The 109,277-nt window shown below is 48.0% G+C and overlaps 2 protein-coding genes and 1 pseudogene across 2 annotated transcripts; 2 read left to right on the forward strand and 1 right to left on the reverse strand.

Annotated features, from left to right (window-relative positions):
* Positions 1-18,589: 18,589 nt before the first annotated feature.
* On the forward strand, positions 18,590-38,683 carry SYNDIG1L (synapse differentiation inducing 1 like). Its single transcript, XM_003260749.4, has 4 exons — positions 18,590-18,789; positions 36,017-36,490; positions 37,822-37,962; positions 38,118-38,683. The coding sequence occupies exons 2-4, from the start codon at positions 36,074-36,076 to the stop codon at positions 38,274-38,276; spliced, it is 717 nt and encodes a 238-aa protein (XP_003260797.1). The 5' UTR covers positions 18,590-18,789; positions 36,017-36,073; the 3' UTR covers positions 38,277-38,683.
* A 15,204-nt stretch (positions 38,684-53,887) lies between these two features.
* Positions 53,888-55,823, forward strand: LOC100598988 (annotated as a pseudogene).
* A 17,959-nt stretch (positions 55,824-73,782) lies between these two features.
* Positions 73,783-85,252, reverse strand: VRTN (vertebrae development associated). Its single transcript, XM_004093018.3, has 2 exons — positions 85,071-85,252; positions 73,783-76,988 (listed from the first exon to the last, which is right to left on the reverse strand). The coding sequence occupies exon 2, from the start codon at positions 76,985-76,987 to the stop codon at positions 74,879-74,881; it is 2,109 nt and encodes a 702-aa protein (XP_004093066.2). The 5' UTR covers position 76,988; positions 85,071-85,252; the 3' UTR covers positions 73,783-74,878.
* Positions 85,253-109,277: the final 24,025 nt, after the last annotated feature.

Genomic DNA, 109,277 nt, shown 5'->3' on the forward strand with positions numbered 1-109,277 from the left:
TGAAATTAGAAGGAAAAACTGTTATTATTTGTAACTACTGATCTGAATGAATCAGGATTTGAGGATTCTTTTACAATCAAAGCAAAATAAAGAAGTTGGTTTCTGAGGTCAATAGAACTCCTGTGTTTTGGGTTTTTTTGTTTTGTTTTGTTTTGTTGAGACAGGGTTTCACTCTGTCACTCAGGCTGGAGTACAGTGGCACAATCTTGACTCACTGCAATCTCCGCCTCCCAGGCTCCAGTGATCCTCCCACCTCAGCCTCCCAGGTAGCTAGGACTAGAGGTGGGCACTACCATACCCAGCTCTTTTGGGTTTTTTTTTTTTAGAGACAGAGTTTTGCCATGTTGCTTGGGCTTATCTCGAACTCCTGGATTCAAGCAATCTGCCCACCTTGGCCTCCCAAAGTGCTGGGATTACAGGCATGAGCCACCATGCCCAGCCTTATTTTGTTTTTCTGCATTATCAGAATAGTCTCATTTTTCTCATTTACTGATCTTATAATAAATAGATGTTGTAAAAATTGAACTTATAAAATAAATTCATGAAGCATGGCTGGACGCAGTGGCTCACGCCTGTAATCTCAGCACTTTGGGAGGCCGAGGTGGGCAGATCACCTGAGGTCAGGAGTTTGAGACCAGCCTGGCCAGCATGGTGAAACCCCATCTCTACTAAAAGTACAAAAATCAGCCAGGTGTGGTGGCAGGCGCCTGTAATCCCAGCTACTCGGGAGACTGAGGCCTCTTGAACCCGGGAGGCAGAGGTTGCAGTAAACTGAGATCGCGCCATTACACTCCAGCCTGGGGGACAAGAATGAGACTCCATCTAAAAAAAATAAAATAAATTCCTTCAAATGAATATTATTTTATCTGCTTCATTTATTCGTTAGTCTCAAATAAACAATTGCTAAATTACACAGGGCTCTAAGAGCTGCAAGAGTTGAGAGAGATCTGTGAGTTGAAGTAGTTGATGAATGCTTCATGAAATGTAACTGAAATATGCTCAGAGATTCCCTGGAGGTTTGGACCTTCCTAGGGAAGTCATCCCCCCAACCCCTCACTCCTAACCTAATGACAGTTATTGGCCAGCCTGTCCTTCTTTACCCCAGGACCACGTGATTCCTGAAGAACGTAGCTTCAATCTCTTCCCTTTTCAGCCATCCTCCAGGTCTCCCTTTCAAGAGAGCTTAGTCCATTTTGTGATTCTAGAATGTAAGCCTCATTAATGTCACATGGAAGCACTCACATCAGGTACCTGGGTCTTTTAAAGAATTCATATCATTTTCTTTAAGGCAAACACGCTCAGCTCCAGTTTTCTCTGGGTAAAGCACCATCCTAAGCATATTATACACATCATGTTCTTTAAGCCTCTCAAGACTCTCAGGTCTTTTCTCCTTCACAGTTGTGGAGAATAGCTCTATACTGTGGTCATTTCCTCTTTTCTCACTGAATCCTCAGCCTTGGCTTCCACCCTGTCACTCCTCATCCACAGTTCTCGCTAAGGTCACCAGTGATTTCTGTGTTGTTAAACGCACTGAGCATCTCTCAGTCCTTATTTCACTTGACCTTTTATCATTGTTCCACACAACTGAGCACTCCCTCTTTCACGAACTGCTTTCATGAATTCCTTCACTTCTGTGACACAGGGTTTCTTGGCTTGGTTTTAGCTCCCCCTCCCCCTTGTCTCCTTTTGAGGTTCATTCTTCTCAACCAGCAATTAAATGTTGTATTTCTAGGAGGTTGAGACTCAAGCCCCGCCCCCTCTTCACACTATGCTTAATTCCTAGGGCATCTCATGCATATGTATAGTGTTGATTACTGTCTGCTAATTTTCCCGAAATTTGTATTTCCAGTTCAAATCCACAATCTAGCTGCCTGTTGTACAACTCAGCTTGAATGTCTCAGAGGCACCATAAGCCAACAGGTCCAAAGTCACTCAGGCTCACTGACCCATACCTGCCGCTCCTCTGGGAGTCCCTCTTGTAGCAAACTGCGCCATCAGCCATTCAATTACTCAAACCAGAAACCCAGGCATCATTCAGGACAAATTCCTCTCTTACTATCTCCCACTCCAACCCATCTAATCTCTTACAAAGTCCGGTCAATTTTGTCTCCTAATCTGTCCACTTCTAACTTCCTCCATTCCTAACCCATTCTAGGCTACCGTATTATTTCACTTGAACCACAGTAGTGGCCTCCTAGCCATTGTGCCTAAACTCATTTTACCACCCTCCCAGAATCTATTGTTAGCTAGAGATCTCTTCTAAAAGCAAATCTGATAATATCAGCCTCCTGCTTAAACCCTCAGTGGCCTCCTGCTGATTTTAGAATAAAAACAAAACATGGCCTAGACCTTGTTTATCTCTCCACCCTCGCTTTGTGACATGTTTTCTTTTATTCTCTTCCCACCTCACTGGCCTTCTTTCTTATCTTTCACTACAGAACTTTCGTACATCCTGTTTCTCCTTTCATCTAGTTAGCTATCCTCATTCTTCAGTGCTCAATGCAAGTATCACCCTCCCAGGAAAACCTTAGCACATCAGGTTCCTCCGAAATAGTTTCTTACAAGACCATATTGCCATTTGTGGTAGCACTTGTCACAGTTACTATCTTAATTTTGTTAATATTATTATTCAGGTATTGTTTGTGTTCTGCACTAGGCTGTTAAGTTTCATTTAGTTTTTCTCATAATCGTATGACAATGCCTATCACAGTGACTGGCTCACGGTGAACATTCAACAAATATTTGTAGAATGAATGGATCAAAAAAAAGTACATTTTAAAGAAAGTTATTATTATTAACCCCATGTTATATCATGAAGAAATTAAGGTTCAGAGAGGTTAAGTCATGTACCCAGCTAAGAAGTGGCTGAGTCAAAATCTGAACCTGCTTTTCTGATTGCAGACCCTGCAATGCTTTTCCAAGTGAACCAAACACCAAAACCAGACCTACTCACAGCTTTCTAAGGACACCAGTTCCCTGCAGCTACATCTGCATACTCTTGGAAATTTTTTTTTTTTAAAGCAGAATCTTGAAAATCAGAACAAAACCCTAGAATCAGCCAGGCACAGTGGCTCACACCTGTAATCCCAGCACTTTGGGAGGCAGAGATGGGAGGATTACTTAAGGCCAGAAGTTCAAGACCAGTCTGAGAAATATACTGAGACCCTGTCTCTACAAAAAAAAGTGTAAAAAATAATTAGCCAAGCATGGTGGCACTCACCTGTAGTCCCAGGTACTTGGGAGCCTGAGGCAGGAGGATCACGTGAGCCCAGGAATTCGAGCCTACAGTGAGCTAAAAAGGTGCCACTGCACTGCAGCCTGGGCAACAGAGCAAAGCCCTGCCTCTAATATATATATATATAAAAACAAAATTTATTTTTAAAAAATTCTAGAATCCTGAATCTATCCAAGTCACACAGCAAGGTCATAACAGATTTAGGGTTAGAACTCCTAGCACCAAACCCAATGCTTTGCACCCTGAATTCTATATACCCACCCTACCTCCACTCCCAGGGCATGAGCTCAGTGTCCGAGGTACAAAGTTCAATCTGCCAAGAGCAGTGCTTCCAAACTTTTTTGAGTGTGGTTAATTTGTAATTGGTGAAGCAGGGTGGGCAGGAGAGCAAGAGATCCCTGGATCCACCTATTCCAACTTTCCAGGATTAAAAACAAAACAAAACAAAACTCAATGTTATCAACTAAGGGCTATCCGACATGCAAATTTAGGAGGACTCTTAAACATCTATTCTAGCAGTAGCAGTGTGGCTGCTTCCGATTTGAACCACAATAACTTTCTTTGTCCCCGGCAGGCATGGTACTAAACCCATTAACTGCCTTATCTTTTCTTGTGTATACAGTTCCATGAGGGAAGTTCCATAATTAGTCCCACTTTACAGATAAAAAAACTGAGGTTCAGAGACATTGGGATTTATCCAAAATTACAAGGTCCCTGAGGGACAGACTGGGGACTTATCTCCAAATGCTCTATGCTCTTAACCACTGTGCTGTGCCTCCTCAAAAATAAACAGCTATATCTACGTGCCTTAAAGCCTAGTAATTAGAAATGTATCCCTTTCACTGCTATTTGCCTGGTACATTTATTATGTCTTTAAAAAAAATTAGTATAATAAAAACAAACATGAGGTATTCTATATGTTTAGATATTGAGAGATACTTTTTTTTTTAGGTGGAGTCTCGCTCTGTCCCCCAGGCTGGAGTGCAGTGGCGCAATCTCGGCTCACTGCAAGCTCCGCCTCCCAGGTTCACGCCATTCTCCTGCCTTAGCCTCCCGAGTAGCTGGGACTACAGGCGCCCGCCACCACACCTGGCTAATTTTTTGTATTTTTAGTAGAGACGGGGTTTCACCGTGTTAGCCAGGATGGTCTCGATCTCCTGAGCTCGTGATCCGCCCACCTCGGCCTCCCAAAGTGCTGGGATTATAGGCGTGAGCCACTGTGCCCAGCCTGAGATACATTATTAAGGCCAAAAATAATGCCATGGTAGACTATGTATAATCTCCTATTGTGCTGAAAAGTACACATGAACTTCTGGAAGGATATACAATACATAGTCAATCAGTTGGAAGTGGGCTTGGAGAGGCCATAAGCAGGGAGCACCCTTATACCATTGACTTCTCCACTTCATAAGCAATTATTTCTAGTATAATTTTTTTTTTGAGATGGAGTTTCGCTCTTGTTGCCCAGGCTGGAGTGTAATGGCGCGATCTTGGCTCATCACAACCTTTGCCTCCCGAGTTCAAGTGATCCGCCCGCCTCAGCTTCCCAAAGTGCTGGGATTACAGGCATGGGCCACCACGCCTGGCCTACTTGTATAATTTTTTAAGTTGAACAATATATTGTAAATGTAAATATACATCATTTCACAGCATAGTTAACTAAAAACCCACCACAAAGTACATTGATCCAAGACTAGCAGCAATTTAATTCCCTGTTCACACTCAGGCCAAGACTCATGACAGTGAGACTGTGAAGGCAAGAGAGAAGCAATGCAGGCACTGAAGTCAGACTGATCAGGGCTCAAATCCCCATTTCCACCACTTACCAGCTTTATGACTTAAGGTGTGTTGTTTAACCTCTGAACCTCCCCCAACCTCCTCCCAGAAACTCAGAGTCAAGTGAAGGAGAGACAAGATGTAAAAGTACAACGCTCTGAGTGCTATGGGAGGGAAAATATGAGCTATTACAGGAAGCCAGAGAGGGGGCATCCAGCCCAGGTGGAGGAGTCTGGGAATAGATACCAAGGAGGAAACCCCTGAGCTGAGCTTTTTTTTTTTTTTTGAGACAGAGTTTCACTCTTGTCACCCAAGCTGGAGTGCAATGGCACAATCTCGGCTCACTGAAACCTCCGCCTCCCGGGTTCAAGCGATTTTCCTGCCTCAGCCTCCCAAGTAGCTGGGATTACAGGCGCGTGCCACCACGCCCGACTAATTTTTTGTATTTTTAGTAGAAACGGGGTTTCATGATGTTGGCCAGGCTGGTCTTGAACGCCTGACTTCAGAAGAACCTCAGTTTCCTCACCTGCAAAATGGGATAGTACTGCCTCACGAAGCAGTGATAAGGATAAGAGTGCTAATGCGTGTCAAGCACTTTGTACAGAACGTGGCAGGTAGTGAGCAGTCACTAGGGCTAGTAGCCATTTTTAGGCACTGAGAACAGAACATTCTTCCCCCATTACAGGAATTCCAACTATGCTCATGGTTGGGTGTTAGGAAATGTAAGATTGCCCAGGGTCAAGGGACAGTCAGGCTTCTGAGCAGTAAAAAAAGGGCTAATGGCCTTTTAATTTTTCAGTCTGTGTGTCACCCATGAGGCTTCCAGGATCTGTAACCATTCCTCAATAATTATTAGCAATTTGACCTGAGGAGAAAGTTTTCTGCCTGTGAACCTTTGAGGGTGGGGTGAGTTTGAGAAATAGATGGCCCAAGCTTTAGTTTCATTCCCATCCATCCCCTGCCACCAACTCCCTGCCAGGAAATTTACAAGCTTAGAAAGTTTAATCAATCGCAGGAATTTTTACAGGTGAGTTTACCTAAGGTGGAGTTGGAACCACTGTGAGCTTACAATTCCTTAACCCAAATTCTGAAATCCAAAACACTCTGAAACCAAAAGTTTTTTTGTAAGCCTAGACAGAACTCCTTAAGAGGAAGACCCTGACCTAAATCACCATAAGATTATTTAACATCTTTATTGATCACACTTAGGATGACTAGTCATACATTTTACTGAAGAGATATTGATGTGCTTGGTTATGTGGTGCTGCCCCAGACCTCACTAAGGATTTTATATAACATATAGTAGGTGCACCGTATTTCCTTGTTAAAATCTGAAAAATTCTGAATTCTGGAAAACACCTGGTGCCAAGAGTTTCAGATAATAGTCTGATTGTGAACCTTTACTTCTAGACAGGACTTCAGGTTTTCTTTCTCCACATCCCAGCTTCTTTCTATCATTCATCACAGGGTCATCTGTGGGGGCAGAAGAACCCGGCTAAAGACTCAGAGGTTTGGGGGCCCTATAGGGCTGTCAGCCCCATGGATAGCAAAAAAAGCCCCTGAGCAGCTGCCAAACAAATTTGCTGACGTCTTGGACTCAGTTTTTCCTACTAGAGATTGACACAATGAAGCTTGCCTGAGAAATGCAACCAATTGTTTGCTAATAGTAAAACACAAGGTATAGGGGTGGGAGCTGGGGGATAGTTGATGTGGTCCAGGCAGAGGAAATAAATGTGTTTCTTATCTTTTTCCTCCAGCTGGTTCCAGGCTCTTCTCCTCTGACATTATTAAAAGCCTGGCAGATACTTTGAATGTTTCCATCTAGTTTCCTTGCCCTTCTAATCTGTAAATACTCCTAGCTAGTTTCCTTTCTTGCATGTTCTGTGTTGTCTAGCCACTGAATTTTCCCAGCCTCACCTGCCTGGCAACCAGGTACACGAGTAAGACCTTGTTAGAAGTGGACAGCAAGTTTCTGCTGGACTTCTTCCAGCCCTGGTCATTCTAACAAAAGAGATGTGAAGTAAGCCACAAGTCTCCACTGTTGTTCATGATCGATTTATCATTAGGTAGTTGAGGAGGAAAAGAGGGGCTACAGTGAGGTGGTTTCCTTTACTACTAAGTGAAGTCATGCCCTGCCTCAATGAATTGAGTCCTCTGTCACTGAAATCCATGCTTCTCACAGCAGGCATGAGGTCCCAGGACATCACAGCTGCAAAGGCCTTAGAGCTTATATGCTGGAGGCAGTAGAGGCAGAATGGTTGCTTTTCTTTATTCAGCAAACATCTATTAAGTGTTTACTTATGTCAGGCATAAGCTAGGTACAAGGGATAGAAATACACCCCAACCTCTTCCCAGAAACTCAGAGTCAAGTGAAGGACAGACAAGTAAGATGTACAAGTACAATGCTCTGAGTGCTATGGGAGGGAAAATAGGAGCTATTACAGAAAGCCAGAGAGGGGGTATCCAGCCCAGGTGGAGGAGTCTGGGAAAAGACACCAAGGAGGAAACCCCTTAGCTGAGTCTTTTTTTTTTTTTTTTTTAAACACAGAGTTTCACTCTTGTCACCCAAGCTGGAGTGCAATGGCACGATCTCAGCTCACTGCAACCTCCACCTCCCGAGTTCAAGCGATTTTCCTGCCTCAGCCTCCGGAGTAGCTGGGATTACAAGCGCGTGCCACCACGCCCGACTAATTTTTTGTATTTGTATTAGAAACGGGGTTTCATGATGTTGGCCAGGCTGGTCTTGAATGCCTGACTTCAGAAGATCCACCTCCCTCGGCCTCCTAAAGTGTTGGGATTACAGGTGTGAGCCACTGCACCCAGCTGAGCTGAGCTTTTAATGATGAGTGGGTTGGCCATACGTGGTGGCTCACACCTGTAATCCCAGCACTTTGGGAGGCTGAGGCAGGAGGATCACTTGAAGCCAGGAGTTTGAGACCAGCCTGGGAAACAAAGTGATACCCTGTCCCTACAGAAAATAAATAATAAATAAATAAATTAGCCAGGTATGGTGGCACATGCCTATAATTTCAGCACTTTGGGAGGCTAAGGCAGGAGGACTGCTTGAGCCAAGGAGGTCAAGGCTGCAGTGAGATATGATGGCGCCTCTGCACTCCAGCCTGAGTGACAGAGCAAGACACTATCTCTTAAAAAAAAAAATGAGTGGGGTAAGGGATTTCAAGGAAGCAGAATGGCACATGCAAAGGGAATACTCTGTGGGGAACCCAGACCTGTTATCGCTTTGTACATGTATGTATTTGTCCTTATTCCGCAGCTAAAATCATCCCATCTTTGCTGACCAGAGCAATATCTCATATCTCTTTGTATCCCCAGAACCTACCCTGTTTTCTGTATATAGTAAATGCTTTCTCAATGGCTCTCAGTGATAATGGGTTTGAGGCCTCACACTATCAGAACTGTAGCCAAGTAGAGGATTTTACAGCAGAAACCAGAAAATTATGGTAGAAACTTGGACACACTCACTCTATGCCTCTAACACTTGCTGTGCTGCACCAAGGAGGCATTTTGACTCGAGGGCTCCAGCAAACTGCAGAAATCAAAATTGCTCCTCACTTTCCATGGCTGAAGGTTCCTCTGGAGAGTGTGTGGCCTCGCAAAAAGCCCCCCGTACATGTTCCCAAGAAGATTTAGAGCCCCAGTTCCAGCAGTCGTCAGCTCAGTGATGCTGGGAGAATTCCATGACCTGTCTGAGCTGCTGATTTTCTACCTACAAAAATAGAACTTATTACTGGGTTACCTACCCCAATGCATATTATGAAGGTAAAAAGAAGAGTAGTCAGATTCACAACAAGCGCTTTGAAAACACAAAACATCACTCCTATTAAAAGCTATCATTCTACTGGGTAAGGAATCACAAAACCCAGACTCCCCTGCCAACCAGCTGTTGGCCCTGGCCAACTCTTCTCTCTGGGCCTCATTTCTTTCTCTGTGGTTGAATTCTACAGAAGATTCTTGAAGATCTTACATTGTTCCACGATTTGGTTTGCAAACTGGAAGCTTTAAGCAGCCTTTGTACACTGTGCTCTGGAACAGCTGAGCTTTAATCATGTGTTTATGTCCTGATGCTTGTCCATTGGTACCAAAACTCCCAGTGTTGGCTGATTGAATTGAAGCAGGGATAGGCCTGGTTGTCCTTGGAAGACTGCAATGGCTACAGTCCAAACAGGTACTCTTGAAGATGGGGGGCAAGGCCAGGTAGGGAGAGATTCAAGTTGCGAACCCAGGAAAAGGCTTCCCCTAGATTTTTTTTTTTTTTTTTTTTTTGAGACGGAGTCTCACTCTGTTGCCCAGGCTGGAGCGCAGTGGCGCGATCTCTGCTCACTGAAAGCTCCGCCTCCCGGGTTCACACCATTCTCCTGCCTCAGCCTCCCGAGGAGCTGGGACTACAGGCGCCTGCCACCACGCCCGGCTATTTTTTTTGTTGGTTTTAGTAGAGACGGGGTTTCACCTTATTAGCCAGGATGGTCTCGATCTCCTGACTTCATGATCCACCTGCCTTGGCCTCCCAAAGTGCTGGGATTACAGGCGTGAGCCACCACGCCTGGCCTGCAGGCTTCCCCTAGATTTCCAGCGTTTAACTGACGAAAATGGTTTCTGTAACATTGGAGAAAAACATTGCAGCTTAGCAGAATGAAATGAATTAAATCCCTTACCAGTTTGCTGTGTAGACACTCTCTCTCTCTCTCTCTCTCTCTCTCTCTCTCTCTCTCTAATCTGCCCTCTCTTTATCATGCCTCATCACTCATTCACTTTCCCCTCCCAGTTTCCTGACCCTTCTGGATGTTCCAGCTTGCCTTGATCTCTTCCCCTTTCCTCCCCAAGTCATCTCCTCTGCCACCTCTTTCTCCCCCTCCATTGTGTTTCCCACTCCCTGCATCCTCCCCGCTGCTTTTTATTTGCCTTCCTTTTTTCTGTGAGGATCGCTAGGGCTGTAAGGAGAACATAATCCTTTAGAAATGTGACCTCATTTACTATTATTCTCCCACCGAGGCAGGCCAGGGGTAGAGGTCACTCCCCAATCCCACCACTGTTCCTGCTGGGAGTAAAGATTTTGAGAGAGAGGATGAGTCTTCAAAGGGTACCCAATGCAGCAATCATTCACTCAATGGATATTTATTTTTATTTAAGCTTTAAAATAATTTTAAGGTAGTGCGTGTATATTGCAGAGAGTTAGAAAATACAAAAGCAGAATAAAGAGGAATGTTTAAATGAACCATAGTTACCTCCATCAAGGGACAACCCTTAATAGCATTTTGTTTTAATTCCTTCTAAGATTTTTATGGGCTTTTTGGCATACTTGCAGTTATATTATATGTGCAATTTTGTAACCTGCTTTTTTCCACTTCATTTTATAACATAAGCATTTCTCCCATGATATTGCAAACTCTTAAAATATCATTTAAATTTGTTTACCCATTGCCCTATTTTTTGGACATTTATATATGTTCCAATTTTTCTGTAATGATAATTAATACTGTGATGGCTAGTTTTGTGTGCAAAGCTTACACAGTTAGTATGGTATTAAGGTTAAGAGTGAGGCCTTGAAGCCAGGCTGCCTGGGTTGGAATCTGGGCTCTGTCCTTACAAGCCATAAAACCTTGGGTAAATTATATGTCCCAGTTTTCACATCTGCATAATAGGCATGATAATAGTACCTACCTTGTGGGGTTGTTAGAATTAAATCAGATTGCCAGGCACGGTGGCTCCCACCTGTAATCCCAGCAGTTTGAGAGGCCGAGGTGGGCGGATCACCTGAGTTCAGGAGTTCAAGACCACCCTGGGCAACATAGTGAAACCCCCATCTCTACTAAAATACAAAAAATTAGCCAGGCATGATGGGTGCATGCCTATAATCTCAGCTACTTGAGAGGCTGAGGCACGAGAATTGCTTGAGCCCAGGAGGCGGAGGTTACAGCAGGCCAAGATTGCACGATTGCACTCCAGCCTGGGTGACAGAGCAAGACTCTGTCTCAAAAAAAAAAAAGGAATTAAATCAGATTATTTATCTAAACAAGTGCCTGGCATGTAGTAGTTACTCAAAAAATATTACCTATTAATATTGCCTTAGGTTGGTTTCCCAGTAGCGAACTTACTCTGTCCCTTGATACATGGTACCAAATTGCTTTCCAAAAAACAGCAAACATGTATTGACAAACCTACCATGATTTGAACCTAGATGTGCCTGATGCAAAGAGTCCTGCTCATTCCACCAGCCCCCCACAGCATCTCCTCAGGCAAGGGTTAGAGATCACCTCAATGATTGTTCTCCTAGCACCAAAGAAATGAAGTATTGTTAAGACGAAATGAAACAGTGTATAGAGCATCTGCACAAGACCTGGCACCTATTAAATTATTTAAGAATCAATACAAATTATATTTTATAGTAAATGTTTTTACATCATAGATTTAATAGATAATTCATTGAGATAGTACATTTTTAAAAACTCTTAACACAGTTCCTGGCACATGGCAGGAGCTCAAAAAAAAGTCTACCATCCATCCATCTCTCCTTCTGTCTCTTTTTTTTTTTTTTTTTGAGACAGAATCTCCCTCTGTCACCCAGGCTGGAGTGCAGTGGTGCAATCTCGACTCACTGCAACTTCCACCTCTCGGGTTCAAGCAATTGTCCTGCCTCAACCTCCTGAGTAGCTGGGACTCTGCCCAGCTAACTTGTATTTTTAGTAGAATCAGGATTTCACCATGTTGGCCAGGCTGGTCTCGAACTCCTGACCTCAAGCAATCCACCTGCCTTGGCCTCCCAAAGTGCAGAGATTACAGGTGTGAGCCACCTGACCCAGCCTTCTCCTTCTATCTCTAATGTACCTCTCTCTCAATAGCTCTCCAGTGCCCAAACTGGCTCAGTGTGCCTTCACTACTCTAGTTGTTAACATTCTCATTGACATGACAGAGCCTTGCCATCATAGTATAGTTAGAGCCCACAGTTTGTACTGGAATAACAGGCTTGGGAGCCAGAGGGAGAGGATTATATACCAGGGTGTGGAGGAGAGATGGGATGAAGGCTTCAGTGAAACCAAATATGTGCTTGCTGTAATGCACAGCCTTACATGGGTGCCCCAAGCACTGCTTGCTGCTGGGACCATGGGCGATCAGGGATCAAGAAGCTGATATCAAGAAGCTGATAACTGCAAGTAGCATGGCCTCATTGGCTTATCCCTTCTTCTCCCTTTCTCTCTCTCTCTCTCTCTCACACACACACACACACACACACACACCTTCCAAGGCACAAGAAGAGGAAAGTCCTTGGGAGTGGGTGTTCTGGCAAAAGGGAAACAGTAGCCTGAGCGTTTCCCCTTCTCTCTGGGCATTTATTCACTTTCCCCTCTGCTTGCAGACCTGCTAGCCCCCAGGGTGGTGCTCCCAGTGCTCCTCCCTCCCTCACCTGTTCACTCTCGGGTTCCCTTAACCCAGCTGAATTAGGCTGCAATCTTCAAAAGGAACATGAGAAAAATTAAGATAAAACAAAAGAGAAATGAACAGAGCATATTGAAAGGCTCAGCCTTTGAGTTCAGCAAGTGCAGGTTCCTGATCTAGCAGAGAATTTGGGGCCTTGCATCATCACATTCCACCTGAGGTGGGTGCATGTCCAGAGACTCTCTGTACATTTCGAAGTTATTTCCTCTTGTTTCTCTTTCTGCTCCCTCATCAAATGTCACAATTCCTTGGACAATGATGCAGATGAGTAAGGTTGCTGGGGTAGAGAGTGGGGGAAAAAAATCAGCTTTGGCATCACACAGACCTGGCTTCAAATCTTGCCCAGTCATTTGCTGAGTGTATGAATCTAGTATATTAATTTAACTTCCATGAGCCTTTATTAAAAACAAACTTATTGAATTATTTTGAGGATTAAAAGATAAAACTGTCTAATACAGAGTAGGCACTCAAAATGGACTCTTTTTCATGTCCTGGACCAAAGAGTATAACAAGTTCTCCAGCTTCTCCGGGGATGTTTTCTTAGTGCCAATACCCTTTTGCCTTCCAGTGCCCTGCCTCCCCAGACCCTCAGGAAGGCACAAGGAAAGTTCTTCCCTTTACACAGAGGGAGAAAGGCTCACTTTCCTAGCTCAGAAAGCCATACTTGGGGCAAACACACCCTACCTTACACATATACACACACACACACACGCACGCACACACGCAAAAATACACACATGCACAAAGATGGGAGCAGTCCTGGGTCCTGGTCTTAGCTCTTTAAAGGGCTCCAATCAGGGATTCGTAGGAGCTTGGGGCCCCGCTCTGCATTGTCCCAGTTCAGGGTGAAGACAAAGAAGGCCTCGTTCCTGCAATTCCCCCAGCCCCGTCACACTGGCTCTGGCTTCAAAGGCAGGAATAAGGCAGGATTATGCATCAGTTTCATTTTTTTCTTTTGGCTTGGTATTGATTCTCTGACTATTTTTTCCAAGTTGGAAGTTACTTAGCTTCTCTGGTTACTTAGCCTCTAGGTTTCCTCATCTGTAAACTGGGAATTACACATGTTTATAAGAATGAAATGAGATAATGGCAAAGCAGATGCTTCAAAAATTGCTGTGTGTTGAGCCGCAATTGCACCACTGCACTCCAGCCTGGGTGACAGAGTAAGACCCTGTCTCAAAAAAAAAAAAAAACTGTAGTGTGCAAGCAAATATAAAGAATGCTGGGCTGGGTGTGGTGGCTCACACCTGTAATCGCAGCACTTTGCGAGGCCGAGGAGGGTGGATCACAAGGTCAGGAGTTCAAGACCATCCTGGTTAACATGGTGAAATCCCACCTCTACTAAAAATACAAAAATTAGCCGGGCTTGGTGGCACGCAACTGTAATCCCAGCTACTCGGGAGGCTGAAGCAGGAGGATCGCCTGAAGCTGGGAGGTGGAGTTTGCAGTGAGCCGAGATCGTGCCATTGCACTCCAGCCTGAGCAACAAGAGAAAAAAATTCTGCCTCAGAAAAAAAAAAAAAGAATGCTAGGCTGGGCACAGTGGCTTACACCTGCAATCCCAACACTTTGGGAAGCCAAGGAGGGTGGATCACTTGAGGTCAGGAGTTCAAGGCCAGCTTGGCCAATACGGTGAACCCCATCTCTACTAAAAATACAAAAATTAGCTAGGTATGGTAGCACACACCTGTAATCCCAGCTACTTGAGAGGCTGAGGCAGGAGAATCGCTTGAACTTGGGAAGCGGAGGTTGCAGTGAGCCGAGATCACGCCATTGCACTCTAGCCTGGGTGACAGAGTGAGACTCTGCCTCAAAAAATAAAGAATGAGTATTCTTCCGCTCATTTTCATTTTGTCACCATATCAGGTGAAAGAATTCTGCCATCTGCTTGCCACTGTTGATAAGCCCCACCCTGGCACCCCCAATCTCTCACACATATACACTCACTCATCCTTGCTCCAGCAAAGTGGGAAAGTGCCAAGAGTGCAGGTTTCTCTGCCAGGGTGCAAATGCTCACATGCCCCGAGCAGCCTGTGGATGCCAGAGTTAGTGCTGGAGTTCAGAGCTGTGCAGTCTGCGGTGGCTGGATTCCTCCACTTTATGCTCTGGCTCTGCCTCTCAAATTTGCAGTAACTCACCCACTCTGCTCCCCAGGCTTGAGCGAGTGTGTGCCTGGCAGAAAAGCAGGGAATCGGGCGGGACTGGTGCTAAGAACTCTCCTCATCTTCTTTCCTGGGCATGAATCAGTGTGTTTCTAAAGAAATGGCTTCATCTTCAGTTTTGCAGTCTCCTATGGAGAGAAGAAGTGAGCAGCTGTGGTAATGTACTTCCAAAGCCCCCCAAACGAGAAGTTTAAAAGACAGATGACTCTAGACTTCATTGCTGGGGGTCTGCCTCGAACCAAAGGGCCTGACTCAGAAGCAATGAGGGTTTCCAGGGTTCTCTCTAGCATTAAGAGTCAAGAATTTGTTCCCACTACTTGCTTACAGCCACATATGCACCCTTCCTTGGAACTGTGTCATCCTGGAGCCATATCCATGAGTGCAGGATTTGGCTGATGGGCAGTCCAAAGGCCCACCTCTCCCTGTCCTCTGCCAGACAATCCCTCCTTAAGCCAGGGCTTTGTGGGTCACAGCCATATGGCCTTGGCCATGAGCTCAACTCCAAGGTAGAGGGCTCACTAGGCCACGGGTGGGGCTCGTCTGTCCTCTTAAGGGAAGCATCTCTTCCAGTGTGTGGCCTATTGAAGTAGTAGTGGGGCAGATCTTGCTATGCTTGGTGCTGATTTACATTCCCTAGGGAACATTGTGAGGCAATCAACCCCTTGTAAAAAGAACTAAGAGTTTATGCATGAAAAAGCTTAGGATGGGAAGTCCCCAGGTGGGAAGAGATTAGCAGCCAGAGCTGACTCCAACTAAAACAGAACCCTCTAGGGTTGGATTTCACTTAAGGAATGTCAGAGAGGTGGGAGGAGAAGAGGGCATCCCCTCCCAGGTTTTCAGCCAGTGCCTACTCTGTCCCTTACCTGTGGTTCTCACCCTGGTCCCGGCGAGGATGCCTGCTGCCTCCAGGTGAGCTTCCAGGGCTGCTCTGCCCCAGTCAGCTCTCCTGGCCCAAGCCTGGGCCTTTCCCTTTTCCATTCAGATAATCAAGATAAGATGGGAGGAGCCTTTTTGGCTTAAGAAAATTTTCTAAGAACCAAAGGGAAAATAAAATTTAAAAAAGAGAGAGAGTGCCTAGAAACTGAGGGGCTATGGTGCTAAGCAGCATTACCCAGGGTAAGCAGTTTGCTCCCCTCCTGATGCCCTCTGGTAAATAGCATTAGCTTCCCAGCAGCAGGAGCCCCCAGCGTTACCCTTGAGGACTTGTTCCCTTCCCCACAATCAATCTCTCCTCTCTGTTTTCACCCAGAAGTGTCTTAAATCCCTTCCCTGCTCCTGTCCTGTTGACTCTGCCTTGCTCAAGTTCTCACCACCTCTTTCCTGGGCTCTGGTGCAGCTTCCCCGTCAGTCCTCCAGGCTCATCTCTTCACTCCAGCCTTCCTACCAACAATCCCCTCCTCCCATGGCCTGTCTGATGATGGTCTCATCCTTTAATACAACTCAGACCTTCTCCAGGAAGCCTCCTGGGACTTCCCCAGGCAGGGTGAGTTGTTTTCTTCTCTGGCACTCTTCACTTACTCCATGACAGCATTTATCATAATGCGTTGGAATTGCTGGTCAACATGTCTATCGACCGCATCCCCTTCACTGCAGCTCCTTCAAAGACCTGGACAATGGTTTATACTTTCCGTTCTTGGTGTCTGACAGAGCGGTTGATTTTCATTACATGGCAGGAAATGCTTGATGGAAAAAGGAAGGGAGGGATAAAGGGAGGGAATGGAAAAAGAATGGAAACTTTGCATGGTTATAGATTCTTCAGTCCCTAAGCCACCCCTATACCTTGTGAGAGGTAAAGGTTAGCTTCCCAGGAAGAAATTCCTATCACTGCATTACCTACTATTCTCTGTCACAAGCATCATACATTGCTGATTGCACTTACAGTTTCTTCAGAGCTATTGAATTATAAGAAAGCAAAGGCCCAGGAAGATTAGGCGACTGCCTAAGGTCGCACAGCCAATTAATGACAAAGACGAGACTAGAACCTGGGTCTCCTGGCACCAGGCCAGGGCCCTTGATACAACACCAACAGCCTCTCTTTTGAGTTTTCCCTCCAGGCAGCAGCATATAATTATCAACATTAGTATTTAGAATTTATATGCGGCTTTTGCTTCACTGGCTTTTTTATTATCCTTTCAATTAGTATTTCAGTATGCAGCCTAGGCATGGAGCACAGCCAGGGTAGGGAGGGGAGTAGCAGAGGGAGGCCAAGGCCAAGCAGGGGGCCATGAGCCCCTGTGAGAGGAAGGCCAGAGAAAGCAAAGGTACAGGAGGGTGGCCTGACATCAGAGACAATGTCTTGTGTGTGTGTCTGTGTCTATGTGTGTCTATGTTGTGTGTGTGTCTGTATGTCTGTGTTTTGAGGAGGAGGGTGTCTGTGAAGATGATGTATGGGCCTCAGATGAGTGGTCCAAGAGCCTCGCTGGCCTCAGGGGGCTTATCACTGCATTATCCACTAATGGGGCAGAGACAGGAAGAGCAATAATGTATTTAGCACCCAACAAGTTAAACACCAATACCAGCCCTGAGACAGACCCCAGGATAAGGTAGTTCTCTGTCCTGCCTTGAAGGGAAGAAGAACCAAGCCCCATGATGTGGACTTGCTCCTGGCTCCTACTGTGCACTGTAGGAGCTATGCCGAACTGTGCCAAATGCCCATATCCTGTGGAAGTGAGGGAGTCCTGGAGTCCACCATGCCATGTGCTATAGCATCCTCAGCTGGATGCTAGGAGACTAGTGGATGCTAGTGGAATCCCACTGCCAGACCCTGGTTCCTTGTGTCTTCCAGCCCCAGCTGCAGCCTGCTCTGGGGTTTACTTTGCAAACCCACACTTACCTTCAGAAAATGAGAATACTCTCTCCTCCTGACCTGCTGGGACTTTGGTGAGACTCAAGACCTTGTGAAGGCGCTCGAAGAATAGGTTCATCCACTGGTAACACTCAAGATAGGGCATCCCCATGTGAAAAAAAAAAAAAGAAACTGAGGTGGAGGTGGATAAAGAGCAGCACAGGGTGGAGACAAAGCAGCCAAAAGGCCTGCATTCGGATCTCAGGGCTCTTGCTGGGAAAACTCAGGGGGACGCTCACTGAGGGCCTGTTGAGTGCCAGTGTGTCACATATGTCATCTTATTTTGTCCTCATATGACCCCTCACTTTGTCCATGAGAAACCTGAGGCTTTAAGAGGTTAGGTAACTTGCTCGAGGTTATACAGCAAGTGGGACCCTAGGACCAAAACTTAGGTCCATGAGCTTTAAAACCTTTGCCCTTCCCAGCACAGCACTGAATCTCCAAATGATGAGATTTCATCCTTGTGAGCCCAGCGTCCTCGTCTGCAAAATTGGAGCGGGGAGGGGGGCAGGGGGAGGGGAAGAGGTGGACAGGGGGCCTATATTGCCTAATAGAGTTGTTAGGAAAATTAAATGAGCTTATGTTGATTAAACACATTATCGGGCATGGTGTCTGGTATATAGTAGGTGCTCAATAAATGCTTTCTGTTTGTTTTTCTTTTTAGGGCAGATCAATGTTAAAAACTCAGGGCTGGCTTTGGAGCCTAGGAGCTCCAAAATGTTTCAAGAAGCCCAAGGGCCTCCCATCGCTCTGGGGTGCGCGGGAGGAGGGGAGAGAAGGGCTGGCAAAGAGGGCTCGGCTCCAGGAAGCGGGTACGCGGGTTCCAGCTGCGCGCCCCTCGCTTCGCCGCCTCCTCCGGGCTCCCCCGACTTCCCGCCCCGCCCCGCCCCGGAGCCGGGTCCGGAGTGCCTGGTGGGCTGATTCCGGAGCGTGGAAGGGAGCACGGAGCACGGAAGCGAGAGGGAGGCGGCGGCGGCGGGAGGCGGGGAGGAGGGGGACCCTCCTCGCTGCTCTCCCAAGTCGGCGCGGAGCCGCCTCGGGCCGGGCCGAGGGCTGCGCGGCGGCGGCGGCGGCGGCGGGGCCCGGCCAGGATGCGGGGCTCCCGGGACCGCGCGGGGCGGGGCGGGCGGTGGCGGCGGGCGGCGAGCGGGAGCTGTCCGCGGTGCTGAAGCGGCGGCGGCTCAGGGACGCGGGGCCGGGAGCAGGGGAGCCCTCCTGGGAGTTCCACCGCGACCGCGAGGCGGGGACGCCGTCGCTCACCAGTCCATGCCGAGCCCCCGAGCCCCGCGGAGGAGGCGGGACCGTCCGCGGCGGGACAGGTAAGGGGCGGTCTGGGGGCGCCGCGGGAGCGCAGAGCTAGGCGCGGAGCCGGGAGTGAGCTGGGGAGGGCACGGGAGCCCTCTCGGGGCTGGGGGCTCTGACTGCTTGCTTGGCCGCTCTGCCAAGGCTTGCACTTCGTCCCTCCCTACCCCTCACCCTGCAGGCTGGGGGTGCTGGGAGGGGGCTGAGGAACTGGGGTCAAGACACCATAACCTCACAACATCAGGCCTTGACCCTGACCTCAGGCAGCTCCTAGACACCCTGCCTACTGACGGCAAGAAATACTGTTTAGAGCCTCAGGCTCCCTGGTACCCCAGTCCCCACCAAGATTTTGCGACACTAGCAAAATCTGAGCAGGCTTCACTAAGCTCCCCTCTTCTCGCACCCAAACCTGTTCACCCGGGTGACTGAGGTGGCTGTGGTACCCCCTGCTCTGAGATTTCTCTGCCCTGGAAATGGCTCTTGGGCCAAGGGATAGGCTCTTGGGCCAAGGCCCCTTAGGATGGATTAACCCATGTCTTCAGGGAAGGAAGGAGGTCCTGGAAGATACCTCAATTTTTTTTTTCCTATGACACTCTTGACGCTCACAGAAGCAGGCAGGATTTACATCACATCTCTTGGCGCATGAGGGCAAAGAGTCAGGGAACCTGGGTCCTGTTTTCTATTATGTGCTGGTGACCCTAGACAGAGCCTCCATTTGGAGTTCTCTCTCTTTCTGGCAAGAGTGCGCTGAATGAGCTCATTCAGGCCTGCAAAGTGCTTCTAGTTCTTCAGAGCAGAGTTCTCTATGACTGGCAGAATGTAGCGATCAAAATAAAACTGCGTGGAGGAAGATTTGGCCTATTCTTGTGACTGACCACTTCTTTCTACTGCTTTATCCCCACCCTCCAACCCAACACAACTTCCCTACCCCCAGGGGTAGAAAGAGCACTCGAGTAGGAGTTCCTGGCTGGGTGCTGGCATTTACGGGCTTTAGCTAGTTCCCTAAGCTCTCTCAACCTCATCCTCCTCACCCCTAGAGTGGGGATAAGGTCACTGCTCTGCTCACCTCCGGGAACTGCCTTGGGACCCAATGAAAAACAATGCACCTGATTGGAGGCTTGCCACCTGTACATCTCCATACCAGTGTGCGCTGCTGTCACTGTTCCCAACCCCTAGCCAGGCCTGCTGGCAGTGACCTGATTATTGTCACCCCTACCCCCTCTTCTCCCAGCGTGGCCATGTCTCCCTTTGTCCTTGGCCACCCTGCGGTCCCAGAATCAGTGAAGCCAAACTTATAAATCTTAAGGAGAAAAAAGTGTGCCCTCCCTTCTTCTCCTCTTCCATCATCACCTATAGGAGATAATATAAGGTGAGAGTCTGACTCACCGGTTTTTATTTTTTCTCCCTAAGAAACATAGGTCTAGGGAAACAGCTCCCTGAAAGCAGGAATTGTGTTGTTTTCATCTCTTTGCCCCCCTTCATGACCCCTTCCCCAACAGCACCTGGAAGATAGTAAGGACTCGGTAATCGGTAATCGGGTGTAAAATGAGGGAATGAAATGTTAAAATGTATCAGAATAAAAACATTTAACCGGGAGTCAGAAGCCCTGTGTTCTGGTCACAGATCTGCCACTGTCTCAGGCAGGTCCATTCCCCTCTGGGGGTTCATTTTTCTCATCTGTTAAAGAAGAGAGTTGGGCTAGATGAGTTAAGATTTCAAGCCCTGATATTCTGTAGGGCTCTCTGAGGCTGTCCTAAACCCATAAACCCCTCAGTTCTGCTTGAATACAGGATGCCGGCGTTATCAACCTGGTTTTCCAACAAAGTTAATGACCTTTTAGTAATGAACTGGATTTTATGAATGGAGTGAAAGTGAGCAATAGGAACCAGAAAAAGCCGTTTATATTTCTGATGTTTTCTTAAGAACCCCCTCTCTTTCTTATTTCTCTGGGAAAGCCATAAGTGTGACTCAGAGTGACTGAACTGAGAGGGGCTCCTGCCTCCAAGCCCAGAGGCCAGGAACCACCACCCCATTATCCCTGCCACCACCACCACCACCATCTCTTGTGAGTAACAAAGGGCCAGGGACCCCACCCTTGGCCATCTCCTACCAGGGACCCTGCCTGGCTATGATCTCCCTCCTAGGAAGATCAGAGGAGGGGACAAGCAGGAAATATCCATCCCTACAGAGAATTTATATGTGTGTTATGTGTATATATATACATATGTATATATATATATATATATATATATATATATATATATATATAGCAAAATGAGTTTCTCTGATAATAATTTCCCTCAACTGTGGCAGGCCCAGCCGAAGCTCAGAAAAACCTTAGCTAATTGGCATTTCGGTAGAGCTGAGTAAGCCATGCCAGTGACCTCGCTGAATTACTCTGTGAGTGCCCAGCCAGGGTGGGGGACCAGTCCCCCCTCCTCACATCATCGCTTTCTGGCTCCCAGCTGTTGGTGCAGCACTGGCAAGAATCAGCTCTCTGGAGTTAATGGACAGTCACTAACCCTCATAACAAAGTGACGGCAGCAGCAACAGCAAGCTAGCGAGGTGCTTTCTTTTCTGCAAGGCTGGTTTGCAGGGGAGCTGGCCTGCTATTGGGGTGAGGACAATACACTAGCCTTCCTTCTGCAGCTGTTTGGGTGGACATCCCACTCCCAGAGCTGTCAGGGTGCAGGGCATCTCTGGTCACCCAGGCAGATGACATCTGGCTCCTCTCTTGACCAGGGAAAACTACCCATTTGCTGCTTCCTGTGTTCCCCTCTTGTTCCCTCCTTGCTGAGGCTTTTATTCTGGGCCCTTCTACAAGGCCTCAAAGGGAAGAAGGGAGTCAACCCTGGCACATGGCACATGATTGGGTGATCTTGGGGGCGGGGGGGGCTGCTGAGAAAGAGGAAGAATAAATGCAACATGGTCATTAAGAAATTGCGTGGCCAGGCGCAGTGGCTCACGTCAGTAATCCCAGCACTTTAGGAGGCTGAGGCGGGTGGATCACTTGAGGTCAGGAGTTCGAGACCAGCCTGGCCAACATGGCGAAACCCCATCTCTACTAAAAGTACAAAAAGTAGCCGGGCATGTAATTCCAGCTACTCAGGAGGCTGAGGCATGAATCACTTCAGCCTGGGAGGTGCAGGCTGCAGTGAGCCAAGATCGTGCCATTGCACTCCAGCCTGGACGACAGAGGGAGACCCTGTCTTAAAAAAAAAAAAAAAAAAAAAAAAAAGAAAAGAAAGAAAAAAGAAATTGTGTGTGTGTGTGTGTGTGAAGAGAGAGATTAAAATGTTGAAATACACACATGCAGGTCCCTTCCCCTGCGTGATACACACAAAATGGCAGAGGCAGAGAATATCCAGAGATGTCTGCACATCACTGGTTACCTTCAAGTCCAAAAGCCAATTCATCTGTACATCCTAGAGGGGCTTCCAGCTCCAAAGTACACCGGGGAGACAGAAGCAGGAGGAACAGCCTTCAGCCTGGGAGAAGGAACATCCCAGTTCTCTAAACCTTCTGCATTTTCCAACCCCTTTCCCTTCTCCGGGACTCAGCTGGCGTCCCATATGGGGCAAGGTCCCCTCTGCTGCAAGCCAGGGGACACTAAAGACTGATCTTCACCCCCGCCCTTTATATCAAGTCCTCATTTCTCTTACCTCCCGCCTTATTCTTTCTTCTCCTTCCTCCCTGCAGCTGCCCCCACCCCCATCACCCAGCAAGCAAAGCAAGCAGGGAGTGGGGCCGGATGCTGAAACTCTTCATTAGGTGTGTTATCTTCCGCCATTAGATGCGCTGTTTGCTTCTAAGTGGTTGGGAATGAGCTGCTTCAGTGGAGAGACAGGTTGTTTCAGTTAAGAAAAAAGATTTGATTCCCACCTGGAAATGCACTAATTTGAGTAGCGGAGCCACCATCCCAATCCTATCAGCAATTTTCACCCTTGTCAGCCACAAGCCCATCTCCCAAGCAGGTGGATTATCCTTTAAAGGAGAGGCCAGTCTGGCCCATGGGAGCCCAGGGTGGCAGGGATAGAAAGGGGGCAATTGATTCTCCCTGGAAGACAATGACTAAGAAACCTCCCGTGGGAGCCAAGAAGTGTTCCAGCTATTTTATCTGTCTTTCCCTGGTTCCCCCATCAGCTTTCTCCTCTCCTTTTCTGTTCTCTCTTCTGCCCTTCTCTTCTCTCTCTCCAAAGGTCCTTCGATGATTCTCAAATCTCTTTCCCACCCTGAACACTACCTAGGGCTTCGACTCCATACATCCAGTTGCCAGGCAGAATTTCTACTCTTTAACACACTTTAAAACAAAACTCGGCCGGGCGCGGTGGCTCAAGCCTGTAATCCCAGCACTTTGGGAGGCCAAGGTGGGCGGATCACGAGGTCAGGAGATCGAGAGCATCCTGGCTAACACGGTGAAACCCCATCTCTACTAAAAATACAAAAAAATTAGCCAGGTGTGGTGGCGGGCACCTGTAGTCCCAGCTACTGGGGAGGCTGAGGCAGGAGAATGGTGTGAACCCGGGAGGCAGAGCTTGCAGTGAGCCGAGATCACACCACTGCACTCCAGCCTGGGCAACAGAGCGAGACTCCGTCTCAAAAACAAAAAAAAAAAAACAAAACAAAAAAAAACGAAACTCGTCCACTTCTCCCCATCCTGCTCTTCTGTGTGTGTGTTTGTGTGTCTCATTTTTCCAGCTTGATACTTGCTGGGCCTTTTAATCTAAATATTCCTTTTTTTTTTTTTTTTTTTTTTGAGTTCAGGAAACACTTGACGTTTCTGCTTCTTTAATTGTTATTTTTCTCCTCTAGTCTTTCTTTCTTTTTTTTTTTTTTTTTTGAGACGGAGTCTCGCTCTGTCGCCCAGGCTGGAGTGCAGTGGCGCAATCTCGGCTCACTGCAAGCTCCGCCTCCCAGGTTCACGCCATTCTCCTGTCTCAGCCTCTCCGAGTAGCTGGGACTACCGGCGCCCGCCACCACGCCCGGCTAGTTTTTTGTATTTTTTTTTTTAGTAGAGACGGGGTTTCATCGTGGTCTCGATCTCCTGACCTCGTGATCCGCCCGCCTCGGCCTCCCAAAGTGCTGGGATTACAAGCGTGAGCCACCACGCCCGGCCTCCTCCTCTAGTCTTTCTGTTGTGTCTTTCTGAAACTCCTATTAGATTGATGTTGACATCCTGGGACTCTCCTTCATGTCCCTTACCTTTCTTTTACCTTTTCCATGTTTCTGTCTTTTTGCTCTATGTCTTAGATAATTTCATTAACTTTTTCTTTTACATTGAAAGGTCTTTTAACCTTATCTATGCCTATTCTATTATCCAGTCTTTTCATTGAATTTTTGAAAATTTCTGTGATTATTTTTAATTTCCAAAATGCTCATGTTCTTGAATTGCTCCTTCTTCATAGGAGCCTGTTATTGTTTCATAGATGTAGTGTTCTTTTATATCTGCCTGAGGATATGAATTCAAAAAATTTTTTTTCAAAGTTTTTTTCTGTGACTTGAATGATTTGGGATCTTATTGGGTCATTTGTTCTATTTGTTTATTTAATCCTTCTCTTATATTTTCCTGTAGCTGTTTTTTATTATCTTTTGTTGTCCATTTATACTTAGGAATGAAGGAAGGCATTTAGAACAAGCAGCTGGGCCGGGCGCGGTGGCTCAAGCCTGTAATCCCAGCACTTTGGGAGGCTGAGGCGGGTGGATCACGAGGTCAGGAGATCGAGACCATCCTGGCTAACATGGTGAAACCCCGTCTCTACTAAAAAATACAAAAAAATTAGCCGGGCGTGTTGGTGGGCGCCTGTGGTCCCAGCTACTCAGGAGGCTGAGGCAGGAGAATGGCGTGAACCCAGGAGGTGGAGGTTGCGGTGAGCCGAGATCGCGCCACCGCACTCCAGCCTGGGGGACAGAGAAAGACTCCGTCTCAAAAAAAAAAAAAAAATAGAACAAGCAGCTAGTATGAATTTCCTCTGAAGTTGGGTAAGTTTGTTTCCACAGTAGGCCTCTCTTCTGAATGGGAGTTGTTCTTACCTCCAGTGTTTGGGGCTACAGGTTTCTCTACACTGATTTCCTCACCAAGGAATCTCATCTGCTCTTTATCTCCAGGAATTTCTGGCTCACTGATATAATTTTTTTTTTGTTTTCCACATTTATTATGATTTTATTCTTTTAAAAGATATACATCCTGTCATTTTAATAGAAACTTAAGAAGGAAAAGAGGTGGTCGTTTGTGCTCAGGCTACCCTCTTGAACTGGCAGCCTCCCCCTAGGTTTTTTGTCTCAAGTGGTTGCATGGCCTTCTATTTGGTTGACAAAGCCAGAAACCTGGGAGTCACTTTTGTCATCTTCCTCTTCCTCTTCCTCACTTCTAGTGACCCACAGATTCCTGTTCATTTAGTCTCCTAGCTGCTCCTTAGATCTGACTCTTCCTCTTTTTCAATTCTGCCACAGATCAGTTTCAGGTCCTCATCCTCTTCTACCTGCATTTTTTTTTTTTTTGACACTCTGTCACACAGGCTGGAGTGAGGTGGCATGATCTTGGCTCACTGCAACCTCTGCCTCCCAGGTTCAAGTGATTCTCCTGCCTCAGCCTCCCGAGTAGCTGGGATTACAGGTGCACGCCACCACGCCTGGTTAATTTTGTATTTTTAGTAGAGATGGGGTTTTACCATGTTGGCCAGGCTGGTCTCAAACTCCTGACCTCAAGTGATCCACCCACCTTGACCTCCTAAAGTGCTGGGATTGCAGGCGTGAGCCACTGCGCCTGGCCTTCTGCCTGCATTCCTACAATAGTTTCTTAACAGGACTCCTAGCCTCCATTCTCACCCACCTTAAATCCCTTCTATCCCCTGCCACTCATCAGAGTGCTCTATCTAAAACATAGGCATGACCATAGAACTTCCCTGCTACACCCATCACTGGCTCCCCAAGGCTCCTCTGCATGGTGTGGGAGGCCTTCCCACCCCTCCTGCCTCATTCCGTCACTACCAAACACCCTGGCTTCCCCTCTATACACTACCCCATGCCTTTGTGCTATAACCTCTGCTGGAAATGCCCTTCTCTCATTTGCTCACCTAGATGATTCCTATTATTTTTCAAGACTGAGTTCAGAAGTCACGTGCTCTGAGAAGCCTCTTCCTAGTTCTCACCATCACCTTCGCTGCCATCCCACGATAGGGTTCCCTTATCAATGCACCCATAGCATTCTGTGTGCTGCTACCACAACTTACCCCATCTATTGAAACTTTGTATTTGCTAGTCTGTGTTTCCTACCCTTCCTCACAGCAGGTGCCACTTCTGGTTTATTTTTGCAACCCAATAACTGGCCTGAAGTAATTGTTCAAGAAATGTTTATTGTGCAGAACCAAATGTGCCTCAGCCAGATGTGTTCCATCCACCCCAAATTCTGGAAAGTACTTTCTTCCCAGAGAGTCTCAGTACAGCTAGCTCGCCCATTCACTAATTCACTCATTCATTCATGAGATCCACTGTCTATTGAGTGCCTAGTGTATGCCACGCAAGGGGATGCAGGGAGGAGCAAGACAGACTGTTACCACCCCACTGGAGCTCATAGCCTGGTGAAGGAGAAAGACACTAATGAATGAATCACACATATATAAATAGAGACTGTGATAAGCACTTTGAGGCAAGGAGCATGGAGCCGTGAAGAGCAGATAACCAGGGAGGCGAAATCTAGACTGAGGAATTAGGGATGGCCTCTCTAAGGAAGTGACCTTTGAGCTGAGAGCTAGAGCATCCTAATGTGAGTGGAGCTTCTGACAAACAGGGATGGGAAGTGAAGGAGAGAGGGGGACAGGAGCTGAAAGGGGGAATGGCACCAGGGAATGATGTGCCAGTGATCTGTTGCTGCCTAACTACCCCAAAACCTAGTGGCTTACAACAACAGACATTTTATTATACTTCACGACTTCGGAGGGTCAGAAATGCAGGCAGGGTTTAGCTATGTGATCATTCCACTCTGTATGGCATTAACAGAGGTCACTTGGTGACAGATGGGCTGGTTTGAAGAACCCAAAATGGCTTCACTCACAATGTCTGGCATCTTGGGGATGATGAGGAGGCTGGGCTCAGCAGCTTCCATTGATGAGAGCATCTATACACACATGGCCTTTCCAGCATGCTGGCCTCAGAATCATCCAACTACTTACAGAATGACTCAAGATTCCAAGAGTGAGTGTTCCAGTGAGCAAGGTGAAAGATGGCCTTTTACAGCTTGGCCTCAGAAGTCACATAGCATCACTTTTGCTGTACTCTGTGGTTGAAGCAGTTGCAAGCCCATCCAGATTAGGGAGAAAGGGCATAGACCCCCTAACTCTTCCTAGAAAGGGTGTCAAATTATTTACAGCCAGGTTTTACAATCATCACAATGATTTTATTTTTTAAGTGAGGGAGACTACAATATGTTGACGTGCCATTAGGAAGGATCAGGAATTAGGAGCAGTTGGAGACAGAGGCGAGAGAAAGGATAATCAATTGTGTTAGGCTTGCTGAGAAGGCAAACTGAAACAAAGAAAGCTCAGTTCCCCTTTTTCTTTGACTCTGCCAACCTCGCCCCCCTCGCCACCCCTGGCTCTTTCTCCCTTTATTCTCAAATGCAGCAAGCTGCAGCTAATGACTCCAAGCTGGCTTGGTGGCTCTCTCGCTTATCACCAGCCAGAAATCTTCAAATCCAGCGCCAAGCCATCAACAAACAGCCACCAGAGTCACAACACTTCACAGTTTACAGAACAGTTTATACATGATCTGATTAGAAGATGGTCTAGCGCCTGTTCTAAAAGATTTCACCTTTTCCCTGGATTTTAATCATTTACATTTAATCTTCTGCCCAATTAGGAAGTTCTGGTTTTTATCTCTCAGTTTAAAAGCAATCTCTCTTGTTGCACTGAGAGATAGTGGTCAGTATCTCAACTTCTTCACAAAGGCTTGGTATTTATTTGAATCCAGACCTTGAGGTTATCTAGGCAGCCTCCTCTGGGCTGCTAAATCACCCTAAATCTCTTAATCTTTTTTAACACTCCCATTTCTCATTCCTCTCACTGAGGACTCTGGTTTTAACCCATTCAAAACCAACTCCTCACCATTCTCACCCCTAACACTTATCACAACCCTCCATATACAGGTACGCCCTGCTAAATCACCCTAAATCTCTTAATCTTTTTTTAACACTCCCATTTCTCATTCCTGTCACTTAGGACTCTGGTTTTAACTCATCCAAGATCAACTCCTCACCACTCTCACCCCTACCACATATCACAATCCTCCATATCCACTTATCACATAGCTCCATATAGTTATGCCCTGAAAGGAGTGGGAAGTCAGAGCCCAGGCTTTGGACTAAATCAAACCTGGGTCAAATCCAGTCTCTGTCACTGTTTAATCATGGACAAGTTCTGAGCCTCAGTTGCCTCATCTAAACAATGGGGAATAATAATAACCAGCTTCATTTGTTGTTGTAAAGTTTTGAGATAAAGTACATGGAACACCTCATGGGAAGATGCAATAAATAGCAGCTGTTACCATTTTACAGGGTTCTGATGAAGGCTGACCCCATCCTAGGGTGTGAGCCAACTCCTGGTCACACACACCACACTGTCCTTTTGGCCGCTGTTTAACAGTGTTCACGATGCCTTCTCCCAATCAGGTCAGAGCCCACCAGGCAGTGCACACAGCAACCCTCCTCAAGGTATCAGCCCTACAGCAAATCCTGGAGAACATGATCCTGTTTAGGCCAGCCCTTTTATCACATTTACCAGGACCTCTGGTCTCCCATCCCTGCATCTGTTTGGTGGCTAAAAGCATGCATTCTGGTCAAACAGACTTGGGTCACATAGAGCTCTGCCACTCTCTAGCTGTGTGATCTCAGAAAATCGATTTAATTTCTCTAAACTCCAGTCTCCCCACATGTTAAAGAGGATGGATTAAATGAGATAACCCATTTGAAGCACTTGGCATGGCGTTCAGAACAAAACAAGCACCCAATAATGGTAGCTGATACATAGTGGCATTAGGGTACCATGACTCTGACGTCAGACTTCCAAGGTTCATGTCCAGCTCCCCACTCACCAGCTGTGTGCTGTGGGCACCTACAACTTTCTTATGCCTAGTGTCTTTTGCTGTAAAATGGAGATGATGATGACGTAGACGTCACATGGCTGGTATAAGGATTAAATGAGATGATATATAGCATTTAGAACAGTGTCTGGAACACAGTAAGAACTTAGTAAGCACGAGGTATTATTATTATTCCATCCTTTTACTCTCAACCTTTTTGGATTTTCACATTTAAGTTTCATTGCTTATTTGCAGCATATTTTGTTAAGTCCAATCTATCTTTTTTGTTTGTTTGTTTATTTGTTTGGTTTGTTTTCGTTTTTGAGACAAAGTCTTGCTCTGTTGCCCAGGCTGGAGCGCAGTGGTGTAATTACGGCTCACTGCAGCCTAGACCTCCTGGCCTCAAGTGATCCTCCTGCCTCAGCCTCCCAAGTAGCTGAGACTACAGGTGTGCACCACCACACCTGACTGATTTTTTTATTTTTTGTAGAGATGGGGTTTCATTATATCGCCCAGGCTGGTCTTGAACTCCTAGGCTCAAGTGATCCACCCACCTTGGCTTCCCAAAATGCTAGGATTACATGGTGAGCCACCATGCCTAGCCTCTTTGTCTTTTTTAAGTCATCTTTGAGATATAATACACATGACAAAATTCACTAATTTTAAGTGTACAATTCAATTTGTTTTATGAAATATATGCAGTCCTATAATCACTACCACAACCAAGAGAGAGAACATTAGAACATGTGGAAAAAGAAAATATAAAGGAAACAATAAATTAAAAATTATAGAACAAAATAAAGAGATACATTTAAAAGAGAGACAGAGAGAACAGTTCTGACATTCCTTAAAGTCCTCAGGCCCCTTTCCAATCCATGCCCTCCTCTCCTCCCACCCCTGAGCAACTACTCATCTGCTTTCTGTCACTATAGTTTTGCCTTTCCTAGACTTTCACAAAAGTGGAATAAAACACTATATGACTATCTTTGTCTTTTTTTGGGCAATTTTATTCCATTTACATTCATTGTCATTACTGATATAGTTGGTTATAAGCTTAACATCTTAACTATTTACTTTCTATTTGTCTCACCTATTCTATATCCCTTTTTCTATTTTTTCTTGCCTCTTTTTTGATAGCACTATCCTTTTGGATAGTATTTTGGGAGGCCTAGGTGGGAGGGTCACTTGAGCCCAGGAGTTTGAGAACAGCCTGGGAAACATGGCAAAACCCTGTCTCTACAAAAAACACAAAAAAATAGCTGGGAGTGGTGGTACATGCCTATAGTCCCAGCTGCCTGGGAAGTTGAGATAGGAGAATCCCTTGAGCCCAGGAAGTCGAGGCTGCAGTGAGCTGGAATCATGCCATTGCACTCTAGTCTGGGAAACAGAGTAAGACCCTGTCTCAAAAAAAAAAAAAAGTATTTTTATTATTTCATATTCCCCATAGTGGTTGTACATTTTTTTACTCTGTTTTCAGTGACTCTCAGAGCAGTGGTTCTTAAAGTGTGGTCCCTCGACCAGCAGCATCAACATTACCTGGGAACTTGTTAGAAATGCAAATTCCCAGGCCCCACCCCAGAATCATAAACCGTAAAGGTAAAATCCAGCAATCCAGGTTTAACAGATCCTCCCTGTGATGTTGATGCATGCTGAAGTCTGAGAACCCCTGCCCTGAGACAACTTTCGCTTCTGGTGGGCAGCTGGGCTGTGTGCAGATTGCCTTCATCCAACAAGGGATGGAGCCGATTCAAAGCCTGGTTTCAGTGCTGTGAGGGCTGGTTTGTTTCTGAGTTGCTCCTGCTTCCAGCATGTAGCTCTAAAGAGGTCCCAACTGAAAACCAGGGTGTTTACTGGGGGCCCTCCTCCTTAACAGGCCCTGACCTCCAATTTTTCACCCCCAGCCCTGAGGCTTCTGGAAGAGCAGCCTCTAAGCTGCCCCTTAGGAATCAGGAAAGGTCTCAAAGGGAAATGCAGTGCCAAGGGTCAGGCTCGCCTCCCTGTGTTTCTCTTTCCTCTGGGATCTTGGCATTCTGACCCTCCAGTTCTTACTCCCTTGGTGATTCCTTGAAGCCTTCATATTCCCCACCCACCACACACCGCTTTTCTAGCTGTTATTGGTGGTTTGGCATGACATGACTTAGTCTGCCCCAGCTGAAAAAGGAAGTCCTCTCTCCTGTTGTTATTCTATCACTAGGAATCTAGAGTCAACATGAGCATTTAGAACAATTCCCGGCACATAGTCAAAAACTCAGTAAGTGTAAGTTATTCTTCTTCTCCCAGTAAAATCCTAGAGTCATATTGAGCTGAGTTGTTAAAAATCAACTCCTCCTAAACCTCTCATACATTTGACAGATAAACGAATCAATGTCACACTGTATGATTGGACTCCAGTGCAATTGGACTCAGCAGGAGGCTGTAATTGGACTCCAGAGGATTCCTGAATGGTTTCCTGTCCCTGGTCTGGAAGGTGGCAGTGTGCTCTCCATCCGCAAATCAGGGAGTGGGAAACCTTCAGGCCCAGCTAAGTTCTCAGCTCAGAAAAAGACAACCTGGGTGCTGCGGCCTCAGAGCCACCTTCTCTCCCTCTCCCATTGTGGGACCCAGACCCACAGCCCCAGCTGCATAATTTGGAGCAATCTCAGCTTCAGAATTCCAGACCTCTCATATCTTTCCTCTGGAGCAGAGTACACACATGCATGCCTACACACACAGGCGCGCGCACGCATGCATACACACGCAAACACACACGTGTGTGGGCACACTCGCCCACAGGTCCTCAGGTAACCACACAGGGTCTGGAAGGCACACACCGTCCAGGGAAGACTAAACCACAACGGTGGTGATGATAATTGCTCTGCTCTGAGTGCTAGTCCCTTACTCCAGTGAACAGGGAGAGGCAGACCCAAGGAACAGGCTGAAAGGCCAGGCCAAGCCAAGGGCAGGAAGGCTGTGTCTGGGGACCTGCCACCCTCTCCTTCTGGTCAGGACTCTGTGCTGGGTCTCCAGGATCAGGTCCATGAACTCCCCATGTGGCCCTAGTAGGATATGGAGTGAGTATGAGCTGTGTGCAGAACCGTGACCCTTGGCTGGACTGTGAGCAGATGCAACTGCTGCTAACTCAGATCGCTTTATGGAAGCAGAGGTGTGTGTGGGTGTGAGTGTGTGTCTGTGTGCGTATGTGTGAGCATATGTGGGGGCAGGCTTTAATGCTGTGCTCAGCCGCCAAACCTAGAAAGAACCCCTCAGCCTAGGGAGGTTTAAAACTGATTTTAGATAATTTGGCTCAGAAGAAATCTATGCACTTAATTTTTTTCTGGTTTAAAAGTAGTACATGCTCATTGTAAAAAAAATAAATGTGGAAAACAGAAAAACCAGAGTGTAAAAAAGAAAATGAAAAGCACCTGTGCTCCCACCCTGGAGATAATCACTCTTGACATTTTGGCGGAGTTGAGATTACGTGCACTTACCATTTTCTTTTCTTCTTTCTCACTGAATCTGCAATGAGTATTTTCTCACGTCATTACTCTTTGTAAACCTGTTCGAAGATCTCGTACCACCGTATTGTGCACAGTAATTTATTTAACTTGTTCCCAATTGCTGGACGTTTAGGTGGCTTCCAGTTTTTCATATTGTGTAAAGCCAGGACCATGTGTCTTTGTGCATGAAGTGCTGAGAAGCCCTGCTTAAAGGCACCATCAGAGTGCAAGGGAGGAGGAAAGCTGGGAAGGCTGAGTGTGGCTGGGATTGCGGAGGCTCAGCTGGGTGTACTTTGACCAAGAAAGTCTGACAGGAGCAGTGATGGGGGAATAGGGAGAGGAAATGGGATTCAGCTGCCCCTGCCTGCCTTGAACAAGCGTCCTTCAAATGCCCCTGTGGTCTTCAGGTATCTTTCCATCCCTCTTGGAGAGATCAGACAGGAGGGCAGTCCTCCTGGTGAGACAGAGCGTAGGGCAGGGGTGAGTCAGAGGCAGTAATCTGCTCTGTGGGCCCTGGGGCTGGCCACTCCCACCCCAAGGCCCCTGCATACCTCAGCCCGCATGGATGGTGACAGCACAGTGCACCTGACTCAAGGCTGCAGGTTGAAGGGACATACATTATGGCCAGCTGGGGGAGAGGCTGGAGGACCTTTGGGGGCCATGTCCTCCATTCCCAGAGGGAGGGCAAGATGGGCAGGGGTGGAGGGGCAGGGCTGCGACGGGGGCAGTACAGGGGCAGTCGGGAAGCCCCAGATGAATCCATGGCTCTGTTGCCCATCTGGAAAACTGATGCCTTGCTTTCTTTGCCGTCCTCAACCTGCTCAAGCGGCCATGGTTTATGGTTTATGGATTGCGGAAGGGGATGACCGTGCCCCTCACTAGGCGGTACAGTGCCTGGCATATAGCTGATGTTCACCTACCCCCGACCCTCAAAAGGGGGCAGAGGACAAGAAGACTTCACTTCTGTGGGGTTCCTTGGGGGCATAGGATCGTGGAACGTTAGTGCTACAGTTGACTGACACCAGTGGCCATTTCATACAATCACTCATTGGGGAAACTGAGGGGCCACATCAAAAAGCTAATGGGGGTGGACCGGGCATGGAATCCCAGTGTACGTGACTCCCAAATCCATACGGCTTACAGTGCTCACATGCCCTCAACCCCACACCTATGGTCACATCTATTGGGAGAAGGGAGACCATGGCAGGGGCTCCAAAGCTGCCCTTGGAGGGCAGAAGAGACCAGTCCTGCTGGAAATCTGCCCAGAGGAGCCCAGCCACAAGCCCAACCCAGCAAGGCCTCTGCCTTGGGCACTCCGTGCTCCCCACCTGCTGGAAGGTGCCCTCCACATCACTATAATCCAAGGGGTTCCCTGTATTTTTGACCCTCAGAGAGGAAGGAGGAGGCCCTGCATTTGTGAGCACTGAACAGCTATGATCCAAGCCTGCATGACCTGCCCAAGCCTGTGCGCCCTATCTCTGCCTGTGGAGAGGCGTCTGCCACAGCTGCATGACAGCCTATATGGAACTCACCTCTGATTAATGCACCAGCAGGGCCCTCAGGCCCATGGCAGCCCAGTGTCTCCAGACCATCTATGCCCTCCCTGGGGGAGGAGCTCGCACTTGGGCCACATCCCTTTCTCTGAGTCCCTCCCATGATTATTTGTTAGATGTTCTTGGAGCCCAGCTTAGAGGCAGCCACTCTTAGGTTCACAGCTGAAAGCCACGGGCAGTGTCTTCTTGCCCCTTTGCCCTCATGCAGCCAAAAGTCCCCACCCTGCTTCCTAGGAAGCCAGCCAGGGGATCCTGGCCCCTCATGGACACACCCTCAGTGTTTTCATCCAGGTCTGCCTGGCCCCACTCCTCCCTTGCTCTGTCCCAGTACCTGGGCATTGTTCCTGGAGCCATGCTCTGTCTTCTGGTTTCTCAGGAACCAGCTACCTAGCATCCAGCCATTTCTCTTGGGGCAGAAGCAGAAACTGCTCTTTTCCAGGATTTGGCTGTGGATTCTCATGGGGGCTGGGACTGGAGAGGAGACTAGATAATCGCAGCCCCGGGAGCAGAAGGGTCTCCCTGCACTTTGCCCTTCACCCTTAGCAGAGACCTGCTAGAAGGCTAGACATGGCCCCAAGTGGGTGATGCCAAGGTCTGAAGCCCAGAAGTCAGGGCAGCAGCAGCCCCCTCTCTCAAAATCTACCACACATTCTCATCCCAGCCATCTCTTTGGCTCCACAAAACAACTTTGTGGGGATGTATGGATGGTAATCCCTATTACCATCCACACCTTACAGATAAGGAAACAGAGGGCACGAAGATCTGCCCAAGGCATTAAGACCAGGACTGAATCCCCAGTCTTCAGATTAGAAATCCAGGGCAAGACCCAGCCCCATCACCCTCCAGCTTTGCGATGGGCCAAGGAGGGGGACAGCAGGAGGTCGCCGGGGCCCCTAGCCTGCCCCTCCCCTCTCTCCATACCCCACTTGCACCTGCCACACCCCAGTCTGTGGGGGGGTTTGTGACTTCCCAGGTGCTCAGTAAGTGCTCAGAGCAGCTGAAGGAGGAAGGGAAGCCCTGGGTGTCTCCATACTTCCAGCTGGGATGTGCAGGTCCAGACCTCAGCACCCAGGAGGCCCCACCTTAGATCCTGCAGGAAATTCTCAAAGTCCCAATTTGCCTTAGGGAGGAAGTTACTAAGGTGTAGCCCTGTAAGACCATTGCTAGGGACAAGCATCCTCCCTGATAGCTGTGAGCACACGCCATGTGCCGAGCTCTGGGCTCAGCGCACTCCCATTCGACCCTAGAATGAATCCTCTCTCAACCCCAAATCCCACCTGCCACTGAGTCCTGTCAATATTTCCCAGGATCAGTTCCCTTTCCTCCATCTACACCACCACTGAACTCCAGTTATCTTCGCTAGCCTGCAGCCATAGCAAAGGCCCCCTAATGGGGTCGGTCAGTCCAGCCCTCTCCAGCCCACTCCCCACACACAGCCATGGGGAAGGCTTCAGGACCCAGATCCTACCCTAGTACCCCCTCTTAGACTCCAGCAAGGCTGCACGGTCTGGCACCCACACCCCATCGCACACCTCCATCTGTGCCCTGCACCACACCTGCCTTCTCCTGTATCCAGCCACAGGGCCTTTGCACACATTCTTCCCTCTGCATGAAATGTGTTCCCCATCCCCTTCACTTCATTGACCCGCACTCTTCCTTCAGATCTCAGCTCTAAGGCCTTCCCTGGGTCTCTGTCAGCTCCATCCATTGTGTGTGCTTACATGCACCTGCTGTACTTCTTCAGGACAGAGACGTGATTTTACACTTGTCTTCTCCACCAGACTGGAAGTTTTGTGAAGACAAAGCATGCATCTGCTCCCTCTCCCTACTTCTCATCTTTCTCACCATGGTACCCCAAGCATCTGGTACAGTGCCTGGCATATAGCTGATGCTCAATAAATATGTGTTGAATGGACAAATGACTAAGCCAACTCTGTGGGGTAAGCTCTGCTGCCAGCCCCAATCCACAGACAAAGAAATGGAGGCCCCGAGAAGTGAAGTAGCCAGTTCCAGGTCCTGCATCTTGCAAAGGGCAGAAGCAGAGTTTGGGCCAAGTCAGACTGCAGGATCCATGCTCTTCACCACTTTAGGTCCTGCCTCCAGTGCCCTGGCCTCAGTCCTTGTCTGTCTTGCTCTTCCGACAGGCTCTGAGGACTGCTCCGCTGGCCCAGGCCCCCCTCCCCAGCAGCTGCCCCAGAACCATGGAGAGTCTGAGTGAACTACAGAACCCGCTGCTGCCCAGGAGCCCTGCCCACCTCCATGGCCCCTATCCCTACCCAGAGACCCCACCCAGCTGGTCCTGCCAGGAAAAGCTTTACTCCTACCTCCTAGGCGGCGCTGGGCCTGCGGGAGCCCACCAGCTCCTGGACCCAGGGTCCCTGCAGCTGGCCGTGGAGGCCTGGTACCGGCCCAGCTGCCTCCTGGGGAGAGACAAGGTCAAGGAGCCCAGGGCAGGCAGCTGTGAGACCAGCTTCACAGAGGACAGGGAGCCCCAGGAGGGGCCTCCAGAGCAGCCCACAGGACCTGGCCAAGCTGCAGAGAATGTCACCATCCAGACTGTGTCCTACGGGGTACAAGAAGAGCTGCAGGACCAGGAAGACGACCAGGAGGAAGAGGAGGTGAGTGCATGAGGTTAAAATGCAGATGCCAGCATGAGCAACACAAGGAGAACCCGACTCTACAAAAAAAAAAAAAATTAAAAATTAGCCTGGCATGGTGGCATGTGCCTGTGGTCCCAGCTAATCAGGAGGCTGAAGTGAGAGGATTGCTTAAGCCCAGGAGGTTGAGGCTGCAGTGAGCTATGGTTGCGCCACTGCACTCCAGCCTGGGTAACAGAGCAAGACCCTGACTCAAAAAAATAAAATAAATAAAAAAAAAAATAAATAAATAAAATGCAAGTTCCCAGAGCCCCATCACCAGATATTGAGATCTAATAGGCCTGGGTTGGGGCCCAGGAATCTGTATACTACCAAAGAAAAGGGACTTGGGACACATGTACAGCCGAAGCTTTGAGAAACACTAGCTTTGAGTTGACTATTTCATTGTTCAGTAGCACTTGTTCTTGTTTTCTTAATTATATAAATAATTTAAACCCAGCACACTCAAAGATAACATTTTGGTGGATGATCGTGTAAGTCTCTTATTCACATTTTCCCCCAGCCCACTCCCCAGAAGAAATCTTGCTGTGCCTAGTTTTATAATCTGATTTTATTTCTCTAAGCAACGTATTTTAGTATTGCTCCATGTAATTTAATGTATTCCTGGGAGGTGATTATTAATGGTTACATGGTCTTCCATTGTGAGTTCTTCCATCATTTATTAACATAGTCTCCTGGTCACTGGTCATTGAAAGTGTTTCCTTTTTTTTTTTTTTTTGAGATGGAGTCTCGCTCTGTCGCCCAGGCTGGAGTGCAATGGTGCGATCTCGGCTCACTGCAACCCTCGCCTCCCAGGTTCAGGCGATTCTCCTGCCTCAGCCTCCCAAGTAGCTGGGATTATAGGCACCTGCCACCATGCCCAGCTAACTTTTGTATTTTTAGTAGAGAGGGAGTTTCCTCATGTTCGCCAGGCCGGCCTCGAACTCCTGACCTCAGGTGATCCACCTGCCTCGGCCTCCCAAAGTGCTGTGATTACAGGTGTGAGCCGCTGCGACCGGCCCATTGAGAGTGTTTCTCTTCTTTCACAATTGCTATCCTATGATGAACAACCATGGATGTAGGTATTTACCTTCTTTCCTCGTGATAAATTCCTGAAAGTGGAATCATTGTGCCATTGTTAAGGCTTTTGGTAGAAAGTGCCAAGGCCAGCCTACACCCCCACCTGCGGCAGAAGAGACTGCCTGTTGCTCCATGTCACTGGCCACTGGGCATTGCCTTTTTAAAAACCTCTTGCCAGCCTGATGGGGCTGGGCTGATCCTGGGCCTGGTCACCAAACCCCACTGTTTTGCAGAGCGATGCCACTTCAACGGAGAGTGAAAGTGAAGACAACTTCCTCACGCTGCCTCCCAGGGACCACCTGGGCCTTACTCTCTTCTCCATGCTCTGCTGCTTCTGGCCACTGGGCATTGCTGCCTTCTACTTCTCCCAGGGGGTAAGAGCACCTGGGGCCCAGGTCCCTTCTCTGGCCCGTCCCTCTACTAGAGGGCTTGGCATCCCATCTGCAGGATGGGGTCAGGGGCCTGGCAGGCTGGGCTGTTTGGCTGAGTGTGGGGACACTCCTGTTCATCAGCATGTCTCTCTCCCTAGACCAGCAAGGCCATCTCCAAAGGGGACTTCCGCCTGGCCAGCACCACCTCCCGCCGGGCCCTCTTCTTAGCCACACTCGCCATCGCCGTGGGGGCTGGTCTCTACGTGGCTGTGGTGGTGGCTCTGGCAGCTTACATGTCCCAGAACGGTCATGGCTAGTAGCCAGTAGGGCCTGCATCCTGACTCCCCTGCCCACCTGAGGAAGCAGTGGGGCTTGGGGTGGCAGATCCTATGGAAAGGGCCGGCCCCTGAAGATGATCCCATGAGAGTGGCTTGCTAAGGGGGAGACCCCCCCCATGAGAGTGGCTTGCTGAGGGGGAGACCCCCATTCCGCAGCCTGCAGAGCTCAGCCTTCACTTCTGCTTGCCTGCTGCTCCCAGCCCCAGAGTAGGGCCCGGAGCACCACTCTTTAACCCAGGCTACAGACGGGAAATAGAAGGCAGGGCTGCCCACCAGGCCATCCCAGCAGGGCCTAGCTCAGTCCATTCTGCCCATTCCCTAGAGGATCTTCTGCCCTACAGCCAGCCCACCACCGACCCTGCCAACCTCCCCACAGAGACAGAGCAAGGGGACCTGTCCCAATCCTTTCAGCCCACAGGGATCTTCACCTGGGGACAGCCTGAGCTTCCCCCAACTCCACTATCTGGCCCCATCATGCCCAGACCTCAGCAGGCCAAGAAGGAAATATGTGGAGGCAAGGGGGTCTCTTGCCATCTCTGATTCTAGAGGGTGCTTATCTCCCCATGGGCTTGTGAGGCACTGTAGATTCTAGATAGGGAAGAGGAGCCTCGGTATGTAAACTCTGAACCAAGAGCAGGTTCTTGGAGCTTCTTCATGCGGGTGCAAAAGGCAGTTGCAATGACAGAGACTAGAGGGTCCTGAAATATTGCTGGACTACATGAGTCTCCCTACTCTCCCCCGACTCCCCGCCCCATCATCCTTTTCTGGGCTTTGCCTGGGGGTCCGTGAGCTGGTGCCATCACAAGTAGACTAGACCCAGAGAGTGCCCTCAGCTCACCAGCCACTGAGTACAGGGCCCTAGGTCCAGCCCTGCAGAAAACGCAGCAAGGAGAGACCCTAGGGAGTAGTGAGTATAGATGAGGGAAGGGACTCAGGGAAGGAATGGCCTGCTGAGTAGTCAGCAGTGCTTAGGAAGGCTTCCTGGAGGAGGTATCCCTTGAGCAAGGCCTAGGATGAATAGAATTCATCTAAGGGATTTGGTCACATAACTCTTTGTATTTGTAGGCAGGGATGTGGCAGGAGTCTTCCATGGGAAGCTTCCAGGCTGTTTGGATTCTGCCTGGAACATCCGGGCTGGAGCCAAACTACAGCCATTCCTAAGGGTTCCACCAACTCAAGGAGGAACGTCACACCTGTCTCTCAAAGACTAATGATGTTTTCCCATCTCTGAATGCTAGGGGGTCAGTGGTGGGTACCTAGTTACCCCTGGGGCATCTTCACTGATACCTCTGCTCAGTGCCACTCTCAACACCCTCAGCCACTAGGGCACATCCAGAATTTTAGAGACATCTCCAGGTAGGCAGGGGGGCAGCACCAATGTGGGCAGGCCTGTCTGGACTCAAGCTACAGGCCCCTGCTGTGCATGATGTGGGAACCTGGTCATTCCCATGCCCCATCCAGAGCCCAGGGCTGTGGCTCCACCACTGAGCATCCCTTGTCCCACTGTCCTCCCCTGCCTCGGGCACTGCCCAGCCCTCCACTCCTGCATCACAGCAGTTTTAAGGTCCCATTATTGTACTGATTTATCCTTGTAATAAACGTTTCTGTAACACCTGGTGCCCTCTAGTTATCTTGCTGTGCTACCTGCCCCACCTTTGCCTGAATCCCATTCTTCTCCAAGACTGACCTATTGCTATGTCCGCTGCTCTGACCCCGGCAGCCTGCGGAGAGGACAAGCCCACATATGGGCCTTAGGAGGAGCAGTGGCCAGAGTGTCTGCACCATCCCAGGATTTCTCTGCTTGGAGTAGTCTGGCTGTAGAGTGATGGCCTGCATTTGGCTTGCTCTAGGCAAGCCAAAGCAAGATCCGTGCCTGGAAAAAAAGCCCTTCTAGGCTCAAGAGCCTTGGAAGACAGGGAGGAAGGGATGTGAGCCAAGGTGACTGAGGCTCCATGGAGCTGCCTGGAGCTACCAAGGGTGGATACAGGGTGTGAGGGGGCCAAGGAGTCCACGCCCCTGCTGCCTGCTCCTGGGTTCACCATCTCTTCCATCCCAGGAGCTGCTCCTGGACAATGTGGAGAGGAAGGCATCTCTGCCTGCCTCAGGCCCCAGCTCAGCACCAAATCTCCAATATCCTCTCAGACCTGAGCCCCCAGGAGCCTGCCTGGGCCAGCACAGGGACTGGCCTGGCCTCTAGGTCACTTGGATGGAGAACCCTGGGGAGGCAGTTTATGCACATCCCATATCCACGTGTGCACCTACTTGTAAGACACAGCTATGCATGTATGCACACACACATGCTGCATTGGGTTGTGAACCCCAGAAACAGAGATTAGCCTGTGAGATGGACATGAGGGGCTGCTGTTGGGATAACATTTGTAGAAGCACGGAGAGAGAGGCAGATCTGGGAGGGAGAGGTCAGGCTGCAATGCAGTCCTGAATGACAGGCTGGGCCAACCCACAGGGGAGCCAGAGTTCACCCAAATTGGGGTGAAGAGCCAGGTCTTTCCAGTCTCTCCTTGACCAGTCATTAGATGTGGGCCACCCAGAAAGAGGGTGTGACCTCAGGCAAGGCAGTGGTCTTCAGCTGAGACAACACAAAAAGATTTGCCCTGAAGACTGTTTGCTGCCAGGACCTGCAGCAGCTGGAAAGCTGTCCATCCTTCCTGAAGGGGCCCTGAACGGCATATTACCATGTCCACCACACCCACCCACTCAACAGCAGACGCGCTGGTGCCCACCTAGATCCCCTCTGCATTTACCTCTTCACACTGAAGGCTGCTTCGGTTGTGTTCTACACAGTTTCCCTGGGTTCCCCAGTAGGCCTGAGCTCAATTGACTGCAACAGCACTCTACTTGATACATGCCCTTCACTGGCTGACTCCTCTCCCTGCCTCCTTCGCTACTCCCCGACTGTGCTTGCTGGGATCATCTCCCAGTAAACCGCCTACAATTGAACCCTTGTCTCAGGGTTGACTTCTGGGAGAAGCGAAACCCCGGCACACAGCATGCACGTTCACGCGCACATGTACACGTTCCATATATATGCACACACTTGCACATACATGCACCCACACACAGGCATACACATACACATAGGCACAGCCATGCACCATGCAAACCTTTGTGCACACACGTACATGTACACAGGCACAGCCCACACATGCACAAAAGCTGTATGCACACACACACACCCACACATGCACCACGTGCACATACAAGAGGTGAAGAAGGAGGCTCACACCTGTAATCCCAGCACTTTGGGAGGCTGAGACAGGAGGATTGCTTGAGCCTAGGAGTTCAAGACTAGCCTGGACAACATAGTGAGACCCCATCTCCACAAAAAAAATTTAAAAACTAGCTGGTCGTGATGGATGATGGTGCATGCCTGTGGTCCCACTACTACATGGGAGGCTGAGGCAGGAGGATCGTTTGAGCCTGGGACATCGAAGCTGCAGTGAGCCATGACCACACTACTGTACTCCTGCCTAGGTGACAGAGTGAGACCCTGTCAAAAAAAAAAAAAAGAGAGAGAGAGATTATTTTGAAAAGTGGAGGAAGAGAAGGAGGCATGGTGGCTGAGGAGTCTCACCTGGCCCTGCCTGCGCTGTGGTCCCACCCATCGCCAGCCTGGCTGGGGCCCCGGAAAGGGCACTGGGCAGCATGCACCCTGGTCCAGGCCCTGCTTGGGCTGGGCGGGCAGCCTCACAGTCCACAATTCTCACCTCCTTCCCAGCCTTCTGAAATGCTATTCCAGGCTTTGAGAAGGGGAAAGAGAAGCCAAACAATTTTCTATCTTTTTTTGCGGGTGGGATGGAGTTTCACTCGTCGCCCAGGCTGGAGTGCAATGGTGTGATCTCGACTCACTACAACCTCTGGCTCCCAGGTTCATGTGATTCTCCTGCCTCAGCCTCCTGAGTATCCGGGATTACATGTGCATGCCACCACACCCAGCTAATTTTGTATTTTTAGTAGAGATGAGGTTTCACCATGTTGGTCAGGCTGGTCTGGAACTCCTGACCTCAGGTGATCCGCCTGCCTCGGCCTCCCAAAGTGCTGGGATTACAGGTGTGAGCCACGGTGCCTGGCCACAATTTTCTATTTTCAACCCTGGACCTGCCCCTCTCCTTTTCACCCCATCCCTACCCTCAGCTGCAAATTCAGGCTCTGTAGGAGAAAATGGAATCAGAAACGAAGCCCTGGGGGCCTCTCTCATGCAGCCCCTAGAAAGGATCCATCCTGTGGAGCCCAGGCTTATCCTGATCAGTCCCTGGAGCACAGACGCCCACCCACCCTCTTCTGGCTGAGGGCCGCCTCTGGCATGCCTGGGGCACTTGAGGCCTCCTGCTTCCCAGCTCTGCCTGTATCTGGCTGCCTGAGACCCCTGGGAAGCATAGGGGCTTCAGCTACTCCCCTTCAGGCTGGTTCCTCAGGCTGGCAGAGACAGGCTGGGGGCAGGGAGGGTCCCCTGGGTAAAGGTGCCCGTGACGAGCTGCAATGCCAGCACATCTGTGCAAATATTACCAATTATTTTCCTCACTATAAACACCCAGCAGGAAGACAGAGAAGCAACCAACCCAAACTATTCAAAATAGAAACTGAAATTGCTGCACAGGGAAGTCAGGACAGCCAGCAGAGTGGGGGCCCTGCACCAAGAACCCAGCCCCCGTCCCCGCAGCTGCCCTGATGTTGGACCTGCTCTGGCCGCCCCCACCCTCCAACCCCATCTCAACTTTCTCCCCTACAGGCCAGGCTGGAATGGGATGGAAAAGGGCCTCACCTAGGGGACGTGGGATATAAGGGAGGGTGGCCAAATGGGCCCTATGTGGGGGTGGGCAGATGGCAGAGGGGGCAGCCACAGAGGAGCCAGGAACTGAGGCCACCTGGCCTGTGGTCCAGGGCAGCTGCTGGGCAGGTGGAGCCATGGGGGCTGTGGGCAAAGGAGTGGGAGGAGAGCCTCCCTTCACCGTTCCCCAGCCCCAGGGAAGAAGGGGTGTCCTAAGGGTGGCTGGCCAGGGGTCCTGGGGGCTGGACCAAGGGGCAACAGTGACCTGGCCCCACTCTGAGTGACAGGAATTTTTCCGATGGTGGGAAGGACTAGAAACCCACTCCCAGAACCCTGGCAGCCTTCTCCATCTCTCTCTCCCCATGAACAGGGTGGACAGACAGCAGGTCCATGGACACAGCCGCAGGGATTGTCAGAACAGTGAAATACTTCCACAGTAGTTGATAAACAGGCCAAGCCCTAAACCCTCCCAGTGTTTCCCTCTCTTGCCTCCCTGGCCCCTCCCCGGAACTCCAGACTTCTCTGCTCCAGGACTGAAGTGTTAACAGCTGACACAGGGCCCCGCCCCCTCCCAAATGCATCTGTCCATGCCTGACTGCCCTGGTGGTTAAACGGCTCTGATGTTGCCCCTGGGCACATGCACCACTCATCAGTGTGCCCCTGCACCCTGCTGCTTCCCAGAGACAGACTCAGCACAGTCCCTGAGCCCCACTCAGAAGGTGGGGCAGGGGTCAGTGGCCAAAGGTGTGAGTCCTGGAACGCTGCAGCAGGAAGGAACCCGGGAGGTGACCTAGTCACAATCCCTCATGCTACAGATGAGACAACAGAGACCCAGAAAGGGTTGCCAGTTGCCCAGTGTCACACAGCAAGTCATGAGCCAAGCCCAGGCCTTGCCTCACAGGCCCTGGAGTTGCTGAGCTAGGCTGGTGATGTCTGCTTGCCTTGGAAACAGAAAACCCAGGGACAACTGCTGCTGCTGCTGCTGCTGCCCAATGAATATTAACAAACTTGCTTCTCTCAGCCTTCCTTCCCAGGCTGTTTCCAGCTTCAAAGGCTTCCCCGGCTGGCCCCTCCCTGGGGCTGACACCTTGGCCCTTCTATTTTTGGTGGCTTGGTAGGGGTGGGGCAGGAGAGCGACAGCCTTGCTTTTGCCTGCCCTGAGCTCATGGCAGCCCCTGGGTGCTCTCTCATCCTCTCTGCCATGGAGGGAGGCGCTACTCTGGGCGGGGGTGACCCCACGGGGAGACTCAGATGTTCTGAACAAAAATAAAAGGTGCTCGTGCGGCCCATCTGCATTTCCAAATACTTCCAGCCCACATCCCTTGAACTGCTTTTACCTCTCTCCCACTAAAGAACCAGGCAGGTTTCAAAGCCGGTTCTAGCTCCTCCAAGAAATGACAGAGAAAGAAACTCCCAGGGGGCAGGATCCCTCAGAGGCAGCCAGAAGGGGACAAAGGGGACAGTGAGTGTGCTTGCACCAGTGGGCAGGGCTGGGATGAGGCAGCAGGGCCCGGCTACATTGACAGAGCACCCTGGGTGCACAAAGGACCTTCACACCACTCTCTCTACAATTGAGGCAGGTGTTCTTGTCCCCATTTCACAGGCAGGAAGACTGAGGACCTCGAGGCCTTTCCCAGTTCCACAGATCAGTGAATGGTGTCTTGGCCTCTGGGAGCCTGCTGTGGCTCCACCCTCACCCACTGCCTCCCTCCCTGAAGCCAACTCCTGGCCATTTTCCCTCCTCAACCTCCTCCAGCCCTGTCCCTAACACTTGCGCTCAGAGCTGGCTGACCCAGAGCACAGCCCAGTGGTTAAGAGCAGAGAAGAGGGGAGCCCACCACCCAGTTCAAATCCCATCCCCAGCCTCTGTGCAACTTCGGGTAAGATGTTGCTTGGTGTTTTAGCATCTGGAAAACAGGGATCGTGATGGTAACCGACCCGTCAGGATGACTGTGAATATTACATGAATTAACACTTGTATGGCTCCCGCAACATTGAGTGTCTCATAAGTGCTATATGGAATTTCTTCAAAATTATCTCCAGCTGACCACCATCTTAAATGGCTTCCCTGCCAGAAGTGTGTCACCTCCCTCAGCCTTGTCCCTTCCATAGCCAGAGATAATAGCCAAAGTCCCGATAGCTCTGGCCCCTGCTGGTCTCTGGGCAGATCTCCGCTGGCAGCAAGCTGAAGGCAGGGCCTGTTTCCCGTCTCACTGCCTTTGTTTAGGCTGCTCCCCCTGCCTGTAATTCTCTTATCTGCCTCCACACCCTGAAATTCTTTTCCTCCAAACTGATAAAAATAATTTTCCAAGACACATCTCAAGAAAACCTCATTTTCTCTGCAGCTGTTTCTGTCAACTCACCCCGGCCCCAACACCAGGTAGAACTAGCCACCCTCTTTCATGAACCACCACTATACCTGTTCGTATCGACATGGCGGCCACATCTACATGTCTGCTTTTCTGAGGGTGGAGCTCCTGTTGCTCTGGGCATCCCAGGTCTGACGTGGGGACTGCCTTCAACAGACACTCGACTCTTGTTCACTGTTAACATCACTGGGAAAGAAGTGACTTGCCTCCAGGCTGGAGGGAGTCAGGGCAAGGTTCTTTCCACTTTAATTTCCTCTTCAACGGGAAAATCACCCACGTCTTGGGGGAGATAGGAGCAGGGAGGAAGGCTCTAGGTGGCAAGGGCTTTACAATTCCAAGGATGATCAAAGAGACCAGAAACAGCAGTATGAGCCCGTGGGGTGCCCAGCCTGATGGTATCTGCAAAGGGACACAGCACAGAACTTCACTCGCCTCCTACCCCCTTTCATCAGGGATGCCATAAAGACCACTCTTCTGGTACTGCAAGGTCTGTGCTCTGTAGGAAGTATAAACAAGGGGAACAAAGAAGCCAGAGCAGCTGCTCGCTGCTCTCCTTCTCTGGTCTCTCCCAGGCTGTGGGCCGAGGATAGAGAAGAGGTTCTTCCTTGGTTTCCTCTGCACCCAACTTAGCCTCTGTGTCACCCCCAACCCCCATTGTCCAAAGGAGCCTACAAGTCTGGGTACCACTGGCCTGTCCACAGTCACCTCTGAAGACCAAGGCCAGAAACAGGAGCACCTTCCCATCCTTCACCAAGTCCTGTGACTCTACCACCCCTCAATCTCCCTGACTCTATTTCCTGCCATCTCCATCTCCAAGCCCTAGTCCAAGTCCCCATCAGCTCTTACTCAGACTCCTGCAAAACCTCCTAAATGACCTATCACTTGATGCAACATGGATGAACTTTGAGGACATCAGGCTAAGTGAAATAAGCCAGTCTCCAAAGAACAAATACTTGATGATTCCATTTACGTGAGGTACCTCAAGTAGTCACATTCCTAGAAAGAGAAAGAAGAATGGTGATTGCCAGGAGCTGGGGGAGGGAAAAACTGGGATTTGTTTAATGGGCATAGAGTTTCAGCTTTGCAAATTGAGAAAGTTCAGAGATCTGTTGCAAAACAACATGCATGTACTTAATTGTACTGAACCGTATGCTTAAAATGGGTAAGATGGTAAATTTTATGCTATGTGTTTGTTTTGTTTTGTTTTGAGACAGAATCTTGCTCTGTCTCCCAGGCTGGAGTACAGTGGCACAGTCTCCGCTCACTGCAACCTCTGCCTCCCAGATTCAAGTGCTTCTCATGCCTCAGCCTCCCAAGTAGCTAGGACTAAAGGCGCATGCCACCACACTCAGCTAATTTTTTTATTTTCAGTAGAGATGGGGTTTCACCATGTTGGCCAGGCTGGCCTCAAATTCCTGACCTCAAGTGATCCACGCACCTCGGCCTCCCAAAGTCCTGAAGCGCTGGAATTACAGGCGTGAGCCACCGCACCTGGCAAGAAAATTTAAAAACAGTTTATCAGTTTCCTTGTAAGTACCTTAGAGCAAGCTTGTCCAACCTGTAGCCTACCCAGCCCAGGACAGCTTTGAATGCTGCCCAACACGAATTCGTAAACTTTCTTGAAACATTACGAAGTGTGTGTGTGTGTGTGTGTGTGCGCGTGCGCGTGTGTTTGGCTCATCAGCTATCGTTATTATTAGTGTATTTCATGTGTGGCCCAAGGCAATTCTTCTTCTAGTGTGGCCCAGGGAAGCCAAAAGATCGGACACCCCTGTCTTAGACTCGGGGAGCGCTGTAATTAACACATCTCTTATTTGAGAAGTAGTGTCTGTTGCCCTCATCAGGTTTAATTACAAAATTTGATCATGATCATATTGCAGCCTCTCAAAGTGCTCTAGAAATTGTCAGTGGTATACATGAAGCGGCAGTGGTGTCTGGAGCACTCTGAAACGCTATCAAAGTTGTACATATTTCCAAACATTTTTAAAATGAAAAGGCACTCTTGTGTTCTCATTCTGTGTGCTTTGCTGTTGGAGTACAAGGCATTTAAAGATGTTTCCAGATTTTTTTTTTTTAATAAGGTGATGTTAACTATCTGGTTTTTGACTAGAAATCCTGACTTATCAATTGTGTATATGTATGGTTTGTCAAAAGAACAAAACAACAGAGGCAGACTCTTGATGGCTCCTTGCTTGGCATTGAGGCTGTGGGGGAAGATGCCTTTTGGAGGGGCTGTAGCTCAGTGTGTGCACTGTGAGGCTGTACCTGTTGACTCTGCAGGGCATCCATTTAGCTTCAGGTTGTCTTGTTTCTGCATATAGTGACAGAGCATTCCGCTGCCATTCTTAGCTGTGGACAAAGAGGGGTCAGCCAGCATGAGAAGTGTTTGGGGGGTTTTGTTTGTTTGTTTAAGTGCGGTAATTTTTAAACTTTTTTTTTTTTTTGAGACAGGGTCTCAATCTGCCACCTAGGCTGGAGTTCAGTGGTGTGACCTTGACTCACCGCAGCCTCAACCCCCTGGGCTCAGGTCATCCTCCCACCTCAGCCTACTGAGTAGCTGGGACTACAGGCATCTGCCACCATGCCAGGCTAATTTTCGTATTTTTTTGTAGAGACAGGGTTTCGTCATGTTGCCCAGGCTGGTCTCAAACTCCTGGGTTCAAGCGATCTGCCTACTTCGCCCACCTCAGCCTCTCAAAGTGCTAGGATTACAGGCATGAGCCACCACGCCCAGCAGAAAACTGCTTTTATTTTTTTATTTTTTTTTTATTTTTTTTTTTTTTGAGACGGAGTCTCGCTCTGTTACCCAGGCTGGAGTGCAGTGGCGCGATCTCGGCTCACTGCAAGCTCCGCCTCCCGGGTTCACGCCATTCTCCTGCCTCAGCCTCTCCCAGTAGCTGGGACTACAGGCGCCCGCCACCACGCCCGGCTAATTTTTTGTATTTTTAGTAGAGACGGGGTTTCACCTGGTCTTGATCTCCTGACCTCGTGATCCACCCGCCTCGGCCTCCCAAAGTGCTGGGATTACAAGCGTGAGCCACCGCGCCCGGCCAGAAAACTGCTTTTAAACAAACTGTAGAACTCTTCATTATCAGCAAAGCAAGAGACATCACATCAATGAAAGTTCAAGAACCGTCTGTATTTAAACACGATTTGTAATGTTCTGTTATTTTTTATATGTTGAGAATGCTGAAAAGTGTTTGAAGTTAAACAAATGTATTACATTTTTTAAATATTCTAATACTATTATAAATCCATCCAATCTCTTTTCAAGGATGATTTTAATGCAGGGAGAAAAAAAAAGCAAGCCCCTGAAATGTCCTCCCTGCCTCCTCCCTGGCCTCTTTTTAGCTAAATTGAATTTTCCTGAAGGCAAATTTGGTCGAGTCAGCCTCCCTTGATTAAAGCTTTCAAAGGACATCTATTTCTCTTAGATAAAAAAACAAACTAACCTGCTTATGAGCCCCTGCCACTTCACACCACGCCCCAAGCTCTCTGCACCGCACCATGTCTGCCTTCCTTCAGCCCTTCACACTTGCAGGGTCTTTGCATATGCAACTTCCTCTGCCTGAAATACTTTTCCTTTCCTTGTTGGATAATTAGCTCCTATTCATCCTTCCTGCCTTGGTTCTAAAGCCACTTCCTCTGGGAAGCCCTCTTCTCCCCAGCCTGGCCAGTTCTATTCCCGTGATTGAACATCTTTGAGCCCCATGTTCTCCTTCTTCAAAGCCCAGGTTCCAGCTGCAATTGTGCGTTTATTTCTCTGAGTATCAAATTAATGTCTGTCTTCTCACATTATAACTCCTGTGCCCAGGTAGGTGACAACTTAAGCAAACAAAAACAAAAGGACTGTCAAAGACTCATAAAATCAACTACATAAATTGAAGCATCATAATAAAAAGATATAGAGTATTTACTCTGTGCCAAACCTTGTTCTAAGCACTTTACAAATATTACTCAGTGAACCCTTGGAATATCCCTAGGAGGCTGGTTCTATTCAGATCCCTGCTTTAGGGATAAGGAAACTGAGGTCCAGAAAGGTAAAGTAACTTGCCCTTTGTCACACAGCTAATAGGTGGAAGTTGGAATCTAAACCCAGCTAGCAAGGGGAATTTGAGCGCAGGTCATCCTCCTCCACAGTTCAGGCACCTTGGTCATGACCCCATCCCAACCCTCAAGCCTGATGCCACTGATCTGTTTCTCTCTGCCCTCCTCACTTCCCCCATTGCCTCTTTCTTCTTCCCTTCCCTAAATGACACTGGGCAGGGTGAGGGTCATGCAGAGGGAAACGTGTGTTTTAAGGAATAGCTGCTCCCTGCAACCTAAAGAAGCCCGGCAAAACTGCCTAGCTAGCACCTGTGAAGCCAGCCAGTGGATGGTAATGACTAGAAATAGCCTTTGGTCTTCTACTGAGTGACCACAGATTGCCGAAGAGGACAGAGCCATAGGAACCCACAGCCCATAGGGACCCAGAACAGACACCTAGAGAGGGAGCGGGGATCCTGGGAAACAGGACCACCAGGACCTGGGGAGGGGGTTCATCCCTGCGTTGGGGATGACAGCCAGTATCCAGCCAGAGACGTGTGTCAGTGGCATGAGTGCAGGTCCTGGCTGCCATACCCTTCCCACTGTGCAGCCCCCTGCCCAGGAGACAGGCCATTTGTCACCCTGCCCATGCTGGGGAACTGTGTGTTGCTCAGGGTAGCTGGAGGGATGTGCTGGAGCCAGAGGTTTCCTGTGGATAGCTGCCTGCTTACATTGGATAAACCACGAGCAGGCAATGAAAGGAGACTTCAGAGTTTTAGACTTGGATCTAAAGTGCCACCATATGCCAGCTACTGTGCTTATTCTTTCTTGAATTAGGCCACATTTTATAGACCATAAAACTGAGGCCCGGAGAGGTAAGTTAAATTGCCCAAATAGCAAGGAAGTGGGGCGCCTTAGAATTCATTGCCAGGTCTTCAGTCTGCAGATTAACCCTCTGCTCCTCAAACCCCATCTTCCAGCAAGGAAGAGTCTGAAAATGGGGGAAAAACTCAGGTGCAGGGACCAGCTTCCACTCCTACCTGAAATAATTCTTCACTTTCTTCTTCACCTCAACCTAGGCAGGAGCTGTGTCTGGTTATGTGAGCAGGGAAACATCTCATTACTCACCAGCCCTCTGCCCAACACAGCTGGCCCCCTTAACTCAAAGCCCCCTCCAGTCCCCCTACGAGCTCCAAATCCCCTCTTTTCACACTCCCACAGCCTGCAGGTAGAGGGGTGATGAGCAGCCTTCTCCAGCTGCACCATCTCCCAGGGGCAGGATGTGGAGGATTCCACACTCCAAGAAGCCAACTAAGGGTCCTCATCCTGGCAGAGCTGCTGGACCTGGTGCTGCTTGAACACTCCCTGCCCGCCTCGCCCCTGCTCCCAGGAGTCTACCTGGGATGCCTCAGAACTCCCCAGCCAGGGGCCAGGCCGAGTAGGATGGGGAGCTGCCCTCTCCCCTTCCACCAGCCAGCTCCAGCCCCTGCCCAGGCTCTGCCCAGACTCCCAACTTCCTTCCGTGATTAAGCATCAATTAAATATTGACTGAGCATCTGGTAAGCATAAAACAGTCTACTACGTTCTCCACAGCAGAAAGCGTCTCTTTTCTGCAGAAGTGAGGCCAGTGGGGATGGCCTCCGTGCTGGTCCTTGTGCACACCAAGCACGCCCCTGCCTAGGCTTTTGTGCTGGCCAGTCCCGGTCCTTCCTCCAGAAACAGCCTTCTCCCAGTGTCTGCCATATCTGCATTGCTCACTTCAACATCACCTCTTCCAGGTCATCCCAGACAGGCCTGTCTTAAGTAACCGCCCTGCTCCTATCCCCTGACCTGTTTCATTTTTCTTCATAGCTCCCTTTCTTCCTGACATTTGCTTACCAGTCTGTTGGTCAGCCTTCCCCTGTTTGGAATGCAAACTCCAAGAGAAAGGGACTCCTAGGTCTTATTCATGGCTGACTCCTTGGGGCTTAGAACAGGGATGGGCACATGTGTTCCCAGTAAAGATCTCTTCAGTGAATGAGACCCAGCTGGAACCAGCCCTGTGACCCCCTGCAGAGCCCCTCCACCCACCTCCCAGGGCTTTGGCCTCCCACTCATAATGTGAAAGGATTGGTGCTTTCTAACTGGGGTCTTAATCAGGATCCCTAAGGGTGATCAAAAGGAGAATGGGGGCAAGGGGTCCATGAACTATTTTTTTTAATTGAAGTAAAATTCTCATAACATAAAATGAATAATGCCGTGGTGTTTATTTCATATACAGCGTAGTGCAACCACCACCTCCATCTAGTTTCAAAACACTGTTGTTATCCCAAAAGGAAAGCTGCACTCAGCAAGCAGGTGCTCCCCATCCCCACGCATGCCCAAGCCCTTGGAAACCACCAATCTGAGTCCTGTCTCTACGGATTTACCTATTATGAATATTTCATATAAATGAAAAAATACAATACATGGCCTTTTATGTCTGGCTTCTTTCCCTTTGCATAACGTTTCTGAGGTTCATCCACATTACAGCATGCATCAGCACTTCATTTCTTTTTATGGCTGAACAATATTTCATTGTCTGGATAGACCACTATTTGTTTATCCGTTCACCCATAAATGCTGTGAGCTATTTTTACAAGCTTTTCCCAAATCTGTGATAAGACCATAAAATTTATTTTGGCTAAAAACAAATTTGAAAAATTTGAAAAATTTGTTTTGACTATGCCCTATGTTTTCATCTAAAATCTGACTACATTTTGTTTGGCTAAGATGTGTTTGGTGCCGGGCACAGTGGCTCACACTTGTAATCCCAGCACTTTGGCAGGCCGAGGCGGGCAGATCACGAGGTCAGGGGTTCAAGACCAGCCTGACCAACATGGTGAAACCCTGTCTCTACTAAAAACACAAAAATTAGCCAGGCGTGGTGGACATGCCTGTAATCCCAACTACTCAGGAGGCTGAAGCAGGAGAATGACTTGAACCCAGGAGGCAGAGGTTCCAGTGAGCTTAGATCACACCACTGCACTCCAGCCTGGGTAACACAGCGAGACTCCGTCTCAAAAAAAAAAAAAAAAAAAAAAACGTGTTTGGTAGACAAAAGCTTATAAAATACAAATCATAGAAAGAGAAGTGCTTGTAGGTCTCAGGACCTGATTCTATGTCTCTGGGTAAAATAACGTGGCCAGCCCCACCAGCACAGCCTCCTCTGTGGGCGGCTCAGAGTGGGCCACCATTCTCAGCCTTGTGTGCACTTTATCTTCACTCCTCACCCTCAGGCTCTCTGAGATAGGGACTGTCATGACCATTCTGTAGATGCGGCAGCTGCTCGAGGTCACACGGTGAATAGTGGTGGATTTGGCAACTGAGCCCAGACTGGGATTCTGAGGACAAACCCGTAACCACTCGGTGCTCAGCTGGTATCTCGGTCACACCTCGTCAAGCAGCCCTGCTGACCAGGAACCAGGTGAGCGGAGCAGACAAAAGCCCCGAGGAGAGGCAGTAGAGCTCAGTGGTTGGCGAAGGCGGAGTATGCACTGATTCAGGTGATAACAACCTGCTTCACGGAGTTGGTGGGGCACTTACATGAGACCAGGTGAAAATGCAAATCTCAGTGCCTGTGACATAACCATAACTACTGCATACTGACTGCAGGAGAAAGGGAGCTCAGGCTTATGAAGGAGGTAAAACAGATAGGATAGAACCTAACTTTCAGAAAGTCTAGCTGGGTGCAGTCACTCACACCTGTAACCCCAGCACTTTGGGAGGCCAAGGCAGGAGGATCACTTGAGCCTAGGAGTTCGGGACCAACCTGGGCAACGTGTTGAGATCTTGTCTCTACCAAAAATTTAAAAATAGCCAGGTGTGGTGGCGTGTGCCTGTAGTTCCAGCTACTTGGGAGGCTGAGGTGGGAGGATCCATTGAGATGGGGAGGTTGAGGCTGCAGTATGTTGTGACTGCGCCACTGCACTCCAGCCTGGGTGAAAGAGAAAGACCCTGTCTCAAAAAAAAAAAAAAAAAAATCCTAAAAGTTGGTATTCTAAAGAGGGAGAGAGAGCCACACCAGTGATTACACAGTAGTCACTTCGGCATATGGATTTTGGTTTCATTGTCTATAAAATGTCCCTACTATGTTTCACATATACCCTTATCAAAGTACCTACTGATTTCAATCATTTGTTTGCATGCCTGTCTCCTTATTCTACTGTGAGCTCCTCGAAGGCAGAATCCCATCTGTTCATCTGTGAACCCCTGTGCCTAGTATATGCCTAGCCTAGGCCCATGGGAGTTTAGAAAATGTTTGAGAAATAAACAACTGTGAACTCTGAGGACCTTTCCAGCTCAGAACTTCTCCAAGTCTGAGTTTTTAGTTCAACAAATAATCCGTGGTGCACTGGCCTGGGCACTGCAGGACAAAAAGAGATAAGCCAATGAGCCTTCAACAGTATTCCAAGAACCGGTATTTGTGATGAATCAATTTTTAGGAAGTCATACTACAGATACCCTTGTCCACCTGCCCAAAGATGTAGGCTCAAGGATTCTTACTGAAGCCTTATGTTATGGTAGCATTAAAAGATTGGAAACAGGCCTGGCGAGATGGTGCATGTCTATAATCCCAGCTTTTTAGGAGGCCAAGGCAGGAGGATCACCTGAGCTCAGGAGTTCAAGACCAGTCTGGGCAACACAGTGAGACCCCATCTCTACAACAAATACAAAAATCAGCCGGGCATGGTGGCATGTGGCTGTAGTCCCAGCTACTCAGGAGGATGAGATGGGAGGATCACTTGAGCTTGGGAGGTCGAGGCTGCAGTGAACCAAGGTCACACCACTGCACTCCAGCCTGGGTGATAGAGCCATACCCTGTCTCAAAAAAAAAAAAAAAAAAAAAAAAAAAATTGGAAACAACCTAAATGCCCATCAGTAGAGGGCTGGCTGCATAAATGCTGGTATAGTCATCTAATGGAAAGCTATGTAGACATTAAAAAGAATGAAGCAGGCTTAAATATGCAAAACATGATACAATCTCTGAGACAGATGATTCAGTGCAAAAATAAATTTACAGAAGTCTGTGTACTATCCTATTTGTGTGGTTTTTGCCCAAGGAATACATATATAGGTACATACTTAACAAATGCAAAGACTAGCTCTAGAACAGTGCTGTCCAATAAAATCGTAATGTAAGCCACAATTGCAAGCCATGTATGTAATTATGTAATTTTAAATTTTCCAGTATTCTTATTAAAGGATAAAACAAAATAGGGGAAATTAATATTAATATATTTTACTTAACTCAATATAGCCAAAATATTATTGTTTGAACATTTAATCAATATTTTTAAATTACTAATATTGTATCTATATTTTTGTACCAAGTATTTGAAATCTGTATATATTTTACACTTACGACACATCTCAATTCAAACTAGCCACATTTCAAGTGCTCCATAGTCACACGCCACCATACTGGACAGGACAGGTCTGGAAGGACTTCAGAGGATGGTAACAACAGAGATTTCAGGTAATTGACAATCAGGAAAGGGGCTGGGGGCAGTGGCTCATGTCTGTAATCCCAGCACTCTGGGGGGCCGAGGAGGGCAGATCACCTGAGGTCAGGGTTTGAGACCAGCCTGGCCAACATGGCAAAACCCCATCTCTACTAAAAATACAAAAATTAGCTGGGTGTGGTGGCACACGCCTATAATTCCAGCCACTCAGGAGGCTGAGGCAGGAGAATCGCTTGAACCTGGGAGGCAGAGGTTGCAGTGAGCCAAGATCATACCACTGCACTCCAGCCTGGGTGACAGAGCAAGACTCTTTCTCAAAAAAAAAAAAAGAACAAAGAAAGGATGGAAGGAAGGAAGGAAGAAGGAAGGAAGGAAGGAAGGAAGGTCGGTCGGTCTGGGTTTTAAGTGCTCCAAGGAGGTGGCCTCTGCCATGCGCGGGGCCATCATCCTGGCCAAGCTCTCCATTGTCCCCGTAAGCAGAGGCTGCTAGGAGAACAAGATTGGCAAGCCCCACACTGTCCCTTGCAAGATGACAGGCCGCTGCAGCTCCGAGCTGGTGCACCTCATCCTTGCACCCAGGGGCACTGGCATCGTCTCGGCGCCTGTGCCCAAGAAGCTGCTCATGATGGCTGATATCGATGACTGCTACACCTCAGCCCAGGGCTGCACTGCCACCCTGGGCAACTTCGCCAAGGCCACCTTTGATGCCATCTCTAAGACCTATAGCTACCTGACCTCCGACCTCTGGGAGGAGACTGTATTCACTAGGTCTCCCTATCAGGAATTCACTGACCACCTCGTCAAGACCCACACTAGAGTCTCAGGGCAGTGGACCCAGGCTCCAGCTGTGGCTACAATATAGGGTTTTTATACAAGAAAAATAAAGTGATTAAGCCTGAAAAAAAAAAAAAAAGACACAAACATACACATTAGCCTAGGCCTACACAGGGTCCAGATCATCAATATCACTGTCTCCCACCTTCCACCGTCACATCTCATCCCACCAGAAGGTCTCTAAGGGCAGCAACACATATGGGGCCGTCATCTCCTATAATAGCAATGCCTTATTCTGGAATACTTCCTAAAGGACCTGCCTGAGGCTCTTCTCGAGGAGGTATCACTCTGAAGAAATACATGGTGGTTTGCTTGGTTTGTTTCTTTTTCCTTTTCTTTTTGGACACAGATTTTCACTCTGTCACCCAGGCTGGAGTGGAGTGCAGTGGCACAATCACAGCTCACTGCAGCCTCAACCTCCTGGGCTCAAGTGATCCTCCCATCTCAGCCTCCCAAGTAGCTGAAGCTACAGGCATGTGCCACCATGCTCAGCTAATCTTTTTACTTTGTTGTGGAGATGGGGCCTCACTATGTTGTCCAGGCTCTTGAACTCCTGGGCTCAAGCAATCCTCCTGCCTCGGCCTCCCAAAGTGCTGGGATCACAAGTGTGAGCCACTGCACCTGGACCTGTTTCTTTTTTCATCATAGATTTTCTTTTTTTTTTTTTTGTTTTTTGTTTTTAAGTTAATGCTTTTCTTTTTTTATTATTTTATTTATTTATTCATTTATTATTATTTTTTATTATTATACTTTAGGTTTTAGGGTACATGTGCACAATGTGCAGGTCTGTTACATATGTATCCATGTGCCATGTTGTTTTGCTGCACCCATTAACTCATCATTTAGCATTAGGTATAGCAAAGAGGTGGAACCAACCCAAATGTCCAACAACGATAGACTGGATTAAGAAAATGTGGCACATATACACCATGGAATACTATGCAGTCATCATAGATTTTCTTGTCAGCAAATACTGCACTGTAAACATTCCTCTCTATTGAGGAAAACCTTTCATTGTTGAGGGGTCCATATTTCCAAACTTTTTTTTTTTTTTTTTGAGACAAAGTCTCACTCTCTTCGCCCAGGCTGGAGTGCAGTGGCGCGATCTCGGCTCACTGCAAGCTCCACCTCCTGAGTTCACGCCATTCTCCTGCCTCAGCCTCCTGAGTAGCTGGGACTACAGGCGCCCACCACCACACCCAGCTAATTTTTTGTATTTTTAGTAGAGACGGGGTTTCACCATGTCAGCCAGGATGGTCTCGATCTCCTGACCTCGTGATCCACCCACCTCGGCCTCTCAAAGTGCTGGGATTACAGGCGTGAGCCACTGCGCCCGACCCATGTTTCCAAGCTTTTAAAGGAGCTGGTTGAGGTCTGTAAAAGCTTTTGCTAAGCCCTTCACTGTGAATTTTCTTGGAAGTTCTTTTTCTTCTGCAGTTTCTTTTTCTCTTGTCTGTTCTTCAGCTATGTGTTCCTGTTCCAGTTCCAACAACCCCTCATTCATCGGTTCCTTAGGAACCACCTCTAGGACCTCCTCAATGGCATCCTCATCCACACCGAGGTTAAAGTTGTTTGCCATCTCCAACCACAGCTATGTTGATTTTTTGCAACCTTCTTATCCTTGGCAAATCCTTTGAAGTCATGAACAAACCTATTCAGTTTCTCCTTCCAGATGCCATGCAGACATGCCTTGATGACACTGCCCCAGTCCCAAACAAGGTCCTTGATGCAGTCGTAAACGTTGTAATCCTTCTAGAATTACATTAGTGTCTTCTTAGTGTCTCTCTCAGTTGCAGTAATAGCCTGGGTAAAGGTCTTCCTTGGGTAGCTGATATGGTTTGACTGTGTCTCCACCCAAATCTCATCTTGAATTATAGCTCCCATAATTCTCATGTGTTGTGGGAGGAATCCGGTGGGAGATAATTGAATCATGGGGTGGTTTCCCCCATATTGTTCTCATGGTCATGAATAATTCTCATAAGATCTGATGGGGCCGGGCATGGTGGCTCATGCCTGTAATCCCAGCACTTTGGGAGGCCAAAGCAGCCAGATCACTTGACGTGAGGGATTTGAGACCAGCCTGGCCAATATGGTGAAACCCCATCTCTACTAAAAATACAAAACTTAACTGGGTGTGGTGGTGCACACCTGTAATCTCAGCTACTGGGGAGGCTGAGGCAGGAGAATTGCTTGAACCCAGGAGGCAGGGGTTGCAGTGAGCCGAGATCACACCACTGCACTCCAGCCTGAGCGACAGAGTGAGACTCGGTCTCAAAAAAAAAAAAAGATCTGATGGTTTTACAGGGGGAAAGCCCTTTCGCTTGGTTCTCATTCTGTCTTGTCTCCCGCCATGTAAAGTGTGACTTTCATCTTCCACCATGGTTGTGAGACCTCCCCAGCCATGTGGAACTGTGAGTCCATTAAACCTCTTTTTCTTTACAAAGTACCCAGCCTGGGGTATGTCATTATTAGCAGCGTCAAAACGGACTAATACAGTAGTAGACCTTAAAAGCTGCTAGAGCTCCTTGATCCATTGGTTGGATCAAAGAGGTGGTATTTGAAGGGAGAAACACCACCCTGATACCGGGATGAAGATCACCAGTAAAAGCCAGACATTTGGGAACATTATCAACAATAAGCAAAATATTGGAAGGTATGTTCTTCCCAAACAATACTTCACTGTGCTGGCGTAGCAATTCAGGAATGCACCTTGGAAGCAGAGGTTCCATGACTTTTCATTGCTCCTGAAGTACACTGGCAGTGTGTGCTTGTTTTTTTGTTTGTTTGTTTTGTTTTGTTTTGTTTTTTTGAGATGGAGTCTTGCTCTATTGCCCAGGCTGGAGTGCAGTGGCATGATCTCGGCTCACTGCAACCTCCACCTCCCAGGTTCAAGCCATTCTCCTGCCTAAGCCTCCCGAGTAGCTGGGATTACAGGCATGCACCACCACGCCCCGCTAATTTTTGTATTTTTAGTAGAGGTAGGGTTTCACCATGTTGGCCAGGATGGTCTCGATCTCTTGACCTCGTGATCCGCCCACCTCGGCCTCCCAAAGTGCTGGGATTACAGGCATGAGCCACCATGCCCAGCCTTTTGTTTGTTTTTTAAAAGACAGGGTCTCACTCTATCACCCAGGCTGGAATGCAGTGGCATGATCATTGCTCACTACAGCCTTGCACTCCTGGGCTCAAGAGATCCTCCTGCCTTGGCCTCCCAAAGTGCTGGGATTACAGGTGTGGGCCACCATGCCAGGCCTCAACACGAATTTATTGATAAGCTGGAAGGCCCTGGAGTTCTCCCTGTACCAGATCACAAAGGGTTTCAGTTTGTAACCTGTCACATTGCTCTCAAGCAAGACTGTTATTCTGTCCTTAAAAGCCGTGAAACCTGGCATTAACTTGGCCTCTTTATAAATGAAAGTACTTTCAGGCATCCATTTTCGGAATAGGAGGTTTCATCCATATTAAAGATTTGCTCCTGCAAGTAATTTTGCTCACAATCAGCTTATCTAGAGTTTCCAAAAATTCTTCAGCTGCCTTCACATCAGCACTTACAGACTCACCACTCACTTTCACATTATGTAATGAATAACGATTCTTGAATAGTTTAAGCCACCCAGAGCTAGCAGTAAATTCCACACTGTAGTTGGATCCAGTCTTTCCTTTCAACATCACAAACAAACTTTGCTTTGTCAGTGATTGTCATGTGGCTGAGAGGGATATGCTTCTGTGTCTGGTCTTCAATCCAGGTCATTAGAAATGTAACCAGATCAGATTTAGGCCCTTCTCTCGTTTTTGTTCATTTCATTGCCTTCAGTGAAGCAGATCCTTTAACAGCTTCTATCATTTTGTTCTTGTTCTTCAAAATCATAGCTATGGTGGAACGGACCTACCTGCCTGGCAAGTAATAGTCATTGCGGATTTGCCACCTTTGTAGTCCTTAATCACTTTTAATTTTGCTTCCAGGTCAACCACTCGATGTGGCCTCTTCCTGGCAACATTAGCTGTGAATTTTGTATGTGTAGGGGCCATAAAACAAAATGACCCAAGATCAAATCAAATACAGAGAAAATGGTGCAATCAAGAGATGCAGTAAACGCAAGATGTATGTAGGAGTGTACTCTAAAATAACAGGAAGGCTGAAGCAGGAGGATCACTTGAGCCCAGGAGTTAGAGGCTGCAGCGAGCTATGATTGCACTACTGTGCTCCAGCCTGGGAGACAAAGCAAGACCTTGTGTCTAAAAATAAAAATCAGGCCAGGCGCAGTGGCTCACGCCTGTAACCCCAACACTTTGGGAGACCGAGATGGGCGGATCGCTTGCACTCAGGAGTTCAAGACCAGCCTGGGCAACATGGTGAAACCCCCGTCTCTACCAAAAATACAAAAGTTAGCTAGGTGTGCTGCCACATGCCTGTAATCCCACCTACTCAGGGGTGGGGAAGGCTGAGGCAGGAGAACTGCTTGAACCTGGGAGGTGGAGGCTGCAGTGAGCCGAGATTGTACCACTGCACTCCACCCTGGGCAACACAGTAAGACTCTGTCTCAAAAAAATAAATAAATAAAAAATAAAAATCAATTAATTAAAAAACATGTATTTTTCTAAAATAAATAAATAAAATAACAATTACAATGCGCAGCATAGGCCAGGTGCAGTGGCTCATATCTATAATCCCAGCACTTTGGGAGGCCAAGGTAGGAGGATTGCTTGAAGCCTGGAGTACAAAACCAGCCTGGCAACAAAGTGAGACCCTTGTCTCTACAAAATAAAATAAAAATTCAAGGTAAGTACAGAATAGTAAATACACAACCCAGTAATATAGTTGCTAATTATCATTATCAAGTATTACATACTGTACATAATTGTGTGTGCTATACTTTTATATGACTGGCAGCACAGATTTGTTTACACCAACATTACCACAAACACATGAGTAATGCGTTGCACTACAATAACTTTATTTTCCATTTATTTATTTATTTTTATTTATTTTTTTTCTGAGATGAAGTTTCGCTCTGTCGCCCAGGCTGGAGTGCAGAGGCACAATCTCAGCTCACTGCAAGCTCCGCCTCCCGGGTTCACGCCATTCTCCTGCCTCAGCTTCCCGAGGAGCTGGGACTACAGGCGCCCGCCACCACACCCGGCTAATTTTTTTGTATTTTCAGTAGAGACGGGGTTTCACCGTGTTAGCCAGGATGGTCTCGATCTCCTGACCTCGTGATCCACCCGCCTCAGCCTCCCAAAGTGCTGGGATTACAGGCATTAGCCACCGCACCCGGCTTGTTTTTCTTTTTTTTTTTTTTGAGACGGAGTTTCACTCTTGTTGCCCAGGCTGGAGTGCAATGGCACAATCTTGGCTCACTGCAACCTCTGCCTCCTGGGTTCAAGTGATTCTCCTGCCTCAGCCTCCCAAATACTTGGGATTGCGGGTGCCCGCCACCATGCCCAGCTAATTTTTTTTTTTTTTTGTATTTTTAATAGAGACAGGGTTTCACCATGTTGGTCAGACTGGTCTCGAACTCCTGACCTCAAGTGACCCACCCACCTCCCAAAGTGCTGAGATTACAGGTGTGAGCCACCATGTCCAGCCTACAATGACTTTAAGACTTCTACCACATCACCAGAAGATAGGAATTTTTCAGCTCAATTATAATGTTATGGGACCACTGTTTGTAAGTGAACTGTCATTGACAGAAATATTAGGAGGCACATAACTGTATTTAGGAGTAGAATTCCTAGGTCATAGAGGATGTATATCTTCATTACTAAAATATCTTTAATAGATATTGCCAGACAATTTTCCAACGTGGGTGTACCAATTCACCCTCCCATCTGAGGCACCAGAGGTTTTTAACATTCTGCAGGTGATTCTAATATTCAGCCAAGGCTAAGAAGCACTGCCTTGCAGTGTTGATGATAACTTTAGGGAGGGCTCTGATGGAGAGCTACGAGAACCTGTAATGACGAGGCTTGATCCAGGAAGGAAGGAAGAGGTCCCAGAAGGGGTGCTTGGTTGATCTCTGAGGGTTCACTCTAAGAGTCCAGACGGTAAGGAAGGCTAGCACAGCTGCAGCACAGGGAGAGTGGTTGGAGACTATGGGGCAGAGAGGCAGGCAGGGGCTAGAAAATACCAGGCTTTCAAGGCCATGTCAAGGATTATTTTTTTATCCTTTTATTTGGAAATAAGGCCAGGTGCAGTGGCTCATGCTTGTAATCCCAGCACTTTGGGAGGCTGAGGAGGGTGGATCACTTGAGGTCAGGAGTTAGAAACCAGCCTTGTCAATATGGTGAAACCCCATCTCTACTAAAAATACAAAAAAAAAAAAAAAGACCAGGCACGGTGGCTCACACCTGTAATCCCAGCACTCTGGGAGCCCGAGGCAGGTGGATTACCTGAGGCCAGGAGTTCGAGACCAGCCTGGCCAACATGGTGAAACCCTGTCACTACTAAAAATACAAAAAAATATATAGCTGGGCATGGTGGCGCATGCCTGTAATCCCAGCTGCTCAGGAGGCTGAGGCAGGAGAATCACTGGAACCTGGGAGACTGAGGTTATAGCTAACTGACATCACATCACTGCATTCCAGCCTGGGCAACAGAGTAAAACATGACTTTCATCTTCCACCATGGAAGATGAAAAATAAATAAAACTATCTCAAAAAATAAATAAAATCATTTTGAAATAATTTTAAGCTGATAGAAAAGTTGCAAAAATAATAGAGAAGTCCCATGTATCCTTTACACAACTTCCCCTCATGTTAAAACTCACATAAGCATCATAAAATGATCAGAACCAGGAAAATAGCAGTACAATATTACTAACCAAACTACAGTGCTTAGTCACATTTCACCAGTTTTCCCCCAATGTCTTTTTCCTGTTTCAGGATCCAATCCAGGGTCCACATTGCATTTAGTTGCTGTCTCCCTCGTCTCCTCCAATGTATGTCAGTTCCTCAGGTTTGCCTCATGGCCTTGACACATTTTAAGAGTACTGGTCAGTTAGGATGTAGAGTGTCTTGCAATTTTGGCTTGTCTGAGATTTTCTCAGGATTAGATCAAGGTTATAAATTTCTGGCAAGAATTCCACAGAAGTTATCTTAGTACTGGCACTGTTAACCTCAATCACTTCATTTCCTTGGCGTCTGCCAGGTTTTCCCATTGCAAAGTGACTGTTACAACATTTTTACTAAGAAAAAAGGGATGGCATTGAAGGATTTGAAGCAAGGGAAGTAAATTTAGATTTATGTTTTAAAAATCCTGCGCTGGTGGCAACATGAAGAACAGATTAGAAGGGGCTAGAATGTATGTGGGGAAGATTGGTTGGGAGTATACTGCAGTCTAATATGTGATGGTGGAAGTGGAGAGAAGTAAGCAGATTCTAGAGATGTTTAGAGATATCCTGGCCGGGTGTGGTGGCTCATGCCTGTAATCCCAGCACTTTGGGAGGCTGGGAGGCAGGAGGATTACTTGGGCCCAAGAGTTCAAGACCAGCCTGGGCAACATATTGAGACTCTCGTCTCTACAAAAAAAAATTTTTTTAATTAGCTGAGCATGGCTGGGCACAGTGGCTCACCCTTGTAATCCCAGCACTTTGGGAGGCCGAATTGGATGGATCACCTGAGGTCAGGAGTTCATGATCAGCCTGGCCAACATGGTGAAACCCCGTCTCTACTAAAAATACAAAAAATTAGCTGGGCGTGGTGGCGGGTGCTTCTAATCCCAGCTACTCAGGAGGCTGAGGCAGGAGAATCGCTTGAACCCAGGAGGCAGAGGTTGCAGTGAGCCGAAACCACAATGCATTCCAGCCTATGTAACAACAGCGAAACTGTGTCTCAAAAAAAAAAAAAAAAATTAGCTGGGCATAGTGGTGTACACCTGTGGTCCCAGCTACTCAGGAGGCTGAGGTGGGAGGATCACTTGAGCCCAGGAGGTCGAGGCTGCTCCAGCCAGGGAGACAGAGTGAGACTCTGTCTCATAAAAAGGAACATCTAGAGATATTTAAAACCATAGGGCGGGTTAATGAGACCATGCAGAGATTCTGATTTAATTGGTGGGCAGTCGGGCCTGGGCACAGCCAATCTTAAAAGCACCCATGTAATTGTGATGTTGAGCCGCAGGTGAGGTCTGTGTCCAGCCCACGGCTTGCTCCACACAGGCCTCAGATGAAAGCAACTCAGAAGAACAACACTCAAGCTGCTCAGGTCTGTTTGGACACATGCGGATGAAGATGCAGCTGGGGGGCATCCCCTGCCATCTTCTCACAGCCCAGAGAAAGCTGACTGGTGGGGAGGGTAGAGGAAGCTAATGAGAGCAGAGGACCCAGGGAGCACTTACTAGCACACCACTGACTCCCCAGGTAGGGTTCCAGAGAAAATACAATCAAATCAGAATTTTTGGTAAATAATGAATAATTTTTAGTATGTCTCAAATATTGCATGGAGCACATACAAACTAAAAAATTATTTGTTGGCCGGGCACAGTGGCTCACGCCTATAATCCCACCATTTTGGGAGGCCGAGGTGGGTGGATCAATTGAGGTCAGGAGTTCGAGACCAGCCTGACAAAAATGGTGAAACCCCGTCTCTAAAAAAAAAAAATTAGCCAGGCATGGTGGCACACAGCTGTAATCCCAGCTACTCGGGAGGTTGAGGCAAGAGAATCACTTGAATCTGGGAGGTGGAAGTTGCAGTGAGCCGAGATCACACCATTGCACTCCAGCCTGGGCAACAAGGGCAAAATTCCGTCTCAAAAAAATATATCTATTATTTGTTTATCTGAAATTCAAATTTAATTGGGTAGTCCCTATTTTTATTTGCCAAATGTGGCAATTCTATCCCCAAGACAAGGATCCAATGGGTTTAGCTCATTCCCATCCAGTTCAGCAGCTTCCAGACCAAAGGGACTATTCTCTGCCTCTGCCTCCTCCTCTTGCTCCTGTCTCATCCCTAGTCTGGCCTGACCAAGAGCAGGTCAGTACAGGCACCGGCTCCCTCTCACCCCGCTGACCAGCCTTTACATGAGAACACACACAGGGGTTTCTGTCACAGGACCTAGGGGGAAACACTCAGCCTTCCACTCCAAACACACTCACTTCTTCATTCAGTGAATATTTTTTGAGCACCTACTATGTGCCAGGTGCTGTTCTAGCCAGAGGGATAAGCAGTGGACAAGTCAGATGAGTTCCTGCTCTCTGGGGGCCTCTGTTCCTGCATTTCAGGTTGAGGAAATGGACAATAACCCAGAAAACGACTGTTGAAATGGTGATGACAACAGTGAAAGGACGTGGCAACAGTGACTGAGACCAACTTGAGATGGGGTCTGGGAGGGCCTCACTGAGCGGGTGACATTACTTTGAGTTGAAGGACTGGCAAGAGCCAGTTACATAAACACGTAGGGAGGAGTCTTCCATCGGGTAGGGCTCCAGCACGTCTGGCCGGTTGGTGGGACTTGCTGGTTGGTGGGACTCTATCCTAGCCAATTCCAAGCTACCGACATGACATGGCAATTTTAAGAAAGCTAATATTTATGTATTTATTTATTTACTTTTTTGAGATAGGGTCTCACTCTCACTTTGTCACCCAGGCTGGAGTGCAGTGGCACAATCACAGCTCACTACAGCCTCGACCTCCCAGGCTCAAGTAGTCCTTCCACCTCAGCCTCCTGAGTAGCTGGTACTACAGGTGCACACCACCACACCCGGCTAATTTTCTTTGTAAAGATGGGGTTTTACCATGTTGCTCAGGCTGGTCTCAAACTCCTGGACTCAAGCCATACTCCCACCTTGGCCTCCCAAAGTGTTGGAACTACAGATGTGAGCCACCATGCTTGGCCAGAAGCTAACATTTTAAATGGTTTTGGACCTTAGAGTGTGAGGGCCAAATGGCTGTATCAAGATCCTACTCGCATGGGGTTTTTCCAGGCTATAGGCCTCAGTTTCTTCTCCCCATCCATCTTCTCCGCTCATTCACGGCAACTTTTGATTTTTAGACAGGGTCTTACTCTGTCGCCCAAGCTGTAGAGCAGTGGTACAATCTCCAGGGTTCAAGTGATCTTCCCACCTCAGCCCCCTACCTCCCAGGAAGTAGCTGGGACTACAGGAGTGCACCACCATACCCAGGTAAGCACTGAGACTTTTGAGAGGCCCTTTTGGAAATCCAGGAGAGGCAGTCTTGCTCCTTTTTGCCCCACAACACCATTGCCTCCCTGTTTCCTCTCAGAACACATTCCTGGCTGGAGAAAAACTGACTTTAAAAACCAAAGTCTTAGGCCGGACGCGGTGGCTCACACCTGTAATCCCAGCACTTTGGGAGGCCGAGGCGGGTGGATTACAAGGTCAGGAGATCGAGACCATCCTGGCTAACACGGTGAAACCCTGTCTCTACTAAAAATACAAAAAAATTATCCAGGCGTGGCGGCCTGCACCTGTAGTCCCAGCTGCTGGGGAGGCTGAGGCAGGAGAATGACGTGAATCTGGGAGGCGGAGCTTGCAGTGAGCCAAGATCGCGCCACTGCACTCCAGCCTGGATGACAGAGCAAGAGTTCGTCTCAATAAATAAATAAATAAATATAAAAACCAAAGTCTTGCCAGACAAGGTGGCTCATGCCTGTAATCCCAGCACTTTGGGAGGCCGAGGTGGGCAGATCACCTGAGGTCGGGAGATAAAGACCATCCTGGCTAACACGGTGAAACCCCGTCTCTACTAAAAACACAAAAAATTAGCCAGGCGCGGTGGTGTGAGCCTGTAGTCCCAGCTACTCGGGAGGCTGAGGCAGGAGAATTGCTTGAACCCAGGAGGCGGAGGTTGCAGTGAGCCGAGATTGTGCCACTGCACTCCAGCTTGGACGACAGTGCAAGACTGTCTCAAAAACAAGCAAAACAAAGAAAACACAAGTCAAAGATACTTGGCTCCCTCCTATTTCCGTGAAGATGAGCTCTGAGGATCAGTGGATCCTGCAGGCATCAGCCCCTGTCCTGGATACTGCCATGCAACTCAGTTATGCCTCCCTTGTTGTGCCCCAATTCTATTTTTTTCTTTGTGTGTGTGTGTGTGTTTGTGTGTGTGTGTGTGTGTGTTTTGTTTGTTTGGTATTAGATTCAAGGTTTTTTTGTTTGTTTGTTTGGAGACAGAGTGTTGCTCTGTCACCAGGCTGGTGTGCAGTGGCACAATCTCAGCTCACTGCAACTTCCTCCTACAAGGTTCAAGCGATTCTTCTGCCTCAGCCTTCTGAGTAGCTGGGACTACAGGCATGCACCACCATGCCTGGCTAATTTTTGTACTTTTAGTAGAGATAGGGTTTTACCATATTGGCAGGGCTGGTCTTGAACTCCTGACCTCGTGATCTGCCTGCCTCAGCCTCCCAAAGTGCTGGGATTACAGGTATGAGCCACTTCACCCAGCTTTTTTTTTTCTTTTCTTTCCTTTTTTTTTTTCTTTTTGAGACAGGGTCTCACTCTCCCAGGCTGGAGCGCAGTGGTACAATCTCGGCTCACTACAACCTCTGCCTCCTGGGTTCAAACGATTCTCGTGCCTCAGCCTCCCAAGTAGCTGGGTTTACAGGCATGCACCACCACGCCTGGCTCATTTTTTGTATTTTTAGTAGAGACTGGGTTTCACCATGTTGGCCAGGCTGATCTTGAACTCCTGACCTCAAATGATCCGCCCACTTCAGCCTCCCAAAGTGCTGGGATTACAGGCGTGAGCCACCGCACCTGGCCTTTCTTTTCTCTTACTTTTAGACACAAGATCTCACTCTGTAACTCAGGCTAGAGTGCAGTGGCTCAATCATAGCTCACTGGCAGCCTTGAACTCCTGGCCTCAAGTGATCTTCCTGCCTCAGCCTCCCAAAGCACTAAGATTACAAGCATGTGCCATTGTGCCCCAATTTTGTTTTTGGTTTTGTTGTTGTTGTTGTTGTTGGTTTGAGATGGAGTCTCACTCTGTTACCCAGGCTGGAGTGCAGTGGTGCAATCTCAGCCCACTGCAACCTCTGCCTCCCAGATTCAAGCGATTCTCCTGACTCAGCCTCCTGAGTAGCTGGGATTTCAGGCATCTGCCACCACACCCAGCTAATTTTTGTATTTTTAGTAGAGACGGGGTCTCACCATGTTGGCCAGGCTGGTCTCAAACTTCCGACCTCAGGTGATCCAACTGCCTCAGCCTCCTAACGTGTTGGGATTACAGGCATGAGCTACCATGCCCGGCCCGCCCTCCCAATTCTAACAAGTGACAACAGATAACTCTGCCCAGTTAAGGAGCCTAGAAACTGATCTTGACTATCAATACCTGCAGTCTGCCACACTGCAGAGGCAACTGTCTGAGCCAGGATGAGATGCAGCGGGGGAGGGAGGCAGGTGAAGGAAAGGGAACCGAAAGCCACTCAGCCTGGATGCTCCCCAAATACCTCCCTGACCCCACAGCCTGCACTTCTCCTCCTCCTGGCCCTGGGGGCTGCAGTATGGAGTGGGGTGAGGCATTGGCGAGGACCCCTTGTGGCCTTCCTGCCTTCTGCCAACCCAGTGGTCTCCGCAGGCAGAGGGTCATACATGAGCAGCTGCTTGCCCAGTCTCCTTCTGGCTGCCCTCCTATCTCTGTTCCCCCAGCTCTCTGCCTGGCAGGGAAGACCTCCTAGAGTTAAGTGGATTTCATGCTATTTTCAAAGTCATTTTTCATGGAAATTTTTTTTTTAACAGAGTCTCATTCTGTTGCCCAGGCTGGAGTGCAGTGCACGACCTCAGCTCACTGCAACCTCCGCCTCCTGAGTTCAAGCGATTCTCCTGCCTCAGCCTCCAGAGTAGCTGGGATTACAGATGCCCGCTATCACACCTGGCTGATTTTTGTATTTTCAGTAGAGACGGGGTTTCGCCATATTGGCCAGGCTGGTCTCAAACTCCTGACCTTGTGATCCACCCGCCTCAGCTTCCCAAAGTGCTGGGATTACAGGCGAGAGCCACCGCTCCCCGCCACATGGAAAAACTTTTATACCATTACACCTACTTTCTGCTGCTTCTTATCTAAAACCTTCCCTCCTCCTCTTCCATGAGATAAACTAGCAATGGGAACACTTACGAACCCACTACTGACACCCTACAGGTAACCTGGGTGTCACTGGCTGGGGTTGGGGAGAAGCAATCACACTAGAAGGTTCTGGTGAGATATCAGGCCAATAAAAGTGGACAGCCGCGGGGCAGGAGCAGGCTCCCCTGCACACACTCTCAGGGCTTTGCTTCTCAGCCTTCCAGCCCCATCCTGACAACTGCCTGGTGGCACGAGCCCTGTCCCTTAGCTTCCCATCCTCCTGTGACAGCCACCAAACTGGAATGAGTCTTTTACAACCAGTGACTAGGGTCACCTGAGGGGCAACTGAGGCATTTCCCAGAGACTCCCAGGCAGCCGACACTCAAAGAGCTGGCTCATTCTCGGAAAATAGGCCACAAGGTACCAGACACAGATCAGCCAGCATAGGCTTCCTGCAAGCCTGCTGCACTTTTTGCCCATTCCATATGGAAGCCTCTATCACACCGTGTCACACCACAGCTGTTGCAAACTGAGGCCTTTATGAGGACAAGAGTTGAATACAAACGGCTCTGTCTCCTCAGCTCACAGCACAGAGCTCAGCCTCTCAGAGGCTGCTAGATAGGAACCTATTACATCTGCCAGATCCCTTGTGAGCAGGGCCGACACAGCCCTTGGCCAAGACTTGTCCAGTAGCCTCAGGTGTGACATGGCATGAAAGCTGTGCTCAGGGGAAAGGATGGGACAGGGATGGACTGGACCAATGGAATTCTCTTTCCTGCGATTTTCCAGCAGTGTGCAACCTTGTGAAACCCGCCATGTTTCTAGGGTCTTGCTGGGATGGAGGTATGGGAGAGAGAACGTTCTAGCATGCCTCTCAGCTTTCTGGACAGTTTAACTAAGAACCTGATGCTGCAGAAACTGGGGTGAAAAATACTCAGAGAAGTGTGTCCAAGGGGAATGAGGGGATGAGCCCAGATTGGCAGGCAGTGAGAATGAAGCAATGGTGGGACATCCAGGAGCAGCGGTTGGGATATGAGATGGATGCTCAGGACCCAGAAGCCACCAGCAATGCCCTGAGGCCTGAGTGCTGGACTCCAGAGAAACATTTGGGGAGCAGCTTATGTTGATCTCCACCAAAATCCTCTTCCTCCAGGGGATAAATGTGGAGATAATTTTTTTTAATTATTCAATGTTTCACTGAATTTTTTTTGGGGGGGTGAAGCTTTTATATTTAAGATTGTTAAATCCTAACATCAACTGAGGTCAGGAGTTCAAGACCAGCCTGACCAACATGGTGAAAACCCGTCTCTACTAAAAATACAAAATTAGCCAGGCGTGGTGGCGCACACCTGTAATCCCAGCTACTCAGGAGGCTGAAGCAGGAGAATTGCTTGAACCCAGGAGGCGGAGGTTGGAGTGAGCCAAGATTGCTCCACTGCACTCCAGCCTGGGCAACAATGGTAAAGCTCCATCTCAAAAAAAAAAAAAAAAAAAAAAAAAAAAAAAAAAAAAAAAAAAAAAAATATATATATATATATATATATATATATATATATAGTTAGAAGCACTTGTTACATTACAATTGCACAGAATGTTGGAAGAAGATGCAAAGTTAACTTCACATTTTTTTCTTCCTTTATTCACACATTGTTCATTTCACTGGACTTTCTACACTGCATCAGAGACAGAAAATGGTGAAGAAAAATACAAATAAGTTCAACAGATGTTGATTTCAAAAATCAGCATGAAGTATTCTTAGCAAATATGGTCACCACTTGGTATCCCTGCCTTTCTAAGCAGATTAGAAAGGAAACAGCTTTTCTACACAAGAATAATTTATCTATACTTATGAAACCTTTTCAAAATCAATAAATATTGATATACCATTTTTTATCTTAATTTCTTCCAACAGAAGCTAAAATTTCTGCCTGTGAGTTCAGGGCTCAGTGCTAGCCTCTGGCAAAAACACCTTTCAGTCCTGGGACAGGAGTGTCTTTAACCTAGAGGGTAACCTTGAACAACAGTATCCATGGATACTGACTTCCTCCTAGAAAACAGGAATCAGACTCCCAGGGGTTCTCAAACTGGGCTCATCTAACACCATGTGCAGGGTACTATCCTATAGGCATTACTGTAATCCCATCTTACAGATGGAAAAAGTGAGGCACAGCAAGGTTATCCGTGTGCATATACTACCTCTCCAATGTCTAAGGTTGGAGTCAGCGGGTGTGAATGGGGCCCCGGAATCCACGCTCCTGAGAAGTTCCCACGGAGACTGTGATCCAGGTGGTTCTTAGACCCCACTGTGAGATACTCCTCCAGGCATCAGAGGATTTGCTCTGGTTTGAGAGTTCAGGCAAAAGAGGAAACAGGAGAATCCAGAACCCCAATAAGGGTAGTTCTCAGGAAGTTGCTACCACCCTCTGATGGCCAAAGCAGTAAGGCAGGTGCCGCGTGCCGATTGGGAACCCGGACACTTTGTCTGTTGCTGCACCTGATTGCCATCTGCTGGCTATATGTGGCTATTGCAGGCCAGATGGGCCCATCCCCAGTCCAACCGCTCCATCAAATGTTAAATGGTTACACTGGAGGTGGGGCTTCAGTGAAGACTCCAGGGCTGTCCAGAGCCTCAACAATGCCACTTGTAGGAGGGAGAAAAGCATGCAGGGGAAAAGGTCAATCTGAATGAGGGGTTGGTGGGGAGAAATAAGCCGGAGAGGAAAGTAGGGGCCAGAATCAGGTGGGCCTCGATACAGTTATGATTTTGCACTGAGGGCAACGGGAAATCCAGCAGTGAGTCAGACTTTTGGTAGGATCATCCCGGCCTGTCAGGAAGAACTAGGATAGTTTGAGTGGAGGCAGAGTCAGTTTGAAAACTGTTCCAGTATCAAAGATGAGGAACAGATGCTGGTATAGATTAGGGGGTAGCTGTGGGGATGCAGAAAAATGGTCCACAAGAAATATGAAGGAAGGGGGATTGATTATGTTCGATAAAACCAAATCCCAAAGGAAAACAGCAGGAAAGGGATAGAGACCCCATTTCACTCATTCCTTCTTTCAACACATTTTAGCACCTATGGTGCCAGGAACAAATCCACCTGCTGGGAACACAGTGGTGTGAGCAAGTCAGAGAAAAGCCCAGATTTTCATGGAGCTTACATTCTGCTGGGGAGGTGGGCAATAATCAAATAAACAAATAAACAACAGAAACATCAGATGGGAGTAAACACCATGAGAATGAAAAGGGTGGTGTGATGGTGACCCTCAGAGATCTGAATGGTAAGAAGTCTGCCATGTAAATATGACAGGAAAAAGCATTCTGGACCATAGCAGCAAACGCAGGGGCTTTTAGAGCAGAAACAAGTGTTCAAGACCAGAGGCAGCTGGTATGGCTGTAGCGCGGTGGGTTAGGGCCAGCATGGAGCAAGAGGCAGAGAGTCAGGGGCAGATTATCTGGGCTTTGTAAAGCAGCACAAGGAATTCTAGGAGTAAAGGGAAGCCACGGACACATTTTAGGCAGGAAAGTGAAAATCCAATTTCATAAACTCTCTCGCTGCTCTATGGAGAACGGGTTGTATAGGGGCCAGGCATGGTGGCTCACGTCTATAATCCCAGCACTTTGAGGCTGAGGCAGGCAGATCTCTTGAGGTCAGGAGTTCGAGACCAGCCTGGCCAACATAGTGAAACCCTGTCTCTACTAAAAAGACTAAAGTTAGCCAGGCATGGTGGCACATGCCTATAATACCACCTACACAGGTGGCTGAGGCATGAGAATTGCTTGAACTCAGGAGGTGGAGGATGCAGTGAACTGAGATTGTGCCACTGCATTCCACCCTAGGTGAGAGACTCTGACTCAAAAAAATAAATAAATAAAAATAATGGGTTGCAGCACTTTGGGAGGCTGAGGCGGGTGAATCATGAGATCAGGAGTTCAAGACTAGCCTGGCCAAGATGGTGAAACCCCATCTCTACCAAAAATTAGCCAGGCATCGTGGCAGGTGCCTGTAATCCCAGCTACTTGGGAGGCTGAGGCAGAGAACTGCTTGAACCTGGGAGGTGGAGGTTGCAGTGAGCTGAGATCACTCCAGCCTAGGCAACAGAGTGAGACTCAGTCTCAAAAAATCATAAAAATAATGGGTTGTATAGGGCTATAGGGGCAAGAGTGGAGGCACAGAAGCAGGGAGATGGGGTAGGAAGCTGTGATGTGGGCCAGGAGAGACAATGGCAGCAGAGTGGAGAGAGAGTTCTGGGTATTATTTGGAGACAGCGTCAATAGGACTTGCTGATGGATTGGATGTGGGGTGAATAAAAAGCAGAGGCAAGAATGACTCCCCAGGAGCACAAGGATGCCAGCCGCTGCAGGAAACCTTGACAGAAGGAAAAGGGCCTAAGGGAACTTCTTCCCTAATGATTCCTCCCTCACCAAACAGGCAAAGGCCTGGGCTTAAAGCTCCCATTACATCCCTGCTGCTGCTCATTACAGCAGGCTGCCCTCACCCTTGTCCCACAAGACAGAGGGAGCATGCAAATTAGCCACTTTAAGGCTGTGTCCTTATCTGTGACTGGGCCTACCTGCCTGAGCACATTGCAAGGACTAAATAGAATGCCTGGCACAGACTTGACTCCACGTGCCGGCCTGGCCTCCATGGCCCAGGGCCAGCCTCACAGTGGGCCCCTGTCGAGCCAACCTGTGGTGGCAGCAGCCCCTTCCCCACCTGGGAATGCCAGGTTTCTCCCATGGGAGGGAGGGCATTTCCAGGTAGCCAGAGCCCCCACCCTTCAGCTGGAAAAGCACCCAAGGTCACTTCTAGATCCAATTCAGAGTCCCCAGAATAACTCTTTTCACCCCCCAAGCCCTAGACCTGAGTGTGTCCCATCGAGAGAGAGAAGGTCATTCTTGTCCCCTTAAACCAAAGGGGAACATGGGAATGGGCAATCACATCCTGGCAAAACAAATACCAGAGACCAAGCACTGTGGGCACTGCATCACTTTATTTCTTTGGTTTTCAAACTTTACTCTCAAACAAGGCAAATTCAGTCTGCCACCTGACTGGCCGCTTTGTGATCCCTCACTGAAGATGGGCCTCTAGCTCCGAGGAGACGCTCAGCAGAAAGGTGGAATCCCCAACAGACAACCAGGCTGGCCAAGGACTACAGGGTCCCAGAAGGTGGATGAAGCACCCACAAGCAAAGACTCTGGGCCATAACCCCCAAACAGAGCCTGCATCTCCTCACAGCCTTGCCCCACCTGGTACCACACTCCTTGCAGGGGAAATGCCAGCCCCTCAGTGATCTCTGGTGCCTCAATGCCATCCCTTAGAGGCCAGCTGTGGTTCTTCCTATACATCCCTGCTGCTGCTCATGCTGACCTGGCACCTTCTCCCTTGGGGATGCCAGGCACAAGCTGCTAATCAGTTCCACATTTGATTTTTTTTTTTTTTCTAAGAGATGGGGTCTCACTACATTGCCCAAGCTGGTCTCTAACTCCTAGCCTCAAGTGATCCTCCTGCCTTGGCCTCACAAAGTGCTAGGATTACAGGCATAAGCCACCACACCTGGCCCCCATATTCGAGCCTAATGTTCCTTTGGGAAACAACTGAGTAAAGAGGATGCCAACCCCCAAAAGAAACTGAAGATAACGTTCTGCCCAGTGGGACCGATGATCATGCTATAATTCTCCTTTTGTCCCCAGGAAAAGCTGAAAGCAGCTCTAGCTAACCAACCCCCCTCTAAACCCCCTGACATACATACGGCTTCCAACTCCAGCAAGGGGGCCAGCCAACCCACTCAAATCAAAACCAAAAACTAAATCATAATAGTAAAAATATGACCAGCAAACAACCAAAGAGGATATCTCTGGTCCCACAGCTTCCTACGGGAGACCAGATGGCTGATTTCTGGCACTCTCTGTCCTGGAGCCAGAAAATAACACAAATATACCCTTGGACTTAGGGTAGACACTGTGGGACCCAGAGCAAAGGACATCCTGGCCAAGCCTGGGCTCAGCTCAGGTCCCTGACCCTCTCCAAACTGGTCCCCCTTCCTCCCAGCCCCTTTTGTACCTCCCTGTCAGCCATCTACCAGGGTGAGGCCGTCATAGAGGGCTCGCTTCCACATGTAGTACGTGGAGCGGGCAGTGAGGGGAAAGAGGGCGCTGAACTCCTTGTAGGAGGGGAAGCTCTTGGACTGGAAGCGCTTCTGCAAGAACAGCTTGGCCTGGGCCTTGAACTTCGTGGTAGCGATCATGTCCATCACCAGCATCCGGCCATCCCTGCCACCCGCTGCTGCCACCACAGGTTGGCTCAGCAGGGGCCCACTGTGGGGCTGGCCCTGGGCTGTGGACCCCTCTTGCAGGGCCCCCTCTCTGGAAGGCCCTCCCTCTACATCTTCTGAAGAAGCCCCCACAGGTGGAGCCATCACAGCTGTCACATCCCTGCCAGCCTCCTTCTCCTGCTTCTCCTCAGCCTCCTGCCCCGCAAGGCCCAAAGTGGGGGCCGGCACCTGGAGTTTGGACAGGCCTCTGGGCCAACCCCGAGCAAGACTCTTCCAGACCCAAAAGGCGGAAGGTGACAGGCTGGGGTAGCGAAGGCGGAAGCGGCAGAAAGGGAGACGCCCACTCAGCACCTGCCTGCGGGCAGCCCTGCGCAGACGCCTCTGCCAACGGGACAGGGGCATCCTTAGTGGCAGGAGCTCCCGGGGGGCGGGAGTCTCCTCACCCGTGGCTTTCCCTGCCCCCTCTTCCACCTCACTCTTCCAAGGAATTACAGCCCCTTCCCCAACAGATGCTGGCTGGGGAGTCCCGGCAGCAGAGATGGCTGGTGCCGGCTTGAAGCTGGGGTTCCTCCGGAGGGCCTTTCGCCGCCAATTGTAATAGGTGGACCGTGAGATGCCAGGGAACCTGCGTTTGAAGCAGCGATAGGGTACCAGTGTGTTCAGGGAGATGCAATGCTCCAGGTACAACTTGGCCCGCTGCATTAAGACCATTCCAGGGCTTGACACCGCCAGTGCGGAGCACTCCAGCTCCTCCTCAGCCACCTGCTCCTCCGGCAGCTTCTCTAGCTCCTCTATGCCCAGCACCTCCTTGGGGGGCAGGGCCGGGCAGGTGCCAGAGCCCAGCAGCTCATGCTTCCAGGCATAGTAGGTTGAGCGGGAGATCTCGGGGAACCGCTGGAGGAACTGCTGAAGAGGCACGACGCCCCCCCGGTGGAAGGTGTCCTGCAGGAAGTGCTTGGCGGAGAAGCGGGCAGCAACCTTCTGCCGGTGCTCCTGGGACTGCCGCCGCCAGCGGTAGAAGGTGCTCTTGGTGACGCTGTAGCGCTCACAGAGGTGAGAGTAGCTGAGGCCAGGTTCACGGTTGAGCAGCTCCAGGGTCTTGGCCGGCGATGACAGTGGGGCCAGGGCTGGAAGAGCTGGGGCCACACCAGGGGCACCTTCAGCCTCCACCTCTTCCAGCCCCACCACAGGGGCAAAGTACTGGTGGCGGAAGAAGTGGCTGGTGAGGGGCTGGCCAGCCCACATGATGTGCAGTGTGGAAGGCACGTGGTCGCAGCGGCGGGGCCGGATGACACGGTTGAAGTAGGGCCGGATCTTGAGGTTACGCATGGGGTAGATGGAGTAGATGTTCCGCTGGAGGACAGAGGCGAGAGCATACAAGTGCCACACGTTGGAGAAGCTGCTGGGGAAACATGAGGCCTTGACGTCGGCATCGAAGATGGCCTCCAGCGTGGCGGGGGGCAAGCTGGTCATCTCAGGGGACTCCTCAGAGCACAGGGAGTAGCGCACGGCCTGCAGCATCACTTTGGAGTCGATCATGCCCTGGAGGTAGTAGTGTCGGTGCAGCAGCATCTCTACCACCGTGCGGGCCCGCAGCTCCAGGCTGAGGCCTGCGTCACCCCACAGCAGCATGCTGGCCGCCTCGAACAGCAGGCTGCCCTCCCCCTTGCACACCAGCGGCAGCATGTTCCGTGGAGCATCCTCCGGATACAGGCTCAGGGCCACTGAGTCCACTTCCAGCACCTGGAGGCCAGGGCCTCCCTCCCGGCAGGTGGGGAGAGTGAAGGAAGACAGGACCTGCTTGGCCTCCAGGGCAGCACCTACGAGACCCTCCAGGCCTTCACACTCCACTGCCTCCTGCAGCTCCTGCAGCACCTTCTGCACCAGCTGGTTCCGAGAAGTCATCCTGCCAAGGAAAAAGATAAAGGGGCAGTAGTCAGGTCGAAGTGCCCAGATGATGACTAGCAAAGATGCCCTGTCCACTCCTGCACTTTCTCCCAAAAGGTAATGTCTATCTGCTCCCATCCTCCCAGAACAGACGGGATTGGTTCATCACTGAATGGTACTGAGGAAAAGTGTGGTCTCTGGAACTTGGCTTTGAATCCTGGCTCTGACATAAGCTTGGTCACCTTGAATCACTTAACCTCTCTATGCTTCTGTTCATTTTCTATAAAATGGGAATGGTGTTTTAAAATCTGCTTTATAGGCCAGGCACGGTGGCTCATGCTAGATTACACCTGTAATCCTAGCACTTTGGGAGGCCGAGGCAGGTGAATCACTTGAGGTCAGGAGTTCGAGACCAGCCTGGCCAACATGGTGAAACCCCATCTCTACTAAAAACACAAAAATTCGCCAGGCATAGTGGCAGGAGCCTGTAATCCCAACTACTCTGGAGGCTAGGGCAGAAGAATCACTTAAACCCAGGAGGCAGAGGCTGCAGTGAGCTGAGATTGAGCTACTGCACTCCAGCCTGGGCAACAAAGTGAGACTGTCTCCAAAAGGGAAAAAAAAAATTAATAAAATATGCTTGAGTTGTTCTGGGCATAAATGAGACAATAAAGAGATGTCGGCTGGGTGTGGTGGCTCATGCCTGTAATCTTAGCACTTTGGGAGGCTGAGGTGGGTGGACTGCTTGAGTCCAGGAGTTCGAGACCAGCCTGAGCAACATGGCAAAACCCCATCTCTACAAAAAATACAAAAATTAGCTGGGCACGGTGGCATGTGCCTATAGTCCCGGCTACTTGGGAGGCTGAGGCAGGAGGATCATCTGACCCTGGGAACCTGAGGCTGCAGTGAGTGAGCAATGCTTGCACCACTGCACTCCAGCCTGGGTGACAGGAGTGAGACTCTATCTCGAAAAAAAAAAAAAAAAATAGAGGCCAGGTGCGGTGGCTCATGCACTTTGGGAGGCTGAGGCAGGCAGATCACTTAAGGTCAGGAGTTTGCGGCCAGCCTGGCCAACATGATGAAACCCCATTGCTACTAAAAATACAAAAAAAAAGTTGGCCAGGCATGGTGGAACGCGCCTGTAATGTCAGCTACTCAGGAGGCTGAGGCACGGGAATCACTTGAACTTGGGAGGTGGAGGCCACAGTGAGTAGAGATCATGCCACTGTGCTCCAGCATAGGTGACAGACCGAGACTCTGTCTCAAATAAATAAATATAAATGATGCTATTTTTTTTAAAAAGAAAACCGTTATCCTTAAGTACATGTCTTTTTCAATACTGGGTGTAATCAAATGGGGCATACTTATAACACGCTTGCTGCAACCCGAGATATGATGAATGTCTCCATTGGATGATTGTTCTGCTTTTCTGATAAATTAGCTCCCTTTAGCATGAGATACAATTTTTACTTGAAAGAAAGTCTAATAGACACTGGCCATTTAGATTTGGATGTATTTGGCAGATATTTTCTCAAAAATGAATGAAGTGAGCCTGTCATTTCAAGGGAAACAACTATTTGCTGCCAATAAAAACTTATGAGCTTCCATCTGAAAATTCCAATTTTTCTGATGAGATCAGTGGTGACAAATTTTTTTTTTGAGACTGAGTCTCATTCTGTCACCCAGGCTGGAGTGCAGTGGCGCAATCTCGACTGGCTGCAACTTCTACCTCCTGGGTTCAAGCGATTTGCCTGCCTCAGCCACCCAAGTAGCTGGGATTACAGGTGCACGCCACCATGCCCAGCTAATTTTTGTATTTTTAGTAGAGACGGGGTTTCACCATGTTGGCCAGGCTGGTCTCAAACTCCTGACCTCAAATGATCTGCCCGCCTCGCCTTCCCAAAGTGCTGAGATTACAGGCGTGAGCCATCACGCCCAGCCCTAATAAATATAATTTTTTATGCTGTATAATGAATTGTCAATTGTTTCCACTAAAGATCTACATCACTCAGTGAACGTTTTCCAAATAGCCAATGGGTGCTGTTACAAAGTCATGCACTTGTAGAAGAATCATTCAAAGTATAAAAGAAACCCATGGGGCCGGGTGCGGTGGCTGACGCCTGAAATCCCAGCACTTTGGGAGGCCGACGTGGGCGGATCACGAGCTCAGGAGATCGAGACCATCCTGGCCAACGTGGTGAAACCCCGTCTCTACTAAAAATACAAAAATTAGCTGGGAGTGGCAGCGCATGCCTGTAGTCCTGGCTACTCAGGAGGCTGAGGCAGGAGAATTGCTTGAACCCGGGAGGCAGAGGCTGCAGTGAGCCAAGATCACACCACTGCACTCCAGCCTGGGGACAGAGTGAGACTCCATCTCAAAAAAAAAAAAAAAAAGACCCATGGATTTTAATATAACAGGGTACAAAAAGTTCATGGACATGGTTTCAAATCCCACATTATAAGCTTTGAGAAGCTATTACTTGTAAAGTTTTGGTATAATATCAAAAAAATCCACTGAAAAAGTGATCAAAATACTCCTCCTTTTTCCATCTATATATCTAGATGAAGTTAGATTTTCTTCAGATGCTTCCACCAAAACAACATATCAAAACAGATTGAATATAGAAACAGATATGGGAAACTACCCATCTTCTTTTAAACCAAATACTATGGAGATACAGAAAAATGTAAAATGTAAAAATGTAGAATAATGTGCTCTCGGACATTATTTAACATTTTTCCAAGTCTCCATAGTATCCGATTTCAAAGAAGATAGGCCGAGGCAGGCAGATCACTTGAGGTCGGGAGTTCAAGACCAGCCTAACATGGTGAAACTCTGTCTCTACTAAAAATACAAAAATCCATCCTGGCTAGCACAGTGAAACCCCGTCTCTACTAAAAATACAAAAAATTAGCCGGGCACGGTGGTGGGCGCCTCTAGTCCCAGCTACTCGGGAGGCTGAGGCAGGAGAATGGCGTGAACCTGGGAGGCGGAGCTTGCAGTGAGCCGAGATCACGCCACTGGGTGACAGAGCGAGACTCCATCTCAAAAAAAAAGGTAGTTTTTTTTGCTCTGGAAATGTCACTTTTCATAAAAATGATTATTTGTTACTGTATAACAGTCTTTTTAAAATTTATTTCTCAGTTTTAATTTTGTATACAATATACATTGGTAGATATAACCTATATAAACAAAAGGTTTTCAGGGTCTGCAGACCGTACAGGAGTCCTGAAACCAAAAAGTTTGAGAAGTGCTGCCCCAGAACAAAAACAGCCTTTCAAAGGGGCGGCAACAACCTATTCACTGCACAAAGATCTAATAACTACGATTTACTGAGCATTTACTATTTGCCATGCACTGTCCTCATCCTGACACTAATACTTTAGGTGCTACCATTATCCCCAATTTACAGGTGAGGAAACTGAGGCAATTGAAGTTAACCTAATTTGCCCAAAGTCACAATACAAGTTAATTGAAACCAAACACTTTTTTTCTTTTTTTTTGAGACAGAATCTCACTCTATCACCCAGGCTGGGGTACAGTGGCTCATTCTTTGCTCACTACGACCTCCGCCCCCAGGGTTCAAGCGATTCTCCTGCCTCAGCCTTCTGAGTAACTAGGACTGTAGGCACATGCCACCACGCCCAGCTTATTTTGTAGAGATGGGATTTCACCATGTCCGCCAGGGTAGTCTCATGGTCTCAAACTCCTGACCTCAGGTGATCCACCCACCTTGGCCTCCCAAAGTGCTGGGATCACAGGCGTGAGCCACCATGCCTGGCCCCAAATGCTCTTTAGGGTCCGTAATTCATCTCCTGTTTAAACCATTAACCACCTTTTAACACAAAACTAATCATCTCGATTACTGGTATGTTTTTATTGTTCAGTTGCAAAGCAGAGTGGTATTCCTTCATAGACACTTTTTACATTAGGAGAGGGACCATTATCCTTTCTGGTTTCTCAGATCATGTTCTCAAATTAAACTTGTTCTCAGAGTTCAATGAATTGCTTTAGATGAGCCTTAGGTTTAAAAACGGTGTTTGGGTATATACATTTTTCAGCTCATCAAACTGTACGCTTAAGGCCAGGCGTGGTGGCACACGCCTATAATCCCGGCACTTCGGGAGGCTGAGGCAGGAAGATCACTTGAGCATAGTTCGAGGTTACAGTGAGCTATGATCACGCCACTGGACTTCAGCCTGAGCAACAGAGGAGACTGTCCCCAAAAAGCAAAACAAAACAAAAAAGCTACATTTGAAAAGAGTGGATGAATGAACATTGTAATTTAGTAAAAATTTTTTTAAAAATTAAAAGTAGGGCTGGGGCGCAGTGGCTCACGCCTGTAATCCCAGCACTTTGGGAGGCCGAGGCAGGTGGATCAAGAGATCAGGAGTTCAAGACCAGCCTGGCCAAGATGGTGAAACCCCGTCTCTACTAAAAATACAAAAATTAGCCGGGCACAGTGGCAGGTGCCTGTTATCCCAGCTACTCAGGAGGCCGAGGCAGAAGAATTGGCTGAACCTGGGCAGCAGAGGTTGCAGTGAGCCGAGATCACCCACTGCACTCCAGCCTGGGTGACAGGGTGAGACTCCGTCTCAAAAATAAAAAATAAAAAATAAAAGTACTGAGGCTGGGCGTGGTGGTGGCTCAGGCCTGTAATCCCAGCACTTTGGGAGGACGAGGCAGGCGGATCACGAGGTCAAGAGATCAAGACCATCCTGGACAACATGTTGAAACCCTGTGTCTACTAAAAATACAAAAAAAAAAAAAAATTAGCTGGGCATGGTGGCCCGCGCCTGTAGTCCCAGCTACTCAGGAGGCTGAGGCAGGAGAATCACTTGAACCCAAGAGACGGAGGTTGCAGTGAGCCAAGATCGCAACACTGTACTCTAGCCTGGCAAGTCTCAAAAAAAAAAAGTACTGAGGGAACACCCACCAGAATTTTACTTGATAACCAAAGAAGGAACGTCATTTAAAAATTGGTAATCAGCCCAAGTGTGGTGGCTCATGCCTGTAATCCCAGAACTTTGGGAGGCTGAAGTGGGCGGATAGCTTGAGCCCTAGGAGTTAGAGACCAGCCTGGACAACATAACAACCCCATCTCTACGAAAAAAAAAAATTAGCCTGGCATAGTAGCTTGTGCCTGTAGTCCCAGCTACTCAGGGGGCTAAGGTGGATAACCTGAGCCTCAGGGGGCTGAGATTACACCACTGCACTCCAGCCCGAGTGTCAGAGTGAGACTGTCTTAAAAAAGACACCTGGTAATCAGAATCACCTTTGGATAAAATTTCTAGGCTGTAGATTTCTTTAAAATGTGTATATTATAACAAATCTGGTATAACTTCTCACCATACTTCTATTTGTACCATATCATTTAACTCTAGAAGTTGGCTTTTATTAATCTGTCAACTTTTATGCCTTTTATATTTACTTTAAAAAGAAAACTATTACTTTTCTTTGGATTCAGGAGATAAACCATATCAGTCCTTAGTAAACACAGCACTTACATTATACAATTTTTAAAAAAGGAACCCTGAAGAACAAACTGTGTACACACAGACAAGCTTTTTCATTTTGGCAGAAAATGATGTCAACAAGCAAGACGTTGGGTTTTTGTTTTTCTTGCATGATGTCACTTGTTGAATGCCATTTTACAACTGCATACAAATGAGTGCTCTGCTAGATACTTTGTAAACAAAATTAGGAAAATAGCTACCATTTACTGACTGCTTCCTATGTGCATTTTACTAGGTAATTCAACCAAAATCTCAGAAAAAACAAGAGGGAACAATATATTGAAGCTGTGTGGATGATTTTTTATACCCTTACACGCAATTAGCAATTTCCTGAGCAGAGCATGATGTTCCCTGAAGTGTTAACAAGTATCTGCCAGTTTTTCACCCTCAAGCATTTGGAGTTCAGGCTTTTCAGAGGTAATTTTGTTTATATGTGGTTCTCACCTTCCTTCCATGTGAACTACAATTCCATCACACCTATACTATCTACAGGATCCCTAGTCTGAGTTCACACCTGGAGGCTCCGGGTTTACATTAAGTAGCTTTCCCAAGACCACATAGCTTTTAAAAGCTACAAAGTCTAAGCAGCCTGACTCTCAAGCTCGCCTTCTAAGCACTATAATTCCATCATCCAAAATTCTCATTATCTAATGGATCCAGAAACTTACGGATTTTTAGGACTTTAAGACAAACCTGGCCATTTTACAGATAAGGAAATTGAGGTCCAGAAAGGTAAAGTCGACTTGCCTGAATTCATGCAGCAGTGTCCAGATACCTTCCAACACAATGTCCAGATATGCCACACTTCCTCTTGCACAGTCCCCACCTGTCCCCACCCTCCTCGTCCCACCCTATCTACTCTTCCCAGGCCCAGTTCCACCCGGCTCCACCCAATTTCATTCCTTTCTCTTCCCCAAAGGGGTAGGAGGTACAAGTATGTGATACCCCACTTCTGGCTTCCTCAAAAGCTTAAGGAAAAGTAGCTCCACACTCACTCCCAACCCACAGATGGATTCGCCCACCAGAGAATAGGGCCATGTGGAAAGGGTAGGGGCTGCACGGGGAAGCCTATCACTCTTAAGTAGATAATTGATGATGGGGTTCAGGTGCAACAGTCCTTTTGGCAATGGCTCTCTTCCTAGAAGTGCAATGCAAAGCAGACAGGCCGGTTGCCAGGTGCATTCAGGGAAGGAGGTGCAAAAAGTGATAGCTAATCTATGGACTTTGCCCAGCTGGCCTGCCCTGGCCCCCACAACTCTTGGAAGCGATCTGAAAAGGTATGAAACCAAGGAGGCAAGGCACACTTGGATTGCACAGGCTCTCCCCTCCTCTTGCCTGAGATTAGAAGGGCGGGGGTAAAGGCAGGACATCCAGAGGCATCCAGCCAGGATCTTAGCTCCAGTAAAGCCAAGGAATGAATGAATGGCCACAGGCTACTCTGCAGGGCACTCACAGCCTCGCCTTCACCAAGATCAGCCTCCCCGCTCTCCCATTCTTTATTTCAAGTATACGGGGTCTCAGAACCCAGGTCTGGCCTCTTGTCCCCTGTGTCTTAAGAGTGAGCCAGGAATCTGGGTGGGCCAAGGGATGGAGGGGCAAGAGATCTGCTGTTATGAGCCTGGCCTGGTCTTTAGAACAAAATCCTTCCCCACCAGCCTCATCCTGGGCTCTAGCTTATCATGGATCCCGTGTTCTCAGCCCTCCCTTTTCTTCCTCTCCATCCCAAAGCAGGCGCTGTGTTCTCTATAGTCAACCCGCGCATGGGCCACCAGGTCTCAGTAAGGCTGTGGGTTTGATTCTCCCCTGGATGGCTGGCTCCTCACCCGGCCTTGCTCCGTGCCTCTCTGCCCTGCCCTCCCTGCCCTGGCTACACCAGCCCGACTGCACAGGCTGCACCCTGCCAGGGCCTAAGGGAGCACCAGCCATCTTTGCTCCCTCCCCGGTGGCCCCGGAGGCCCAGCCAGGCAAGGGCAGCTGCCAGGGTTGGCTGGTGGCAGCCAAGCCTTTGGGCTGCGACTTCCCAAGGAAATTCCCACCACCAAGGGTAGTGGCTGCACCTTGGGTCACAGGGGTGGGCCTGAAGCCACCAAGTCAATCCAGCCCAGTTCAGTTGCTCTACTGGACCACGTGTTTGGAAGGGAGGGAGAGTGCAGCCCACAAGGGGAAGCAGCACAGGCTCCTGGTTGCCCCTTAAGGTGCCAGGAGGCAATGAGTGGCAAAAGAGGGAGCTGGCAGGTCCGGGGCTCCAGGGATAAGGGATCCAACCTGAGAAGCTCCGGGCACCTGGGGAGGGACCGAGGCCAGACCATTGTGTAGGGTGGGGAAGGGAGATAGGCAGATGGGTGGGGGTGGGGACAGGGCTGGAGGTGGAGGTGGGGGTGGGGAGAAAGAGAACTTGAAACAATGCGTCCTCTCCCTCTACATACACACCCAGACACACACACACCACAGCATCTTCACGGGGTCACTCCTTGACCTGGGCCCAGTAGGGTCCCGAAATCATCCCTGACCCCGCTGGAGCCTCCAAACTGTACGGGGCACCCCCACCTTTCCTAGTTTTGAGGAAACTCGCTGTTTTACTGACCTGGAGGGTGACCCAGAGCCCTGGGGGCATCCACTTCTCGCTCCACCTTCCAGCCTGGGACATTTAAGTCACCCTGTGGGGAAAGGCCTTCTCAGGCAGCGTCCCCAGCCGAGCTCGTCTCACTCCAGAACCAGTTTCATATCTGTAGAGGACCATTGAGCATGGACCGTCTACAGCCAACTGGCCGGTGGGGAAGCGGCTTAAGCCACTCCCCCCAGGAAATCGCCCACCCTCAAGTGCTCTGTACCAAGATGAAAGAAGTGCAAATTCGGGGGTCACTTCCAATGGTAAAGTGATAGCAGCTATTGTCATCCACTCTCCCCAGCTGGGGGTGTTAAAGCGCCCTGACCCAGCTCTGAAACAAACCCCAAACTGCCCAGAGAAAAGTTGAAAGAAAGTTGAAAGATTTCCAAAGAGTTTGGGGGGAGGGGAGGAGAAGGTTCAGATCGAAAGACCTAGGGGAAGAAAGTCTGTGGCCAGGCTTGCAGAGGAGGTGGAAGAGAGCAAAGCTGAGACCCAGAAACTAGCTATGGATGATAGCTTAAGAGAAATACCTTGAGGCTCTCTGAACCCTCAGAATGCATCTCTTTGTGAGGCAGCTCTCACCAACCCCGGTCCTGTAAGACAGGCAGAACCAGGCCGACTGGAGAGCTACTCACTGCCCCATCATGGTGCAGGCTCCCTTCCCATCCAGGAAGGCCCCACTTTCTCTAAAGGCTGCATCTCCACCATTCTCTGAGCATCCCCCAGGCTTGGGGCTCAACACCTCTCATTCCCAAAGCAAGCCTGGGCCAGAGCTGCATCTGTTAGGAGCCAGGGGGCCTATCCCAGAGCACCTAACTTACTGAGCCCCACTGAAAGGTGGGGGCACGCAGTACCTGCAGCTTCGGTCCCTCCCCCACGGCTCACCTAGGGCCCAGGGGCCTCAAATAATCCCAGGAGGAACCAGTCCAGCCCCTGCTGATGGGGGAGGTGAAGGCCTCAGGAATACAGCCTTGGTGGCAGCTTCCCCCCAAGGGGCTTTTCAGCCTGGCTTTAACCCTTTGGAGTGCTGTAGCTAACTGCTTTTTCCCAATTCCACCCACCGCTCCTCCGTGCTGTCTTTCCCCTGACAACCACTGTAAAATGCCCTCAAGCATCCATTATGCTTCAGCTCCACTATTACCATTTTCTCCTCTCTCAATCACAGCTCCACACTTATCACCAAAAGCAAAAATCCGTCACTAAACACCCTTTCCCAGGGGCACTGGAAGAAGAGTCGCCACACTTGAACTCAAGTCCAGCTCCTGCATCTTAATCACACCCGCCCCACCCACCATGAATGGCAGTGGCCTGAGGCTGTGGCTTAGCGGGTGTCTTGGACTTGGGTTTGAATGCCAATCCTGCCCCTTACTAGAATGTGGCCTTGGGCAAATTGTTTAACCCCTCCCAGCCTGACTTTGTGGTTAATGGGGTATAACATCTACCCCAGAGAGTCATTGGGTAAATTCCATGAGATGATAAAATTTAAAACATTTGGAACTCTGCTTGGTACAAAGAAAGTGTATTCCAGTTCTCAGCCTTTCCAGTTAATTTGAAATTATTTTTAAATTCTTAATATAAATTTGCTGTATTTTTTAAGTTTTGGAGAATAGTGGTTATCTCATAGGACATGGAATTACGAAATACCTTTTCTTTCCACACTATGTTTTTTCTGTGCTGTTTGACATTTTATAAAAAACGTCTGCATTACTTGCTATCATTTTAAAAAGCAATGAAGATAATTTAAAAATTTTTTAAAGGCTAATGGAATCTTTCGAAGTGTTTTTAAAAAAGAAAGTAGCGAAAAAACAAAAAGGTTTGTTGGCTTTTCCATTACAAAAGTAAGAGTGTTATTTATAGAATAATTGGGAAATTTTTTGAAAGTAAAGTAAAAGGAAGAAAAATTACCTATAATCCTATTATATAAAGACAGCTATTGTTAACATCTCAGTATATTTTGTTCTAATCCAGTTCTTTATTCTTAGAATTACACAAGTTAAGCGTTCTCTTTACAAAAGATTGAAATAATACAGAATACAATGGCCAGGCGTGGTAGTGCATGCCTATAGTCCCAACTACTCGGAAGGCTGGGGCCAGAGGATTGCTTGAGTCCAGAAGGTAGAAGCTGCAGTAAGCTATGATGGCACCGTTGCACCACTACACTCCAGCCTGGCTGACAGAGTGAGATCCTGTCTCAAAAAAAGAAAAAAAAAGAGTAGGTAAGCAAGTCCTTTTTCCATACCCAACACATTCCCCTCACTATACCTGCCAGTCCTTTTGCTGTGCATTTTCATCTTTTTTTTCTTTTCTTTTCTTGACACACGGTTTCACTCTGTTGCCGCTGGGGTGAGATGGTGGGTTCATAGCTCATTGCAGCCTCAAACTCTGAGCTCAAGTGATCCTGCCACCTCAGCCTCCCGAGGAGCTGGGACAACAGGCACATGCCATCACACCCAGATTATATATATATATATATATATATATATATATATATATTTATAGAAACAGGGTCTCCCTATGTTGCCCAGACTGGTCTCGAACTCCTGGGCTCAAATCCTCTTGCCTTAGCCTCCCAAGGTGCTAGGATTACAGGTGCAAGCCACCGTGCCCAGCCCATCTTTTTATGTGCATATATACGTGTTTATTTTTCTAGTTTCTCTATGGGTATTTTCTTTGCTTTTCTTTTTTCTTTTTTTTTTTTGGAGATGGAGTCTTGCTCTTGTTGCCCAGGCTGGAATGCAGTGGCACAATCTCGGCTCACCTCAACCTCCAACTCCCAGGTTCAAGCAATTCTCCTGCCTCAGCCTCCCGAGTAGCTGGGATTACAGGCCCCTGCCACTACGCCCAGCTAATTTTTGTATTTTTAGTAGAGACAGGGTTTCGCCATGTTGGCCAGGGTGGTCTCGAACTCCTGACCACAGGTGATCCACACGCTTCGGCCTCCCAAAGTGCTGGGATTACAGGTGTGATCGACCGTGCCTGGCCAAGGATATTTTTGTTTTATGTTAAGCAATTTTAAAAACATTTTTGACTAAATAATGATAGGCAGGGTGCAGACTGGGTATTTCACCAACATGGTGAAACCTTGTCTCTACTAGAAATATAAAAATTAGCTGGGCATGGTGGCGGGTGCCCATAATCCCAGCTACTCGGGAGGCTGAGGCAGGAGAATTGCTTGTACCTGGGAGACAGAGGTTGCAGTGAGCTGAGATTGTGCCACTGCACTCCAGCCTGGGAGACAGAGTGAAACTCCATCTCAAAAAAAAAAATAGGCAGGGTACAGTGGCTCATGTCTGTAATCCCAGCACTTTGGGAGGCCAAGGCAGAAGGATCAGTTGAGCCCAGGAGTTCGAGACCAGCCTGGGCAAACACACCAAGCTCCCATCTCTACAAAAATTTAAAAATTAGCCAGGCATGGTTGTATGCACCTGTGATCCTAGTTACTCAGAGGCTGAGGCAGGTTCAATAAACCCAGGAGGTGAAGGCTGCAGTGAGCCAAGATTGTGCCACTGCACTTCAGCTTGAGCAACAGAGCAAGACTCTGTCTCAAAAAAATAAATGAAAAATAAAAATAAAAATTTTACAAAAAGATCAGAATTCAAATTTCAGCTCTATTCTCTACCTACAGTTTCTCTCTCCAGAAGCAGCTGATATTGTTTCTAGTGCATCACTCCAGAGATGGGTTATGTATAAACAAGCAAGTATCAGAGAGAGAGCTTTTTTCCTTTCTTTAAAGCACAAATGGTAGTCTACTATACACTCTTATGCACCTTGCTTTTTTCACTTTATTTTTTTATCCAGAGCCACTACTGTCCAATGAAATTTAAAGAGGGTTACACACATATTTTTACATTTTTCTTTTTTTCCTTTTTTTTTTTTTTTTTAAGACAGAGTCTCTGTCTGTTGCCCAGGCTGGAGTGCAGTGTGGTGATCTCAGCTCACTGCAACCTCTGCCTCCCAGGTTCAAGTGATTCTCCTGCCTCAGCCTCCTGAGTAGCTGGGATTACAGGTGCCCACCATCACGCCCCCGCTAATTTTTTTGTATTTTTAGTAGAGACAGGGTTTTACCATGTGGCCAGGCTGGTTTCGAACTCCTGACCTCAAGTGATCCGCCCACCTCAGCCTTCCAAAGTGCTAGCATTACAGGTGTGAGCCACCACGCCCAGCCACTTTTGCATTTTATTTTTTGTAGAAAGCAGAGTCTTGCTATGCTGTCCAGGCTGGTTTTGAACTCCTGGGTTCAAGTGATCCTCCCCGTTTGGTCTCCCCAAATGCTAGGATTATAGGCATGAGCTACCATGCCCAGCCAGTAAACACATTTTTTAAAGTTAAAAGGAGGCCAGGCGTGGTGGCTCACACCTGCAATCCCAGCACTTTGGGAGGCTGAGGCGGGTGGATTACTTGAGGTCAGGAGTTCGAGACCAGCCTGGCCAACATGGTGAAACCCCCGCATCTACAAAAATACAAAAAAATAAGCTGGGTGTGGTGGCGCACACCTGTAATCCCAGCTACCCGGGAGGCTGAGACAGGAGAATCACTTGAACCCAGGAGGCGGAGGTTGCAGTGAGCCGAGATCGTGCCATTGCACTCCAGCCTAAGTGACAGAGTGAGACTTCATCTCAAAAAAAAAAAAAAAGTTATAAGGAAAAGGTGAAGTTAGTGCGTGTTTGTTTTTGAGACAGTGTCTTACTCTATCATCCAGGCTGGAGTGCAGTGGCTTTAACACAGTTCACTGCAGCCTCGACTTCTGGGGCTTAAGTGATCCTCCTTCCTCAGCCTCCTGGGTAGCTGGGACTACAAGGTGTACACCACCTTGCCTGGCTAATTTTTTTATTTTTTCTAGAGACGAGATCTTCCTATATTGCCGAGGCTAGTCTCAAACTCCTGGATTTACGTGATCCTCCTGCCTCGGCCTCCCAAAGTGCTGGAATTACAAACATGAGCCCAGGTACTCGCAATGAATTAACAATACATTTTATTTAAAATGAAATACCATTTTGACAGGAAATCAATATCAAAATATCATTTTGCCAGGCACAGTGGCTCACGCCTGTAATTCCCACACTTTGGGAGGCTGAGGCAGGTGGATCACCTGAGGTTAGGAGTTCAAGACCAGCCTGGCCAACATAGTGAAACCCTGTCTCTACTAACAAAACAAAATTAGCCAGGCATGGTGGCACGCACCTATAATCCCAGCTACTCAGGAGGCTGAGGCAGGAGAATCACTTGAACCCGGGAGGTGGAGGTTGCAGTGAGCCGAGACCACACCATTGCACTTCAGCCTAGGCAAAAAAAGCGAAACTCCATCTCAAAAAAAAAAAAAAAAAAAAAAATCATTTTGACAGAAATAAAAAATTATTGGCCAGGTGCCATGGCTCACACCTGTAATCCCAACACTTTGGGAGGCCAAGGCGGGTGGATCAGGAGGTCAGGAGATTGAGACCATCCTGGCTAACACAGCGAAACCCCATCTCTACTAAAAAAAAAAAAAAAAAAAAATACAGGCCGGGTGCGGTGGCTCACACCTGTAATCCCAGCACTTTGGGAGGCCAAGGCAGGTGGATCACAAGGTCAGGAGATTGAGACCATCCTGGCTAACATGGTGAAACCTCGTCTCTACTAAGAATATTTAAAAAAAAAAAAAAAAAAAATTGGCCGGGCATGGTGGCGGGCACCTGTAGTCCCAGCTACTCAGGAGGCTGAGGCAGAAGAATGGCGTGAACCCAGGAGGCGGAGCTTGCAGTTAGCCGAGATCGCGCCACTACACTCCAGCCTAGATGAGAGAGCGAGACTCCATCTCAAAAAAAAAAAAAAAATTAGCCGGACGTGGTGACAGGCCCCTGTAGTCCCAGCTACTTAGGAGGCTAAGGCAGGAGAATTGCTTGAACCTGGGAGGCGGAGGTTGCAGTGAGCCAAGATCATGCCACTGTACTCCAGCCTGGTGACAGAGTGAGACTCCGTCTTAAAAAGAAAAAAAAATTAATGCAGTGTATGTTTTACATTCCTTTTTTGTACCAAGTCTTCAAAATCTGGTGTGTATTTTACATTTAAAGCACATCTCAATTGGGATTAGCCACATTTCAAATACTCCACGGCCACATGTGGCTGGTAGCTTCTATTTTAACTGAGATAGCATGAACTCCATTTTAATGCATGGGCGTGATTTATGGATCCAGTCTTCTACTGATGAACATTAAGGTCATTTCCATCTTTTGCTGATTAAACCATGCTACAGTGGGTAAGCTTGTACATGCATAATTTTCCACATGTACAAGTATAGCTGTACCTTCAAATTGTATGTGTAATAGTAATTTGTATAGATCTTGCAAATTTCCCCACTTAGAAGTTGTACCAGGCCAGCCAGGCACGGTGGCTCACGCCTGTAATCCCAGCACTTTGGGAGGCTGAGGCGGATGGATCACCAAGGTCAGGAGTTTGAGACCAGCCTGGCCAACATGGTGAAACCCTGTCTCTACTAACATTACAAAACTTGGCTGAGTATGGTGGCATGTGCCTGTAATCCCAGCTACTCGGGAGATTGAGGCAGGAGAATTGCTTGAACCTGGAAGGTAGAGTTTGCAGTTAGCCAAGGTCGCACCACTGCACTCCAGCCTGGCTACAGAGCAAGACTCTGTCTCAAAAAAAAAAAAAAATTGTATTAATTTACTTTCCCAAAAACAGTATGAGAGTACAATTTCTCCACCCTGCCAGTATAATGTGTTATCAGAAAAAGTGTTTTATAATCTTTGCCAATCTAATAGGTGAAAAATTATTCCCTCAGTATAGTTTTTTTGTTGTATTTCTCAGCCTAGTTTTAATTTACTTTTTTAAATTATGATAAAAGAGCATTTTTCATATATGTAAGAGCCTTTTAGAATGGCGTGGTGGCTCACACCTGTAATCCTAGAACTTTGGGAGGTCGAGGCAGGAGGACTTGAGCCCAGGAGTTCAACACCAGCTTGAGCAACACAGTGAGACCTTGTCTCCACGAAAGTAAAAAAGAAAAAATTAGCCCTGTGTGGTGGCATGCACCTGTAGTCCCAACTACTTGGGAGGCTAAGGAGTTCAAGGTTGTAGTGAGCTGTGATCACACCACTGCAATCCAGTCTGGGTGACAGAATGAGACCCTGTCTCAAGGAAAAAAAAAAAGCCATTTATGTTTTTTTCCTTTGAATATCCTTTGCTCATTCTGCTATTGGATTATAGCCCTTTTTCTTATCGATTTGTCAGAGCTTTGTACAGTATGTATATGTGTGTATACATGTACACATATATGCACACACACACACATATATACATTCACATGTGTATGTGCGCATATACATACACACACGAATACATATATACACATATGTATATACACATTCATACATAGTTTTATTTTGCACAAGCCCTCAGAAATACATGTAGGATATATTAAGACAGTCCTTGGTTGATGACCAGAATTAGAAATATTTTTTCTGAATTTGTGGTTCCTAGTTGGACTTTGAACCACAGTCCAAACAGATACGGTACAAATCTGTCTTGTCTTTTTTTTTTTTTTTTTTTTTTTTCTGTAGCAGGGTCTTGCTCTGTCACCCAGGCTGGAATGCAGTAGTGTAATCGCAGCTCATTGCAGCCTCGAACTCCTGAGTTCAAGGGATTCTTCTGCCCCTGCCTCCTGAGGAGCAGGTGCATACCATAGCCAGGCTGATCGCAAACTCCTGGACTGACATATCTGTCTTTTCTTTAATGGATTTGGGATTTGGTAAATTTTAATTTACTTTTATTTAAATTGTCAAGATGAGATGTCACAAAATTAAGGGCCTGGTTATTAAGGTGTTCAAACACCAAAATCCCAGTTTCCCAGCTATAACTAAACCAGCTTCGACAAGTAGACATCTTTAGTTAATACATACCTTGCTTTGAACAAAATTCAGATTTCAGAAGCAGAGTAGTTGGGGGTAATCCTTCACTTATAAAGAGATATGCAGCCAGGTGTGGTGGCTCACGCCTGTAATCCCAGCACTTTGGGAGGCCAAGGCATGTAGATCACCTGAGGTCAGGAGTTCGAGACCAGCCTGGCCAATATGGTGAAAGCCCATCTCTACTAAAAATACAAAAACTAGCTGGGCGTGGCGCTGGGCGCCTGTAATCCCAGCTACTCTGGAGGCTGAGACAGGAGAATCGCTTGAACCTGGGAAGCGGAGGTTGCAGTGAGCCAAGAAGGTGCCGTTGCACTCCAGCCTGGGCGACAAGAGCAAAACTCTGTCTCAAAATAAATAAATAAAGAGACATGCAATAGAAAAGCTTCCTTTAAATAATGAGAGAAGTAATTAACCATGTTTATGTTTAAATTTACAGCTTTCCAGGGGTCGTGTAAGTGGTGGTTCACCTGAACTTGCATCAGCTACTAAAAGCAAGTCCTATGTTGAGTAGGACATTGATTGAGTGGTGAAAAGTCTAAATTTCAGAGTATGATAGGGTCAGTATTCCAGCTCTGCCCTGTGGGACATGGAGTAAATTACCTGGCCTCCCCAGATCTAATTTCTCACTTAGAAAATGATGGTAACAACCCCAGAGAGGTTGCTGTGAGGATTAAATGGAAAAACTGTGAAATTCTCGGCACAGGTCTAATAATGAAATGCTCAGGAAATAGTGCTGCTATTCAGTTATTCTCTTCCCTACTCACCTTCTTTCTACAGAGATTTAAAGAATTCATCCATCTGTCCCATCAATTAATTCATTCACTCAATGACTTGTTAAATAATTTGTTATTTCAGCTGGGCACGGTGGCTCACGCCTGTAATCCCAGCACTCTGGGAGGCCGAGGCGGCGGATCACAGGGTCAGGAGATCAAGACCATCCTGGCCAACACGGTGAAACCCTGTCTCTACTAAAAATACAAAAATTAGCCGGGAGTGGCTGTGTGTACCTGTACTCCCAGCTACTCAGGAGGCTGAGGCAGGAGAATTGCTTGAACCCAGGAGGCAGAGGCTGCAGTGAGCTGAGATCGTGCCACTGCACTCTAGCCTGGGTGACAGAGCGAGACTCTGTCTCAAAAAATAAAAATAAAAATAAATTGTTATTTCATATAATTCATCATTCATTCAATCATTTATTTATCCACTTGTGCATTTATTCATACATTCAGTCATTCATTCAACAGATATTTGAGCTTTTAATATGTGCCATTCCAGGCTAGCCCCAGGAATACAATGATGTCTACAGACTGAACTCTAGACTTTAGAGTGTGAGAAACTCAAAAGGCTTCTCATTGGCCGGGTATGGTGGCTCACGCCTGTAATCCCAGCACTTTGGGAGGCCAAGGTAGGTAGATCACCTCTCAGGAGTTCAAGACCAGCCTGACGATTATGGTGAAACCCCGTGTCTACTAAAAATACAAACATTAGCTGGGTGTGGTGGCACACACCTGTATTCCCAGCTACTGGGAAGGCTGAGGCAGAAGAATTGCTTGAACCCAGGAGGCAGAGGTTGCAGTGAGCCGAGATCATGCCACTGCACTCTAGCCTGGGCAGCAGAGTGAGACTCCATCTCAAAAAAAAGAAAAGGCTTCTCATTCATTCTACAACACAACAAACATCTATTGTATTCACTATACACAAAGGCCTTAAATCCAATTACTGCTAGTCTTACTTTTATGACATCATATTCTCCAAGCTTCTTTTATTTTCTGTTTTTGAGACAGGGTCTTGCTCTGTTGCCCAGGCTGGAATGCAGTGGTGCAATCATAGCTCACTGCAGCTTCAAAATCCTGGGCTCAATCGAGCCTCCCGCCTCAGCCTCCCAAGTAGCTGGGACTATAGGCACATGCCACCATGCCCAGTGAAATTTTTTCTTATGTTTTGTAGAGATGATGTCTCACTATTTTTCCCAGGCTGGTCTAGAACTCCTGGGCTCAAGTGATTCTCCCACCGCCTTGGCCCCCAAAGTGTTGAGATTACAGACATGAGCCACCATGCCCACCCTGATTTCTTTTTCTTTTGTTCTTTCTTTCTCCTTCCTTTTTCTCTCCCCCTCCTCCCCCTTCTCTTTTACCCTCTCTTTGCCTCTACCCAGGACTGAGACCTTTACTCCCCCACCAGAGTCCCTTGGTGACTACCAAGAGATGGATGACCACTCAGACTCTGGAGTCAGAACAACCAGAATTAAGTCTCAGCTCCCCTACTTCCTAGTTATGGAACTTTAAACAAGCCTGACCCTGAGTTTCCTCATGTGTGAAATGGGGTGAGTGATATCTACTTTACAGGGCCAATGAAATGATCTGATAAAATAGCCATATCACTACTTGGCCTTGAGGAAATAATACCAGGGAAATATGATTGTCAATTCAAATTACAATTAGTGGCTCACACCTGTAATCCTAGCTACTTGGGAGGCTGAAGCAGGAGGATCACTTGAGGCCGGGGGTTCAAAGTCAACCTGGGCACCCTAGTAAGACCCTGTCTCAAAAAAAAAGAAAAGAAAAAAATGGCTGGGCACAGTGGCTCACTCTTGTAATCCCAGCTCTTTGGGAGTCCAAGTCAGGCAGATCATCTGAAGTCAGGAGTTCGAGAGCAAACTGGCCAACGTGGTGAAACCTCATCTCTACTAAAAATATAAAAATTAGCCGGGCATGGTGGCTCACACCTGTAGTCCCAGCTACTTAGGAGGCTGAGGCACAAGAATTGCTTGAACCCAGGAGGCGGAGGTTGCAGTGAGCTGACATCTTGCCACTGCACTCCAGCCTGGGCAACAGAGTGAGACTCGATCTCAAAAATAAAAAATAAAAATAATTAGCTAAATGCGGTGGCATGCAACTATAGTCCCAGCTACTCAGGAGGCTGGAGCAGGGGGATCACTAGAGCCCAGGAGTTTGAGGCTTCAGTGAACTGTGATTGTGCCACTCCACTCCAGCCTGGGCAACAGAGCAAGATTCTATCTCTAAAACAAAAAACAAATGACAATTTGTTAAACATCTACTCTGGGTAGGCATTATAATCAGCTCTGTGGAAGGCACACAAAGAGTGAATGCAGTCTTCCAGTCAGGACAGAAGGGTGCATAGCAAGTTCTCTATGGTAAGAGCTCATAATGAGAGCTACCATGACTTGCTATTACTGAGGAAAGGAACAAGTATTTCTTGAGCCCCTCACTCTTGGGTACTGGCGTTTCTCAGAGATCTGTGCTAAGAGGGCTGTCAGGCTGATGCTGGCTTCTCTGGTTTCATTTGCAACTCCAATCTAACATTATTCATGGCTTTAAGTCATTTCACTTAGGGGTAAGTGTGAATATAGATTGGATATTAGAGTATAAGAAGCAATTAATGTTAAATTTGTTAGGAGTGAGAACAGTATGATGGTTACATATGAAAATGTTCTAAACTTTTACATATACATTTCAGAATTTAGGAATAAAATGTCAGGGGTTTGATTTTTTTTAATCAGAAAAAAAGAATATATATGGAACAATGTGATACTTTTTGGATCAGGAGTTCATTATACTGTTCATTCTGAGTGGTTCATTATACCATTTTTCATTTTGGGTGTGTTTGATAACTTTTACAATAAAAAGATGAAATATTTTCTTTGAGGAGTGAAGTACCACTTTAAAGGAGCAAGGGGGAAGGACACTTACCTGCAAGCCAGGCTCCCACTTCAGGGAAAAGCAGGCAGCCAAGGTACCTGGGATGGGCAATGTCATTGGCCACCTGGATTGCCCTCTGCTTGTTTGCAGGGTCGTTGATAGGTGCCTTTGGGGCAATGGGCTTCACAGAGCAGCTGTCCTCAGGAAACTTACCTGGCGAGGGAAGAAGGCTTGTCAATAACTCAGCCCTTCTCCCACCCGAAGAAAACAGGCACAGGTACCCACTAGGGGAACAGCTGGCCCTGAAGCAGTTTCAAGGGCCTGTGGTCCTTCCCCTCCGAGTTTGTTGCATTTCTTCAGCCCTCTCTATTTCATCCATGAAGAGAAAACAAGACCACAAGGCCAAACTCACCGTCTCCCAATCACCCTGCTCTTCCTCTCAGGCCTAGTATCTTTGGTCTTGGTTAGTTTACTCCCAACTCCTTTCATCCCCCATTACCACACACAGGCAACCACCTTTATTAGTTTCCTTCCAGAGATTCTTTTTTTGTTGTCATTTTTTTTTTTTTGAGGCAGAGTCTCACTCTGTCACCCAGCTAGAGTAAAGTGGCATGATCTTGGCTCACTGCAACCTCCGCCTCCCAGATTCAAGCAATTCTCCTGCCTCTCTGAGTAGCTGCCTCTCTGAGTAGCAGCTTTCTGAGTAGCTGGGACTACAGGCATGTGCCACCATGCCCAGCTAATTTTTGTATTTTTAGTTGAGACGGGGTTTCACCATGTTCACCAGACTGGTCTCAAACTCCTGACCTCAAGTGATCCACCCACCTCAGTCTTAAAGTGCTGGGATGACAGGCGTGAGCCACTGCATCTGGCCCAGAGTTTCTTTTCATCAGTACAAACAGATACAAAAATACATTCTTCAAGAACAGTATGTTCTGAACAGGCATAAACCCAATTCAAAGTAAATTTTCAAAATACATAAAATTACAAAATGTTCCAGGTAAGGGTGAAGTAAGTGTGGGAGTTGTTAGCATCTAGATAAGATCTAAAGCCAAAAGGGCAAGAAAAGAGGAGAAAAAGAGGACAGAAAGAAAAAGGACAATCCTCTAGAGTCACCTAGAGGAAAATAGTGAAAAGAATTACCAGGAGGAAACTTTTTTTTTTTTTTTGAGACGGAGTTTCGCTCTTGTTGCCCAGGCTGGAGTGCAATGGCACCATCTCGACTCACCGCAACCTCCACCTCCCTCTGGTTCAAGAGATTCACCAGGAGGGAACATTTTAAGTCAATTACATTACCCACTACTGATGTGTGAATAGATCTATGGGAACTAACCCAGACAGATAGCCAAATTAAAGTGGGATTTCAGAGTTAAATAAATCTTATGAATCCACTTTTGCAAAAATCTATCTATTATATATGTATATGTACATATATATATGTGTGTGTGTGTGTGTGTTTAGGGAGTAGAAAGAAGTGTCTGGAAGACTATAAATGGAGCAAACTAATGGAAAACCCTGGAGAAGAGGTTTGTGGAAAGAGGTGGGGTTTTTTTGAGACAGAATTTCACTCTTGTTGCCCAGGCTGGAGTGCAATGGTGCAATCTCAGCTAACTGCAACCTCTGCCTCCCAGGTTCAAGCAATTCTCCTGCCTCAGCCTCCCAAGCAGCTGGGATTATAGGCATGCACCACCATGCCCAGCTAATTTTGTATTTTTAGTAGAGACGGGGTTTCTCCATGTTGGTCAGGCTGGTCTCAAACTCCTGACTTCAGGTGATCTGCCTGCCTCGGCCTCCCAAAGTGCTGGGATTACAGGTGTGAGCCACCGCACCTGGCTGGCTTTTTTACTTTGCACACTTCAGTTTTGTTTGCATTTTTGCCACAAGAATGCATTCTTTTTGTAAATAAATAAAGAAGATCTGAGGCTGGGCGTGGTGGCTCACACCTGTAACACCAGCACTTTGAGAAGCCAAGGCAGGTGTATCACTTGAGGTCAGAAGTTTGAGACCAGCCTGGCCAACATGGTGAAACCCCATCTCTACTAAAGATACAAAAATTAGCTGGGCCTAGTGGTTCGTATCTGTCATCCCAGCTGTTTGGGAGGCTGAAGCAGGAGAATTGCTTGAACACAAGAGGCGGAGCTTGCAGTAAGCCGAGACCACACCACTGCATTCCAGCCTGGGCAACAGAGCAAGACCCTATCTCACAAAAAAAAAAAAAAAAATATATATATATATATATATATATATAGAACATCTGTACAAGGGGAGAAACTGCTTAAGGACACTTATATTGAAAATTTCTGACCCCGTATAGAATGGCAATGAAAATCACTGGCTTTAGAGTTGAATAAACATGGGTTTAAATCCCAGCTCTACTGCCATGAACCAGTTAACCTCTCTGAGCCTTAATTTCCTCATCTATAAAATAGTGATATAATAATATAAGTTCATTACAGGACTGTGATAAGGATTCAATGAAGAAATACAAGTCAGGCATTTAGTACAGTGGCCATCATACACAAAAGGCTCAATTAATATTAGTCATATTTTAAAATAGTGATTAGATCAAACTAGCCATCAGAGAGGTATGCACTTGGACCACATTATGTTGACACCTCGAGACCTACTGTCACTGAATTGCTTTCTCTGTGTCATGCTTTGGATCCCCACTGAGGGTTATTGGATGCATCTGCTACATGGCTTCCCATATTCTATTATCCAGTTATGGTTGTTCTTTCTTGCTCTGTCACTCAGGCTGGAATGCAGTGGCATGATGTCAGCTCACTGCAACCTCCGCCTCCCAGGTTCAAGTTAATCTCCTGCCTCAGCCTCCCTAGTAGCTGGGATTACAGGCATGCACCACCACACCTGGCTAATTTTGTATTTTTAGTAGAGACAAGGTTTCACCATGTTGACCAGGCTGTTCTCAAACTCCTGACCTCAAGTGATCCACCTGCCTTGGCCTCCCAAACTGCTGGGATTACAGGTGTTGAGCCACTGTGCCTGGCCTTTGTGTTATGGTTATTTGAATGCAGGTCTCCCCTACTAGATTTCTTTGAAGGCAGGAATCATACTCTTTGTCTTCGTATTCTTCAAGTTACTCAATGGTGATGTGAAAACTGCTACTGTTATCTACTGCCAGAATCCGACCCATAGGCCCACCCTCTGTACCAAGGAGCTCAGAGGTGGGTGGCATGTACCTGGGAGTATGCAAGATGATTCTCAGAAGAACTTCTGTGTAGATATGTATTTTCTTTCATTCTTTTCCATTTCTACATTTGTGTTTTACAAGGCACAGAATATAATAGTGCATACATATCATTTATAAAGAAATGCACCTATATTGGGAAGTTTAACCATTTTGCTCATGGAATGTTAACCTATAAAATTTGGAAAACAGTATCTTCTTTATGAGTTCTCTCAGACTCAGGGTCACAAAAAGCTATGTTTCTCCCCAGCAATTGGTTTATTGTTTGTTTGACATGGAGTCTTGCTCTGTCATCCAGGCTGGAGTGCAGTGGTGCAATCTCAGCTCACTGCAACCTCTGCCTCCTGGGCTCAATTGATCCTCCCACCTCAGCCTCCCTGGTAGCTGGGACTACAGGCACCCACCACCATGCCTGGGTAATGTTTTGTATTTTTGTTAGAGATGGGGTTTCACCATGTTGCCCAGGCTGGTCTCGAACTCTTGAGCTCAAGCAATCCGCCCGCCTCAGCCTCCCAAAGTGCTGGTATTGGAGGCATCAGCCACTGTGCCCAGCCTAAGTTTATTGTTTTTAATGAACTTCTATCATTAATATCTTTCCTTCTTGGCTTTGGCTTCCAGGAACCTCAGAGCCAAACCACAAACCAGATGTATGCATAGAATGCCTAACATTCACGTTCTGAGGGCTTTGGTAATGAGCATAGCTTCTGGAACCACATTGCCTGGGTGAGCCACTTACTACTTGTGTGAACTTGAGCAAGCTGCTTAACCTCTCTGTGCCTCAGTTCCCTCATCTGTGAAATGGTGATTGTAACTGTAGTAACCTCATAGAATCATTATGAAGATTAAATAAGATGGTGCATGTAAAGCAACTAGAACAATGCAGTGACCATATAGTGAACACTCAAATGTTGTTTATGTTGTTTTATTTTATTTATTTTTATTTATTTATTTTTTTGAGACAGAGTCTCGCTCTGTCACCCAGGCTGGAGTGCAATGGCGTAATCTTGGCTCATCGCAACCTCCACTTCCCGGGTTCAAGCGATTCTCCTACCTCAGCCTCCTGAGTAGCTGGAATTACAGGCATGCGCCACCATGCCTGGCTAATTTTTGTATTTTTAGTAGAGATGGGGTTTCACCATGTTGATCAGGCTGGTCTTAAACTCCTGACCTCAGGTGATCCGCCTTTCTCGGCCTCCCAAAGTGCTGGGATTACAGGTGTGAGCCACCGTGCCCACCCTGTTGTTTTAATGTTATTATTCACTCTTACTCAGTGATTTCTTTACCCTTGCTTTTCTTTTTTCCTTTTTTGAGACAGGGTCTCACTCTGTCCCAGGCTGGAGTACAATGGCATCATCTTGGTTCACTGCAGCCTTGATCTCCTGGGTTCAAGTGATCCTCCCACCTCTTTTTTTTGAGACGGAGTCTCGCTCTGTCGCGCAGGCTGGAATGCAATGGCGCAATCTCGGCTTACTGCAACCTCCGCCTCCTGGGTTCAAGCAGTTCTCCTGCTTCAGCCTCCTAAGTAAGTGGGATTACAGGCACATGCCACCATACCCAGTTATTTTTGTATTTTTAGTAGAGACGGGGTTTCACCATGTTGGTCAGGCTGGTCTCAAACTCCCGACCTCAGGTGACCCGCCCGCCTCGGCCTCCCAAAGTGCTGGGATTACAGGCATGAGCCACCGTGCCCGGCCTATAAACATATATTTTAATGTGCCAGTCACTGTTAGGCATTTGAAGAATACAAAGACAAAGAATGTGATTTCTGCCTTCAAATAAATCTAGCTCAGGAGACATGCATCCAAATAACCATAACCCGACAATAGAATATGGGAAGCCGTGTAACAGACGTGTCTGAATGCCATGAGGACACTGAGGAGCTGAGACCCAGGAAAGTTTCCTGAAGAAGGTGGCATGGGAAAGCAAAGATTTCAAGAGAAGGAAGCAATGGAAGATGCATGACAGTCTCTGCAGGACTGATGTGCCACTCACACTGCTGGGTCCAAGTGGGTGCTCAAGAAATACCTGTTTGTGAATATTTGATTCAAGCAATGTGAAAAGAGGTAAAAAGAGTTGACGGGACAATGCCCAAGGACACTTGTTGTTAAAGGAAGTGAAGAAAAAAAAAATAGATTAGGAGGCCAGGCATGGTGTCACGCCTGTAATCACACTTTGGGAGGCCGAGGCGGGCAGATCACCTGAGGTCAGGAGTTCGAGACCAGCCTGACCAACATGGAGAAACCCCATCTCTACTAAAAATACAAAAAAATTAGCCGGGCAAGGTGGCACATACCTGTAATCACAGCTACTCAGGAGGCTGAGGCAGGGGAATCGCTTGAACCCGGGAGGTTGAAGTTGCAGTGAGCCGAGATCGCGCCACTGCACTCCAGCCTGGGCAGCAAGAGCGAAACTCCATCTCAAAAAAAAAAAAAAAAAAAAAAAAAAGACAGATTAGGAGTCGATCCTCTGGAGGGGGAAAGGTAAACTTGTCCTGCCAGGCCAGAAAACACAGGTGTGAAATCCAGGTAAGCAGCAGTTGCTTTGAGGGAGGAGGAAATGGAAGCTTTGCGGTTGGGAGCGGGTAGGTTTGGGAGGGGTCTTCTGTGCAAATCTATCTACAATACAGAACAAAGGTCCAAAACCCCTAACATCTCCCCTTGGGGCTCAGAGATGGGACTTTCCTTTTTTTTCCCGTGGTGTGGCTTCAACTTCAGGCCCTTCCAGAACTACATATGGGCACAGTCTTTTAAGGTGTCCTATCATCTCTAAGCAAAGTAATCCCAGATAACTTCAGCCACATGCTTCCTTCCTTTGGAGGCATATATAGGGTAAGCCTGAAAATGAGGGACCTAATCACAGTTGATTTCCCACCCTAAGTGTCCCTTAGAAGTGACAGAGTGTGGTGAACAAAGTACGGAATTTGGAGTTAAACAAAACTGGGCTTTTACTTCTAGCTTCTAACAAGATACTAACCTAGTTAAATTAATCTGTAAAATAAGGATGTCAATGTCTGGGTGAAAGGCATGTTGCGAAGATTTCACACGTCTTACACAATGTAACGTGTGCACATCTAGTATTCTGCAGGCACTAAAATTACCTCTAAGCTCCCTCCATTCCTGAAATGAATAAGCTAGAACTTATCGAGGACTTCTACTATATCAGGCACTGTGCAGGCTTGTGTGTTTTCTTTTTTGTATATATATATAAAATTTTTTTTTTGAGATGGAGTTTTGCTCTTGTTGCCCAGGCTGGAGTGCAATGGTGCAATCTTGGCTTGCTGCAACCTCTGCCTCCTGGGTTCAAGTGATTCTCCTACCTCAACCTCCTGAGTAGGTGGGATTACAGGTGCCTGCTACCATGCCTGGCTAATTTTTTCTATTTTTAGTAGAGACGGAGTTTCACCATGTTGGCTGGGCTGGTCTCGAACTCCTGACCTCAGGTGATCCATCCGCCTCTGCCTCCCAAAGTGCTGGCATTACAGTCATGAGCCACTGCGCCCAGCCCAGACTGTGGTTTATTTATTTATTTATTTATTTTTGAGACGGAGTCTTACCGTGTCCCCCAGGCTGGAGTGCAGTGGCGCGATCTTGGCTCACTGCAAGCTCCACCTCCCGGGTTCACACCATTCTCCTGCCTCAGCCTCCCGAGTAGCTGGGACTACAGGTGCCTGCCACCATGCCCAGCTAATTTTTTGTATTTTTTTTTTAGTATAGACGGGGTTTCACCGTGTTAGCCAGGATGGTCTCAATCTCCTGACCTCATGATCCACCCGCCTGGGCCTCCCAAAGTGCTGGGATTACAGGCGTGAGCCACCGTGCCCGGCCCAGACTTGTGTTTTATTCATGCTCCTGTTTTGCCAATGAGGAGGTGGTTCTTGCCCTTTGGAATGAGGCAACAACATGAGCTTTTTCCCTTCTTTCTGCTCTTGCAGACTTGATCTGCTAGAGTCAAGTGGTCAACTTCTAGAACGCCTCAGGTGTAGTCAGAAAGTCTGATACTGCTACCGGGGCAGTGGCTCACGCCTGTAATCCCAGCACTTTGGGAGGCTGAGGTGGGTGGATCATCTGACATTAGGGATTCGCCACCAGCCCAGCCAACATAGTGAAAGCCTGCCTCTACTAAAAAGACAAAAATTAGCCAGGCTTGGTGGTGGGCACCTGTAGTCCCAGCTACGTGGGAGGCTGAGCAAGAGAATTGCTCGAACCTGGGAGGTGTAGGTTGCAGTGAGCTGAGATCGTACCATTCACTGCACTCCTGCCTGGGCGACAGAGTGAGACTCCGTCTCAAATAACAATAATAATAATAATAATAATAATAATAATAATAATAATAATAATAAAATAAACCAGTGCTCATATTGTCTGAAATTAGGCCCAGTCCACAAGGGCAAGGCTTGCAAGAGAGGAAGGAGGAATTGTGGAGCAGCAAACCAAAGCCAGGCCTGTGTCTTGAGAGGGCTTCTCACCAAGGGAAGGTATAACTGCCCCCTTTCCTGGCCTGTCCTGCTCTACAGGCATTTGAAACAAAATGTGGACTTTAGGAGCCTGCCTGGGAGGAAGGGGAGCCTGGGTGGGGCCATCCCTGGGGATCAGGAAAGGGCAGGATCATAGGATGGCTCCTGTGATTTGGGAAACAGTCGGTAAACAGGTAAACAGCGCAGACTGCGGAACTGTGCAAGAGAGTTTGAGGGAAGAGTTACCCAGTTGGTCCTCAGATTCCTAATCAAGGTGGCAGGTGGGGAAGACCTGGATTCACATCCTGTCACTACTGTGGACCAGCGGACTGAGGAGGCTTGGGGCGAGCCTCTGGATCCATATATATTTCACCTTGGGCTGTGGTGAGGATTAAATGAGGAAACACATGCGATGCACCTACCATTGTTCCAAGCACACAATAGGTGCTCAATAAATAGTGTATTTATCAGTGGATAAAACCACTAGGATACCTAATCCAAGGTGATAGGGAACCACCTAGGAAAGAGGATCCCAAATCCTACAGGACAGCCACCTGTGGGGCCTGAAATCAGGAGCACAAAGTGACAGGCAAGGAGCTTCCCATTGCTGCTGCTTGGTGGGTGGGATGGATTGTCCTAGACAAAGGATCTACACCTACAGCCCTGGATTCTAGGATGTGAACCACACACCCATATCCCGCTGCCCCACCTATCTGTGTCACAGCAACTCCCCTCTTCCAGGGAACCAGGAGGAGCATCTTGGGGTCCAGTGGGCCTGAGGCCGTGGCCATGAGTGGGGAGAGAGGATCATGGGGTGGCAAGGCTGTAAAAGATGTAAATGGTGTGGTGTGGAGCGCGGCTCCAGCTGTCTAGCACTCCCTGGAGCTGGCAGGAGTCCAGGGAAGGGGCCCCAGACTCAGGGCGCCTTTTGTTCCAGGGCTTGGCTATGTAAAAGGTGGGGGAAGGGGCAAGAATTCATGGAACTTGTCCATTCATTGGAGCCCCCGCTGCCAGCAGGTGCGAGAAGGAGGGAGGGAATGAGGGACTTGGGGCTGGAAGGTTTAGATATGAGAATGGCAGCTCAGCATGCAGTGGATGACAAACAGATTCCTCAGCTTCCATCCTCCAGGGCTGTGAACACTCAAGCCAGCCAGACCCCAGCCTGCTTAGAATGTGCCACGAACTGTTTCCTCTAGCCCCCAGCTGGCGTTCCAAACCCCCATCTCTCCAGTCCCCAAATTCCCATTTTCTATGCTCTGCCAAAACACCCTGCTTCCCCAGGACCACTTCCATGCTATCCGATTTTCTGAGGTTTTGTTTGTTTCTTTCTTTTCTGTTCCTCTTTGGCTGCTTGGGGCTCACAGTTTCCAGGGCCTTTTCCAAAGCACTAGATGCTGCTTGGACATATCAATTGAGATCCCAGAGAAATTAGTATGGGGAGAAGAAGGACTTGGAATCAGACAAACACGGGTCCGAACCCTGCTTGCCCTTCCCAGCTGGGTAAACTCCAGGCAAGTTACTAACCTTTCAGAGCCACATTCTTTAGGTAAAATGAGGATAATGTTTGTTCCTACTTCTCAGAGTTTTTGTACACATTAAATTCTGAGTTGATGTCTAGAAAGCTCTGCACAACTCAGAACAGGTGCTCAATGGATAATAAGCATAGGAAAATAAGTCAGAAAGCCCCTGCAGTGTTTTCATTTGTATTTCCTTGTTGCCAGAGAGATTAATCTTTTTAATGTATGTTTATTATGTATAAATATTTCTTTCCTTTTTTTTCTTTTTTTCTTTTGAAACAGGGTCTCACTCTGTTGCCCAGGCTGGAGTACAGTGGTGCAATCATGGGTCACTGCAGCTTCCAACTCCTGGGATCACGCAATCTTCCTGCCTCAGCCTCCCAAGTAGCTGGGACTCCTGAGTAGACAGGGGTCCCACTATGTTGCCCAGGCTGTTCTCAAACTTTTGGGCTCAAGAGATCCTCCAGATGGCCTCCCAAAGTGCTGGGGTAACAGGCGTGAGCCACCGTGCCCAGCCTATTTATAGTTCTTATTTCTTACATAAATTACCTGGTTCATCTCTTATCCATTTTACTTCTAGTTTTTTTGTTTGTTTTGTTTTTTTTTTTTTTTTTGACCTTTGGTTTGATAATTGGTGGGACAGCTTTATACATTTTGTAATTCTTTGTCATATAATTTGCAATTTTTTTCTCTTGGTTTGTCACTTGCTTTTGACTTTTTGGTGTCCTTCAACATACAAATCTCTTTTTCCTTCTATATACCATATTCCCAAATCTGCATTAGTTTCTCATTTTCCACAACATCCGCCCACAGATGGCCCACAGGAGCTATTCCTGTATAGGCTGATTTTCTCAGCATTTTGGGGTCTGCATTGACCCTCGCCTTGATCAGTGCACTCCCCAGGACTTTGTTAGGCCCTCCATTGTTCCCCAGATGTGGAAAACCTGCAGCCAGGGCTGTTTGACTGAATCCTGTAGTATTTTAGTTTTATCCTGAAATGCACACACTCCCCCCTACTGGTTTCTGGAAGGATCACACTCTTTTTTTTTTTCTACTGGTTTGCTCATTTGGGGAAACTCTAAAATCTGATTGAGAAATCAGTGTCTGAATGAGAATGTATTTATTTATTTACGGTATTTATTATTAGTTTTTTGAGATGGGGTCTCACTCTGTCTCACAGGCTGGAGGGCAGTGGCGAGATCTCAACTCACTACAAGCCATCCTCCTGCCTCAGCCTCCTGAGTGCTGGGACCATAGGCATGCGCCACCACACTCAGCTAATTTTTGTATTTTTGGTAGAGACGGGGTCTCGCCGTGTTACATAGGCTGGCCTCAAACTACCGGGCTCAAGTGAGCATCCTGCCTTGGCCTCCCAAACTGCTGGGATTACAGGCGTGAGCCACCACACCCGGCCTCTTATAGCTTATTTATTGGGCATTTACCATGTGCCATTCATTGCAGTTAAACACTTCACATGAAGCTCTCAATCCTCAGGACCATAAGGAAAGATCAAATTTCTCCACTTTATAGATAAGTAGACTGAAGCTCTAGGAAGTTATGCGGCTTGGCTGAGGTCACCCAGCTGGAAGGTTGCCAGATTCAGCAAACAGACATAGAGGAAGCCCAGTTAAATTTGCATTTCATATAAATAATGAATAATTTTTTAGTATTGCATGTCCCAAATATTGCATGCCATATTTTATCTGGCAACCCTTCCCAGATGATAAGTAGTAGAATGTGGCCTAGAATCCAGGTCTCCTGATTCCCTGACCTTCCAGTGGAAGGACTAGGGAGTATTGCATGGAATTCTTTGGAAAGAAACCCCTTGTACTAACTCTTGGACTCCACCTCAGACATACTGAATAGAATCTCTGGGAGTCAAGCCTAGGAATCTGCACTGGTTTTTTTCGTTGTTTGTTTGGTTTTTTTTTTTAGATGGAATTTCGCTCTGTCGCCCAGCCTGGAGTACAGTGGGGTGACCTTGGCTCACTGCAGCCTCCACTTCCCAGGTTCAAACGATTCTCCTGCCTCAGCCTCCTGAGTAGCTGGGATTACAGGCGCCCACCACCACGCCCAGCTGACTTTTGTAATTTTAGTAGAGATGGGGTTTCACCATGTTAGCCAGGCTGGTCTCAAACCCCTGACCTAAGGTGATCTGCCCGCCTCGGCCTCCCAAAGTGCTGGGATTACAGGCGTGAGCCACCGCGCCCAGCCGGAACCTGCACTTTTTAACAAGTGTCCTCACCTTCAAACCTCTACTCCCCAGAGATTTTTTTTGAACTTTGAATTTTGAGACCACTTTTGTCTCTATGCAGCTTGTAGGTGGAGAAGCCCATATTCAGCTGTCCTGTGGCTTCCAATAATCCTAGTATGCTTTTTTTTTTTTTTTGAGATGGAGTCTCACTCTGTCACCCAGGCTGGAGTGCAGTGGCATGATCTCCACTCGCTTCAACCTCCACCTCCTGGGTTCAAGTGATTCTCCTGCCTCAGCCTCCCGAGTAGCTAGGATTACAGGTGCATGTCACCATGCCTGGCTAATTTTTGTATTTTTGTAGAGACAGGGTTTCACCATTTTGGCCAGGCTGGTCTCAAACTCCTGACCTCAGGTGATCCGCCCGCCTTGGCCTCCCAAGGTGCTGGGATTACAGGCGTGAGCCACCGTGCCCAGTCCCTAGTATGCTTTTTACATTCATTCAGTCATCCATCCATAAAACTCCTGACAGATATTTATTGTTTGAAGGCTTGTCCTGCCAGCCAGGGATAGAAAGGAGAATTGGAGGCAACTGGAGCCCTTGAGGAGCTTCTGTTCCACTGCAGGACACTGACAAGAAAACAGACACAATAGGAATACAGGGGATGTTGGGTTGGACAGCTCCATAGGGGCTATGACAGGATTTGCTTCAGAAGCAGAGGGACAGGGTGGGAGCAGTCAGTTGCAAATTTCAGGGGACACGCTTCAGTGGAGTCTTGAAAGGCCAATAATTGTGTTTTCCTACCCTGGGTAGGAAATGTGGCTTGATTCCTCCCTCTGCCCAATCATGCTTCCTTCATCTCCCTACCAAGATGCAATCTCTATAGTCATTGAGCATGATAAGCATTGTCTCAGGGTGTGGATCCAGTGGACCCCACCTGTGACACCCACTGTAGTTTTCTTAGCACTATCTGATTTATATTTAATATCGTTTTGTATCTGCCTAAGGTCTGTGAAGGCAGATACTTTGTCTTGAAACTGCTATATCTCCAGCACCTATGCCTGGCACATACAGAGTAGTTGCTCAGTAAATACTTTTTGTTTGTTTTTTTGTTGTTTTGTTTTGTAGAGACAGGGTCTTGCTACGTGGCCCGGGCTGATCTCAAACTCTTGGCCTCAAGCAGTCCTCCCGCCTTGGCCTCCCAAAGCACTGGGATTATAGGCATGGACACCACACCTGGCCTGGTCAATAAT

This window comes from Nomascus leucogenys, chromosome 22a (genome assembly GCF_006542625.1).
Source record: "Nomascus leucogenys isolate Asia chromosome 22a, Asia_NLE_v1, whole genome shotgun sequence".
Lineage (NCBI taxonomy): Eukaryota > Metazoa > Chordata > Mammalia > Primates > Hylobatidae > Nomascus > Nomascus leucogenys.

What these genes read in the sequence shown, in the direction of transcription:
- VRTN (XM_004093018.3), bottom strand. Translation starts at nt 76,987, where the DNA reads ATGACTTCTCGGAACCAGCTGGTGCAGAAGGTGCTGCAGGAGCTGCAG.
- SYNDIG1L (XM_003260749.4), top strand. Translation starts at nt 36,074, where the DNA reads ATGGAGAGTCTGAGTGAACTACAGAACCCGCTGCTGCCCAGGAGCCCT. An exon ending in ACGACCAGGAGGAAGAGGAG is followed by an intron (nt 36,491 to 37,821) that starts GTGAGTGCATGA and finishes ACTGTTTTGCAG; the next exon opens with AGCGATGCCACTTCAACGGA. An exon ending in CCTTCTACTTCTCCCAGGGG is followed by an intron (nt 37,963 to 38,117) that starts GTAAGAGCACCT and finishes CTCTCTCCCTAG; the next exon opens with ACCAGCAAGGCCATCTCCAA.